The sequence below is a fragment of the Sceloporus occidentalis genome, unplaced genomic scaffold, assembly GCF_023333645.1.
Source record: "Sceloporus occidentalis isolate IW3139 unplaced genomic scaffold, rSceOcc1.0.p SCAF_5, whole genome shotgun sequence".
In the NCBI taxonomy this organism is placed as follows: Eukaryota; Metazoa; Chordata; class Lepidosauria; order Squamata; family Phrynosomatidae; genus Sceloporus; species Sceloporus occidentalis.
Window position 1 is genome coordinate 177,595,467 of NW_028316985.1, and position 139,965 is coordinate 177,735,431.

The window sequence follows — 139,965 nt, forward strand, 5'->3', positions numbered from 1 at the left end:
AGGTCTCACTGGGCCTTACATGGCCTGGTATGGGGTGGAATATGCCAAAATTCCTACATCATGTTTGGGGCAACAACAAACATCCCTAAATGGGCATGTAGCCTGTGGTGTCTCTCCACTCTTTTTACGTGAATGAGGAAATACCAAAGGAAGGCTGGTAACTGATGAATAGATTTTGTCCCGGGGCCACCGGGTGCCAATCTCTCATCTAGTACAGCTGATGTTGGACTGCACCTGCTAGCACCCATTGTACATACCCTCCAAATGGCCCTGATTTGGCAGGGACAATCTCAATTAATCTTAAGAGCCCTGGTGGCACAGTGGTTAAATGCCTGTACTGCAACCTCTCACTCAAAACCTTAAGGTTGCGAATTCAAGACCAGCAAAAGGGCTCAAGCTTGACTCAGGCTTGCATCTTTCCGAGATCGCTAAAATGAGAACCCAGCGTGATGGGGGCAATTAGCTTACAGTTGTAAACTGCTTAGAGACTACTTAGTTCAGTATAAAGTGGTATATAAATGAAGCTGCTATTGCTATTCTGTCATCCTATTTCTTCAGTCACTTTTAAAATATCCCAATTTTATTCTCTTCCTCCATTGTCCCACTTTGTCCTCACCTTACCTCAGTTGCTGCAAACAGACTTGAAAATGCAAACATAGTTTGTACTCTAAGGAGAGAAAAGTGCAGAATCTTCCCGATCCCAGTAGGCTCAGACAAAAGCAAACTGCTGCAGCCTCTCCTAGTTTGTGTATTCTTCCTCATTAATAACATTTCCCATGTTGATCACACTTTGATATTGCTTGGTCATGTGAATCCCACTTTTCATTGGTGATATGTTGGAGGGTGTACTAGGAAGCATTGTGAATAGCAAGTAATGTTGGGACCTGCAATCTAGAAATATCTAGAGGGCCACATAATTCCCACCCGTGCCATAGATGATTTCAGGAGCTTGCAGAAATTACTCTGTGCATGCTCATTGTAGAATCTCAGCCATTATATTGTTGTTATTGTCATCTTTATTTTCCTCCTGCTAGACAGCCATTGATAATTCACTGTGTCAAAAGTCTGCTTCTTGTTTTTCGGTGTTATCCCAGTAACTACATTATTATTATTTGGTTCAGTTTTCAATATCACAATATCTTTCAAAATCAATAAGGCATTTGATTCTTTGGGGTTTTTATGCCTGGTGACATCCATTGCTAGGGCTGCATCTGCGGGAGGAAAAATCAACAAACTGAACTGAACAGGAGGTGGAACAAGATGCAGTCAATGAAGCCATCAACTCCAGCACACTTTCGCTTGGGATTCAAACATGGCTTCTTGGTCGATCATGTATCGAAAGCGATTTCCTAAGAACAAGCCTCAGCATGATCAGATGCAGCAGGTGTGCTGACAATTGATGGATACATGATCTTACTCTGTTTATTTAGGGGGCTGTCTGCCTCTAATCTATTTCCCCTGATGAAAGAAGGCACCTTGCCTTCACAGAAAAGTTCACAAGAATCAGCTGAGAGACTTCATACTGTCTTTTCCTGTGTGACAATTAATTCATCATGGCCGACCACTCAGTTGGTCAGAAGGTGGGTAGCGGTTGGTCTTGTACACAAACACAAAGGATTAATATGGCTGGGTATTATTTGTAGAGATCCAGCCTGGTGTGGAGGTTAGAGTGTTGAACTACAACTCTGGAGACCAGGGTTCAATTTCCAGGTTGGCTATCAAACCCATTGGGTGATCTTGAGCATGTCACACTCTCTCAGCCTCAAGGGATGGAAAGGCAAACCTCCTCTGAACAAATCTTGTCAAGGAAACCCCTTGATAGGGTCACTGTAGGGTTGATGTAAGTCAGAAATTACTTGTACATGCACAACAACAAACAAAATTATTTCTAGTGTAGAAAATCTTAAGATCCCCAGTGAAAAGGATTTTTGTAGATATAAAACAAACTTTCCCTGGTTCTCTTCAGTCACAGATAAATTAAGTCATGAAAACACTAGATCTGGTGTGTATCAGCACTGAAGTTACAGCAGTTTGATGCGACTTTAAGTGTCTCAGCTCCTTCCCCTGGAATCCTAGGTTTGTAGTTTGGTGGGGTATTTAGAATTCTTTGCTAAACAGCTCTGGTCCAGTGCTTCTCAATCTTTGGCCTGCCAGATGTTTTGAACATCAGCTTCCAAAATCCCTGATCGCTGACCAAGCTGGCTGAGGTGAAGCCCAGTGCACTGTTCTTAACAATCGACACAGCTGGCATGCTAGCTAAAACAAATGAACAAGTTAAAAAATGCAAGCAATAGCAGTAACCCATGGCACTGCCAGAAGAAAAAGAGAGGAGTAAGTTTATTAGAGGCTCAAAAGCTTTATCAAAGTCTGGTTTAGGACAAACACATTGGAATGCTTTTGGTGGTGATTGTACCAACCTACAGGCTTCAAGGCTGTTCCAGTATAATTCAAATAAATTCTATTGTTTTTTGTGGAATTGATTTTGGTTGTGAGAAATGTATTGAGAATGCCCCTTTAAGTAGGAATCCTGCCACCAAACCCTAAGTAAAATTTTCTTCAATCTCCAAATTAATAGTACTATAGAGATTAAGACATTGAAAATCATTCACACCTGGAACTCTTTTATTTACTGTGTTCACATTCCCCTTCTAACTTTGCCTGCCCATTTTTGAGAGAGGCCTCATTTATTTCAAAATTCTTAACTGGTTATTTCATTGGCAGAAAAGCGGAGGACTGGTGAAAAAATTAATATGGGGAGATTCTTACTTTTGAGTCAATGCCCTCATTCTGCTCCCCTCCCCTGATAGCTATTCTTCTGTTTAAATCTAAAACAATCTGATTTGGCCCTTGAAAACAAAAGTAAGCCTACAAATATGTTTACCATATTCCGAAAGTGCAGATTTCAGTGAAACAAAAAGCTCATCCAAAATGTGCATGGATACATAAAGGAAGATGCTAGTTTCTGATTCTCACAGCACCATGAAACAGCTGGCTACAATTCCTTCAAAATGATTTATACATTGCACTGCCTGTAAAATCCCATTCGCTAAATCTCCAGCATTTTATCTTTTGCTGAACTCTCTTTTTTAGGACTGATTTGCATGTAGTTTGTTAGAAGTCCAAATCTAGTTAGAAATGCAGCTGGGTAATAAAACTGTGATCAGCGCAGGCAACACTCAAATGCCTCCAACTTGCAAAATTTCAAGAACATTCTCTCTAGTTCTACCTACTATTTCAGAAGGTTGGCAGGGAGACTATATTTTGATTATTCCTTTAAGAAGAAGGAACATGGGTTCAAATCCCCATTCAGTTAGCAGCCAGCAGGCTAATTTAAACCCATGGGCGAAATCTAATGTTAGTGCCAACCACAGCAGACCCACTGAAATCAATGAGACTTGTGCAAGCCTTCCTGTGTTGTCCAATCTTACAGGGCACAAACATATGCAAAATTTTACAGTTGTATTTCCCTTATGGTTGCCCTCCAGATGTTTTGGACATCAGCAGTTTTCAACCCAGAAAACATAGCTGATGGTCAGGAGTTTTGAGAACTGTAGTCCAAAACATCTTAAAGATACCAGATTCCAAAGCAGAGATCCCAAAGCAGAACTGGAAAGTAACATACATTTTGAGTTGCTGGGAATCAATTTCTTTTTTAATAATTAAAGCAACAGTAATTTACATTTTCATTGTAACAAAAAGAAGCTTCACTCTGTCTGCAGTGTACAGCCAGCCCTCCATATCCATGGATTCTTTATGCACGGATTCATGGCTTGAAAATATTCCAAACAAAAATATAAATTCTCAAAAGCAAACCTGGACCTTGCCATTTTATATAAGGGATACCATTTTGCTGCGCCACTGTATATAACGGGACTTGAACATCCACAAATTTTGGTATCTGTGGGGGGCTGGAACCTAACATCAGAGCATACCAAGGGCCCATTGTAACTATAACTAGTTTTCAGCTCCCCATATATTACAGGATATGGAGTGGCCTCTCCAATTTGGGATGTTTAGAAACAAACTAGAAAATGTGACTTCCTGCACCAATAGACTAACTTCATTTTCACTTGTTGGCTTAGTTTGGAAATGTAAGTTCTTTGCAAAAGCCTGATTGGCTAATGCAAAATACACATGTTTTGCTGAAATGTAAGTTCATGAGCCTTTGTTGCCAAAAACTTCTGCAGCATCATTTCCAAGCTCTTGAATGGTTTCAACAGAACATAACCCAAGCAGATCTTGCCATGCCTTTCCACCTTCTCTTTTACCGATGCTTTCATTGCCTTCTCTTCCCCTGCTGGCCCCCAACCTAAAAAGAAAAGCCCCTTTCCAGCTTGTAATTCCTTGCTAATCAGCTGTCAGCCATGTCGCTGGCGCAATGACGAGAGGTGGTTCATCTCTCACGGCAGCAGCTAATGGCCTTAAAAGTCACCGAGTCAATGTCAACGGGAAGTCTCCGATTCAATCAGGGGGCCGGATGAGGGATGGCCCCTGCTGACATTAGCACTCATTTTGAGTTCAAGCATCTGGGGCCTAGTAAATAACCATCAGTGGGTGGGTCCAGGGGACAGGTCATTAGCCCCGCGAAAAATAAATATCGCTTCCCTTGATGGCTGCGAGTAATTTAGCTCAGACGAGGAAATTTCACCCTAGATTAAGTATGATGAGGCAGTATCAGTCAGTGGAGGCCAAACAGTGAGGGCTTGATGAGTTCGGGGGGAAATTTATATGCAGTCGGCTGAATGCAAGATGAGTTTAAAAGAAATGATGGACCTCTTTCTCCCAGTCTTTAGCCATGGAAAGGAGCCAGCCCTCCGATTCTCCTTCCATCTCAAAACTCTTTCCTCCTGTTTCATCACCCTCTCCCTCTACCCGGCTTCCATCCACTGCACACCAGCTTCTTTTTAAATAGCTTATTGGCAAGACAGTCCTATGCCTAAGGAAGTAAAAGACTCAGGGTGATCTGCCAATCTGGTTCTTTTGCAGCTCATCTCATGCATGTGAGGGTTGCTTGTGGTTACTGGTTCTGCAAGGAGGAAGGGTTCCACACATGTTCAGAGGCACCCTTGTCCTCCAGCTACAAAGTTGATAGAGGACAGCTTTCACCAGCTGGAAGAGAATACCTACATGCATTTTTCTTACCTTATAATGAACAAAGATAAAAGTCATCTCCCTAATTCTATCCACTGTTTATCTCTTGTCTTCCACTTTTGATTCTAACCATATCCACTGCTGGAATACAACCCCCATCCTTTCTCAGGGTCCATCTATACAGTAGAGATAATGCAATTTGACATCACTTTAAGTACTCCAGCTCCATCCTATGGAATCCTAGGATTTGTAGTTGTACAAGGTCTTTAGCCTTCTCTGCCAAAGAGTGTAGGTGCCTCACAAAACTACAAATCCCAGGATTCTGTAGGATGGAACAATGGCAGTTAAAATGGTGTCAAACTGTATTATTTCTTCAGTGTAGATGCACCCTCACACAGACACACACACACACACACAGGCTTCAACTGAGATAGCAGTGACCTCAACAGAAAAGATTCCCCTGCCTCTATTTTAGTAAACTACATGAAGATCAGCCATGTGGAAATAAAGAAGTTTTGTTAAGATGTTCATGTTAGCTGTTGAAGACCCCGTTCATTTCATTATTCATTTATTTTTAAAAATCACATTTGTTTGCTTACAGAAATGGAATCATTTTACATCAGTAACCCTTGATTCATATCCAGGTCTGAGTTCCCTGACTAGGAGTTATTGTTTGCTTCTTTCAGATTCTGATTCAAGTCCTTCCAAATTTGGAAGCCAATTTAGAATGCTGAGTAGCAAATGGTATTTATTCAAGTTTACTGCTAACAAAATACAGATACAGATAAGACAAAGAAGATAAAGTGCAAGTGATTATTAGTTTAATGTTTTCCACTCTATTTCTAAATCTATAAGTTTATCCTTTCTCCCAATTAGTCCAAGATTGCATCCAACATGTATGAACCCTGTGTCTGGTCCTGAAAAAAAAGTTTGACAACTTGACAACAGATTGCCATAGCAACTGAGGTTCATTGCAATGAAGATTCCAACCAGCAGATGGCAACAAGAAATTCTAGAATAGTTACAGGATTTCAGAATGCTGCAATATCTTGGGCCAGTAGGTGGCAGCAAATAGGTGCATTGCAATATGGATTACCAACCAGTAGGTGGAGCTTCGGGACTCCTTTCTGCTTTCTTAGCCAATAAGAATGTGCCCTACTAGGGATTTCAGCCCAGGAGGCCAGACTTTCCTACTAGTTTTTCCAACCAGTAGTGACTGAGCATAGCATTACTATAGCCAACAATCCCCAATCAATAATAATAGTGCAACTGTTCCTATATTCCCCCTCCTCGAGGAGAGTAATTCTCAGCCTCTTCCTCTTTTTCTGCCGCATTTACAGGCACAAGATCTACAATATCTTATTATCACCACCAACCTCATCTCCCTCTGAGTCTTTTCCTAGCCAAATCTATGGCTGCTGTTCGTCCAGGTTCACTAGTGGTTATGCTGAATAGACATGAAGCAGCTCGCTAGTTATTATTGTTTGCAAACAGAGCCAGCCCTACCATAAGAGGGAGTGAGGAAAGGCCTATGACTGCAGATATAGAGGGAACAATGCACACAGCCCCATACCATTCCTGTAGCCATTCTTCTGTCTTAAGAACAGAGATGAGTCTCACTCAGCTGTCTGTTTTCTCTAAACTAGTCTGCAGTTGGAGAACACTTTTTCCAAGGGTAGCATCATTCAACCCTCCAGATGGCAACTCCCATCAGCCTTAGCTAATGATGAGAACTGATAAAAGACGCAGCCCAAAAATCTCTGGAGACCCTCATAAGTACCATTCCTACCTTATCACGTTCTCATTGCTGAATAAAGTTTTAACTATGATTCTTTTGTGTTTCTCTATGCACAGTGGAGTTGGAAAACTAACTTATTTGCCTCAGGCAGCAAAATGTCCTGGGTTGGCCTTGTTTAGAAAGTAGCTAATGTTGTGCTAGGTCATTTGCAATACAAGAGTCAGCAAAAAGGCATTCTATACGTGGCTGTAGTATCTAAATATTACAAGACAGCACCGATTCAAGAACTAAACCATAGTGACTTCTGACTCTTTAGTTAGCAATTATACAGAGAGAGAGAGAGAGAGAGATGCAAGAGGTTGGGGTTGTTTGTTTTGTCTTCCTGTGTGTTGGAATTATTTGTTAGATACATAAATTATTTTCTGCAATGAGAAAACTTAGGATTAAAGAGCATTTAGCCTAGATATTATTTATTTATTTTACCTGTTTTCAATATTTATACCACACCTTTTCACTTCAAAACTAAAGTGCTTCAGGCAGCCTCACATCAAAAATTAAACAGAAAAAAAAAAAAACAAATTGGAACAAATCAATTCACCAGCTCAACAGCCTTTTAAAAAAGAACCACACAGCAGTGAGATATTAGTACGCTGTGACAGTACTTAAATATTCAATGGTCTTTAAAAGGCCTTCTCTACATGTTCAGAAACACTCTTTACACTGTTGTAACACACAAAGGTTGAACTGACATGCCCTCTAAAGATGGCCAGAGTTAGGCTTCAATGGGCCCCAATTAAAGTTATGCTGGAATGGGCAGAGAGGGTTCCTTTGGGGGACCAATGGTTCTTACAGTCTTTCTGCCAGTCTGGCCAATGACCGTGTTGGCTGGGGGATTCTGGGACTCATCATTGAAAAAGTAACATTTCTGCAATGGCTCAGCCTGCTTATTTAAAGACTCGAGGACTTTGGCCAACAGGAGAAGCTTTAGACAGAACATTTATCATCTCCCTTGTAGCATCACAGAGCTTCTACAGCAGCCAAATCTATTTATTTATGGAAATAGCTGGACACGTCATTGATCTAGGAAAATTTGCCTCCACCCATCCTTTCTGACATGTATACAATTGGTATAATAAACTGCCTGTTGTACATCATCGGTGCTTTTTATTCACCTCATCCATCTTACCTGGCAGGAACACAGGTGTCAATTAATGTTGCTCGAGAGTCATTGCAGTTCATCTAGTGGGGATATGGTAGAAGTTCATATCCAGTGGGGACTGTGTGATGGAAGAGTCAGCAAAAAGACATTCTCTTGGAAATCCTGCAGCTCTTCGGCCCTGCAAAAAAAATGAGAGCCTCTCCAACATGGCCGGATGAAAAAGATGGCAGGAATGCCCAGATCTTCAATAGATGTCCCTACAAGACTGAGAAAGCCAGCATGGTGTGGTAGTGTGAGTGTTGGACTACAACTCTGGAGATCAGGGTTCAAGTTTGGAGTGTGTGTGGGATTCACTTTGACCCCAAGCTGAACTCCTAGGGGCACCACCATTTCTCCAAAGCAGAGATGTCATGTAGGCAGCTTGCAAAGGAGGGGATAGGAGCCCTAGAGAAAAGGACTGGAAATTACCCACAGGAAGTTTGGGAGTTGCTAGACAAGAAAAACCATCACCTCCAAAACCAACACAATACTTGCTTTTTGTTTTCAGCCCCACACTTGATGGCCCAGTGATTAAGTCAATGGCCACCCATTCATCCGTTTGCCTTCCCCAATTGTGTTCAGATCTGAGTGCATTGGCTAAGACTATTCTTCACCTTGGTTTAACAAAAGCCCAGGCCTTTACACCCTTTGTCTTGGCTGCAGCTAAGGCATTAAATTCATTGGTAGAGGCTAGAATTGGTCTATATAAACCTCAGGCTAGCACACATCAATGTGCTATATTCAGAATACAGCCTGGCATCACGTCAGACCGAACTCTGATTTTAGCTCCCTCGGCCATTTCCCCCCACATTTCAGTGTCTGTGTCCTTTCATCATCTACATCTGGTTCCTGGAGAAGCCTTCGGAAGTAAGTATTTCCCATAGATTTGCCTCTCTCAACTCTGCCGAATTACCCCCTTTTACTTTCATTGAGAATTGCATGTACGCATGTATGTGTGTGTGCGTCTGCCCTTTGCTGTGTGTGTTTGTTCTCTTTGTAATAAACATTTAGACTTAATTGGAGCAGTCTGTCTCAGCGTTGTTTCTCAAGGGATTCTTGTGGACCTCTCGTATACATCATGGGACACGGTCTTGCGAGGGTGTTGTTAGGACCCTCCCCCTCAGCAATTTGAGCTAAATTAAGAAATTCCCCTAATTAGATCCTTCCTAACACAACTGAATATCTTAGATTGTTGATGTTCCTTCTTCCAATTTTCATGCCTCCTTCCTCCAACTCTAATCCTGCTTTACATATGAAATGATCAGCATACAAGTCAAACAGACAGAGTGATAAAATGCAGCCTTGCCTAACCCCCTTGCCAACTGGAAACTTCCATTTCTCTGTACTCTGTCCTAACAGTACCCTCTTGTCCCAAGTACAGGTTACAAGCAAATGTTATAGCACACCCATTTCTTTAAGAGTGATCCATAGTTTTTCATAATCTATGCAATCAAAGTCTTTGCTCTAATCTATAAAGCACAGGCTGATTTTCTTTAGGCATTCTTTGGTGTGCCCCATTATTAAGTATATGTTTGCAATATAGTACCTGGTGTCTCTTTCCTGAACCCAGCTTGGATATCTGGTATTTCTGACTCAGATTTTGCATTACTGTATATCTTTTGACTGTTTTTGCTACATCTCTCCTCACTATAATGCTACCCCATTTCTTCTTAGATTTTCATTTCCTGAGTGAAACAGTGTGTAATGACCTGACTCAAAATGTCCCATTCCTGTCCATTCTAGCTCACTCACCCCAAGTATTGCAATGTTTATATGTCCCATTTCTTTTTTTACTATGTCTAGCTTCCCCTCATTCGTGCTTCTCACATTCCTTGTTCCTATAATATGTGTTGTGCAGCATTGGATTGTGCTTTCACCTCTGAGTGCATCAACAGCTCAATATCCTTTCAAGTTGTGTCCAGTTGTGCCATTAGCCACAGCACTACTCACATTTGTCCTGCTCTTCCCCAGTAGCTCACTGAGTGTCTTCCAAACATTTTCTGGCACAATCTCTTGTTTCCTTTCAGATTGTCTCATGATATGATTTCTGTGGCAAAAGATAATCAAAAGAAGGTTTACCAGTACTGTACCTTCCTCTGTACAGTACTAACAAGCATTAGCTATGATCCCACTACCATTGTCTCCGAGAGATCCTCCACCAGCCTCATCCTCCAATACTGCTGTTGCTCAGTAACTGTTTAGTCAATAGCTGTTAGTCTGGCTCCTCTGCCAAAGCCTACCAACAGCACTACTGCCATCAGCACAGCTTTTATTTTTACCTCATGGGAGAAAGCAATCCCACTACCATGGAAAAGTAGTGCCATCAGCAATCCTACCATCATGGAAAGGCGGGCAATATAATATGTAAGTTTCATGAATTCAGTCGATCTACTCAAGTAGATACCTTTACCTTTTACTCAAGCAGGGAGTGACAATTTAGGCCTTTAAGTCTTGGGGAAAATAAACCAAGGTACTGAAATTTGCTACTAAAATCAATGAGAATATGCAGCTCCTGATAAGAAGTTGCACAACATAGATCACTGATTCAGGTTCTGGCTACACAATCTCTTGTGCAATCCAACATAACTGCATGAGCATATGTTTAAACAATACTCAAGCTGAGTAAAATCTCGGCAAATATCTGCTGTGGTCTCAACTGCTGAAGGGGGCCTCCTTTGGATTTTAATGTAATGGTTTATATATGTTTTCCAAAGTAGTGCTTGCTTGTATAGAGCTAATGGAGTGGTGTGGGTAATAATTTTAAGCACATCAAGAGAGTGACTTTGTATGAATTGTGTGTGTGCGTCACTTCTTTATGAGCCTCCAGGTGCATATAGTGATATGTCTTTTGAGTAGCAAGCCTTCTGTGGAAGCATACTCACTACATTTTTAATATATATATATATAAAACACTACTTCTCCATGACTGAGTTCAGGGCAGACCAGTTGTGAATGTTGACCACACTCTGATGCCACACATGTCCTGGTTTCACCTGTGAAATGTTGGAGGGAATGCTAACCTCTGTTTAGCTCCCTGTACTGCTGTATAAACATGCAACAGCAGTGAACAGTGTGTGCATACACACATCATTCAGGCATGATAAAAATGAAAATGGTCTTGCAAACTTTATTTTCAGTAAGAGGGAATCTGGATGGAAGAAGCAGAGTGAGTTAAATAAAGGGGAAGTGCAGCACATTAAGTGTGCTTTTAAGAAGGGCCTCAAAATCAAGATTTCATTCTTCAAATTAGCCTTCCACTATCTGGCGCCAACCAAACATATTGGCCACATCAAGAACACACAGCATTGACTTCCACATGTAGAGTTTGGCATTGATTGTGCTATGCAGTCCTAGTGCTGAAGGGCAAAGTTGTACAGCTGAATGTATTGCTAAATGTGCAACCCACCCTCAGATACACATGCCCATAGGCGCATGCACAACTTCACTTCTGCAACCTTGAACTAAACATGAATGTTGTGCACATGAACAGGATTCCACCTAATGAATGACACCTCCCATTATCCAGTGGGCATGTGGGGAAAAGATGAATGTTGTAGTTCAACATGGGTAGTGGGTGCAAGGTTGCGAAAGGGTACTTGAGATTGATTCTATAGTGTCATAAATGCAAATACTGTTTCTCAAAAAAATAAATAAATCCTAAGTTGGGAAAATCAGTACTTATTGGTTGGCACACCCATTGGCCTTGTTCTCACTCCCCTTGAAGATCATCAAGTGGAACTGACCACTTTAGACATTAGTTATGACTAGTGGCTTAATCTGAATTTTATTTCTAAAAATATTATTTATTTAAATTTTGAAACTTCAAGCACACAAAGAAAATAAAACATACTCTGAATTTTAAAGGAGCTGTCCAATGTGCTGAACCCTGTCCCTATTATTATTATTATTATCATTATTATTATTAGCCCACTTAAAATTGAAACTCAAAGCAGCTCATAATTTAAAAGAACAATACAATTAAAATCATACAAATAGTGAGCATTAAAATAGAATAAATCTATTACAGTATTAAAATGCATTGCACACTAAAAGAATAAAATGCAGTTAATAAACATGAAAGCACTTAAAAGCAATACACTTTAAACAGAACAGCACCCCCAGCCCAATCTTTAAATACTTTTTGTTTTAAAAACCTCTCTGAATAAATGAGTTTTAGCCTGCTGATGGAAGGACAAGAAGGAGGGGACCATTCTGGCTTCCTCTGGGAAGTGAGCACCAGCATCTAAGGGCAACGACCAAGAAGGCCCTCTCTCTTGTCCTTATCAACCATGCTTGCTAAGATGCTGAAATGAGAGAAAGGCCTCTCCTGGTGTTCTCATAGCCTAAACAGCTTATAAAGGGAGACACCAACTTATGGCGACCCTAAAGTGAATCTATCATGGGGTTTTCTTGTCAAGATTTGTTCAGAAGTTTGTCATTGCTTTCACCTGAAGCTGAGACCATGTGACTTGCCCAAGGTTACCCAGTGGGTTACCCAGTGAGTCTCCAGAGCCATAGTCCAACAATCAAACCACTGTGCCACACTGGCTCACATTACCTTGGATATATCCTTTAAAACCAGAAGTGGATTCACCTCCCCACTGATATGGAAGCCACCAGCCACCGCTGCATAATGCCAAGATATGTCATATTGCCCTTGCCTCATGCCACATGATTGACCATCGTGGTATGAGAAAGTCCTATCAGATGATTTAGAGTACTGGAGAGGAACTAAATACATAGCTAACATTAATGACAACAAAAACATTTTTAAATCACCTCTACTGTATTGCCTACAATGCTACTATGCACCTGAGGGCTCCGAACTTGTAACCCAGTAAAACGAAAGGAAGAATCCTTCCTGTTCCTATTGTAACCTGGCATAATTCAAAAGCATAATGAAATTCCCGGGAACATCAGATGCTGAAGTACATGCAGATAATTTTGTTTTTATAACCAATTTCAGACAGATAAATACTAGCCTCCTTTCCAATTTCCCCCCCATTAAACTGAAGTGTCAGTGAAATTTACAGTCCCCTCAAGTTCTCTTTTCATAGGAACATTCATTTACATAAACAGATAATCCAAGATAAAAATTTCCATTAGACAAAGGTGAAATGGATCAATTTTCTCTGCCAAGGCAAATCTTAAATCTTGAACAGATAGGGTCATTATTACACACCAGCCCCATTTCAGAAATAATGTAGTATGTGTGTGTGTATTTTTTTATGAAAAAAAATCCATCCGATAGCAGCCATTTCCAGCTTTCCAATTATCTTTAAGAAAAGCTTATTCTGTGGACAATAAAGCACATTACGGCACAATATGATACAGTCCATAAAGATCACAACGTTTTATGAAAGGTTAAAAAGAAAGCTCAGCATATCTAGGAGGGAATGTCATCACCCAGAAAGACTTTCAAGACTTCAGCGAAGGAGCGTGTCAACTGTGCAAATATTGCAGTAAGGAAAAGGCGGCATTCTGTTTTGAGTGTCAAGCACACCGTGGCCAAACCCATATGCCCAAGCAACTCTGCCAGAAGAGTGAGTCCTTCATGAGCTTAAGGGAGAAAAAGCAATGAAGACAGCAGTTACTTGAGAAGCTAATTCAGGGTTTCTTTGGTCTTGGCATCAATATGGACAAGCTGGAAGACTAAGCACATTCATTTGTTATCTTGCTTCTCAGTCTACCCAAGGTTTTTGACTGGAGTTTGGGACCATCAGTGAAATGGCTTCTCTCCAAGAATCTAGGAACCAGAAAGATATCACCACATAATGTGGCATGCTCCAATTAGTGTCACTTTTTGCAGCTGTGCTATTCTATATATGGGGAATAATAATAATAATAATAATAATAATAATAATAATAATAATAATAATAATAATAATTTTTATTTCTACCCCACCTGTCCAACAAGATCAAGGGGGCTTACATTAATCAAATCCATATAATACAAGAGAATGAAATCCCACAGTCCCCCCCCACAATCCCCCTCCCTCTGTAACCCCAAATGAACAAGTACAAACATAACAATAACTATAATAAAATATAATTAAGATCATAACAATGATTACAAAGACAAAAATAGGACAGTCAATGGGATAGTTAATAGGATTTAATTTAGAGGTTTGCCCAGTCCATTTGGAATCGCTCCCAGAACACCTATTGCCACTGGAACCACAGCAGAGGAGGAGGACTTCTTCATTTATATCCTGACATTTTCTCAGGACTGGGACTTAAGGCAATTTGCAAGAGTTAAAACACATCCAGTTTAAAAAAAACAACAAACTCATAAATAAAACCACAAATAAAAAATTAAATCATCCATAGAAATTAAAACCAATCAAAATGAGTCCATTCAATCTTTATTTTAGTGTATGTTCCATCGTACCTTGAGGATGGCTTGGACTTTCAAACTGCCTCACACTACAGTGTGAAGCAACCATGATGCAACCGTGATGCAATCCAGGTCGTATTCTCTTGTCTTCTGCTGCTCCAGAGAATAGGAGCTGGAGCAATGAATTCAAATTACAGAAAAAGAGATTCCAGCTAAAGATTAGGAAGAACTTCCTGACAGTAATTGCTATTCAACAGTGGAACACACTCCCTCAGAGAATGGTGGAGTCTCCTTTTTTGGAGGTCTTTAAGCAGAGGCTGGATGGCTGTCTGTTGGGGGTTCCATTGTGTGTTCCTTCCTGGCAGGGGCCTGGATTGGATGACCCTTGTAGTCTCTTGCAACTCTGCAATTCTAAGTTTTTGTGAAATTGTCCCAGTAATTAGAGGAGAGATGGGGTTTTGTCTGATAGCTTACCTCCCCAACTTTGTTTTGCTGGTTTTTCAACATCTTTACAAGCCCCTTAGAGCTCTACAATCATCTGGAGAAGTCATTCTCTCTCTTTCATCACCTTCTCAGACTCAAGGGAGAGGGCCTTCAAGGTGGCAGTTCTCAGGCTCTGGAACTCGCCTTCCCTAGAGAGACCAGGAAGGCCCCGTCCTTGGTCTCCTTCCATCAGCACATCACTTTTATGCCATCAGATTTTTAAACACTGACTTGGGAGGGCTTTTAATGCTGTGCAGGGCTGCTTTTAAGGTTGGTAAGTTGTCTTTTAATGAATTTTAATGTCTAATGTTTTAACTTGATACATTGTCTAACCACTTTTTAAATAACTCTTGTATTTATATTTTTTATTGATGACTGTATAGTTTTAATTTGTATTGTTTTTAAAAATGTTGTTAGCTGCCTTGAGAACCATTATTGGGAGAAAGCCAGGATATAAAGGACTAAAATGAATGAATGAATGAATGAAGGTGTGCATACAAATGTAAACAAATACAATAGAGTTAAAACGTATGAAAATTCATATGAAAATATAAAACTGTGAATATAATTAAAAACAATTTAAAGCATGCAATTCAAAAATCTTTCTCTGCAATGAAGACAGCATGGCTACACAGGGTCCAATATACCACTTATATGGTAACACTGACTAATTTAATTAAACTGTGAAGTGGTAGACAAGAAGATAATCATTTTATAGAAAAACAGTGTTACTTTAGCCATTGTTGGGATGACAAGGTTCAAAATTAAATCAATCCATATATGGTGTTAGTACAATATAACCTATAAGGAAAGATTGGTGAAAGTTTTAATATCTGCACCTGTATCAATATCAATAATATTTTTTTTAAAAAAATCAACATGTAATTAATAATAAGTCTGTATTTAATCATTCACATCCAACTGTTCTGCTTCCTACCTCTGTGAAAATAATTGCCTTGTTGCCCTATTCCTTTTGCTCCATCAGTCCATAGCTGGGCATCTCTGGTATGAGATCGCTGGATTGCTCAAAATTTATTCATTTAAGGCTGCAACCCAGAGCATATTTTCATGGGAGTAAATCCCACTTAGTACTGTGGGACTTGTTTCTGAGTAGGTAACACTACACACAGCAGCAGCCCTAGTTCCCCACCTTGGAAGTCATAACATCATTCAAAATAAGACAGAGATCAAGTTTCCCCAGAGCTGCTAGGAGCAGAGTTTATGAAGGGTGACAGCTACAAGAGAGATGTGCTAGAAATCACTCTCTAATAGACACAGTCATCAAAGCCAAAACAAGCAGCAACAAATGCAGCTCATATTTTCTTCAGGGGGAGAAACATATTTCTTTGCTAGTTAATGAAACTGACTTCCCTTAGGAAACATAGGCTGCCAGTGCAGAGGGAGGGAGTTGGAAGGAGCTAATGGCAAGACATACCGATCAAGTGGAAATGACAGCCCTATTTATTAACAGAACAGCCATCAATATGCTGCTGGAAAGTGCCAACTTTGCAAAGTACATGTGCAGGAAAGCGCAGAATTTTTTCAAGGAGAAATGTTGGAAGACGTTGCCTGCTAACTGCAATGTAAAAACCTGAGGATCAAACTAGACATTAAGAGGGGAATGCATGGTTCTCTAATTAACCCACATTTTCCTCCCATAACAGGATTTTATCACAAGGCTCAACAAATGGACTTCCAAACTAAACTAATGTTTGCCTCACAATGCCCATTGACAAAAGAAAGCAACACAAAATACAGAGGTGAGCACAATCACATGCAGTGCCAAAGAGAGATGTCTTTCACTACTTCAGGGAGCACCTCTTCTAAATATGTGGTAAGGATGGTCTATTTTAACTGAGTGTTTAAAAGCAGGTTTGCAAACCTAGTACCTGTGGGACCTATATAACACTAGTTTCATGTGACCTCCAGAGGTAAGGCATTAGAGTTTAGATAAGGAGAAAGGAAGGGTTGTTGAGAAAGAAATCCTGTCCTACACAATTCTGCACTGTAATATGCTCTGTCCACAGTTAAATAAAGACTGGCCCTGATTGATTTCATGGATCTACAGCCTCCATAGGGAAAGATTCTCCCTCTTGCTATATAAGGATACTTTATAGCCACAATGTTTTGCACTCTTTCTTCCCCGCCCGCTCCTTTTTGGAGATCATAACTAATGTAAGGCTGAAATTCCACATCATCCAACGTTTCACAGATGATAATTGGGACATGTGTGGCTAGGCAACATCAAGATGGCAACTGTTATTAATGAGAGTGAACAAGCAAACTAAGACAGGCTGCAGCATTAGCTTTTGCCTAAGCCTACTGGGAAACACTGGAGTCTGTGCAAGGAGGAAAATGGGATATAAATTAAATAAAGAAACAAATGAGATTCTTCCTCTTCCTCTCCCTCCCACCCCCCATTAATGGAGAACTTTTGCATTTTGAACTTAGCTTACAGCAAATGAACAAGCTGAGAAAAAGGGAGAAAGGGGGATGAGGACAGAGAAACTGGAAAATCAGGGCTTTGACTTGAAACTGAGCAGGTCACATTCTCTCAGCTTCCAAGGAAAACTATAGAGAACCTTCTCTGAATAAATCTTGCCAAGAAAACTCTATGACAGGATCATTGTACATTGGGGTCAACTTGAAGGTACATAATAAGAAGAATATCAATCTATTAAAATATTAAAGCGATAGCATAAAAGCAGGGCAGTACCCCAAAACAGAAAGCCCTTTACATATATAACAGTCAGTTTCCAGACACCTTTGGGAACAGAAATATCTTGGCATCTGCCAGTGAAAGGACAGCAAGGAAGAAGTCAGCCTAGCTTCCCTAGGAAAGGAGTCCCAAAGTCTGGAAGCAGTAACGCTGCACTTAAAAAAAACAGGATCTCTCTACATACTGATTCTGCAAACTGACATGGCTATATCTTTGAATTCTACAATATCTACTGCATTACAGTCTGGAAAACGGGGATTCAGACAAACCCAGTGAATATTGTCCTCGTACGCATGCTTATTTGTTGTTGGTAAATTAAAAGTAGCAGCGGGTGGCTCCCATGTTTCCTCTGGGTTTTAGGCAAAAAAATTTAAAATGTCTAAAGTGCTGAACCTATTTTGGAGATAGGTTTCAGTACCTTGGATAGTTCCTTTGAAAGGAGGACTAAAATCTGTAGATGCATTCCACTATCCTGGAGTTTGCGTATGGGAACTCCTTTACAGGTTTCATTTTTCTTGAGCGGGATTCTCCTTTTGAGTCATGGTTAGTGTCTCAAAATAATTGGTGCTGATGCTCGGATATGAGCATGTGTGCTGTGGCTAGTCTATGGAGCACTTCATATGCTCAGAGAGATGGAGAGGTAGACTACATATTCCCAAGATCAATCCTGACAAACCCTCGCTGAAACAAAGCCACACATCTGTCATGTGAAAAACTTTGCACTTTAAAAAAAAAAAGAAGTCTCGCATTGACAATTCTTTCTATGGCAATTGGAGCAGCAATCATAACCTCTAATGATGTAGAGATGGTTGCATTATAAAATTCACAGCTGGGTAGCTACATGGCTCAAGGCAACCCCCCCTCCCTTCCTTTTTTTAAAGCCAGTGTTTTAGTAACGGGTGGGTAGATGTTTATTAAAACATTCTGTCTATTAAAAATATATGATGCATCATCGGTCATTCCATGTGATGTGATGCCAGGCTGTTTATCAGGCCCTCCACCTGGGATGATGTGTGGAAAAATCTGGCAAACGTGTTTGACAAGACCGCAGCCTCATAATTTAGTAGCCCATCAAACAATAAATACATTTCAACTCCCAGAAATTAAATCACCATACCCTCTCAGCCAATAGGGCTGTCCATAAACTTTGGGGGTCTACAGAGCGACAGCACGGCAGGATTCGTTCGCCATTGTCACTCAAAACTCACAATGAGGTTGACACTCCAAAAGGTAGTAATTGCTTCATCTTCGCCTTGCATCTGAAGTTGTACAGATGAATAATAATGTTGCTGTGCTTTTCAAGAGACAGTGGGAGAGAAGGGGAGAGGGAGGGGAAAGTGATAAATTATTCCACTGTTGCTTCTTCACTCATTGGTATAGGGCTTACAGCTTCAGTGGCATGTGAGGCCAGAGCAGCTGGTAGTTGGGACCTTGCTGTGGGGATCCTGGAGGAAGTTTGGCCATGGAGGAACTGCCAGAAATTTAGAGAGAGGTAAAGAGATAGAGATAGAGATGAAGAGAGAGAAGGAGGAAAGGAGACAGACAGACAGGCATGTATCACCAGCAGTAAGGACAAAAGATGAGACTCGTGTACATTAAAAACTGCTATGCAGAAATGATTATTGTCAGCATGGCATAGTGGCATTTTCATTAATTGCATCCTTTATTAATAGAGAAGTCTATAAGACATTGCAGTTATTGAACTTTGGGGTGCTCCACAAGGTTTATTTGAAGGTTTAGGGGACATGCTAGAAGGTGTACATAGTCCAGGAAATGACAGGATCTTGGTGCCTTCTTCCATACCAACCAAAACATGGACAGATTTGGCATCCCCTCTCACTGATCTACACAGTATTTTGGGGGATGACTGTACCTTTCCGTGTGATTGGGAAACATGTTCAGAACGATCTGCCACCATGTTTCTTCCTCCTTGGTAGAGAAGTCACCACAAATATACTGTTAAAACTTCTTTTCTAATGCCAGTATGGGCCTGTTACAGACTGCCAAAATAAAGCTGCTTCAGGTCTTTTCGGAGGTATGCTGTTTAAATGATGCATGCATCCTAAGAATCCGGAAGCTGCACCAAAGCTGCACTCCAGTGCTTAGGAATGGAGTGTGGCTTTGGCACGACCTCTGGACTCTTAGGACCCATGCATCATTTAAATAGCATACCTCCAAAGAGACCCAAAGCAGGTTTATTTTGGCAGTCTGTAACAGGCCATAGCTAGCATGGTGTAGTGATTTGAGCGTTGTCTCATCCACAGGGTTGCCATGAGTTGAGGTTGACTCAAGCACAGTTACTAACAATAAAGAGGGTATGCAAAGGTGCGGAGCAGGAGACACAATGCATGATATTTTCCCATGTCCAACATGCTCCATTGGCTGGACTTTCTCCTCATATGTATATTCCTTTTATACTTTTCCACTCCCCCACCCACCAAAATTGACCAATACGTTGCTCTTCAGTGTTGGGAGCTCTCTGCCTCCCAGCCTCCTCTATTTCTACTAGTGTTGTTGCAGAACACATGTCTACAATGTTCTGGCTTCTGCTGGCCCACTGTTGCTGCAGTATTTTCCACAATTCCTCTCAGGCTTTAAAAGGTTGAATACAACCCATTTCCCATCCTTAAAATACTGTTAAGTATTTTTGTTTGTTTGTTTGCTTGCTTTGCACTAGATAATACTTGAACATAAGAGGAGGGCTGTCATTACCGCCTAATGGCTAGCAAAATAAATCTGAGCCTACCAATGGACCGTCAGTGTGCAGCATCATTGCTAAATGTGGGTGGCTTTATTTCTATTAATGTAGCACAAACAAATAGCCTCGGCATGCCACTCCTCCACAATAATTCTAAAATGATTTAAGAGGAATGAGTGTTTCTGGGTAGAGAGGGCACCGCTCCATGAATAAGAGTTGATGGCACAGTTTACTGTTGGCTTGCCTCTACCTTCCAAGCGCTATGTATTTACTTAGTCTTTGTGCAAGCCCCTTTTTATATAAAACTACCATCAGCACTGTGGAGTCAATACAATGGCAATCGAGCAAGCTGTTCTGCCTCATGTCCCATAATTGTGCCTCATCCTTGGAGTGTTGAAACACAGAATATTAGCAAATCCAGCTGCCCTTTGATATTTCAGCTCTATTTGAAAGAAAAAAACCCACTCTACCTCCCCCTTGCACTGGCTAGTTCCTTGGGAGATGCATCAAGCTAAGAAGTCGGCCTGATCGAGAGACCCATAATATTGTAAAGTTAAAAGATATTCATGCAGAACTGATAAGACAAGTTGCTGGCAGTGATGCTTTGAATCTTAGTTATACATCCAAGTCACAGCTGTTAACAAGGCTATAAAGGAATGATGCTCCTCTGCTCCCCAAGTGACATGGAGTCCCAGGACTAATCATTTCTACAGGGTCACTTTTGCTAGGATGGGAGAATATGTTAAAAGTTGAAGTGGTTTCTCTTCAGGTATCAGAGAGGAAATCCTACATTTTGCATATTATAAATCTGCACTTATGTAGTTAAATGGTGGTAGTACTACACCACCCTTCCGCTGTGTACCAACATTGTACAACCAGTAATAAGCAACTGCATGTGTAACAGTTAAACTTATGGAACTCCTTTTACACAACTGTAAACTGAATGTGGATGTTATGCCATGGCTGAAAAACTACAACTGTGTGCATAAGAGAACTTACATGTGCATAAATATCAATGGGATGCCAACCCTAAGGTAAATAAGCAAAGTATAGCAGACATCACTCTGTGCTTGACTATAAAGGAATATCAGTGTGCTCAAAGTAAACTCTATACCTTGGAGAATGACCGCCTCATTGTTCTACCCACAGAATGCTGACAAGTATTTTATTGTACAAATTGGGTGGAGATCATGAAGCTTGCAGGCCACATGTGGCCTTATCGTGTTGTGGGTCTGCCCTTGGGCCCTCCTTGACTGACCCCTCCAAAACCCAGCACTCCAAGATATTTTGAGCTAACCAATGTTCTTCAGTCAAAACAAAAAAAGCCACACTCCCAGGACAGACACGACATTACAATGCAATTATCAGCCCATCTAGCAACAGAAACAACCCATCCTGCCCCACACCCCAAAAGTGATCAAGAGTGATGCAGTGTTACTTCCAGATACTGAGGATGGTGGCCACGGTGGTGTGGAGTGTCCCACTAGACTCCCAGAGGGCAAAAAAGATCATGGTATAGACCTTCTAACTCCAGAGTATGCCCGCTTATGTTCTAAACACAGAAATATGTGCAGTGGGCCCTCTATATCAGCAGGGATTCAGTTTTGGGGCTCCTACGGAAAACAAAAAACTAGATGATCATACCTTATATTAGTCAATGGTGGTGATATGAACACTCACGCTTCAGTGTGCGTATTCATGTCACTGCCACTGAATGATATGGGATATGGTGATCCATGGGTAGTCAAAAATCGTGGATCAGAAGCCCACCAATAGGGTGGACCCACTGCAATATCTATGAAGGTAAAGGTTTCTGTCTCTTTGTTACTGCAACATGTGAAAATCACCAGATGTATTTTCACCAGATTTGGAGGGAATACTTAGGATGGCCTAACTTAACCTACAGGTTATCTTGTATACACAAAAGTCACTTGGAAGGCTACTGAGGTACACTGATATTCTGTTTTCATCCATACAGAGTCAAGTGGCACATCATTCAAAAAATTTAAATGAACTGAATTCAAAACCATTTCTTTTAAGTATTACCATAATTACCAAATAGCATTTCTGTCTATTTGCTTCTTTGTTACTGTATTACATGCAAATGGATGAATGGATTCTCATCAGATTTGGAGGATACGTTCATAAAGGTCTGACATAACATAAAGGCTCCATGACAAACATGAAATTCACTTTGGAGGAAGCCAGGAAGCATTCCAGGTTTTTTTTTTCATTCACATAGAGCAATTGATACTGATATGCAACATGAAGTATGTTGGAGTACCCAAACAGATAGGCACTCATTTTCCAAAGCTATTGAAACTGAACAATCATTAATGACGATTAATAATTCTCATGAACAATGTTGGATACCACAGTTAGTAAACAAATAAATAATAGATGCACCAAATAATTGGTACCAATAGCAGCTTTCCTCCTGGAGTGCATAGCAGGCAGTTTTTATCAAAAGTGTGGTGCAATGGAAAACAGGTTTTAAAACACCTCTGCTATCTTCCATGGGCCTAATCCTAAGCTCTTGCCTTTTGCCACTATGAAGAGATGGGGATGGTTCCTATTTTGATAAAAGTTAAGGTACAGTACTTAACACTGACCCATGGATAAGTCAACCCCAGTTTTTAGGTTGATTTTTGACTAAAATGTCTAGACGTATACATGAGTATATACAGTATGTATGTGTGTGAGAGCCAGCATGGTGTAGTGTTTTGAGCACTGGACTATGACTCTGGAGACCAAAGTTCAAATCCTGGCTTGGTCATGTAAACGCCACTTGGGGAAGTCACACTCTTGTAGCTTTAGAGGATGGCAACAGCAACCCCCTTCTGATGAAATTTGCTAAGAAAATCTGTTAAGGTTGCCATAAGTTAAAAATGACTTGAAAGCACACAACAAGGACATGGAACACCCTATACCCATGGTGGCGAACCCATGGTATGCATGCCCTCTCTGGCATTTGAAGCAATTTCTGTGGGCATGCACAGAGATGTGCACCTGGAAGGTGGAAGTCCCGCCGCCAGAGGTCCCACTCCCAGGAATTCCCCCCCACCCCACCCAGCACCAAGTAAAACCGGTGCAGGAACGCCTTTGAGTTTGGGCACTTGGTCTCTAAAAAGTGTGCCTTCATTGACCTACACCAAGGCAGCACATGGATCAGTATCCCACAGTGCTAGTCAACCTGCTTTGATGAGCTCCACAAAAATAGCTGGCAGATCGATAAAGTCAGTGCCAGAGTCCATGCATATAAGCAAATCTAGATAGACCCCCCCCCCCCAATACTTCAGTAAAGTATTTCTTTCTGAACTAAAAGAGTTGTGCTGCAGCAAGGTAGAATAACTGCATTCTGACTGCATTTACAAGAAGTATCACAGAATTATTGAAGGCATACACTCATATGCCATAGGAGGGAGTTCAGTTGTCTTACCTTTCTTGAGTTTTAATTTAAGGGTAGGAATGATAGCACCAGTGTGGTTTTCTAAATAGCCCCCAAATTAAAAGAAACCCATGATCTTCTCCTGAATACAAAGAGTCTTATGGCTCCAGCAAGACTAAAACATTTATTGAAGTATAAAATTTCCTTGGCTATATCTGATAGGGTGAATTCTAGCCCATAAATGCTTCAAGCACAATGAATTTGTTAAGTCTTCTAAGTGCCACACCAAGACCCTTTGTGAGGTTTGTTTCAAAAACAGACCACCACATCAAGCCCTTTATTCTTTTCCTGGTGAAAAATATATATATACAGTACTTCTGTCCATGGTAATCCTGCAATGGCAGAGTGACATCTGCTGGAAGCTGTGAAGAAAATGACCCTCAGGCAACAGAGAAAGGGAAGGTGAGGTAAAGGTATTCATTATTTATTTACTAATGATACTTACATACAGCTTAACATAATCAAATCTCTAAGCAGTTCTCACACAAAGCACCAACAGTGAAATACACAAGACCATACAAAAACAATATAAAAATAAACCAGTAAAAGAAAATTAGCCATACCAATAGTTTTGCAAGCCAGAAAAACCATGGAAGTCAATAAAACTGGGGATTGATAATAAGCTGTTTGAAACTAATTTGGCTGATAATCATGTGTTAGAATTAACACAATAATAGATATTCTTCAAATCCAGTCCTGTACAGTTTGCATAGCACAAATGATTAATACACTTTAGGAGGAAAAAGTCCTAATTCTGTGGCAGAACATCTGCTTTGGATAGGGAATGTCTAAGGCTCAATTTCTGACATATTCAAAACAGTTCAGGTAGCAGGTGAAATATCTCAGCAAAGGCTTGAGAGAACCTCTGTTGACAAAGTAGATAGCCCTGGGCAAGGCAGACAATGATATGATATGTTCCACCATCCAAGAGGGCTAGTTGAAGACGGTTCTTGTTGTTTTGACAGTAGCACCCTGATAGCAGAATTCCCTCCTAAGCAAGGTAAGATGGGTTCTTTTCTTATTTTGCTTTAGATATCTGGTAGAAACTGCTTTGTTTCTCTGAGCTTTTAATGTTGTGCTATTGTTCCTCACCTTTCAGGTTTACTGCTGCTCTTATAATAGGATTTCTTTTACTCCTGTAATTCTGTAATTTTGTCACAGAATCATAGAGTTGGAGAACCTCCAGAGACCATTGAGTTCAACCCACCATTCAAAGCAGAAACTACAACTAGAGGATCTCCAGCAAGTAGCTGTCTGATCTTTTTTGAAGATATCCAGAGAAGGAAACTCTTCCATCTCTCAAGGCAATTGGTTCCATTGCTGAACTGCTCATACTGTCAAGACATTCCTTCTAATGTTCCGTTGAAACCTACCCTCTTTTAACTTAAAACCATTAAACAGGTTCCTACAAACCTGTGACAGTGGCATCACTAGGGAGGTATGGGGACTCCGACCCACATCAGGTGACACCTCAGAAGGGTGACACCAGGGGTTGGTAACATCTGGTCGGGCCTTCCTCCTGCTGTGCCCCTGCTGGCTTCTTCGCTGCAGCAGATGTCTCTTCACAAGGAGACCTCTGCCACTGTGGCAAAGGCGTGGGATGAGCATGCCTCTTCCAGCTTTGCCATGACAATGGCAAAGAAGAGGGCAAAGCACACCCTTTTGGCCACCAGTGACCCCTCCAGCAGCCCCCCCCCCTGCACTGTGTGACACCAGGGGTTGGAACACCACTGTTTTGTGACAGCCCGTTTAAATATTTAAGAATGCAACCATGTCAACCCCTTAGTCTCCTTTACACCAGGCTGAACCTTTTCTCATGTTTTGTTCTCCATCTCCAGGGTGTTCAGATGTTCTTCTTTTCCAGGAGATATCCTACAGTTCAGCCTTCTGTCTAGGAGGAATTGTCCCTCATTTTGAGCATGAATTTATACTTGCCTTTAGGTTTCATTTTGTAGTGTCCTACATTTTTCTTGAATGTCCTATATTTTGCAGTGCCTTGTTCTCAATTGTGGTTATGACATCTGGTCACCCTGTCCATACAGATCACTTACTATCTTTATTGCCCTTCTCTGAACCCACTCCAACCTGCCTATATCCTTCCTAAAATGTAGGGGCCAGAAGTGAACACAGTATTCCAGATGAGGCCTGACTAGTGCAGAACAGAGTAGGACTATTACTTCCCTTGTCTTGGAAACTATCTTTCTATTCATGCAGGCCAAAATATTATTTGCCTTCTCAGCTTCAGCATCACTATAAAATTATAACCTTTTTGCACAATCCTGGGTACCTAGCATGCAGGAGTCATTTCTAAATGTAATACATTAGTCTGACTGCACATGTGACAACTTTCTATATTTCTACCTATGCAATCCAGTCCTATGCCATATTTACACCAAAGTAAGACCCTGCTAGTTGCAACAGCGTTTGCTCAAAGGCATGCATGCAAAGGATGGTTGTCATTCTGTGAATCCGTACTGTACATATTAAACATGCACAGCACAAAAGTGGGAAGAAGCATGTAGTTCCCCACATAGCCTGTGATCCAACACCAGCAGGAAGCTACTGTTGCAAATGGTGATGTGGGTAAGCGGTTAGTCATTCGCAGCAAGGGAAATATAATAGGATCCTTTCATAACATACTCATGGAAAAAAGGGTCTTCAGTGTGTGTGATTAATTGTTGGAAATATCTGGACGCCATCACTATTTGGCTGGAACCAGCAGGACCATGCCATCAAGCGATGTGGTATCGCAGAAGATAAAAATTGGTGGGTTATATAGCACAGCTGGCTGCATAATTTCATTATAATTTATAAGGCCACAACATCTGGCCCTTGGCAGCCCGGTTTCCATCTTTCTGTTTCATCATCCAGATTTCTCTCAGCTGTGGCAGGGGGGATCAGGGGGAGATTTTTGCATTTTGAGTCAAGTCTGATTAAAAATGTGTACATTGGCTCACAAAGATAAAAATAAGAGAAGAGAGGTCATCAGAAAGAAGCTAAGATTGATTACACAGAGGTTACTGTGGAGCAACAGCTATGACAGGGCTGTTGCATTCAATGAAATGTGCTAGATCAAAACATAAGATCCCTGATGGATCTGTTTTGTTGTTCTTTGCCGTCAACTTCTACTTATGGCAACCCTAGGAATGAAAGACATCCAAGAGCACTGCCTTATTCAGGTTTTTCAAGCTCAGGGTTGCGGCTTCCTTGATTGACTTAATCCACTTCTAATGTGGTCTTCCACACTTCCTACTTGCCTTCCACTTTACCAAGCATTATCATATTTTTCAGTGAGTCACCTTGTCTCACGATATGCCCAAAGTACAACAGCCTCAGTTTAGTCATCTCTGGCCTGATACAGACAGGCCAAAATAAAGCTGCTTTGAGTCACTTTGGAGGTATGATGTTTCAATGAAGGACTGGAGTGCAGCTTTGGTGCAGCTTCCAGACTCTTAGGACACATGCATCATTGAAACACCATACCTCCAAAGTGACCTGAAGCAGCTTTATTTTGGCCTGTCTGTATAGGGCCTCTGTTTCCAAAGAGAGATCAGGCTTGATTTGCTCTAAGACCCACTCAAATGTTTTGTTTTAGTCCATGGTATGTGTAGAACTCTTCTCAGAACTACGTTTCAAATGAGTTGATTTCCTTCCTGTCATCTTTCTTCACCATCCAGGTTTCACGCCTATATGACCCATTTAGCTCAGCAGCCTGGTTCCTACATTCAAACTGCAACCGGTGGAAAGTCTATGGGCCAGTCATGATGGAATGGAATAGCCCTTTTTGCAACTTCAGCAACAGCAGAGCTTGGTCCTTTCTGTTTAACTATGAGGCTCAGAATCTCCTAGCCAGCATGGTCAGTGGGAGTTGGAAGTTCAAAAAGGGAACTTTTCCAAATTCTGGATAAGCAGTCAGTATCTGCTTAGTAACCCACCTGTGTGGTATTCCTGCTGGTCCCAGTCCCAAATGCTGCACTACCCAGAAGGAGCTGGTCTCCCCTCAGTCACTCATGTACCTGCCCTTGCTCAGTAACTGCCACTGCCCAGAAGAACAAGATAACCAAACTGGAGAGATGTTAGAGCCATCTTTACCTCCCTAAACACCACTTCACAATTCTAGCAATTTCTGCCATGGCTCCAGTCTTTGGAATTCTGGAGTTTGTAGATTCACGGGTCCGTTAGATATCTCTGCCAGAGAGCTCTAATACTGTAATGCAGAGGAGTGTTCTTGAGATTATTCTAAATGTCTCACTAAACTTCAAATCCAGGATGCCAGAGGATGGAACCATGAGAGCTAAAGTGGTATCACACTGCCAGATTTTTACAGTATGAACACACTCAATCTTGTTGGATTCTGAAAGCCAAGTAGGGTCAGGACTGGTTAGTACTTGGGTGGGAGACCACCAAGGAATACCAGGGATCTCCAGGTAGGGTTCAAAAATAATCCTTCTTGAAACACTGAAGAGCCAGAGTCAGAGCTGGGCTGAGAGAGCCGAATGGTCTGATTCAGTGTAAGGCAACTTCTGATGTCTGGAATGACTGGAGGCTGCCACCAAATCCATCAGATTCCCCATCTGTACTCTTGTTTGAGCAATGCAGCAGTGGGAAAGAGTTGTTTCTGGGTTTCTTACTTTATCCAGAGGAAGTAAGTAAAGAAAGAAAGAGGGCACCTTGCCACTCTTTTTATCTGTGCTCATCTCTCACCTCCTCCCTTGGTAGCTTCTCACAACCTTGTGGCCCTTGGGACCCTGAAGACCAGATCCTCACTGTTTCACCATCCAAAGAGGAAGCAGATAGAAGCAAGAACCTGCTGCTTCTGCTCACCTTTGCTGCCAGCAGCTGCACAGCACAGTAGCTAAGATTGGACCTATAGTGCCACTTAGGGGAAAGACTAGGTGAGTGCATACAGCAACAGCTGGAAGCAGGGATGGCCCATCTGCTTGGACAGGAGCAGGGACGTAGCTAGGATTTTAGGAAAGGGGGGAGGGGGTCCAGACTAAGTGCCACCATTATAATGGGGCTTGAGTGCAGTGGCGCAGCAGCACACACCATTCATTTTTCTAACGGAAGGGGGGGTCCGGACCCCCAGAACCCCCCCCCCCGGCTACGTCCCTGACAGGAGGGACACCTCCTACCCTCCTTCCAGCCTAGCCTCCTCCTAAAGAGTCATCACGTCTTCTTTTTTTTTAGCGGAACAATGCGAATAATCTCACTCATGCATTCCAGGTTTGTTATTCACACTGTGGGGCCACATCTCTCCAAGTTCAATTGGTCACACATGCCAACACTTGAATAAAAATGTTGATGATGCGGATGTATTTGAAGTGTGTTCAAGGAATGCAGAGTTTAATCCCCATTCTATCTGCATTGGGTATTCACACTGCCAACGATTATTATTATTATTATTCTTTTTTAAAAACTCGAGGGGGGGGGATGGTATCGAATATCCCGGGGTAAGTGGGTTATTTGGCAGCACCCCCCCACACAACAAAAAAACTTAATCAGGTGCATTGGAGATGCATATAAACAATGGAGATTCAACCCAGATTCATCCTGGATTGTTTTCAGCATCTGAATTATCCCTTATTGGCCTCTTATTAACCATGAAGAGTAGCCTCTAGACTGGGACTTCAACCAAGACAAAACAATTTTCTTCTTAAATTTGGACTGAATTCACATGTTTTATCACTATGTCACCAAAATGTCCCTGATGCAAAAACATGGAGCCTTCTTTAGGAATCCATTGTTCTCTGCCTACAAAGAGGCCTGTGACCTCACTGGAATGGAGGCATATTAGGCTGCAAAAGAGGGGTCCCTATTGAGATGCAGAGGGACTTTACATTTCCTGGACTCTGAAAATCTCCCTATTGCTGCATGGCCAGAAAGAGGAGGAGCCTCCCTGCACAAAATATATCCTCTAAGGACTGAAACAGTATGCAGGCATCTGACTAACATCTCCAATTGTTTTGCTTTTCTCCTGTTTGGCTTGTAACATCTTGCCTGATGAAGAAGCCCTTGGAGCTTTGAAAGCTTGCAACAAGTACATTGTCCATTTTTGTTGACCAATAAAGGTATCTTTACTTAGATGAGGATTTAGTTTTTGTTATGTATTTATTTATTAAAACCATTATTATTATTATTTTGGAGTAAGCCTTTATTCTTTAGGAAGACAGATTTAAAATAATAATCTGGCCAATGCTTTTGTTGTTCAGCTGATGAAAGCTGGACTATAATTAATCACTTTCAAACTTGTATACTTTTGTTTCCCTTTGAAAGAGTTAACTAAAATTGCAGCTCTGTCCAGAAAGCAAAACAACATTGGAGACTGCTACTTTCTATGGTCACATCTATGAGAATAGTATTAGCAGGGCTGGAGTTGGAGTAAGGACTAGTAAGGGGTTTTTGCAGGGATAGGAGTAGGAATAAGGAGTAATGAAATACATATCTCTTACTCCTTATTCCTATTATTATTTTGTACATGCAAACACCTCTTTTAGTCCTACTCCCCAGCCCTGCTAATACTATGCTCACAGATATGGCCATAGAAAGTAGCAGTCTCCAATGTTGTTTCGCTTTCTGGGGTGTAATAGGAGTAGGAGTAACATTAAGGGAAAAAATCTTACTTAAATTATAATTATATATTTCATATCATATATATAATGTAATATATATATGTGTGTGTGTATATGTTTGAAATATATTACATATATATATTTATATATTATATGTATATTTTACATAACACTTATATGTGTTTGAAAATATTAAATACTAATATACATATGTAAATATATATGTGTGTGTATGTTTAAAATATATTACATATATATATATATATATTATGTAGATTTTACCTTATATATTTATATATAATATATATCTTACTTAAATTATAATTGTATATTTCATATAATATATATATAATGTAATATATATGTGTGTAAGTGTGAAATATATATATATTATATGTATATTTTACATAATATATTTATATATATAGGTGTATACTTGAAAATATTAAATACTAACATATATATGTAAATATATATATATACACACACACGTGTAAATATATATATAAATAGATAGATAAACATTATATAATTATATATATATTATATGAAACATTATATGTAACATCATATAAAATATTATATATATATATTTATATATATATATAAGATTTTTTAGTATTTACTATTTTCAGACCGTGTTTGTTGTGGCACCAGAGCTCTCTGGCAGAGAGAAGGCTACATGTCTCCCAAAACTACCACTCCCAGAATTTCATAGCACGGGGAAAAGGCAGCTAAAGCGGTATCAAAATGGATTGTTTCCGCAGTGCGGACGCAGCTCTTTAGAAATCAATTACAAAGCCGCTCCATCTGCGCATGCGCGACGCCATTCCTAACCACCCGCCGCTTAACATTTCACTCCGGCGCGCGAGAGAGCTAGAGCGACTACGTAAGCACGCACGCACGCACGTTCCCTGCACGTGGACGGCTGGGTGGGCGGAGCGTGAGTTGTGTATCGGGCACCTGATTGGAGCGCCGCCTGGGAGGGGCGGGGGTTTGGTCGGGGGGGGGGACAGGCACGTGACTGTCGCTCGCTGATTGCGCAACTAGAGGGGCGGAGTTTGGCCGGCAAGCAAACAAACAGGAGGAGCGAACGGCGGCGGCTCTTGGTTCATTTCTGAGCGTGATGCGCGGGGAGCACAGGCGGCTTGGGCCGCTGAGAGAGCGAATAAGCCGAGAGGTACGGAAGGCGGGGAGGGTCCTGTGACGCCGCTTCCCCTCAACCTGGGGCCCTCCGGATCCGTTGGACTCCAACTCCCATAATCCCCCGCCGCATTTGCGCTTGCGCTGGGATTGTGGGAGTTGTAGTCTTTCAGCCCTGGAAAGGTATCCCCCTCCACTGTGGGAACAATGCCTATTGACTGCACTTAGGTCCCAAACACGCTGCGGAAAGAATACCAGTTCGGGCTGCTTTAACTGCCCCGGCGCAGTGCTAGGGAACCTTGGGAGCTGTAGTTTCTCGTGGCATCCCTTGCCACTCATTCTCTGATGTGCCTTTGAAGGGGATGGATAAAAGAGAGAGAGAGAGAGAGGCTGGGGCCACAAGCGTTTGGGGCATGAAGCATCCTCAGTGAGAACAACTGCGCATCCAGACATCATTGTCTGGGAGGGATCCCACAAGTCAGTGGGAAGTAATCTAATCTCTTTTGCATTTTGCTTTCAGTGCCATTTCTGGAATAACGATGGACTCCGGAGCAGCCTCTAGAGAGAGAGAGAGAGAGGGAGAGAATTCCTCTGAGGCTCTTCTGGGGCCTGGGCCATCTAGGAATGCCTCGCTTGCAGGTGAGTGCCGCCTCCTCTGAAGTCGCTTTCAATAAATAGTAATGAATAAACTTTATTCTTATGCCCTGCAGCAGTCAAGGCGGCTTACATGACTAGAATATGTTGGAATGATACACACTCTCAGTAAATAAATTGAACCCCCCCCCCTTTAAAAAAGGATCAAATACAATACTGTTTAAAAATTCAACCTGTTAAAATGACAGCAGTTTTCTAGTAGAGGCAGTGCTTACATAAAGTAGGGAGAGTACAGAAATTAGACTGAACTATTCTGGGAAGGCCTGCCGGAAGAGATCCATTTTGACAGCTTGTTTAAAGGTTATTTGAGGGATCTCCTCCGGAAAGGCGTCCCATAGTCTGGGAGCGGCAGCAGAGAGCATCCTCTGGGAGGCTGCCGTTAGTCTGGTTTTTATGGGTTGCAATAAATTCCTCCCAGAGGACCTGAGAGTGCAGGGCAGATTGCACGGAAGTAGGCAATCCCTTATGTAGGTTGGACCCATCACCAACACCTTGTACTGCGCCTGGAAACCAGTAGGCAGCCAGTGAAGAGATTTCAGAATAGGTGTAATACGGTCACTTCTAGTTTTGCCAGTGATCAGCCTGGCTGCCATCTGTTTTTGAATGGTTCCTGGGCATTAAAGAGTTCATAAATTAATAGGTAAACTGTTTCAGTTCTAAAATATCCTCAATTGTGCCCAACAGGCCCCAGTGCTTTTGACATCAGTTTCAAAAATGGCTCATTTCCAATCCACATTTTCTTACCCAGTCCCTTTCTTTAAGGCTATACAGTATATGAATCCATTGCTCTTATTCTCTCCACCCGACTGACACACATACGCATGTTTTATGTGCCATGTGCAACTTGGGGCTCTTTCTTCTGATCTTGCCTTTACAGGTAATGTGACAGATAACCAGCTACACAAATACATTTGGTCAGTTTATTGTAAGGGATGAGCCCCATGAACATAGGCTAGGTCATGGGCAAGGTGTGATTCTCCAGACTTTGAAGATCAATTTCCAGCACTAATCACTATTGTATCTGCTGTAGGGGCTGATGGGAGTTGCAGTCCAATAACATCATGAGGGCTGCACCTTGCCATCCCTTGTCCTGTGTATTTCCCTCCTTATAAATGTAGCTGTAACTTTAACAATCAAAGAAAACATACATACAGCTTTGTCTTGCATTGCCCAGCAGCTCTGTTATGCATACATTTACCTGTGGGATTCAAATGAGATGCAACTTCTTTGTGCTAGTAATCAAGACAGTAATAATTCTTAGCAGTTCTATAGAGATTTATTGTTATAATTATTATTATTAAAAAGTGTTCAGAACAGTTTATGTTGGTGGATACAGGATTGCTGCCTTATGGCCAGTTTATCCAGTCAAGTGCATATGTCAGTAAATTCTTTCTAGGTGTTTTGATAACTGGTTGTTGGAAGAGTTGTGTTAGTTTGAATAACCAAAAATGTTCCTGATACCTAATATGTTGTGTAGCATGATCTTTAGCTTTTTGTTTAAGATACAGTGTACCTTTGCTCTCTCCAAAAAAGGAGCACAAGGAATCTAGTGTTTCAATCTGCAGAGTTAAAAGTTTATTTATTTAATTTTAGTTTGCTTTAAGGGCTGCTAATAATGATCTTTTTTAGGTTTTTTGTCTTGGTAAGAAACACCTCTTTCACTGATTCACTTGCAAGATCTCTGTGTATTGTGAGAGGTGGGTGAAAGGTAGAACTGGATGTCTTGCAGAACAATATTAAGCCATTTGGTGTCTTTTTGTGTTTGTTTGTTTACAGATAAGTGACTTCAGAAGCCAGATGCCTTGAATATTATTCCATATTTTTTTTACTGTTGCCTTGGTTGAAGACTGAAACACTACTGAAATGCATCAGAAACTTCTGAAGAGTGCTCATTACATTGAGCTGGGGAGCTATCAGTACTGGCCTGTTTTGGTGCCTCGAGGAATTCGCCTATACACTTACGAACAGATCCCAGTATTTCTTAAGGACAATCCTTACATCACAGATGGCTACAGAGCCTACTTGCCTTCCAGGCTGTGCATAAAAAGGTTTGGAATTGTTCTAAGTAGTTCGGATATAAATTTGCCAACTAGTCTACAGTGAAGCCATGCTACATTTTAAAGTGCTTTTATCTCTTTACATTTACATTCCATAATTGTATCTATAAAATTTAATATAATTATTTCTCTGTACTACAACTGATATAACTGTCACATTTTTTATAAATTATAGTAATATAGCAGGGTACAGTTAAATTTAATATAATTCTCCATGTGGAATAGTACTTCATTTTTGTCTGTACTGAACATAACTTTCAAAGAGTATGGTCAGAGAAGACTTGTTACTTCAGCTAAAGAGAAAATGGAAGCAATCCATTTCTCATATGCAGCATGTCCATGCTTTCACTGAGGCAAAGTGTGGGCAGGGGTTGTAGTGTGATGTACCTTAATGGGCATTATGTCTGTGATTTTTGAATTGGAATCCCTTTGTATTTATTTATTTTATAAATCTATATCATGCATATGCCACCCTTTAACCAAAAAGAGCATTGTACAAAATAAGTGGTATGACTTGGTATGTGGTTCTTGATGATGGTTGGCTTCCTGCCTGAAGCAACTCAGGTTTATTCTCCAAAAATGCAGGTATTAACAGAAAACAGAAGACTGAGCTGCTGGCCACAGCCCTATAAATCAAAAAGCAAACACCTTCCTTTTCCCCTCTTCTGCCTCTTGTTCCTGGAAGCCTTACAGTAGTACTATTTTTACCAGAAGCACTATCCACAGTTTGTTTACCTGATGGCTAACACTTTGAAACATACATTGAGCTTCTTGAAGATGTGTGAAACATGTAGGACTGACTTTAAAAGAAAAATGGTTTGCCATTTGTCACCACAATGGCTATTTTTATGGCTTAGGGCTGTGTGTGGCCAATATTTTGCACACCATGGCAGAAAAAAAATCACATGAACATGTAGGCTGGAGGGCAGGATACATAAATTTTCTTCAGAGCAAGTATGCAGTCTGGACTATAGAATTGTTTGGAGTATGGAATTGGAAAGCCAATAACAAAGTTTGTTTGACTATGTGCAAGTCAGTCATGGTGCTTTCCTCTTTTATTTTGCAGCCTGTTCATTTTATCCAATGAGACAGTCAACATCTGGAGTCACTTACTTGGCTTCTTCCTTTTCTTCACTTTGGGCATATATGACATGACTTCTGTATTGCCTTTGGCAAGTGCCTCCAGAGAAGATTTTGTGATTTGTTCTGTTTGTCTCTTCTGCTTTCAAGTAAGTTCCTTTCTAAATTCCAGCCTAACCAGGGGAAAATGTGTGTATGTGTGGACAGTGTCTGACATCAATTGTTGGACTCATCTGTACTCCAGCACCAGTGGAGGAATTGCTTTCCAGGCTCCTCAGCTTGTGCTTCTAAATTTTCTGAATCTTTTTTTTTAAAAAAAACACCTTAATGCAGTTTATAAAATACTGTAATACAGTAGAGCAGTAGAGCAATGTTCCACAGCTTATGTTTTGCTGTAGAATCACAGTGACTGATGGAAATCATTACCATGTATTTGGGAGAATGGTTTGTTTGTTTGCCATGTGGAGAAAACATTCTTAACACAAGGAAGGGTGTGGTGTTCCAGACTGTTGACTTTTCTGTAATTAGCCCTCTTTTATATCTTATCTGTGAGCCTCTTTGTTTCCATACTGCTTGCTGTTGCTAGTAACCTGTCTGGAGTGATACAGATACACTGGAATGGTGCAGTACACGTTTTCCAAATTAAAACACTCCTATTAATTTGCAAACCATTGTGCAGTTATTTTGAATAAGGTATGGGGTAAAGATAATAGACAGAGTAAAGCAAGATAATTTTACCCTGTGTTTGTGGTTCAACCGGAGATGTAGACTACCTAAACTGGGCAAACTAGGACTCCATAGTTCTGTGTGCCATTGCCCTTTGGCAAGAGTAAGCCAAACCTTCCTCTCTTCAGAAATCTTGCTGCAACAGTGAAGAAAGTTCATGCTCACTTCCCCTCCCTAAGCTAGAGAGAAAAGTCTTGAGCCACAGACATTCTCTCTTGATCTGCCATGGAAAGATATGGCTGACCATTTCTGTGGGAGAAAGGCAATAGATGTGGAGCATCTAATACATGGGAGTAAAGTCTGTTGAATACAGTGTGCATACATGGGTGTGAGATCTGCTTGATACAGTGTGAATTTCGTCCTTAGTTCTACAAGGGGAGGCCCTAATCACCAAAATCTTTGACTTGCCTATAAAGGCAAGGTTCACTTGCCAGATGAACATTTCATTCAAACAGTGTTTTTGTTCATATTTTCTTTACACTTGCCAGTCAAAAACGTGTGAAGACTCTGAGATTATCTGTTTTTAGATATGCATAAATCAAAGGAACATGAAAAGAAGAAAAGAATGGAGCAGACCTCCATTCTTCCAAGATTTCTTAAAATTAAGGCTGACCTATGACTAATGGATCTTCACTGATTGAGCTTATAAAATGTAACTTATTAACCATTAGCATTTTATTAATTCATACTAAATTTACCCAAATACAAATTTAATTAATTTGCATTTGGTAAAAACATGGTTTTGAGGGGCAAGTATGCTTTCTGTGCTAGTTGACACAAGTGTGAATGCAGCAAATATCAAAGAATAGACATACTGTATCTGCTTGTGTGAGACGAGAGATAACACACTGTAAGGTAGGGCTTACTACCTGCAACTTTTGTAAGTAGAAATACTGTAAGTCCTTGCTGCCTGATTATGCAGGTGTGCCTCTTTAGTCAATGGCTTTGATTAAATGAATTAATTAAATAGTGAAATGGTGCAGTTATTTAAATAATGAAATAGTGCAGTCCTACTCAACATATTCCAGTCAGATGACAGTATCTTACCTTGATTCTAGTATCAAAAAGTGCAAAATGCTTTACTAATATCATATGGCCAATGCACTGCTAGAATTTCCCTAGAATAAGCCAATTTAATACAGTTTGCTAAAGGGTACAATGTTGCTTGACTCCCATGAAAGTAGAGGAAATTAATGTGAATCTGTTTGAATGTTTCTATAGGTCTGTATGCTTTGCTCAGTAGGGTATCACCTCTTCTGTTGTCATCGCTCAGAGAAGACGAGTCGACGATGGATGGCACTGGATTATGCAGGAATTTCTATTGGTATCCTGGGCTGTTATGTGTCTGGAGTCTTTTACGCATTTTATTGCAATAATGTAAGTTGGCATTCATGTTAACTAATGTAGCCTTGCTTTCTCTGTTGTTGCTTTTCATTCATTGTTTTGGCTACTCCACCTTGTATTAGTTACACAACTTGTCTGGCACAAATAATTATTTAAGGTGGTGTGTAGGAACCCTTATAATTTCAGTTGAAAGTGGTTTCTTATGAAGAAAGGGAAAGAAAGGAGGCACAGGAGTTTTGATCCAGGATGAATATACAGTGCGGCTTTCAGCTTATGCTGAAGCTGTGCTGTGTGCGCGCCGACTTAGGCAAGTTACACTCTCTCAGCCTCTGAGGGGGCAAAGGCAACCCCACCCATACAAATCTTGCCAAGAAACCCTATCATAGGATCATGTTAGAATTGCTATAAGCCAGAAGCTACTTGAATGCACACAACAACAAATGCTACAGTGGGTGGACTTTTGGTCCTATGCAGCTGTTCTAATGCTTTTTACCTCAGTTGCCTCAGTGAATAAATCAATAAATTAATTGTTTGAATTGTTTGAATTGTTTATTTGAATGTATCTAATCATTTATGGCAATTGCTAGGAGCAACATAAATAATCTAATCCTCCCTATAGAAATTATCTTACATTCCATTAAATGCTGCTGTGAGGTAGAATGGCATTTTCTTAATGTTAATGCATATGAATACAGTTCAGGGTATCTACAAAATGAAGAATTTATTCCTTATAATAAACTGAAATTTAAGACTAATCTAACATTCCTAACCTGGTTCATAATGAATAATAAAAATAGGTTCATTGGTTGTTGAGGGGGATAATCATATTCAGGGTAAGCTCTCTTAATCAGGGATTTCATATACTGTATGTTAGGGTTATCATAATTCAGAAATGACTTCAAAGCACATAGCACACACACATGTAACATTAAATCAAACAGTATATAACTGAATTGTCAAAAGTAGAATACAGGTTTTTAAACAGGATTCTGATGTTTAGATGTTAAAATGATCTTTATGCCTAGCCATTAAAGCTCCTTGGGCGCACATTAGAATTCATGACAGATTCCCTTCTCCTGTGGTACATATCACATCTTGACCCATTTTTTTAATTCCTTTTGCAGTACTGGCGTCAAGTGTACTTGATCACTGTCCTCGCCATGATATTGGCAGTATTCTTTGCTCAGATCCACCCAAGTTACCTCACTCAGCAGTGGCAAAGGCTACGCTCAGTTATCTTCTGCTCTGTATCAGGCTATGGCATCATTCCTACCATCCATTGGATTTGTCTCAATGGAGGTGTCACTGCATCTATTGTACAGGTAAGCTGAGAGGTACTGGGCTTGCATCCCATGACTGCCTGTATTGGTTTCTGAAGAAGTTCCATTAACTTTTTTTGAGATGTATTTCCAGATAAAGTGGCTTAGGACTCTGTCGTTTACCTTAGTTGGAAAGTTTTTTCTAAATCAACACAGCTTCAAATGTCGGGGGGGGGGGGGGGAATCCATAAATAATGAATTTAATAGCTTTGTCTTTTCTTAGGTTGTGTCAAATAGATTTATTTTTGGAAAATAAAAAGTAACCTTCAGCACTAGCGCTGGAAGTAAGTGCATGAAAGTAACAATGTTATCCAGAATGTCCACATGCCAGATGGATGGACCACGGATATGTGGTTGCAGGAATTAAGCAGAACAGTGAAGGACAGGGGGTCATGGAGAGGTCTCATCTATAGGGTAGCCATGAGTCAAGATCGACTCAAAGGCAGTTAAATGCCACAACTAACTCTGCTTTTTTTCTTTCAGGAATTTGCCCCCCGTGTGATTGTGATGTACTTGATAGCCACAGTAGCATTTCTCTTCTACGTTTCCAAAGTTCCAGAAAGATATTTTCCAGGTAGAGATATTCTTTAGCTAAATTGCTTAAGGCACATGACATAGCAGCTCTTGAACCTTAATAATATTGACAGGAAAATAGGAATCAGCATATTTGTGCTGAAGTTGTGGTGTGTATGTGTAGCCTCTGAAAGTAGATCTACAGGAATCTTGGTATTATTATAACAAAGCCCTGCCTTTGTGTAGGCCAAAGTTAATTCCATGTTGTGTGAACCTGTACATGCTAAAAGACACATGATGTGCATCAAAGTATTTCCCCACAAACTGAATCATATTGAAAGTTTCATGTACTGGTAGTTCATCTTCTTCCTACACTGGACAGCCAGATGCTTTGGGAACTGACAACCAAGACAAGAAGAGGTGGGTGTTGTCCAGGAATAGTTCCCTAGGAAGTCAGTGTTCCCTAGCTTTTCAGAAGTGTATCAGGTACCTTTCACACAGATACTACACTTGATCTTAGCCAAAAGGCTGCACAGAATAGGAATGGGTCTCGGTTTTAAATCATTCAGATAGAAATAAATATGAATGGGTGCTCGGATACAAACAAAGCAGTATCCAACTGAATAAAATGTGTGTAATCTCCCCATTCCTTTTTTTCCACTAACCTCATGTGCCTTCTTTCCCAAAGGGCAGTTAAACTACCTCGGCTCTAGTCATCAAGTCTGGCACATCCTTGCAGTGGTGATGTTATACTGGTGGCATCAATCTACTGTGTACATAATGCAGTATAGACATAGCAAGCCTTGCCCCGACCATACTACGCACTAACACACAAAGGTAGGGCAGTTTTTGTATGGCAGATTTTCCTCTTTTTTTGTTTTCTAATTGCTGGCTGTTCATTATCCATGAGAAGGTGTATTGTTGATGACTTGGAACTTTTATTCTGAGTCATCATTGAAATTCTCAGATCACCAGTTCCCAGTATGCAGCCCCTTTGACTCTTGGATGCTCACTAGTCATGCTAACTTCTCTTTCATCAGTTTAATCTTATACTGTTTAATCTTGTTTTAAGGGGGGGGGGGGGGTACTGTGTATATATAGTTGTAGTTTTAACTTGCTGTACGCCGCTTTGATTGCTTGGCAAAAAGCGGGATAGAAATAAAAAAATTATTATTATTATTATTATTATTATTATTATTATTATTATTTATTCAGATCATCCAGCTCATTATTGTCTTCACTGGCTGGCAGCAAAGTTGTCCTAGTTTCCGTCAAGAATTTTTTTCAAGCCTACCTGGAATTGAATGTGGGACCATGTACAAACCATATTTGCCATACCACTGAACAATGGTGACCCTATCATACAGATTTCTCAGCAAGATTTATTCAGAGGTGGTTTACCACTGAAGCTGAGAGTGTGACTTGCTAAAGGTTTTCATGGTTGAAAGGAAGTTCTTCCTATGAGTTGTAGTCCAACACAGAAACTATTATAGTACGCTGGCTAGTTGTTTTTATCCATCTCTGTTAAGCAAAGTGTTTGAAATACCATCTTCGTGACCCTGACATACAATTCCTAAATGGTGATTGCTTATCTGTACGTTTTGCAATAGGTGACCCTAAAATGATCCTGTTACAGGATTTGCTTGACAAGGTTTGTTAAGAGATTTGTCTTTGCCTTTATCTGAGACTTTGAGAGAGAGGCTTGCCCAAAGTCACCCAGTGAGTTTTCATGACTGAGCTGGGATTTGAGTCCAACACTCAAACCACTATGCAACACTAGCTGATTGACAATAGGCAAATAAAATGTCTTGCACGCTTCCTATCTTGCAGACTTCCTTCTATTTTGGCTTAGCAAAATCTTTTCCTGTGAAGACTACTGCTATCACACAACAGCTGAATTCCTTAATCCTATTCTTTTATTTCTGGCCCCACATTGTGGAATTGTATGTGATGCAGTCTGATTGTCATTATTGAGAAAAGTGTTGTGGGCGTTCCATTGTAAAAGGGGAGAGTAGAATCAATTTAAGGGGTACAGTGCACATATTCAGCCTGTAGTAACAACATTAAAAACAAAACAAAAAAACCCTCACTTTTCCTCCTGGTATCTACTCATGCCTCCTTCACAAGGTATTCATATATTCTTCCCCCGCAAGCAAGAGCCATCACTTCTTTAACCAGCTTCAAAACGGAGTTGAAGACCATCCTGTTCAGGGCAGCGTTCCTAGGCATTGCATAATTGTCACTTGCTATTTGATGTTCTTTTCTTGCCTGTTTTATTGAATCATTTCCTGTATTGCTATGTATTTTATATGTATTATCCTACTAGAGAGGCCCCTTCCCCACCACCACTCCCTTTGTGTCGTGTCTTTTTAGATTGTAAGCCTGAGGGCAGGGAACCGTCCAATTAAAAAGATTATATGTGCAGCGCTGTGTAAATTTACAGCGCTTTATAAATAAAGGTTAATAATAATAATAATGCAGTACCTTCTGGACTATTGTGAAGGATTTAAAGTCTCTTTTTGATTCTTCCCTTCTGCTGGAAAGAAAATGGTGGTCTCCCCATGCTTCAGTGCACACTGATAATGCATTTGAAATTCGCATTTTTGTAGCTATTTCCATCCAGGAATTTTTTTTTTTTTTCATTAAGCATGTTTTTCCATCTGAAATGTATGTGATGTTGGCAACAACATTATTTCCACTGGAGATTTTTCATGCCACAAGATAGATGCCACATTCTCATACAATATATCGTTATGCTACTAGCTGTACTTTGCATCTTCCTAGACGTGACACAAAGTCCACCTTTTCTATCTTTGTCTCTTTGTTACACTCCTCTTGATTTAGATGGCTTCCTTTGCAGAAGTACATCATAAGAGCATGGCTTGTCTTTTGAAATGGATTTTCTTTATTTTTCAGAATTTTGTCCATGCAACGAAGTTGTGACAATGAATGTGTTGATCACACAAAGCGTGCAGCCTAAAGTGGCTGATCCTATGAATCTTCTCTCTATTATGGATGGTATGCTAATAGACATTTCCAAGCCAGTTGAACAGCCAAATAACTTTCTGTTCAAATGCGGGCAGTGAAGTAATTCATGTCACCCTGTATCGGGGTAATAGAGCTGGAACTTATAGATATGTACATGGAGCACTTTTATTCAAGCTACTGATACACTGAGTTTGGCCTGAGCATGGTCATATTCTAATAAGCTGAGGAAATGTTCTCTAAAATGCATGCATATGAAATTCCTCTGATGAATTTTAATTCTGGAACCTCACCTTGGAATGTGAAAAATCCATGTTGTCTGCTGTATCTTTTTAATGTGTTCTGTGTCCATATACTAACGTTTGCTGTTGTAAAACTGAATGGATTTTTAGTTGATGTTCTCTCTACTTCCCTGAGTATCTGCTGTGGTTTTCTTCAGTGGTAACTCAACAAGTTAATCATATCTTGGAAAGAGAAGTTGGACTCCACCAGAAATTTTAGATTGCAAGTTGTTCTAACAAGTCTTTCATCAATAAGCAGAAGTTTGTAGCTGAGGTATACACTCCCAAGTTGTAAATTACCGTAAACTTGCACTGAATCCCACTTTCAAATAGATAATGAACATTTCATCTACTAGTATCCTACACAAGCCACATTCTGTTGTTATTTTTTGCAGGATGGCACTTACCTGCTGCCAAGTGCCTGAGCAGTTATTCCTCGCCTTATTCTTTCTGAAGCTAGGGGGAGACATGGCAGTAGACCACTGCCTATGGGGAGAGGAGTTCATTTATTTTGCAACAGTTTGGGGTTTGGCTAGTGAATTGGCCACCTCCATTTTGAGGTTCCAGCTGCCACTTCTCTGCAAACTGATGGTGAGCGATTTATAGAAGCAGGTAGAGGAAGAGGTATCTAAACTAGCACCCTTCCCTCAGCTTGTTAAACACTAGTATAGAACTGTGGAATGAGGAAGGCAAGTATGGTAAGGGGCGAGCCCTAAATAGCAACTGATAAAATCTATGAAATTAGGGGAGGTCATATTTTTTCATGTTGAGATGCATTTCCTCAGGGATAACCTCAGAGGTCCTGTGCTAGTAGCAAGTAAGGCCAGTGCCAAAAATATGGGACTTCACACCCTTTCCACTCCATCTAGCAGATTGTTAAGGGAAGGACAAATTGCTTGTGCAGAATTTTTGAATCTAGATTGAGGGCTGTATCAGATCAGGTTGCCTCTCACTTTCCCACATGTCTTAAATACTAAGTGTTCCTCTTCCTATTTCAGTTCAGTACTGTTTTGCCGTGGAAAAACAGGGATTCAGGAAGCAAGATGACTAGAAATGTAGTCTTCGGACCTTAATATGACCATAGTTCAGGATGTGGGGTCATGCTTGCCTTTCAACATGTTTTTGATTTATAGAGTATTAGTGGCCTGCTTTTTTCTGTTGAACAGCTATTTGATCTTGCTTTTTTAATATTTCTAAACAGGAAAATAGGTTCTAGGATATTGGAGTGGCAGCTTATCAGCTGGTTGGAAAAACCTCTTTCTAACCACAGGTTAGTATACTACAGCACCAGGACTTGCCTGTAGAACCAACAACCTCCTTGTCATGTAGCAGTTAAGGGTTTTTTTTAACAGCTTCCATTGGCACCAGGTGATTTTTTTGAAAGGCTTAACTGCATCATGGGTGTGATCCAAGTGGCACTGGGCTTTTTTTAAAAAAGCATAACCTCCTGTTCCCCACATGCCACAACCACCACTCCATGCACCAAGGGGAATTTTGACAAAGCCTTATTATTCTGCTAGCGGTGGGAGAATGGCACTTAGGCAAGAACAAGAATTAGAGAATGGTGTTAGAAGAGAGTGCACCCACCCTAACAATTTTCACTAGAGGGAAAAACATCCCCATCTTCAGAAGATGTAGCTACAGGAGCAAGCCTCTATATTGTACCTATAATATAAAACAGTCTTTGGTTTAAGTATTTATGCATTCAAACCTCCATTCACACTGAAACCTCTGCACATGATGTTAAGAAAATCCAGTCTTCAACCCATCTCCCATGCCTTTTGTATTTTAAACAGGAACAGAAAATTATCGATGTCCAAATTTACATGTGCTCTAAAAAATAAGCTGGCTGATTCATTATGAAGAGTGTTGACCTAGAAGCCTATTTGGCTAAAAGTTTGTAAATTACTGTGTGAGAAGATCAGAACCAGAGTTCTCCATGAGCTAGTATAACTGGAAGTACGAAAATCCTCTTAGCACTTGGCTGGCTCCAGGCATGAACTAGGTATTTTCTCTCTCAAGCCCATGAAAGATTTTTCTCTCTCACTGCCTTTTAATAATAATAATAATAATATGATGTTTTATTTTTATACCGCTTTTCCGAGGTGATCAAAGCGGTTCACAGAGTCATTAAAAATTAACACATCATAAAAACAACCTCACAAAAACCAATAAAAATTGAACAACATGAAATAAAGACAAGCAAGATGGTGGTTGGGAGGAGGGCTTGTCTTCTTTGCAGGCAGAGGCCTGTTGTTGCTGGCCTGCTCCTCTCCCCTCAAGATGGTGGTCGGGAGGAGGGCTTGTCTTCTTAGCAGGCAACTTTTAGAACAGTGTTTGCATTGTAACTACTGATCCCTTATTCAGGTGCAGTTAACACTGAGTAGTAGCTGATTTAATAGTTTCCTTTTAAATTGTGGTCACTTCTCTCCTAGTCCCTCTTCCTTAGCATGTTAATGTCAGTATTACAAGCAATGTCCCCCTTTTGTGTACTGTAAATGTGCTTTATTGAGCAAACTAAGTACAGTCACGCATACAACAACAAAATAAGCAAACCTATTTATGTCAGTTCTAAACATAATGGGTTCTTGAACCACTTCAGGAGTTGCAAATATTAGTAAGAATGAAGGACTAGCTGCACTTTTCCCCAGATCACCTTGTATTGGATAAGGGGCCTTGATATAAATGCCTTTTCTATTTAGAAAGGAGTTTCATAGTATTGTTGACTGAACTTAAAATGAAGAATCTCAAATTCGTTTATTGGTGCTAAAAGCAAAATTGATATAGGGGTAGTGAAATTTGTTTACAGCTTTCAGCATTATAGAACAAATTCCTTTTACACAACTCTTCCCATGTCCATTTTTACTTTGAAATTAACGTCAGTGTAAGGATTTATTTGTTTTTTAATGGTAGGTAGTATGTATATAATGTAGAGTTCTTATACGTGTTAAGATAAACTCCAGTGAAGGCTATACATCAAAACTTTTTGCAAATGCCCACTTAAGCATGTAAACCAGCTTATTTCAAATATTTATTTTAAGGTATTTCAAATGATTGGGTAAATTTCTAACACAGGAGTTCTTCAGAGTCCTAAAGAAATTGAATGCAAAAACAAATATATTAGATTTCATGCTTCCTATATCTGTAAGCCTTCCCTGGCAGTGTAAACTTTTATCAGCCATGCAAATGGATGTCCCATTTGATACTTAACTAGAAAAGCCTTGTAATGGGTTTAGAAGAATACTGCTGCTCTTGCTTCCTTTACCCATCTTCAGTTACACGCACAAGGAAAAGTCACTATAAAATCTTTGGTATATACAGTCAAGTGCAATTTAATCAAGTTACACAGTATGTATTATTTAAATATTGCCTCTGTAAATAAAATGTTTACGGCAAATATGAGTTATTGTATTTTTGCAGAAACAAGTTAATTGTTGGACAGCCAAGGGATTAGAAAAAGGGGCTCTTTATCCCTGTAAAGATACTGTATATAGAAGGGAATACTTTCTGTTTACAATAAAACTCACATAGACTCATAGAGTTGGAAGAGACCGCAAGGGCCATCCAGTCCAACCCCCTGCCATGCAGGAACTCTCAATCAAAGCATCATGGTTGGTTCGTGCAAGTTGCACAAGTTGCATCTTAAGCAGCTGACCAGGATAAGATGAACAGAGATGGGCAATTTAGATGACTCAAGGGCTATTTTCTCCTGCTAAATCAGGTGTCCAGTTGTAGGAGGCTAGACGTGCACACACATGCAGGGGTAGATGTTGCCCTCCCTGAGACATTTTAAGCCCCAGAGAGGCCTTTTTCTCAAACAGGAAATGATGAGAGGGCTTTTTAAAAAGGCCTCTCCTCGACCATAAACATGTCAATGCCCCCCACAGCCCCTAAAGGACATTTTGGACAAAAATCAAATTTTGAAAAAATATTACTGCAAATATACACTTTTATAGCCCCAAAGGTGGGGCTCACACAACATCCTTTGCCCACACCTGTTCTAAATTGTATTCCATGGAGACGCTATCTGTACTTCTTTTTTTAATGGCATGGGGAAGGTGCACGACTCAGGCAGTCCACCCTTGGGTTAAAGGAAGCAGTGGAATGAACCAATTTCCTATGTTCATATTTCTGAACATGGTATCAAGGTGGATAGGGACAAATTAATCCTGGTAGGGCTGAGGTTCCTAAGTTTGGGAATTGGACTATTTATCTGTTCTGAATGGGCAAAATTTTGTCTCTCCTTCCCATCCAGTTCCAAGAAAGCTGTCTCTACTACGCTGAGGTCCGCTGATGGTAATGGACCAGATAAGGGCAAATAAACAATCCAGACGTGTTCATGGAATAGGGATTGAGTCTTGTATTGGAAGGGGTTACGCTCCCTGAAATTTCAGGTCTGAGGCTTGGGTGTGCTCCTGGACTCAGATCTAAGCCTGGATACCCACTTTTCAGCAGTACCCAGGAGTGCATTGCACAGCTAAAACTGGTGTGCCAGCTGCATCCACTCCTTGAGACATCAGATCTGACTAGTGACACATGTCTTGATTACATCCCATATGGATTACTGTAATGCATTCTACATGGGAATGCCTTTGGAATCTGTTCATAAACTTCACCTGGTCCAAAATGTTGCAGCCAGGTTGCTGTCTAGAGCAGAATACAAAGGAGCACATAACCCACCTGCTGAAACTGGTCGCCAATCCGTTTCTGGATGGAACTGAGTGCTGGCTTTGATGTTCAAACCCCTTCTTGACATGGGTCCATGCTATTTGAAAAACTATCTCCCTAAGTGCCTATGCTCTAAGATCTTTGAGGAAAGGTTTTCTCTTGATGCCACCACTATCTCAGGCACATCTGCTGTGGATGCAAAAGTGAGCCTTCTCGGAGGCGGTTCTCATGTTGTGGAAGGCCTTTCCCCTGCAGGTCCAAGTTGGTCCCCACCCTGCTGTCATTCTACCAGCAGATAAAGGGGTTTTTTTTTAAATTAAAGGAGCCATTTGGTGGCAACCGATAGATTTTAATTGGGGGGGGGGGGTATTATTATCTTTTAAATGTTACTTTAGTGCTGTTTTGTGTTTTTAAATCAGTTAACATGTATTTTAATGTTGTATTGTGTTTTTAAGGTGTTGTACACCACCTTGGATCTGTACTGGAAGAAAGGCAGGATATAGATTAAATAATAAAAATAACTCCTTCTGAAGGACCAACCACATAGTTTGGGGAGTGCTCTTAGATTCTTTTTTATCATTCAGTACTAGGTCTGACTAGGATGGTAACTACTAATGTTCCAAAGACATAGCTGTGTTAATCCGTAGAATCAGTTAATACCCAATGACAGGTCCATTACTGTTTACAGATGGGGGAAGAATGCAGGGGTGTGATAATCCTTCCCCTGATCACGTGATTAACGTGATTTAAGCACAGGAGAGAGACACTTTCCTCTCCCATGATAATCTTCAATATGTAGAAAGATCTTGTAGCACCTTTGAGACTAACTGAAAGAAAAACATTGGCAGCATGAGCTTTCGTAGGCTTAAGTCTATTTCCTCAGATGCATTTAGCAAATACATCTAAGGAAGTAGACTTAAGTCTACAAAAGCTCATGCTGCCCACTTCTTTCTGCAGTTAGTCTCAAAGGTTCTACAAGATCTCTCTACATACTAATGTTCCTGGACTGGATATCCTTGCCTACAAGATGGGATAGGTGACCTCACAATTAGAAGAATGGCTGCATTTGTGCCTGATTTGGCCCATGTAGAATGCTACAGCTAAGGTGCTGAGCAGAACACCAAGTAATCTACATATTAAACCTATGCTGAAAGAACTGCATTGGCTGTCTAGCAGCTACTTAAGCTACATAACATATCCTCCACAAATTTAACTGGCATCCCACATCTCAAAATGCTGAGCTGTAATTCTGCAAAGGCATTAAACTTGCAACCCTTTAGCTGTGTTTCTATATATACATATTTTGTCTCCCACAGTTCTACAGGCACATGGTGTGACTTAATAGTAACCTAAAACTGACAAGCTGTGGTGTGGATAAGACACAGACCAAGCTCTTGGAAGAAGTGACAGAAAGAACTTGTGCGTTCTAACCATATGTCATACTATTAAAGTATGAATCTAACATGGTAAGGCACATGTTGTCAGTAGTTTTGCTCATGAACTTTTAAAGCATATTGATATAAAAATACAAAGTAATTTCTTACAATTTTTATAAAATGTTCACTTGTTTTTTTAAAAAAAAAACATCTTTGGGATAATTCTTTGGGCAAGTTTCATTGAAGGGGAATTTCATACATAAAACCTTACATCACATGGCTCATCTTTAAAAAGGTGCTACAAGACTTTGTTATTGCTTTATGGAAGGGATTCACAAAACCACTGGCATCAAATGCAAAAACAGACATTTACATTGGCTATAAATAATGCAGTAAAATGTCCTAAGATGCAATATATTGTTTGAATGCTTCTGTTAAAATCACAGTCAGGAGACTGATTTACACAATCATGGTATCCTGTATATTTATTAACAACTGAAAATTGTTTTCTCAGGTACAATTTCACACAAAAAGTTAAAGTTCTGTTTTAGTGGTACACACATACAAGCGCTTTAGAAATTTCAAGTCTAACAAGAAATGGAAGTGTAATTTGAAAAAGTGCACTTAAAGCTGTTTACCAGCAATTAAAATATAGCATTATACAGTTTTATTCTTGAGTGATGTCCTAGTCACAGAAACCAAACTTTGCTATAGATACTATTACTATACTTCTTTCCAGAGCACTACTCCAGAAAAATAACTGGGCTGCCATTGTTTTTGCATTTCCGTGTTACTCTTTTAGCAGCTTTTAGCTATAATTGATTTTTCCCCCAATGCCATGTAGACGATTGTGACTGCAATGTTATGTTTTAAATCACAAACTCCAAGAGATGTGATATGTGCATGTGGATGTTTTATATACGTCTCTTAATATAAAAATACACCCTATCATATAAAAAAAAACTTCCGATAAACTCTAGTTGCTATTCTCACAGTAGTAGCTGTATCCATTTATTCTCACAGTAGGTTCTTCTTTTTCTTGGGAGAACAATAACTGCTGGTCAGGCCTCCCTAACGTAGGCACTAATCATGTCCATTTAAATTATTGGGTGCCTCTCACTGAATCTAAGCTATCTATATGCATATATAGATATATATTATATATAGATAGATAGCTATATGGGAATTAATGTCCCACAAACTGTTATTTGGATTTGTGAGTGGTAAAGATGGGTTCACCAGGCTAAACCACTGTACTTTCAGTGGACTGAAACTCATAAATGTGGCTGACAGTACCATCATCCTGAGGTGATTTTACACACACACACAAAAAGAGACAGCTGGTATTTAACATGTTGAAAGTTTAACCACAGCATGTTATCCACAGCCTCTGAAATTAAGTATCAGGCCTACCTGTTAGTACAGTAAAAAGCATCTTAGGAAGACTATTGTGCCAAAAATAACAAAGGACTCTTATTCCATTGACAGCTGATTTTGGGAAATGTAGGGCTAAATACACGTCCCAACTCAAGCAGACTCAGTTAATGGGAACTTGGTAACTCAATATGTCTGTAATTTCAACTGATCAAATAGTTTTACTGCTGATAGGGCTACAAACTGAATATAGCCCTTACTGAAATATCTATTATGTGCTACTGAAAAAAATTCTAAAGTTTTTTTAAAAAAAACCCTCACTTGGGAAGTCATTGGCACGTATCAGTATCTTTCAATCTTCCTATTATTTTTACAGAAGATCATGATAGATTTGACTTCATATGAATAGATATACACACACAGAATAAGCAACAATATCTCACCCAAAGTTTTATAAAGTTCAAAACTGAAGGGAAATTCAAAATTATTATATTTTTCCGTAGTTCTTGGCAAAAGCAAAGTAGGTAGAAATCAGTTTTGTGGGGTCTACCATTATACTCCAAACAAACTTTTTAAAAAAACACCAACATACCATTATTATTTACAGTAACTTATTAAAATAAAGTCTTATGCAAAAAAAGAGTATGCCTCCAGTCAAAAATATAGCAAGAAAGGTATTAAAACCCTACTGGAAAGCAAAGAACATTGGCAATAACTTGAATGGCCATTTATGTTTACTTTGGCCTTAAGAATATGCTACAAAATATATATCTAGACCCCAAACCTGCAGAGCTCAATACTTCTTTGCCCTCAGATATTCATGCATACCACCTAACTATAAGCAACTGAGCAATGCAGGTATCCTCCATGAGACTTTCCATTGAAAAATGTGGCTCAGCATCAGAGGTGATGACTGAAAAGGCCTTGTTAATCTTTTAGCACAATTAATTTTCAAGAGAAACAGCTGAGAGATCCATAAGCAAGTGTGCTACTGCCCTCCTCACCATTAATTATTGCAGAATAAAATTGCATCCCTTTTGGTCAAATGCTTTTCATGTGTCCATATAAATGTGCAGAGTAAAACTATCCATAACTGGTTATCACACACAAATATAAGAAAGCATCTCCAGGAAGAATACTGAAAATAATTGCACAGAAATTATGCAATGATCTGAACATAATGTATTTTTCATAGAACACTTGAGGATCTTCTGAACTGATTTCTGAAAATAAAAAACCTCTACCCATCTGTCATGTAAGAGAGGGAAAGATTTTCAGATCCTGAAATATAAACCATAGTTCAAGCCAGAAAAATATCGTTAAGAATCAACTTAACAGGCTAAGTGTAAATTAAAGTACCATTAGTTTCCATGGGATTTCGGGACTACTGAAGGTGAGGGGATGAAAGTAGCTATGCCTATTTTTTTGCAGCCTGAAAGCACCAACTTTTTTTTAGAAATAGAGAGGATATTAGTTTGGGATCCAAGAGCTGTGATCACTTCTCCGGTGATGCTGGAATGTCAATTCATTATGGCTACTTCAATCATGACACACTTCCTTCTCAGTCCTTCCCTGTGCAAAACAATCACAAGGGACAAACAAATCCTGTCTTTTCTTTATTGTTCATATCTTGGGAAGATACAGCTCATTACCTTCTGGACAGGAAATCTTGTCATGGTTGAAGCAGTGTCAGGACAGAGAGCTATCTGGTAGCAATTTTAAGATCACCAACACTTTTTAGCAACTTCTGTACTGGGTTCAAAGAGGCTTTGGCATAAGAACAAGGGAACAGGCATTCTGAGGTACATGCAGAGCTAACTGTTTTTGCTGAATGTGCTTTACAGAAATATTTAATATAAAACAGATGTCTTGTTTGCTTGGAAGTTGTGCCTGTCAAGACAGTGACTGTTTCCTTTCAGCTAAAAACACACAACTAGACAAAGTTTATCTCAAAGTTTTAAAAGGCTGACTTTTCAGAAAGATCCCATAAAAGCAACCATTTTCCAAAAATAATTTTAGACATCGTTTAACAGGCCTTGATTCTTCACTGGTTTCAAATGTATCCTGTATTAACATGTTGCAAACTACCAAAAGGTTTCTCTTCTGATATTTTGCTTTCATACAGTGGTGGCCGAGGAAAAGAAACTGCCCTCTGGTTAGTTTTCAAAGGAATTCATTGACTCAGGGCCTGTACAGACAGGCTACAATAAAGCTGCTTCGGGTCACTTTGGAGGTATGTTGTTTAAATGATGCATGCGTCCTAAGAGGCCAGAATCTGTGCCAAAGCTGCGCTCCAGTCCTTAGGACTGGAGCATGGCTTTAGCGTGGCTTCTGGACTCTTAAAACACATGCAGCATTTAAACAGCATACCTCCAAAGTGACCTGAAGCAGCTTTATTTTAGCCTGTCTGTATGGACCCTTAGGTACCTTTCCTCCCATCTCATCATATGTTCATATTCAAGTCATTATCAATACCTAGATACATCCAGAGACCAATCTGTGTACCTTGTATATTAATATATCAAAGTGCTTCTACTCAGGTCCACATGAATAAACAATGGCTGTGCAAGTCCCAGAATCCAGAGATGTCAAGTATCCATGAACGCAGAGAGATGTTTGGAATTTGCAAAGATAACATGGTCTGCTGCCTTATCCAATGCTATCAAATGAACTTTCCCACCTACTGCAACCCTCCATGATACCAAAAACCTGCTCCGGGGGGTTTTCTAGCCCTCTGAAGCAGTTTTTAGGGTTTATGGAGACTAGGGAAAAGGAAGAGTGCTGACTAGCAGAAGGATTCTCTAAAATACACAGCTGGACCCAGGCTGTTACATAAAATTAGTTCACACCTTATCACAACTTACTTGGAGTTTTGTTGCTGCTGCTAAGTTGAACACATATGCACAGACACACTATACTCCCCTCCATGCAGCATTCTCCAGATCCCTAGTCACAGACTACTGTATAATTTGGATACAGTTGATTACCATGCTGATCTTTCATTTGACAAGATCAAGTTGGCCCAGGCTCAAAGAGTATGTGGAAGATATTCTATCAAAGCTCCCCAAAACTCAGCTTTCTATCTGGCATGGCCATAGTTGATCCAGAATGGGCCACAAACAGCCAAGGTCATTAAAAATACCTTCTCCCAAGCTGAAAATTCAGAGATGTTTTATGTATTCACCTAACTTCTGTACTTTTTTAAACAGTGTCTCAAGAGCACCAAATGGCTCAGAGGTAAGTTTATAACAGGACATGGTGATCCTAGTTGTAAGGCATTGGTGATTTCTATGCAGTTTACAGGTAGCACGCTCAACTCAGCATTACTTTTTTTAAAAGCCTCTGGTTTTATACCTCTTTACTGAAACTGCCTGAATTCAAGTTAAAAGTATGTTTTTTAGAGTTCAAGATATTTTACATGAACTCCTAGAAGTATAACATTATGAGAAAATGCTTTCAAAAATATTAAGTGAAAGCAATTTTGGAGGGGGGGGGGTTATAAAACACCTTTAGAGTATACACAGTTTATCTGTAGTACAAAAGCCCAGTTAAATGAACTAGACAGCGGGTAAAAATCACAGATCTTCACAGGTCTGAACTTGCTACAAGTTTTCTGGCTTCTCTTTGCTCCATCTTCTCAGACACAATATGTAAATAAACAAGGCTCTCTTCTGAAATGGACTGTGTAAATCCAGCTGTCTCAGTAATTTCTTCTTAACATTCCCAAGCTGTTCTTATACTGCACTCTACCAAGTTCTTGAAATCTTAAGCGTTACAGCTATCCCTGTTTTAGGTTAATGGCACTTACTGAAAAAAAGCAGAGTTCTAGCATACATACAGTACATATAAACGTCTGGGTTTCTTCATACGTGTTTCAGGATCAATCACAAGCCAGCAAACTCTGATGCTCCAAGATGTTTAAGAGGGAATAAAACTTCAGAACAAGCAAAGTGAAGCAGCTCCAAATTAACCTGGCTTTGTATTTAGGCATTTTTTCAAGTTGTATTGATCGGTCCTGTCCCATCAGACCACATACGATACGCAAGTCAGATCTTTCGATCTATCTGTAAAAGTGTAACTGAACCACAGGAAGGACATAATGGTTGTGGATGAACAGGCAGTAGCCATAATAACTAGCTTCTAATTTCTTTTTTTTAAAATCTGTTCTTACTGAACACTTTCGCGCTTCACCATAGCAATATTGTACACTTAACATGCCATTTTAAAATCTGAGACTGTAGTCACTACTTAAAATGAGTTACACTGTACTTTAAAAAAATAATTTCCTCTCAGTTTGACCAAATGGAAATTGTGGTGGTGTATATAATCCAAATTAAGCAATTCGAGATACCGCTGGAAACAGCTACTGTTTAGAGGGAAATGGAGCAGCTCCAAATGGATCTAATTCTACTACTTGTTGCTGGCTTTGTTGTGATGCCATACTAGGCACAAGTTCTGTAAAAGGAACTGCCCCAAAATCATCTGTTAGTTTTAGCCCATCACTAGACTGAATACTGCCAAGCAGTGAACCCTGTCTAGGTCTGACTGGAAGTACTGTGTTGTGGTCCCCACGGTTATCAACCAATCCTTGATGCTGAGGGTGACGCATCAATTCTGTGGGGTGGAAAGGCTTGGCTCCAAAAGGATCCAGAAGGGCATCTTCTGTTTGCAGAGCACTGACTCTGTCTTTGTTATCTGGCAGGGCAATACTTATGTTTTCCTTGGAATCAGAGATAGTCAAGAACTCATTGCTGCTCTGGGAATCCCGACGACCAGCCCTTTTGTGCCTTCGAACTCTTTCAGGTGTACGATAACTAGGCTTCAAAGTCTTCTTGGTGCTAGTTGGAGTACCATGATGGCGCTTTCCGTTGGTCTTAGATCCTTCCTGTTTCATGCGTCTCTGGCGAGAAGAGAGTTTTTGCAGATTCCGTTGCTGCTGTTTTACTTTTTGCTGCTGCTGACTCCCTGCTATCTCCTCAAATGGGATAAGCCCAAAGAGATCCTCTTTGCTCTCACTATTCTTTGGAACAGAGAGAGGGTGAAACGGAATACATCCAAAAACATCCACAGTTTTGGGTGATATAGGAGAAGGTTGATTTTCTGAACCTGAAATCAAATCATCTTGCTGAGATATTTTTCTGCTGAATGGGGCTTTGGTGAAGACATCAAATTCATCCTGATCTTGCTCTGAGCCTGGAAAAGCAGCCTGGGGAGAGAAATCTTTGCCATCCTTTTGTTTAGGCTCTGGAGTCTGAAGAGGAAAGAATGGAACTGCTCCAAAGACATCAAACTCTTGATTGGGGCTCACCTTGGTCATTGTACCTGGCAACTCAGACAACAAACACTGTAAAACAGGCTCCTTGGTCTCAACACTTCCACCTCCTTCTCTGTATCTACTACTAGGCACTTCCTCTATAGGCCTAACATGCCCAGAATCAGAATCAGAACTTTGCTTATCATCATCTTCTGCATCTTCCTCAGAATCCATGAGAAGAGGGTGCTGGCCAAAGTTTTCCGGTTCAGTGTCATTGTCATCAATGAAATCTCCATGCTCACCTTGCAAAACCTCTTCATCCTCTTGTTCCTCCTCTTCCTCACTACTCTTTGGAGAGGGAGGGTCTGATTCAAAGTCACTTTCAGATTCGTCACTTCCTTTTTTTGTATGCCTTTCTGTCAACTTCTTCCCAGGTTCATGGTGTTCAGCAACCTGGCTTGACCTCTCATTTTTGGTTGGACTCCCTATTTTGTTTTCTAGATTGCTGGCTGCATTATTAATTTCATTTCTTGGAGAACCTACAAGGATAAAGAATATACAATAACTTCAGTTAGATCTTACCATTTCATTAAACAGAGATAAAATTTCTCTTTGTTAAGCAGTGGGGTAGAATGTATCCTCTTGACTGATTATACAGACACTCAACAGTAAATTGAAGACAGATCAGAATCCTCACTGTACAGTGATTTCTGCAACACCTGTACTGTGGGATCTACCTATGAAGAAGCCTACAATTTCAAAAATCCTAGAATATTTGGCTAGTAAAAACCCATTGTGCATAGATTAAATACCTGACCAACTAAATCAGACTAAGAGTAAATTGTCTACAACAACAAGCAGCCAAATGCCTCTAGAAAGGCTGCACATCAGGGCATGGAAACAACCATCCTACATTTTCCCCAAATGTAGGAAAAGTGATGAAGCATGTATGTTCCATTCTTAAATATTCATTCTAAGTATCTTCCTCACAATCCTCTAGAAATTGGTGACTGGGATCTTGTTAATTAGTCCCAACTAATCAAACTCTGACTTGGAAAGTTACTTTTAAAAAGTTGTTTGTTCTGGAATTCTTATAAAGCCCAACTAAGTAATTTGTTGCTGATAATATTACCAAAATACTTCAGTGCTGTGTTATGGTACTTGTCACTTTTTCATTGTTTTAAAGTAATGCATACCTCAAAACATAAGCAAATGACACAAAACTTGAAAAATCCCACCCAAAATGTATTTAGAATGCTCTTAATGTCTACAGGACAACAATCTTCAAATATCTGAAAGGCAGTAATGGAGAAGGTAGAGATGCTTTGTTTTCTGTGGTTCTAGCGAGCAGGACTAGAACAAGATGTCAGGAAAATATTAGGGAAAACATCAGTGATTGTTCTTGGACAGGGCCTTGGGAGATGGTGTTGTCTCCTGTATAGCTGCCTCTCAACCATGCTATTATTGCATCCTGCAATATCTCTCCAAAAACCTTTCCAATTCTGATTTTCTTTGGGGGAAGTATGCACCATATTTAGCTACTATACTTGTATGTGAAAGTATTATTTGTCCCAATGTGCACTTCCACATTACTAAGCTGAACCCCATCTAGGTACAAGTCAACATTCACAAACTTATCTCTCACTTCACCCAAACCTTCATCACAGCAAACAAGGGACACCAATGTTTATATCACTGCCGTTTGTAATACTTGAAGTATGTCACCTGATTTTAACCAGGCAACAATTAATCTGAAAACCTTTTCTATGAGCAACTCTGATTATATCTATGACTATGTCAATGCGTTTGAGAATTTATCAGCATCCTGAACAACTTCAAGTCATTGATTACTCCATCATTTCTGTAACTTTAGTCCTACTCTGAGTTTTTAACCAGTATGGGTACATAAATGGACCTGTCAAAGCCATCTTAAAAGTCCAACTCCACAATCTAGCCCAGGGAAATCATGTTTAACTCCTTGGCTTGTGGTTTTGTGGCAATTATTGGAAAAATCTTGTTTGAAACTGGCTGCTCATTCTACCCCAGTTTCTAGGTTTGTTTGTTTTTTCCTTCAGCCTCCCAGATAGCTTTTTCTTCTCATGGTTTTTATGTTGTATGCCGGAGGGGGGGGGACCGCCTTATTACTGAACTTGTGAACCACTTGTAAAAACACAAAATTATTGATTATTGCTACGTGACACTATTTTGCCCCACAAATACAATCATGCTTCAAAACATCTGTACCCACATTTTAGGATAAACAGCTGGAATAATAAATAGAAGCATGAGGTTTTGCAGTTTCACTCTGCTTTAGGTTTATTTCTGGTGTCAGGTTCTTCTTAGTTTAGTGTATTTGATTTTATAGTCAAATTAAAATGTGGATTTGCTCTCTTGATGTGATGTAGATTTCCCAAAGGAATAACCATAATGCATAACTTAGGAAGCTATGTCGTTTAAATCCTACCATTTCCAACATTTGCTGGGATGCTGTAACTATTTACATGGATGTGATTATTTTGTAAGATTAAAAGCTTAATCTGGCAACATGAGTAACAACATTTTTGTTCAAACACCAATTTTCAAGTCAGTGAGAGTATTCTTTCATCCCCATATGCTGAAATCACAAACATACACTTCTATTTTAATACATTTAAGAGTCTGCTGATGGTATAAGATGAAACAGTTCTTCCTCACTATAGGTAATCTATCTGGTTGTTCTTGGTTAAGATGATTTAGGATGACGGGTCATGTAGCAACCTGCAGGTGTTTCTACCTTCCATACACCTTAAAGTCATTTATTTGCTTTTGAGGTTCTTTATAAAACTACACAAGGACAACAGCTATTTTTAACTTAACTTCATATGAGCATCATATTAACCTTTCCCTAGGTGTAGCAGTTCAGTACTATTCTAATAGAATGCTGTTTTAAAAACGTATTCCTCCACAGAAACCATTAAACCCAACACAGCTTCTCCATCAAATAAATCCATATTTCATTTTAAATGGTTACATTGGACAAATGCCCAAGAGTAAGAAATCTCAAGTTCACTTGTAAATTAATGCCATAATAATGTTGCAAAAAGGCGCTTTAAAATCAACATGCAAAAAAAATTTGATTGAAGTAATTCCTAAACCACTGAACATTTCAAATCTGAATTTATGAAGAGCTGAAGAACTTTGTGGTATAACATCTGCTTGCAATGTACTGTGCAGATTACATGACTTCTAATCATGTTTGCCTCTTGTACAAGGCTATTGTTCTGCCCTGAAATCCAATGCAGGTAGAACATCTTTAATCATAAGATCTCAATCTTCAAGAAAAAATTCTGTTCTGCTGTTCTTTTGTAGACATCCGATTATAAGAGGATGAATGGCTTGCAACAACTGAAGTAATTACATGCCTTCTGCTAGTTCATCATTTCAGGGGCTAGGAGAAAGCAGAAGCATAACCATTTTAAAGCTCCTTCTGAATTGGTAACATACTGGCATCATCATTTCACAGCAATTTACCACATGTCAGCTCCATGGATTGCTGAGACACATCAACTAAATCTGCACTAGTCTTTGGCAACAGGCAGAGTAGCAGATGTCACACTGTGATTGGTTTGAGGGCTGTTTACTGCCCTTATTTTGAGACAGACAAAAACCTGAAAATGCTCTATTTTTTATTATTTCACATACCTTTACCTTAAACTTGTGACATCCATATAATGGCAGTCTCTTGAATTCTGAACTCACAATGATAATGAACACACCCATCATCAAGTAGGAACAGTAAAAGAAAGTCACTTCTCTTTCCAGCAGTAATGGGAAGCAAAATGAAACAGAGATGGCACATACATGAGATGGAAAAACTTTTTCTGTGTAATGTAGTAGCACACCTCATAAGGAATTAAGACATTTAAACTTCCTTTCCATATGATTTATTTATGCAAGATATTCGAATAAAAACCTGTTGACTAACTTAATTAGCATTAAAGGTAAAGGTAGTTCCTTGACATGAATATCTAGTCATAACCGACTGTAGGGGATGGTACTATTTTCCGTTTCTAAGGCAAAGAGCCAGCGTTGTCTGAGGACTGCTCTGGTGGTCATGTGGCCAGCATGACTCCACCAAACGCTGTTACCTTTCCACTGAGAAGTGGTACATATTTATCTTCATGCATTAGCATGCTTTCGAACCACTAGGTTGACAGAAGCTGGGACTAGCGACAGGAGATCACCCCATCATGTAGCATCCAGGCCTCGAACTGCCAACCTGCCAGTCTTGCAATCATCAGGGTCAGCGTCTTAACCACTTTGCTGATATTTCAGGAGAAGTTCCTTAGTTTTAATTTGTAAACTTGTTTTGAGAAATATTAACATCAGTAACAACTAACAAGCCATACATTTTAAATGTAAGTTTACAGAATGACAATTTGTGACATGTAACAAAACTTGGAATAGATGTATTTATAGCATCTTGTACAGTTGGCCCGCCCCTTACGTGGGCTTGCCTTCCATGGGCTTGAGCTTACACAGAAGGCAAGCCCCAGTAGAAACAATGGGGAGCGTGCCCCATTTTCCTTAATGGGATTTGAGCATATACTCAATTCCCCTTATGCAGTGTGTGTGTATGTCCGGAATGGTTCCCCCTCATAAGGGGCAGACTGACTGTAATTTACAGCATAGCTCAGAATTCCATGTGATAAAAAGTAATTCTACCATATTCATAAATGCCTCCTGACATTTGTGAAACTTGTCCCGCTTCTTCTGTTCATCCAGTTAGGATACTTATCCAAACTCATCACTGCACACTTTGTGCTCTCATTTAACCTGACAACATCTTGATCAGTATTTGCAACTCTATATCCCTATTTCACCCCATGTGTATCCATATCAAGTGAAAATAAAACCCTCTACCTATTGTCCTTCTAACTCCATCCTTGCATAAGACAGTACTCCAGATCTACAAACCAGAATCCCAGACCGTACCGAAACATTTGGAAAACCCAGATTCCCATACCAATAGTTCTAATTCTTGAATATCTAGAGCTCCTTCCTCTGAATTCTTGTCAAATTGCAGACTACTCTTCCATAAGCAAGGGACCACTTTACCCATTACTTTTAGCACTGAAGTAAATCCTAGATCAAAAATTATAATCTAAGTGGCTGTACACACTTCCCTGAAAGGACGGTCGGCAGCCACCTGTTTTTGCCCCACACGGAGGCTGCACCAACCAAACAGTGGGTTCTTTCTGGGAGGCGCCCAGTGAGCCACTGGCACCCTGACACGCACCGATAACGTACATGCAGCACAACTCCATTTGGAGGCTGCTCCCCAGGTACATCATGGCAGCCCCTGTGTGGACAGGGGCGAGCCATGACGACACCAGGGGTGCACGGTAGGGCTCAGGAGTGTATTCCCTAGCCCAGGCAGTATAGACATTTATTTGCAAACAAATGTTACTGACATGAATCAAAAAGTGGTCAGGGACTATTAATGCTGTGCTCCATAAGAGCAGCACGTAGACCACTTGGCAGCCTGGTGTGATGAATTTGTACAATACTTTTTTGGGGGGAAATCACTTGGATCCACTGTGACTTGGATGCCACAGCTAATACATGTCCAGTAGATCATAGAATCATAAAGCTGGAAGAGACCACAAGGACCATCCAGTCCAAGCCCCTGCCATGCAGGAACTCCCAATCAAAGCATACCCGACAGATGGCCATCCAGGCTCTGCTTAAGGACCTCTAAGGAAGGAGACCCCACTACTCTCTGAGGGAGTTTGTTCCACTGTCAAACAGCCCTTACTGTCACTTCTGAATTCTTCCAAACCTGCAACTTGTTCTCTTGACCCAATTCCTACTTGTCTTGTAATTTCCATAGCTCCCTCTTTTCTGCCCTCGCTTCTCCATATCTTCAATCTCTCTCTCTCTCCAGGCTCCTTCCCTTCGGACTTTAAACATGCTCTCATTTCCCCAATTCTGAAAAAACCTTCTCTTGACCCCTCCTCTTTGTCTAGCTATCGTCCGATTTCTCTTCTTCCCTTTCTTTCTAAGGTTTTGGAACGGGTTGTTTATTCTCGCTGTCTTGAGTTTCTTGAAGCCAACTCCATTCTCGATCCCTTTCAGTCTGGTTTCTGTCCAAGGCATTCCACAGAGACAGCTCTCACTAAGATCTCAAATGACCTTTTACGGGCCAAGGCTAATAGCCTTTACTCTGTTCTCATCCTTCTTGATTTGTCTGCAGACTTTGACACCGTTGATCACTGCCTTCTAGTTGATATACTTTCTGACCTTGGGTTCTCAGAGTCTGTTCTCGACTGGTTTAGATCTTATTTGTCAGACAGATCTTTTGCAGTGGTCACAGGTGGTCAGGCTTTGTCCTCTGTTCCCTTATCTGTTGGAGTTCCCCAGGGCTCTGTTCTGAGTCCCCTTCTGTTTTCTCTCTACACACTAGATAAACTCATTAGCTCTTTTGGTTTTTCCTACCATGTGTACGCCGATGACACCCAGCTGTATCTTTCCACCCCTGATCTGTCTCCAAGGCTTGAACAGCAAGTTTCACCTTGTCTCACAGCTGTCTCGCAGTGGATGCGCCATCGGCATTTGAAGCTCAACATGTCCAAGACAGAGCTTCTTGTCTTTCTTCCTAAGTCCACCCTTCAACACTCCTTTTCTGTCTCTGTGGACAACATTTCTATTCAACCAGTCCAGCAAGCCCACAGTCTTGGTTTTATCTTTGATTCTTCTCTGTCATGTATCCCTCAGATCCAGACCACAGCCAAGGCTTGTAGATTCTTTTTATACAATACTGCCAAAATCCAACCATATCTCTCTGCCTCTACTGCCAAGATTCTGGTCCATGCCCTAGTGGTATCACAACTTGATTTCTGTAACATCCTCCTGGCTGGGCTTCCTCTTTCCCACCTCCGTCCTTTAATTTCTGTCCAGCACTCAGCTACACGCATTATCACATCCGCCCACCGCTCTGACCATATCTCTCCTTTGTTGGCATCCCTTCACTGGCTCCCCCTCCCTTTCCGCATTCAGTATAAGCTCCTGCTGTCAACATTTAAAGACCTCCATGGGCTGGCCCCTCCTTACTTATCAGACCTTATTTCTCCTCACCTTCCCACTTGGGCCCTCCGTTCTGGTAGTCAAGGTCTGCTGTCCCAGCCCAGGATTTTCTCTGCCCCGTCTCAGATTCGCCCCTTTTAACTCGCTGCCGCTCACTCCTGGAACCTTCTTCCCCCACAAGCAAGGGCCATCACTTCTTTAACCAGCTTCAAAATGGAGTTGAAGACCATCCTGTTCAGAGAAGCGTTCCCAGGCATTGCATGATTGTCACTTGCTATTTGATGTTATTTTTGTTGCCTGTTTTACTGAACTATTTCCTGTATTGCTATGTATATGTGTTATCCTATTATTTCTTAGATTATACGCCATAGGCAGGTTTACTCTTTTATATTTATTGTTTTTATGTACAGCGCTGTGCAAATCTACAGTGCTATATAAATAATAATAATAATAATAATAATAATAATAAATATTCCTTTGTTTGGCAAGATTCTAGAATATGTGGTGGCCTCTCAGTTCCTGGGGTTCCTGGTTCCTAGACCCTTTTCAATCTGGCTTTAGGCCTGGCTCTGAAACGGAGAGATTTGTTACCTTGGTAGATGACCTGTGCTTGGGAACTAGACCAGATGTGTATCCTTGTTAGTTCTGTTGGACTTCTCAGCAGCTTTTGACACCACCAACCATGGCATTCTTCTGGGCCATCTCTCTGACACAGAATTTGAGGGCACTGTTTTACAGATGTTCTGGTCATTCTTAGAGGGATGGAATCAGAAGGAGATGCTGAGAGGTGCTTGTCCAATATACTGGCCATTGGCCTGTGGGGTCTTTCAGGGCTGAGTTCTGTCCCTCGTCTTGTTTAGTATCTACATGAAACCACTGGAAGAGACCATCCAATTCTGGGGTTCAGTTGTCCCCAGTTGATAATACTCAACTCTATCTCTTTTTCCCATCTAACCCCAAGGAAGCTGTTGCAGAACTAAACCAGTGTCAATCAATAATAGATTGGACTAGGGTGAACAAACTGAAACTTAATCCACATAAGACAGAGGAACTCCCAGTCATGGAGCAAATTAGGAAATAAGGATTCAGACTGTGATGATTAAGGTTTAATTCACCATAAAATCACAGGTTTGCAGTTTGGGCACACTCCTGCGACTCTGATGCCCAGATTTCAATGATGGCTAGAAGGATGTTTTTACAATTAAACACTAGTGTACTAGTTGTACCTGCTGTTGGATATGTCAGATTTGGCTATGATACATGCCTTGATTATATTTCATTTTGATTGCTGTAGCGCACTCTACATGGGAATGCTCTTGGAAACTGTTCAAAAACTTCAGCAAGTCCAAAATGCTGTGGCCATGCTGCTCAGTGGGACTGGTTACAGAGAAAATATAACAGCTTCGCAGGCTACTTGTCCATTTCCAATAACAATTCAAAGGCGGGTTACAAACCGCCAAAAAAATACGTATGGAATACATATTAGGGTTAGGAAGGGGTGGTGCTTCCGCACCCCCCTAACCCTAGTACGTATTCCATACGTACAACATGGCGGTGCCCCTTCCACATGGGGGCCGCCATGTTTATGTATCGGACGCTGTGCGTCCGCACGTGTCGCGGCGTCTATGACGTTGCGAGTCCGCCCCTGGCACCTCGCAACGTCATAGAGGCGCCACTTAAAGAAGCTCCATTTTGGAGCTTCTTTTTTTCTCCGCAAGGGAGCCGCGCAGTGTGGCTGCGGCGGCTCCCTTACGGAGCAAGCGGCGGTGGCGGCAGACCGCCTCAAAGCGGCGGTCTATAACCCGCCAAAGAATCAGTTATGAGCTTTAAAGCCTTATATGAGACTGTGGAGCAAAGCAGACCACACAAAAAGGGCAGATTGGGGCCACCCCAGAGCCATGACAAAGAGACATGCACAGTCCAAATCTGCCTTGTCACCACGTTCCCAGACAGCACTCTGAAAAGAAGCAGGTTTTTACTGCGGCTTTTCCAGATTGGGGCAGCTTTCACACAGCTTCAGGGCATGCGTCATGCAACTGCCACAACCCTAAGTCACCCAGAAGCAGGCTTATTATGCCTGCCTGTTTTTCCCCATATCCCTCAGTATAACCCAACCTATATTTTAAAATCTTTGGCAATTTTTTTTTTTTGGGGGGGGGGGGGTCCTGTCACCATCACAGGCATCTTTCATGAAATCAAAACACAAAGCTTTCTCAGTGTCTGCTCCCAGGCTGTGGAACTCTCTTCTACAGGAAATTTGAGTAGTCCCATCTCTGTTCTCTTTTTGCTGGCAGCCCTTTTGTGGTTAAATTATGTGGCTGAAGGTAGTGTGCTGTACTTTTATCTTTTATTCATTTTTAAATGCTTTTGTTTTAACTATGTGCTTTTTAAATAGAATCTTTAAAAAAACTTTCATGAAATAAAGATTTTAGCTGTACTTTGGTTTAAATTTTTGTAAGCTGCTTTTGAGTCCCTTGTCAGAGGAAAGGCAGGGCATAAATTAAATACATAACATATGGCATACCTTTACTGTGTTTTATAAGTTGAACTCAGCATTTCATGTTAACATAATATTTGGGATAGTGTATGAAATTAATGGACCTAGCATTTAATCCAATTCAAATGTTACAGGTAATGGCTAGAATTCTATCAGTTAGTCCCCATTTAAGTAGGCCCACTGAATAAATTGTTGAATGGTGAGTCAACACACAGGTAAATCCAAGAGAGCTAATAGGACTACTCTGATCAGAACAGGATTTAGGCCAATGTTTTAATTTGGGGTGACACCAGAAGATTTTTGTCTTCATTACTCTGTCAGAAAATGAATGGTGCAAAACCAAACAAGAACAGTTTTACTTTTACACCATTCTTTTTTAATCATCCAATATAAATGCTGGGAAGTCACCCATTAAGACAGGGGTAGGCAACCTGTGGCCCACGGGCCGGATGCGGCCCGGCGAGGCCTTGGGACCGGCCCCAGCCCGGTCCTGCCACCGATTGCTGCCGGAGCCTTTGGCCTATCAGGAGGAGGAGGGCAAGGGGGGGCAAGCAGCGGGCAATGGGGGCAAGCGGGGGCAAGGGGGGGCAATTGTTTATAGAAGCCTCAGAAACATGCATTTATATTAACATTTTTTAAAAAATCAGCAATTTTTTTCATGTGTCCTCCCATCCTTTTAAAAAAGTGTCCTCTATTTGAAAATTTTGTCCTACATGTGTCCCGGTTTTTATATATATATGTGTGTGTGTGTGTGTGTGTGTGTGTGTGTGTGTGTATATATATATATTATTTAATTATTTATTTTTTGGCTTCGGCCCCCCCGTTGTCTGAGGGACAGCGACCCGGCCCCCGGCTCAAAAAGGTTGCCTACCCCTGCATTAAGAGGATAAAGAAAGACTGAAGGACAATGTGAAAGTTACTGAAGGATGTCAGCCAGAGTCCCCCTACTCCAAATTAAGTTCTGTCAGGCTTCTTTTCCCATCAGCTTTGCAACAAACTTTGCAACAAACACTCCACAAGACTCCAGCAGCAAAATAAATGGAAAGCAAACCCCCTCTGAAAAAACTTGCCAAGAAAACCCCTTGATAGGTTCACCACCTTAGGGTTGCCAAAAGTCAGAAATGACTTGTAGACACACAACAATAACAACCGACATTCTATCAATTCTGCTGAGATACATGCTCCATTTGGCTCCTCTCCCACACCTTTTCCATTCCAGCTGTTCACTGTAATAGCAATGTAACTCTTTATAACAGGTGCCTGAGTTTGCCTGTTTTTGTTGCCTTTCTCAGTGCCTTTTTCATTTTGTACAATAGGTTGAGCCTCCTTTATCCAGAATTCCAAAATCCGAAATATTCCAAAAAAAACAAATCTTCTTTCATGGGTAGCACCTTTGCTTTTTGATGGTTCAGTGTAAACAAACTTTATTTCATACACATTATTATTAAAATTATTGTATAAAATTACCTTCAGGCTAGTGTATAGAGTGTATATGAAACAAATAAATTTCATATTTAGACTTAGGGTCATATTTCTGAGATATCCAGGAAAATCTTCTCAAAAGTCAGGAGTCGTCTTATACACCGGGTGTCATCTTATAGGGCAGGTGCTGAAACTTCCGAGCCGGACTGGAGAATCTGCAGTCGCCACATATGTAACTGAAGGGTGGAGCAAGCTGCAGGCATCCGGGATGCCTGGGATATGGAAAAAAGAGCTGTGTTTGCAATACCGCTCTGATAGTCTTGGAGAAAGGGAGGGTTGGGCAGGCAGGGAGAGCTGACCAATCCAAGCAGGCTTTGTATACAATACATTTTCCTCCTAAGTATCTGCATGTCATAAGCATTTGAATTAAAATTACCATATTGAAATCAAATATTATGTTTTTTTAAAAAAATTATTTGGTGTGAGTTGGAAGAGAGGTAGTCTTATACAGTGAGTATATCCCAAACTCCATATTTTAACTGGAAAAGTTGGGGGTCGTCTTATACGCCGGAAAATACGGTATGTATGTGCAAATACAGGTATCCTAAACTAAAAAAATTAAAAATCCAAAATACAGAATACTTCTGGTCCAAAGCATTTTGTATAAGAGATACTCAACCTGTATGATTTTTACATTATAAATGTACTGGTGTCTTGCTTTTACTAGTCATATGTAAGGGACATTGGGACCCTTTCCAAGTGAAAAGGGATAAAATGCATTAAATAATGAATCAAATATGTGAAAAAGGTTGCACAGTCTACATCATAGCACTGAAGTTCATTTCCTCAGATGTTCTTGGAGAATTTGAGTTGGAATATGTGTATCACTCAAAAAGCCACAAGCAGATTATGTATGTTTTAAAAAGGAAGTAAAGGTTTCATATATCATGAAAAATGAGAACTCGATCACAAGAGCGATTTTACAAAATGTAAATTTTTGCATTGGGTTAATTCTGCCATGATTATTGTGCTGGGGAACCATGAAATGTATCTTGGGCATGATACATTTGTATTGTATGGTATTATACTATGTATGGTTTCAACTGGAAAGTATATTATGTCATGATGCTTCACTTTGATGTTTTGTTTTATAAGAGCATAAAGAAGGGTTTACATCAGGTGTGCTAACTGATATGTATTTAACTGATAGGTGTGCTAACTGATAAGTGTGCTCACTGATTTGTAATTGGTACAAACCTTGTCATCTGATGCTTTGTGAATAACTGTTGATATGCTTGTTGACATGTATATGCTATATATATATATATAGAGAGAGAGAGAGAGAGAGAGAGAGAGTGAGAGAGAGAGAGAGAGTTGTACTGTACTTAGCTATAAATTCATGATGATATGATGCACTATTCCTATTACCCAGTATGGTGGATAGAAACTGGTTTGTATTGCCTTTGGAGGGGAAATGCAGGTTAGTTATATATGTTAAACAAGCAAATAAGACAGTAGTTGCTGAATAATGGTTATATAGCTGGCTAAACGTATGATGATTTTACATAATTACATTATGTTAATTAGACAGTCTAATGTGGTTTTAGAGAAAGGGCTTGAGAAATAACTGGCCTTTGCTAAACATTTGGTAAACAGATTATGTGGAGTTATTTTTTCCCTTGGCAGTTTGTTAAGATGTTGTTATCAACCTTCTGTGGTGCTTAGAACAACTAAGCAAGCATATCCTGAAAAAAAGGGGGGGGGGGGGAGCAACCGAAGATGAACCAACTGTTTTGACAATGGGAAAATGTTTGAGCCCATCAATTTTGTAAGGTGGAGCTAATGCTTTTGGTATGTTTATGTTTGATGTGCGCTTTGTCCTCAGTTCTGCCAAAGAAACCTTACTAGCTGCATCTGACTCTAGAAATAAAGCTTATCAAACATCCATAAAAGCCTGATTTACTGAGTTGGAGGGAATAGTTCAACTAGTTCTGACAGTAAGCTGCAACTGATGCAACTTGGCCCTTGGAAATGGTCCAAAATATCCCTGGGAAAATGTATGCCCCACCTCCCAAGAGGGAAAATCTCAACAATAAGGAGCATCAGAATGAGCCAGTGTATTGGTCAACAAATGAGCAACTACATGTAACTTGCTTTCAAATGCCAGTTGTCCTTAGACTACAGACATGAGCATACTACTCTATGGAGCCAGGCAGAAGAACTAAGTCTGTTGCAGCACCTCTGTCAATGGAAGTCCACCTGCAGATGACAATCAGCCATGCTCTACATGGATATAAATACCCATTCAAACACCGCCACTTTGTTTTGGCACTGAACTAACAATTTTTCTTCATTCTCATTCCCTTGTGTATCTTCAGGTTAGCCTTTCCTGAAACAGGCTCTGGCGGGATACAGACGGGCAAAAAGGGGTGTGTTCATGACGTCATGAAGGTATAGCCTTCAGACGGCCCTTACCTGAATGCCGCCATGAACACGCCGCCCGCACGCCCCAAGCGGGAAGAAGCGGCATTAAAAAGGTGCTGCTTTTCCCCGCTTCTTTTCTGTATGATGCGCAGCTGCGCAGCTCCGTCTGTAAGCTGCTGCACCGGTACGCCAGAATTGTTACGCTGCTAATTTAAGTTGCCCATTTAAAAGCTCCGTGTCTGCTGCGTCGCATAATGAGTCGGGGTCCTGGAACATGCGCAGTTTGCAGTCAGGCTTTAATTGCAGCGTCAGCTGCCATGCAGGTGTGGAAGCTGCAGCACAGCTGCAGCGCATTTTAAGACTCGTAACCCTAACCCTAACCCTAACCCTAGAGCAACATGTACGCATGCGCTGCTAGAATCGGGGAAAGTTTGGAATTTAAAGTGAACCCCTACACACATTCCTGTGCCATTTTCGCCTAACAATAAAAACCCCTAAAACTTTAAATATTTACATATGTACAAGGGAGGTGATGGGGGACGGCAGGGGGACAGCGGTGGCAGCGGCGACAGCTGTGGCTGTGCATTGCAGATTCAGCAAGAGCGCGGGGACCAAAGGAGAGGAGGCATCCATGATACTGGTGACATTGGCAACGTGCAAGCGGACAAGGATGCCAACACCAGCTGATCACCAGCTGGCAGGAGACCACTATTGTTCTTGGGCAGGGTGAGGGAAAAAGTTTTAAAGGGGCTTGGGAGCTTTAAATGTGCACATAAGCTTTCTGCCGCCGCTGCTGAGCTCCGCAGCTGCGCAGCTGCGCATCCGCCAGCCGGCAAAAGAAAAAAAAAGCCCCGTTTTTGGCTGCCCGTGAGGAAGCTGCCTCTCTCTTTGCAGCGTCCTCCGAGGCGGCGGTTTGGAAACTGCGGGTCAGAAACGGCCCCAGGTGAGGCGTCTTCACTGCCCCCATGTGGAAGCCCCATCACCTGAGCCACGACCCTGGGGCGGGCGGTCTGGAGGCTCCGTATTCAGCAGAATACACCTCCAAGACGTCTTCCCCTGCCCGTCTGTATCCCGCCCATGTCAGTTTTTTTAAAAAGTGTGAGTCATTTTTAAAGCCAGCTTTTTCTCTAAGAAGCAGAATACACACACACACGACACCCTTCCTGCAACACTTACTTGTCCATTCCAATTCTCATAAGATTAAGCTACATCTGAATGTTAGGAGCTCCCAAAACATCTTCAGAACTTAATAGGGGCTTACATAGATTACCAAAGATGTACAAAATATTAGGTAATAAAATCAAAATGATCAAAACTGCCCAAATGGTCAAGCTAATAGCCTGTATTATTAAATGCATGCCACAGACTAGAGATGCACAGGATGATAAGATAAAACCAAATAATAGTGCAACTTAACAGTACAGCAGAGTAAAATCCACTACTGGAAATGAATAGCTCAAAACATGGAGACTTCAGTATGATCAAGACTACATGGTCATGTGAGGCTTTTCAGAGTTTGTAAGAGAAGAAAGAAAGGTGCAAGTAGCAATATAGTAGCCAGCTTAGAAAACCAGTTAAAAAGCTAATGCCAATACAAAAAATGAACAGTCTATGACAGAAATCTAAAGGACAAAATGGCATGGGAAATAATGTTCAGCTAGTTAACTGATAGTACTACCTAATATTACTCATGCAATGTGATCTTAGCAATGCACAGTGAAAAAAGTCATGCTAAGTAGAATAGTTGGTACAGCTAAAGACATTTTTGATAAAAAGTGAACACATTAATAAAAACGTGGTCATATGGATGGTTTCAAATACAATGGGCCACTGGTATCCACTGGGACTTTGTTCAGGACCCCTCATGGATACCAAAATCTGTGGATGTTCAAGTCCCATTAAACACAATGGATAGTAAAATGGTGTCCCTTACATAAAATAACATAATCATGGTTTGCTTTTCAGCATTTGAATATTTTTTATTATTTTCAAGCTGTGGATTCTTGAATCCATGGATCTAATCAAACAAGGAAAGGTAAGATTATAGCAAGTTTCAACCCTCAAAAATATTAACTTATCGGATCCCCTCTAAAATACACAAGGCAAGCAACTAGCACAATTATTCTCAGTTTGTGTAACTAGCACATTTTATTCTCAGTTTGTCCAACTATCACCTGGTCAGTATAGCGACTGTAGCAGAAAGATCAAAATATATACACTATAAATACTAATGCAACAAGATTAACTTTCCATAAGCTTATCAGAGGAGGCAAATTTTTCAACGTCAGTTATCAGACAGTAAATGTTAGTTAGCAGGCATTAAAAAAGATTTTAGGATGGGTTAGGTATGCAGTGGGAATTATCATCATACTGAAGAACTAATATGGTTCTTACAAACATTTCACGTCAGGAAAGAATGTATGCTATTTAACCAGACCCCCTTTTCTATCAAGATAGATTTACATGGAAAGAACTGATGTTACATAATGTAACTTGCCTGAGTGAGAAATGAAAGGTACAGAACCAAAGGGATCTTCTGGAGGATGGTTCTGTGGAGCAGAATGTGTCTCCACATTCTTATCTGAGGATGTTCTCCTCTCCACGAGCCTATCTGCAAAAATAAAAATGAAACAAAACAAAAAAGTAACATAAAAATGGCAGCTTTTCAAGCCAATTAAAATTTTACTCTTCTAATACAGTAGCTGTTCTTTAAAAAGCTGAGTTATCCCAGAACTGTATCTAAAATCCTCAGTAAACTAAATGGAAATTGCAGAAGCATATAAATAAATCCTTTTCAGCATCAGCTTCCCCTGATTTTTATTTAATAAGCCACAGCAATTGAATTAGGCCAGATAGCAAGGTCCCAAACCACTTCTAGAAACTGCTCAGGCTTCAATGAGCCAGGGGGTTGCATACATATGAAGTAGGCACAGAGAACAAGTCTTTATTAAGAGGATGTAAAACTCAAGGATACTCAAATAACCATCTGCCTTTCAAGCTTGTATGATTAGTTCTAACTGAACAAAAGTGATCTGAGTCAGTTAGAACTCCCAATAACTACATAACAACTCTGAGTAAAAGCTTGCAGACATTCAACACATGCTCAGAGTTCTGTGAAATTTTCAGATGAATTAAACAGTTTTTGGTGAACCAACTGGCTTTTCCCACTTGGCTAAAACTCTCCTCTTGATGTAGCATTGCAAGAACCTGCTGTGCAAATTCAAATACAAAGCAAACACAAGAATCTGTGCATGTCAAGGGAAGTGTTACGAATCCAGGACCATTAAAAAAAAAAACCTTTCCTTTCAGGAAACTAAGTTGCTCTTTAGTGTTTTAGCATTCATGCAATTAAGTATTCTTCTGTTCTGATTAAAATTATACCATCTTCCAGCAGCAGACGGGTGTGGCACAATAGCAATTTTCTGCTACCTCCTTCCCGCTACAACTCCCAGCAGCCCCTCCTGGGATTCTTATGTTTCCACCTCCATCTAACTTCTACTACTTCTTCTTGCCAACTACAACCCATAGGAGCAATTCTTTGGATGGGCACTAGATAGGAAATTTCTTCCTGTTGAACATGTCTGGATCAAGCACTGGATGGTAACTGGAGTGTTCTTTATGTCAAAGAGTTCCTTTTGTACATGGAAGAGACTGAAATTCAGCAACAGCTCCTGTCGAGGAGCAGGAAGAACAATTTTCACCAATTCCTCCCTCTCTTCAGTGCACACACAGTTCCCATACTGTTGCAGAGTCGCCTAATCCTCCAGAGTAGCTTTTCGGTGGCAAAGAAAAGAAAAAATCCACAAAATCACTTCCCCTGCCCTTCCTCCACCAGGAGTATCCCATGAGAGGAACATTATTTGAGAGCAACTTCACATCAAGTGTATGTTTTCTTTTTGTAGTTGCCAAAATTGATCAGTGAAAGCTAGTTTGCATAAGAATCTACAGAAAACATTTGGTACTTGAAATACAAATGCTGAATGTTCAGTGGGAATAGCATCTAGCCATACATGAAGACAGCAGAATATAAGTATTTTAATTAGCATATACACTGTAAGGGACATACAATTTAGGTTTTAAGTTCTAACCTTTGTTTAACACAGTGCATGAAAAATGTTCCTTATACATGTTTTTAAATGAGTCAACAGCTCTGCTCTATTTTAGAAAAGCAAAGTTTCCTTAGCTTTATATTTCCTCTTTTAAAAGACAGCAGGAAAAAACTTAACATGCTCAATCAGCTGGTATGCAATACAGTAGATTTGGTTATACATTCAAAGGAAAATGCTTTTGAAAAGTATAATGCCTGTAGCTGTCATTCTAAGAGTAAACAGCACAACTCACAAATATGGTAAATAATCAACATAATTACTATGCTACATTAATTTAATACAGTTAAATAATATAAAAGTAGTTTTGCTTTTGTTTACAACCAAGATTTTTGTAAAGGTTCACATTTTTTACATTCAAATACTACAAAATTCACAGGAGAAAATATTGGTGTTTGATCTTAGTAGGTCTGAGTCAAATATCACTACCAAACAGGATTAAGGAAGACAGACTAAATATTGAAAGTCCTCACAAGGTAGAAATGTTTATGTTGCTAGAATGATGGGTGACTTCTTCAGACCCAAGTTGTCCATAACACAAGGTGAAAGGAAGTGTATTTCTTCTAGTAGTATATCAGTCAACATATCCATCAAACTGCAATAAAGCATGTAGATATTCTTCTTTTTCTCAGATCATTAAACTGGGATTTTCCCAGCTGAGGAACATGGTTCATGACTCTGTTATCTGAACTTGCCCCACTTCAACACATGGTAGTTTGAATGTTCTTCCAGACCCATTTTACATATAGATTTGCAGATTAATTCAACTACTAGCAGCACAGCACAAAAATGTTACACAATGGTTAAATGCATTTTTAGGAACAATTTCATGTCAGCACAAACTGACTCATGATATCAAGCAGTTCTGTAGAAACAAATTTTTGACATCTGTATCTACCAGACATACAGTCCTTTTTCACTTTTGCTCCATATGACTCCCTGACACAATAGGTGTTATATGCATCACAAATGTTGGGATTTTTCAACATACTTTTCATCTGGCAACTCCATGGTACAGAACAAGCAGAGATGCAAGATACAGAAGTTTCTTATTCTCTTTAGAAAAAAAAATTAGCATCAAATTAAAAAACATTTGGGCTTTTACAAAGCATTTTGTGATGGAGCCCTGGTGGCGCAGTGGGTAAATGCCTGTACTGCAGTCATTCACTCAAAACCACAAGGTTGCGAGTTCAAGACCAGCAAAAGGGCCCAAGCTCGACTCAGGCTTGCATCCTTCCGAGGTCGCTAAAATGAGTACCCAGACTGTTGGGAGCAAATTAGCTTACTTGCTAATTAGCTTACTTGCTGTTCACCGCTATGATCTTTGGAATAGCGGTATATAAATAAAAACAAAACAAAACAAAAAAATAAAATGGTGAGTAAACTTAGGGCTGGGAACACTATATCAGAAATTTGCTGGCTAGAAGAACTTCTCAGAAAATACTTTATAATTGCATAGTAAACACATTAAAAAGAAGCTATAAATCAGTACAAAAGTGCTGCAAGTGCAAAGTCTTGCCTTATCATCCCACACTTACACTTTTTAATAAGGGATCAGAAGTTTTGAGTTCTCTCTTCTGTCTCTTTGTTCTTTTGTTGAACTCTAGCTTCCCCTTAAATCAATAAGCATTAACCATATAAAAGCATTTAGATATGAAAGTTTCTGACATGAGCCCTATATGAAATTCCTTATACTACAGTTCCAAAGATATCTTTTGGAATCTTTTATTACTGAAAACAATAGCATAAAAAGCTATTGCATGAATTTCTGATGTATCTTCTCAGAAAGTAAAGGCCATAATTTGTTTATCTAGTTCAGGGGTGGGAACCATGTTGCCCTCCAAATGCTGTTGGGCAGCAACTACGAAGAACCCCAACCAGCACAGCCAGTGGTGAGCACTGTAGAGAGTTCCAAGTTCAACATCATCTGGAAGGCCAAAAGGTTATCTAGCCAGAGCAAGGACAGCTAAGCACTCTTGTAAGATTGAGATCTACCAACCACTCTTCTTTAAGATACTTTAATTTAGTAACATTCAGTAAAGCGTATATAGAATATCATATATGGAACATTATCAGTTGATGACATACAGCATAGTAAAGTTTTTAGCAATAAGGGCACTGTACAGACGGGCCCTATAGGGCACTGTCATTACATGCGAGGGGCGGCGCTTCCAGACGTGGCTCGCCCCTCACACGTGATGAGTGCGTCAAAATGGCTTCCTGGCGTCACTGTGACGCCACTAGTGTGCCATTGGCGCACTGCGGCATCACAACCACGCCGCAGAAAGAACCCGCTTTTTGCGGGTTTTTTGCTGCGCGAGGGAGCCTCACGGTTTGTCCGCTGCAGCTCCCTCACGCAGCAAACCAGGGCGGCAGGAGAGCACCCTTTTTGGGTGGTCTGTATCCCGCCAAGATTACACAATTCTTGAAACTCATGTAACATTTAAAGTATCAGCAACATATTCAGCTCATTTCAATTAAAATCTGAAAGATCCCCAATCACGCCAATAAGATACCTACCACAACTAGTCATTTTATATTCAGAACGGTGACTCACAGAATGTTTAGTCTGAGGAGTACAAGCTTCATTTCCCTAGAAAAATACCTTCCCAAAAATGCTGGTTCCAGTCCTTTATGTGTAAAACATGTAGCAAAACTCCAAGGAGGTGACAATATGAGCAGTTGTTTTTGCCATGTGGTTCACAATAAAGATTTCAGCTCATCATAACTTATGGATTAGTATATCTGAGCTGGCCCACTGAGTCTTCAAAACAGCATTACTTTCAAATTAAGGCACCAGAAATGTATCATGACTTTCTAATTATAAGTGTCCTTTATTAGTGTGAGCTTTGCTTTTTTCCAAGTTGAGCACCTACATCCTGTTCCATATCTAGTCCTTTCATCCAGAATTCTTTTTATGAAAACTATGTATTTAAAAAATGTAAGACAAGCAAGTAATTTGAAGTAAACACACTGGTATTTTGACTTGAAGAGAGTTTATTCAACTATGTTGTGTCAGAACAATAAAGCAGCCTTTAACATTAAGCCACTGAAAGACATTACAGAACATTAACATAATGTACTAGGTTATTCCCCCTCTTTCGGGCATTTTCAAAAGGCATTCCAGACCCACAGACTCTCCTGTTCTGGTGTGCAAGAGAATAAAACTGTGAAGAGAAGCAATGAAAACAGCTGCGTGGTGTTTCCTATTATTAAACATCCTGTTATTTTTCTTCTTTTTGCACTGGATGCTCAGAAAAACTAAGTATTCAAGAGATAACCTTGGTTTTACAAATACTGAACAATTAAGTTTCTATTGCACACATTTCTGTGACAGAAAGGCAAGGTATATAGCTGGCCTATTTCTGCCCTCAAATGCTCAGAAAGAGTTCTTTCTACAACAGATTGTGTGGCCCTTGAACAGAAAAGTCTTTGGCACTGCCGGTTGCACCTAAAGAGCTTTTATTTACTGTGAAGCAAAATAAGCCTTCAAGTGTCCCTTACTTGATCTCAGGAGGTCAAACTCCCTGTCCAACAGCTCCTCCTCTGTTAGCTTGGAGAAATTGTCTTCTCCAAACGGATTCCAGCCAGACATGTCAGGTGGGTTACTCATGTTCTGTTTTGGATAACTGGAAACAGACTCTGCATCAGAGGCCCTGTAAAATTGAGAAACTTAATGTGATATTAATATAATTAAAATACATTAAACAAATAATTGTCCATGACACAGAAAGGTTAATGTAATTATTTGTGGTTATAAGGAAGCATTAAAAATGGACTTTTGTTTAAATGCAGCAAGTACTGACAAAAACTGCAACAATGTTACAGTTACTGTCACTATCAGTATACTACTAAATTTTGCTTCCCCTCTGATCTCACTGTCTGTTATCCCATTCCCAAACCTTTTACTTCATATATGCTGTATACTGTATGTTCATTCTATGTAGAATGCTCATTCTGTGCTAGCCTTTAAAGTATTTCTGGTTTTGCTACAATTATTAACTGGAATTTTTCATAAAAATAAGGGTGTTTTTAAGAATCAAATCAGAGAACCACAATCATAAAACATGTCTTTACATTTGTTACTAACATCAATTGAAGATGCTTGCCTATTTGTAGAATAATGGGTGTCCAGAGCTGCACCAACATGAGCTGGAAAGGACTTAGAATGAGAGATTAAGGCTGGTGGGAACTCCTGTGGAGAGGCAAGAAATTCAGGAGAATGTTTGGGTGGTGGCAACTGCTTTGCAAGGACCTGTTGCTGTAGAAGAGCTTGTTGGTACTGCTGCATCTTGAAGAAGAAAAGTGGGGAAACTGTAAACTTTGCATAATTGTACCTCATATAGCTATTTAACAATTCATTTATTTTTTGAAAACTGATCCTCTTTATTACTACAGCAAAACGGCACCTCATATTGTTCCCTAAGAATAAAATTTCAGAAAATGCACCTCTTAACTAATATAGCATAACTCAGTCAAAGTAGCAACACAGAATCATAGAATCGTAGAGTTGGAAGAGACCACAAGGGCCATCCAGTCCAACCCCCTGCCATGCAGGAAAACTCAGTCAAAGCATACCCAACAGAGGCCATCCAGCCTCTGCTTAAAGACCTCCAAAGAAGGAGACTCCACCACACTCCAATGGAGTGTGTTCCACTGTCGAACAGCCCTTACTAGAATTACAAATCCTTTCTGTGTTTCACTAGACATCATTCCTGGCATCAGGGAATACTTTTCATTTTATAATAATAACTTGTTCTGTTCATCATCATCATCATCATCATCATCATCATCATCATCAAATCTTTATTTCTATACCGCTTTTCCTGGAAGATCAAAGCGGTTTACAAATTCAAGACAGATGTACATTACGGCATATTACAATATAAAATACAATGGCTTTGTGTGCAGGAAGAATATGTTGGGTTTTAACCTTTAATTCCCAACTCATAGAATGATAGAATCATAGAATAATAGAGTTGGAAGAGACCACAAGGGCCATCCAGTCCAACCCCCTGCCATGCAGGAAATCCAAATCAAAGCATCCCTGACATATGGCCATCCAGCCTCTGTTTAAAGACCTCCAAGGAGGGAGATTCCACTACACTCCGAAGGAGTGTGTTCCACTGTCGAACAGCCCTTACTGTCAGGAAGTTCTTCCTAATGTTGAGGTGGAATCTCTTTTGCTGTAGCTTGCATCCTTTGTTCCGGGTCCTAGTCTCTGGAGCAGCAGAAAACAAGCTTGCTCCCTCCTCAATATGACATCCCTTCAAATATTTAAACAGGACTATCATATCACCTCTTAACCTTCTTTTCTCCAGGCTAAACATCCCCAGCTCCCTAAGTCATTCCTCATAGGACATGGTTTCCAGACCCTTCACCATTTTAGTCGCCCTCCTTTTGACACGCTTAGACATGGGTATACCACTACTAAGCAACAAAAGAAATTGTCACTCAGTAATGTAGGCTAACTGGGAGAGTAATATATAATGAAGATGTGTGGCATTTTTAAATAAAGATAGGTTATTCAGCTAGCTACACATTATACTAGACATGAAATTATTTAGAAATTAATTTCAGTAACTATAAAAGTTACACAGTGAAAAATTGTTACACTAATGCAGCATGAATTCCAGGGTAAAATTAAGAGTAGCAGATTCGACAACTTAAGAATGTGGAAAGAACCATGTTAGATCAGATAAAAGGCCCATGTAGTTCAGCATCCAATACTTCGAATTATATTTATCTATAACTAAGAGAGAGTGAACAGGCAGGCCCAGCTCCATCAGGGCTAGCCTGAAGAAAGAGAGCCCTCCCTCCATGACCACTGTCATCCTTTGGCCTGTGAGGGAGTGAACAGGCAGGCCCAGCACCATCAGGGCTAGCCTTAAGAAAGAGAACCCTCCCTATGTGATAACTGTCATCCTTTGGCCTGTGTGGCAATGAACAGGCAGGCCCAGCTTCACCAGGGCTAGCCTGAAGATAGAGGGCCCTCCTTCCATGATAACTGACAACCTTTGGCCTGTGAGGGACTGAACAGGCAGGCCCAGCTCCATCAGGGCTAGCCTGAAGATAGAGAACCCTCCCTCCATGGTAACTGTCATCCTTTGGCCTGTGAGGGAGTGAACAGGCAGGCCCAGCTCCACCAGGACTAACCTGAAGAAGAAGAGCCCTCCCTCCATGATAACTGTCATCATTCAGCCTGCGAGGGAGTAAACAGGCAGGCCCATCAGGGCTAGCCTGAAGAAGAAGAGCCCTCCCTCCCGTCCATCTGCCTTGGTCCAGCCCTCAGAGGGAGAGATCCCACCACCATTCCCTTCTCCTTTTGTGTCGTGTCTTTCAGATTGTAAGCCTGAGGGCAGGGAACTGTCTAATTAAAAAGAATAATTGTAAGCTGCTCTGATAGCCTTTAGGGCTGAAGGGTGGGGTATAAATACCATAATAAATAATAACTAAATAAAATAACAGCTTATCACTGGCAGTCATGTATTGTTTGCTAGATGCTTATTTCATAAGCAAAAACAGAAACCATAAAAATGAGATATTAACACAACAAAGTCTACCATGTCTCATTCCTTCAAGATGAAACTGCAGTAACAGCGAAAATATTTATCCATTCAGATCCACTTTATTTACACATTATTCAGTCTCCTTCCTGCACAATTCTTTGCTGTAGCAAATAGTTCTACAAAAATGCAGTAATTCAAATAAAGCTAGTAAAATTTATCATCAACACAATCAAGCTGATTCACATAGAGGTGAAGAAGAACAGCGACTTGGAGCAGCCTCTGACCACTCCAGTCCCGATCAGCTGGGGGACCACAGCAACTACATGGCCCACTCTGAAAGCAAGCCACCGTCGTGGTCCCAAACAAGCCACTGGCAAGAAACACTTTTTCCATGCTCTTTTTCCCAGTGGCTTCAGGCCACCTTAGGTGGCTCCAGAATGGCTTGCAGCCAATCCAAGGGCATGCGTCGTCTGCATACCCTGCCCCTGAAGTGGCTTGAAGCCACTTTTTTTTGGCTCATGTGTTTTGGGCTATAGTCAATTTTGTAAATGACCAATAATTATCTTTTATCTGTCTAGCCCTATTTATCAGTTAAACACACTTAGGTAAAAAAAAAATGTTATTAAACTTACCATGGCAGGATATGGGTATGAGGAAGGCTGCTGCTGGTACATAGAACGCATCAAAAGCTGCTGTTGAATCATGTGTTGCTGCATTGTTTGTTGATACTGTATTTAAAAAGTGAAAGATTTTCATAAATCATGAGTATCACCTAATTAATTAATTAAGTAAAATTACAACAAAGTGCCCTTCTAATCTCTTTAGACTCAAAATATTTTAAGGTAATTGCTTAATATTATGTAAGTGGAACCTTAAAGAAAGTACATGAAGAAGACATTATAATACTTCAAGCTTTTCCATACTTGGGCTCAATCATCAATCAGAGCAGAGACTTCAGTCAAGAAATCAGAAGACTTGGACTTGGAAGAGCAGCAATGAAGGAACTAGACAAGATCTTGAAGTGTAAAAAATATATCACTGAACACTAATGTTAGAATGGTCCATGCCATTGTATTCTTCATGTCTAGGTATGGTTGTGCAAGCTGGACAATGCAAAAAACTGATAGGAAGAAAATTAACTCATTTGAGACATGGTGCTGGAGAAGACCTCTGAGAATACCATGGACCAGTAAAAGACAAATGGATGGGTCCTAGAGCAAATCAAGCCTGAACCCTCCCTAGAAGCGAATATTACTAAACTGATGTTGTCATAGTTTGGTCATATCATGAGAAGAAAAGACTCACTAAAAAAAATGCTTGCTAAAATGGACCACATACCAGATGGAGAAATTCAATCAGAAAAGCCACAGCCATGAGTCTGCAAGACCTGAGCAGGATAGCTGAGGATAGGGCAACATGGAGGCCTCTCATTCATAGGGGTATCACAGGTCAGATGACTTAAAGGCAGTTACTTACAAAAGTATGTCACATGTAAATATCAAAATAGTTCCACACTGGCAGTTTCCAGCACTATTAAAATGTATTATGTAATTACTGTGACTTTTTCTCTTTAAGAAACCTTTCATAGTGATAAAAAGATGGAAGAAATGGTGGAACATACAAAGGTAATATAGAGGATTATGCCAACTGGACCCCTCATAAAAGTCTTTATCTGAGGGAAGGTAAAAACTTTGTTTGCAAGTACCAAATTATAGTTTTTATATTTAAAAAGTGCCTTTTTGTTAGAATAAGCAAAACCTGACAATTGAATGTTAGGAAAACAAATTTATAGGATTTATAACATGAAACCCATTGGGTGATCTTGGGAAAGTCACATGCTCTCAGCTTTCAAGGAAGGCAATAGTAAACCTCCTCTAAACAATCTTGCCAAGAAAAACCCATTATAGGGTCTCCGTAAGTCAGAAATGACTTGAAGGCATACAACACCAACAAAGTAATAGATTTTCTTTTTTTAAAGAAAAATGCTCACACTATACCGAAAATGCACTGATACCTGCTGCACATATGCATCCTGAGGGAATTGCTGTTGCTGCTGGTGATGTAAATGCAACTGCTGTAATCTCCAGTCTCCTTGCTGTAGTTGTTGTAGTACTCTGTTCTGCTGTGGGTTTGGATTAGTTCCCTGGGACAACATGCTCTCATGACTACTTCCAGGTTTTGAGGCTCCTATGATATTTTCAAAGCATATTTTCTGCTTAATGCATTTCTAGAGCCCAAATATAGAAATGTTTCTGTACATCACACAGCTAACTCAAAAATATAACTATCACATAAATGGTGAACATTTAGTTTCTATCACATTTCTCTACACATTTTGCCAGTTTTGTTGTTGTTGTTGTTAAGCTACGACATACAGCCTAAGCTAAAGAAGAAATCTCGTAAGTCTCAAACAGGCATGTATGTCTCTATATATGCTTGTCCCAAGGACTGAAGTCTGCTACAGGGCGCTCCTTTGTTTCCCACCAGTGACAGCAATACACTGCGGGAGGTCACAGGAAAGGGCATTCTCTCCTGTGGCACTCTGGAGTATCTTCCCCTTTGAGGCTCTGTCTTCAACCCAGCACTAGGTTAAAATATGGCTTTTTATCAAACTGTTTGGTCCTGCTTTCTAAAAAAAAAAGTTCATGTACATGGTTTTAAACTATTTTAACCATTTTCACTTTTTATAACTTCATAAATTATTTAGTACACTTTAAGTGTGTTTAAATTATCTTTTATATAAACAAAGTAAATCAGAACCAGTGTGCTGTAGTGGTTTAAGTGTTGGTCTAGGACTCTGGAAGACCAAGGTTCAAATCCCCATTCAGCCATTAACATTATCTGCAATTTAACACAGTTCCTTAAAATGGTTATCAAGCCACATTTAATTTTTGTGAATGAACAGCTGTATGGAACAGGAAAACCATAAGTAGATGATGTATTACATTTTCCATGGCTCTGTGGGGGAAGCACTCCCGATACTGTGTTGAAACAAGGCAATAGAGTATATGAAGATATTTTTACTTTGAGTCAAATCATCCAAAACCGCCAAATCCTCATTAAAAGATGGCATCTAATTTTTAAAAGCAGCAGAATACTTGCTTTTCATTCAGTACTTGAGAAGAGCAGCTTTTTTCATGCTATTAATATGAGAAGTTACCTTTTTGCCCATTGTTAAGATCACCAGGAACTGGCACTTTGACTGGTGTTGCTGAGCTCTGGATTGCTAACACACTAGAAGTGGCAGCACTTGTATTGGCCTTTGGTCTTTGTCGTGGTGCTATTGAGGTTTCTGTTGGTCCAATGGAATCTGTTATTCTAGAATGACATAAATGGGAGTCACATCTGCATTTCAGAAAGTAGTAGTAAAGAACATCCTTGTTTACCACTTAACTGGCTTCCACACATTCCTAGAATTAATTCATTCAAGAAAGCAGGCTGTCAGAAGACAGATGGAGGGTTCAGTCCCCTTGAGGCAGCCAACTGCATTTTTGTGATTGGAGAAGGCCATGCATTCAGTCCCATCTCAGAAGCCCACTGCATTTTTGTACCAGACATGGAGAGGAATCCTACTCCCCCAGAGTAGAAACCAAGCAGACAACTGATAAATGAGGTACTTCATAGAATACTTCATCCAGCTTTCAGTTTCCCTGCATTTCACACAGCTAAGCTGTATTTTTTTCTTTTTATTTAACATTCTCCCAATTAACAATACAACTTTATGCTTATACCATATATTATCAAATCAGATCATATATAAATAATTTATGTATTTAAGTTTATTCATCTACTTTTTATTGATAAGGCTTTTGGCAAACAAAGAAGAAAGTACTCTATCCTCAATTATTCTCAAGAGTAAAAAGGAGAGCTAGGGTCTTATTACAAGTTACTTTGTGACTCTTTACAAATAATGTAACAGTTGGTAACATCAGTATTTACTTAGTATAAAGAGAAATGTTTACTTGTTACTTCAAACATTTATTGAATGTCACTTTGGAAGACTGGGGTGGGTTGCTTTTTCAAAGTGATCTTTTTTGCATTACCAAAAGCATTAAAATCCTAACATGTTAGTTACACTAGTGACACGTCATTATGAACAAATACCAAGTCATTTTTTGTATAAAACGTTAAACAACACCAATGCATTATTTTCGTTTTAAAAAATAACATTCCAGGCCTGGATAAAAATAAACATTTTTGCAGGTCAATAACTTTGCGTGAACAATTCATATTAAGCAGCACAAGTTTCTCTAAATGACCCCACCTTATAATTCTTGTTTAGAAGTTGTTTGTTCAATTTTACCTCCTAAATTCTCTCATAATGCACAAGAACCACAAGAGGGGGCTTGTGAAACATTCCTTCCAAAACAAATAGAATGATTAAATATTCTTAATGTGCCATTCATAACATATTTATTATAAAAGTTAAATTTATTGAGTACACACTAATGTACACTTATGTTTTCATCGAAGCAAATAAGTGTACATGGAATAAATGAATAGCAGGTTGTTTTAACTGCACATGCTTAATTTTACAAAGCTACTGAGTAACTCTTTAAAGCGTACATCAGTACAAACTTTGACTAACAGTATCTACCAACAACATATGCACCACTCTACAGTTTCTGAGTTTCTGGTCTACTTTCAAAACTGGGAACGATGGGGTGAAACAGACAGGCATGAAGGGGCAGCTTGAAGCCACCCTGCCCAAGGTGCCTTGGGGCCACAGCAAGCACACGCCATGACCCCAATCTACCAAGAATCTGGCCCAAATAGGAGCTGAAAAGATCCACTTCTATTTGGGCTAGGTTTAAGGTGCCCCGCCACAGCCCCAGAGTGGTTTCCAGGTGTGTGGCGTCTAAACGCCATGCCCCCAAGATGTATTAAAGCCACTGCCATCTGATTTACTGGGCGGCTTCAAGACATTGGGGCATGTGATGTCTAAACGCCATGTCCCCAAGCTGCCAAGAAGCCAGCTTTTAGAGCCATCTGTGCCGGCCCTAGGTTTATCTAGCTGTCACTTGGTCCTATCATTCCAAAATGGTGCATTTTGTCTTTATTTTCCCCTAACTGGAAGTTTTGTCCTTCTTATCATAAAGTATGCATAAGAATTCCACAACATGCTATATTCATCTGCCCATTTTTATGTTTAGACTTTTGATTTAAAACTAAGAATTTTGACATTATCACATCTTTAAAGTGAACACAAGACAATTAAAAAGTTGGCATTTTAAGCCAGAAAGTAACGTTCTAATGCTTGGCATTCCAAAGAAACTAAAAGTACACAAAATTTCAGAAAAATTAATTTACTCACCTAGCTTTTATTTGGCTTTTCTTAGCAGCTGCCTCACTAGCAGTCAAGGGCTCAGGAAGTGTTGAAGGAAGAGGAGAGTTCTTGGGAAAACAAGATATTATGTGTTACTAAGTACTGTATGTTTTTGGGAAGTAAAATAAAATACTAATAATAAAGACTAAGTAAACTAATAGCAAACTCAATTCAGTATATCAGTCACAATATGGCCCAAACAACAACATCCATACACAAGAAGGAAGCATCAGCAGTGTGAGAATTTGAAGATCTGTAGAACCACAAACTTTAGGGTTTTTATATAAAAACACCTACTGGGGAAGAGGTGCATAAAATATTTCAAAAAACACTCGCTATGTGGCTATAGAACACTGAGTGACTGCCAAAGAAAACTCACAGAAATCTAGAGAAGATAGAAGACACAACTGAATATCTCAGAAAATGGTATGGCTGGCTGAAACAGGAGCACACCATACTGAAACACTGTTGTAGCTGAATATCACATTAGCTATGCGTTTCCTGCATTGGTAGGGGTTAGATTTGAAAACTCTTGGCATCCCAACTCTACAATGTTATGAAGAGACGTGACACATCTTTGCATAAGGCAGAGTTCCAAAAGTTAGTTGTTGTCGTGTATTTCAAATCTTGTCTGACTTATGGGGATGCTGAGGCAAACCTATCAAAGGGTTTTCTAGGCAAGATTTGTTTGTGGGGATCAGTTGCCATTGCCTTTCTTTGAGGCTGAGAGAATGTGACTTGCCCAAGGTCACCCAGTGGGTTTCTATAACTGAGAGAGATATCCATACCCTGGTCTCCAGAGTTGTAGTACAATACTCAAACCACTACACTACAGTGACTCTTCGCCTAAGGCTAGGCTTATTTTATAGATTATGCAGACTACTGACTCTATTTCAAGGGTGATGGTCTAAGGGCAGAAGCTTTATACCCAGTATGATGGAAACGGCATTTTAATTCTATAACTCAGAACAAAACAATTGAATTGATATGCAAAGGAAGACATAGAGTTGGATCCAAACATAACAGCCAATCCACTAGGACCAAAGTATAACTAATGGTTGGAAAGCTTCCCTTGGTCAAAAGGTGTACATCCTGTCATGTGAGCATCCAGTTTTACAGAAAAATGGGGGTGGGGTTGAAACCTTGCATCAAATACTGCAAGTATGCTGTGCAGCACTAAAGAAACTGTATCTATTTAAAGTCACCTGTGTAAATTCAGAAAGAGTAATTTTTTTAAAGGTCAAACATTAACTGTCATTCCTTGGAATACTCTGAAAAATATTTACTGTAACAATTCAAAAACATTGGGACTTACATTAATGTTTGATAATAGACAGTCCTTTTTGGCAAGTTTAAAGGCAAAATAAGATACTTGAAAGATATCAGGTCTTCGTTCTTGATCTGGTTCAAGCATGTATCCTGTGGATTACAGCAAATTAAGTTTCTAACAAGAAGCAAGAAGTTTAAACTTAGAATAAAAATACCAGTAAAAATAAATTATTCAAAATTTTGCTATGTATGGAATTAGTTGACTCCATGTCTGATTAGAAGTTAAGTGGGGGCTAAAGGTGGTTTCATTAATTTTTCCTAGGTGCTACTACTTAGACTATTTCCAAATAAATCCCTGGGCTGTAGCAGTAGCTGAAAAGTTTTGTATCACTTTCATCTGGCAAGAAAACCACAGCCTGTCGATTGTCATTCATGCCTTTGATCATTTTAAGACTAGATCTTCCCTGTGGTCAGAAACCAACAAAATACAGCTTAAGTTGAATACCTCTGAAAAATGCATAGCGATTCAGCATCTCAACTCAGTTGCTAAACAGCAGGTTCAAAATACCTAGTTCTGTAGCAGACTGAGAGCTCATGCAGATCCTTTAACACAGATATAATAAGCATGCTGGATAGCATTGCTACTCAAAGTGGTGACCCCTGAGCCAGCCATCAGCTGTTAGTATACAGAGAGTTTCCAAGAAAGAAACAGATGTAGCCAATGAGAAGAAATATGGTACTGGTCCTTTACACACTGGGAAAAAATGCCAGTCCCCCATATAGGATAGCCTGAGAAGCACCAAAATTTACTATTTTATTTAAGGGACACCATTTTACTATGCCACCATATTTAATGGGACTTGAACATCCATGGATTTGGTATCCACAAGGTCCTAGAATCAAACCCCAGCAGATACCAAGGGTCCACTATACTCCAAAACACCTGAAGAGACCATGGCCTGTTACAGACTTGCCAAAATAAAGCTGCTTCGGGTCTCTTTGGAGGTATGCTATTTAAATGATGCATGGGTCCTAAGAGTCCGGAGGTCGCACCAAAGCCACACTCCCTTCCTAATCACTGGAGTGCAGCTTTGGTGCAGCTTCCAGATTCTTAGGATGCATGCATCATTTAAATAGCATACCTCCAAAGAGACCCGAAGCAGCTTTATTTGGCAGTCTGTAACAGGCCCAAGATTCCTTGTCACAACCTAACCACTTTACAGGAAGTTTAAGGTCAAAGTTGCTTCAACTACTTACTTATCAAACAATGTATACCATGGGAGTAACGTGAATTGTCTGGGATAGTAAAGCTTCCATCACAAATGGCAACCTGACTCTCACCAAAGGGAAGTGTGAAGAAACAAAGCTTATATAGCAAGCAGCCAAGGGCCTATGGAAATGAAATATATTGTCAACAAGAAAGACACTGACATCAGTATGAAATCAGAAGTATTTGGTTATAAAAATAATTGGTAAATTATTTAGAAATCAAAAACCTGATTTTTAATCATATCACAGATTTCAAGCTAATTAATAAAATGTTTCAAAGCCCACTAAATAAATGTAAGCCATAACCAACTGTTAAAATGTGTTTAAGAATACTTTCTTTGCTAATCTGATAGCTTCATTTAATACTTGTGATGTTGATGAACTTCAACCAATCATGCAATTATATAAGAAAGAATCTCTCATCAACTTTTATATCATTCCTTATTCATGACAACAGAATTTTATAAAACCAATCTTGCAACTTTCTGGTATGTGGAATCTTTGTAAAGATAGTAATTTCCTTACTTTTTTGAACTGCAAATATGCAACTGAATTACTAACAAAGTACTTTCATCTTATCCTTGCTACAAAATATTGGATTGTACCCAAACATGCACTTCTGTGAATTGAGTTATTGGAACAAGGTTAAATAGTAAGTTAGTATTGTTCTTTATTTAACAAAGTAACTTATTTTACACCTTGTCTAGCAAAATGAAGGCATGATCTATGTCATGCATTACATTTTTATACATTTATAGAGCCTTAACTAATAACTTGGCTTGAATCCAGATTGTCATACTTAAGTAAATCTACTGAAGTCAAGTCTAGTCCATTTGTGAGAAAATGTGGATTCAATCACATGTTTAGAATCATAGAGTTGGAAGAGACCACAACGGCTATCCAGTCCAACCCTTCAACATATTTATTTCACTGAATCCTTTTTTACTACTCTCTACAGTAAAGTATTCCATTTTCCTTACCCAGATATCTGCCTTGGTAGTAATTGGTTTTCCTCCATAAAGGTTGATCATTTCAGGAGCTCTGTATGATAATGTAGTATACCTAAGATTAAATAATGGAACACATTAAATTTACTACAACAATAACTAACTCATTTTAAGAAGACAGAATTTACTAAAATAATATTGGTGCAATATGAAAAAAACAATAACGGTAAAAAAATATGCTGTACATTGGGCTACCTCTGTAGCAAGTTCAGAAACTTCAGTTAGTTCAAAACACATTAGCCAGATTGATTACTGGGACATCCTGGAGTGATCCCATTACACCAACATCAAAATCAACATTAAAATCACTCCACTGATTGCCAGTTAGTTTCGGGACAACATAAAAAAGGGTTGATGATTACCTTTAAAGCCCTAAATGGTTTGGGTACAGGTTATCTTCACAATCATGTCCTGCCATATAATTTGGACCATACACTCAGGTCCTCTGGTCCAGTCAGCCAGGACTATGTTGGCAACTGTCAACCAGAGGACTTTTTTCTTCAGCCATCACTTGTGGAATGATCTGCAAGAAGAGACTCAACAGCTGCATACGCTGTCTGAATTTAAAAGAGCATTGAATACTAGTTTCTCCCAGCAGGCTCATCCAGATTATTTTTAAATTGTGAATTTTAAAGGATGAATTTTAGATGTAGATTGTTTTAATATGTGCACAACTTATTTGTCCTTTTAACTTGATGTGTGTTTTAACCAATGTGTTTTAACTGATGTTGTTTGTTTGTTAATTGTTATTGTCCCCTGCCTCAAAATATGGAGAGAGGGCAAGAAATAAATATTAGTATTATTATTATGAAGGAATGGGTAGTTACAGTGGCTAATTGGGCCAAATGTTACGCCTGTAGACCTGCTATGGGCTGTACCACCCCAAAATTTGTTGAAAATCAAAATCATATGTGGCCAGAAGTATAATTCCAGTTGTGATTAGATTGGGAGTGGGTGGGAATATGATGGAGGTATGTCTTGCTGAACTGTCCATTGGTGATTCCCCCAACCCTTTTCACTAAGCAGAATGTGGAAGGGTGTCCAGGATGAACTGGAACTGTGAAAAAGACCTTAGGGTTACATGCAGCCCACAGGTTATACTTTGCCCATTCCTTTGCAGAGATTCCAATACAAATAGCAATAGCAAGTACATTTCTATACCACTTATCAGTGCACTTAAACACTCCCTAAGTGGTTTACAAAGTGTAAGCTAATTTCCCCCAACAAGATGGGAACTCATTTTAGCGACCCTCAGAAGGATGCCAGGCTGATTTGATCCTGAGCCCTGGCTGGTACTGAACTCACAACCTTGTTGTTTATGAGTGAGTGGCTGCAGTACTGGCACTTAACCACTGTGCCACCAGGGCTCTTTAGAATATATATTTAAAATATACTTGTTAGAATATATCTGTTAAACAGCTGCCTTAAGAAACACAACTTACTTTTTAATTTCTTCTTCAACTACACTGACTCCATCTTTCTGAGGATTAAGGAATTTATTAGTGGCACTTCCAAAATCACAAAGAACATAGTTTCCACTATCATTCAACAAAAGATTCTCAACCTAAAAAAGAAAAAAAAAAATGAAACACACACATACACTTTGGCAATACGTATAATTTCCAAGGAAAGTTACCATTCACTGACCTCATTAAACCAATTTGACAAATATGGTATTTCAGGTATTCACTTTCAGTCACACTGAGGCCTAAGCTTAATTATCATTCTCAAAGGACATATATTTTAAAGGAATATGGGCATGGTTGATTAAAAGCTCCATGCTGACAAATAAATAAGATGAAATATAAATGCTATGCTAACATATTGCACATAGTACCCCTATTTTAAATTCGTCTTTCCTATTTAAAATATATGGGTAGTAATGGTGCAACAAGCAATTCAAAACCCTCTGAACCAAAGCTGGGGAAGCAGACTTTACACCAAGGATAAACAAGATTTGAGGATTCAATGAGGCAGACAATTCAGGTTAGGAAAAACAAGCTGACTCAGCTGCAAGTGGAAGAGTAATGAGAGCACTCTCCTGGTTTGAGACATACCCAATTTTCCTTCCCATCACAACTGAGACTGCCATTTCTGAATCACGTCCCTATCCCCACCCCAGGTTGGGCCAGTAAATGGCAGCAACAGGAGTCATCTGGGCTTGAAAGATGTGGAAGAAGGAGATGGATACAGGGCTGTGGGTTCATAGCATTATGTTCTACAAACATGATGTAGAATCTCAACCAATGACATTCATTTAGAGGCAGAACAACATCTACGTAAGATATTCAGAATCCAAGCAGCTAAATTCTGAACTTGCAGAAGGGTCCACACATTCTGTAGGACAACCTCATATATGTTATATTATCAGTCTCTAATCTAGAGGTTTCCAGGGGATGGGATCACTGCAAACAGGTGTCACTGCAAACACACCAAGATTTGCAAGCCAGTGTTATACTCTTAAGCCACTAGTAAAAGCTAAAAAGTGATTTGAGTGACTGGACAATTTGGTCTCTAGTAACAATGGGCCTGAACAGACAGGCCAAAATAAAGCTGCTTCAGGTCACTTTGGAGGTATACTGTTTAAATGACACATACATCTTAAGAGGCCAGAAGCTGCACCAAAGCTGCGCTCTAGTCTTTAGGACTGGAGCATGGCTTTGGCATAGCTTCCGCCCTCTTAGGATGCATGCAGCATTTAAACAGCATACCTTCAAAGTGACCCGAAAAAGCTTTATTTTGGCCTGTCTGTTCGGGCCCAATGTTGGATCAAGAATTCCAAACTTCACTCCTGCTCTTTTATAGAGTGCAAACTTCCCAAAACAAACCAATAAACTTGAATAAACTTGAATATCAGCTACACAGATCAGGGAAGCACACACTCACACTACCTCTATATTAAAACTCAGCTTCATTTTACTGGACCTTACATACATACATACATACACACAGACTTCTAAGTCCAGACAATTCAAGTTCACCATTGTCTTATCTGATTCAGATCAAACTGAAGAAGGCTACTATGTGCCTCACTGCACTTTCATATACAAACGTATCCAGGCATGAGGGACTCTTGAAAGTCTGCTCAAATACCATTGGGTCAACCACAAGCTGCCCAATACTACCTTCTGAAACCTACAGGCAAAAATTGGAGTCATTGTTTAACTGTGGGCCCTCACAGCAGTAGTATCCACTGGTGTTTTGTTCCAGGACCCCTGCCCCTATGGATATCAAAATCCATGGATGCTGATGTCCCATTAAATAGAACAGCATAGTGAAATGGTGACCCTCCTACAAAATGGCAAAAATCAAGGTTTGTTTTTGGTTTGTTTTTTTGAATTTACATTTTTGAGTATTTTTAAGCCATGGACAGTTGAATCGGTGGAAAAGAAACCTGTAGCTACAGAGGGCCATCTGTAATACAGCTTCCTATTATTTGCAGTTTTAAGTACCCATGGGAGCTCTTGGAGCATATCCCCATTGATACAGGGGTCCGACTGTACAATAGCCTCAGTTTAGTAATCTTGGCTTCTGGGACAGTTCAGGCTTGAGTTGTTCTAGGTCCCATTTATATGTCTTGAGTAGTCCATGGAATCCACAGAACTCTTTCTCTAGTATATTTCAAATGTTGATTTTCTCTCTATCAGTTGACTTCTCTGTCTATCTTTCAAAAACATACATAGAAATAGGAAATACAATAGCATGGACAATCCTGACTTTAGTATTAAATTGTACATCATTACACTTCAGAATCTTATGCAATTCCTTCATAGGTGCCCTTCTAAGGTAGAGTCTTCTGATTTCTTAACTGCAGTCTCCATTCTGATTAATGACTAAGTCAAGGTATGCAAAATCTTGAACTATTTCAATGTCTTTGTCATCTGCTTTAAATAATCTGTTGGCATTATTTTTGTTTACTTAATGTTCATCTGTACACCTGGCTTTGCACTTTCATCCTTGACTTTCTTCAGTAATCATCCCAAGTCTGTTGTTTTCTGCTAGTAGAATGGTGTAATCTGCATATATTAAATTGTTAAGGTTTTTTCCTCCACTTTTCTTACCTCCTTCTTCCAAATCTAATCCTGCTCTATGTATATGATCAACATACAGGTTAAACAGATAGAGTGATTAGAAGAAAACAGAAATCAAATAAAATAAATGTTAATTCTTATTTAAAAACAGCAAGGATTCCACTCAAAACATTTTAACTCACCTTCAAATCTCTGTGAACAATAGGAGTTTTGCACTGATGCAGCCTAGCAACAGCTTCACAGGCATCACAAAATATCCTTAACACTTCTGGCTCAGTAAAGCCTGTCTGCAGTCTCTGGTTCATCTGATTCACTACCTGTCCCGCTACAAAAAATATATAGAAAATACAATAATGTTTTAAAGAAGTCTTAACAAGCTGAATCTGATAGAAGTCTGTATGTTCAGAAAATGTCCAATTATTCAAAACTCTTAAAATGCAATCTATGTTCAAGGTACAGGAAGACCACAATATGAAAATAATATGTGAACAAGCAACCATGAGTAGTATGGCTTATGGTGTAACAAGAAAACTGAATCAAAGAATTCTGCAAGATAAAGCTGTCCATTTCCTCTGTGGTCAAATTACAACTATAAAATTAATTTACAAAGGGGTATCCACATCCATCTGCTGAAGTAGACCAGAGATCTAAGGGGCTAAACAAACTGGCTTGAAACATCAGCATGGGGGTGTGGGTTTTTGATGCCACACGCTCTGATGCTGGTGCCACGCCACGTACCCAACTTCATGGCAGGGGGCATTACAGCATTCTCTTGGTGCAGTGTTTAGACACACTGTGCCAAAGGGGTGCCAAAAAGTCACTGCAGCAACGGCACCTTTGGAGTGGCATTTTGCCATTCTTTTTAGTGCTGGCAAAGCACCCAATCAGGGCTGCGGCACGTGGTTGCCTCAGCCCCGATCCGGCAAAGAAAGGGGCGCTGGGACACTGCTCCAAAAGGGATGGTCTATTTTGCCCCTTAGTCAGCTTAAAGATTAGCAAACTCATTATAACATGGGTTTTCATGTATTATAGCCTACTTGATGCATCTAATGAAGTGAAATCCACAAAAACTCATGCTGTAGCCCATAGGACTTTGCTGTTTTTGCTATTAATATTAAGAAACCATTGTCAACAAATGATGTAAAGTCAGCTGGTCAACAACACATTTTGGCAGTTGAATGAAGAAGAAAATCAAGAGACTTCTGGGGAGAAAAAAATCAAGCAAAACTAGCTTACACAGATTTCAATGAAGAAATCTGAGCACATCCTGAATCAGAATGACTGAAGTGAAACAAGACTCATATGGCCAAGACTCATATGGCTTGGCCTATCTCTTTAAAATTGGGCACTTCTTTTTCACAAAATACTTCTGACTGCCAGGCCTCAGCCTGACAAAACTAACAATTATCAACGTAGCTATGAAGATCAATGAACATCATCTCCATTAGTAAGCACTACATAGACAATGTAACAAGTAAGGGAGGCTCTAAGTATATTATTATTCTATCACATTTTTAATAATGCAGAAGGAAAGGTCTCAATCATACTGAGCTGCATGCAATCTCAAATTTAATAAAGGGAAAATAGAGGAGAGGAAGGGAAGTAGAGGAAGCAAATACAGTGAAAACAACATGACTGCTCCAACTATAAAGGCATAGACAGACTCCCTTGTAGCGGAAGATTTGACACATTAAAGTACATGTGAAGTCGAAGGCTTTCATGGATGGCATCCATAGTTTTTTGTGGGTTTTTCGGGCTATGTGGCCATGTTCTAGAAGAGTTAATTCCTGAAGTTTTGACGGTTCCTGATGTTTTTAGGTCTTTAAATAATATGCATTCTCTGATGATGCCAGCCACACAGATGCTGGCAAAACGTCAGAAATAAACTCTTCTAGAACATGACAACATAGTCCAAAAAACCCACAAAAACTATTAAAGTACATACATAAATACTATTCAGGCTTACAAATTCAGATTGAATGTTTCATTTTAAAATAAAGGTATATAAAGATGCACCCCAGATTTAAAGTTATATACCAACTTCCCATCAACTGAAACAATCTCCTAGCATGAACTAAGAAGCAATGAGAGCAACTATGGGTTTCACAGCCATTATCTATTGCCTGTGTTGAATTATTAATCAACAGAATTGTATAATGCTTACTTAGAACATTATGCCAATTTAAAAGATATCATTCTTTATAGCACAATCATGGGTGGCCACCTTTTCAATGTCTTCAGCAATGGCTTCTCCAACTACTTCTATACAACCAGTTAAAGATAAAAGAGCTCTCACCCTGTGAAAGTGATTTATTTCTTTGTTTTAAACAAACCAATTTCCTCACACTGATGGTGTATAGGCTTTTCGATAAGCAAAGGAAACTGGTCAAGGCAGAACAATAGCAAAAGGCACTTCACTAGTTGGTGAGTGGCGGCTCTTTTCTTTTTTCCTTTTTTGGGGTCTTTAAATAATATGCTTTTTAGACAACTATTTGCAATGAAAAAAGGTTTACTTACCACGACAGTATTCCATTAATATGAGCACCTCCCACACATTATCATTAACAGAATTGACAGCACAGTCCAAATACCCTACAATGTTCTTGTGCCCAGACAGTTCTTTCTGAAAAACAAAGAAGACTTGAGTGTAAAGGAATAAAGAAACTTGCAGCTAAAAAAGGTTTGAAAAAACAGGAAAATATAGTCACAAAATGAAATAGAATATACTTAGGTTTACACAGGAAGTCCAAGTACAGGAAATCCTTCAAGACATCATGCAAAATTAATCTTATCCAGCCTGAAAGATGTAGATTTAAAACTTTAAACCTCCTTTTAGTCTCATAGGAATTTTTAAGGAGTTAAAACTATATGCCCAAATTTGTGCGATAACCGAGATGCCATATTGAAAATTGTTCTACAGACAGGTCCAGGATCAGAAGACATTTCAATGAAATTACTATTCAAAGAGATCCGTATGATGTGTTGCCTTTATGGTGTGTTGTCTATTAATGACAACCATTCTAGTTTTAATACTATCATAATTTAGAGATTTTTTAAAACACTTTTAGGTGGCCCTCACAGGTGGCCATCACATTTGAAATGTTTTTAACTAGAGGAGTGAACTACAGAGCAATCCCAGGACAACAGAATCTTCTAATGTACTTGCTACACATTCTAAAACACTGACCCGCCCCCAGACGTCTTTAAACAATTTTAAAATAAAAAGCATATACATTAAATAGAAGTATCATCACAAAAGGAAAACAATTCACTTACCATTATTGTTATTTCTCTTTTGCAGACATTGAGGTCAGGCACATTATTAACATACATTCGTTTCAATGCACACCGGACTCCACCATGTGTACGCACAAGAAGCACTGTGGAAAAGCCACCTGAAATAACCAAATAAATTTTATTCAACAAATAAGACCATCTATTTAAAATTTACTATTTACAAAATTTAATATTTAAAAAGGCTGCATCTTATCACTCTATCTGTTCAACTTATATGCAGACCATAGTGTAAGGAAAGCAGGCTTGGACACAGAAGAAGGAGGAGTGAAAATAGGAGGAAGGAATATCAACCATCTGAGATATGCTGATGATAGCAGAAAACCTCACAGACCTTAAACAGTTACTAAGGAAGATCAAAGCGGAAAGTGCAAAGGCAGACTTACTGTTGAATATAAAGAAAACAAAAATAATGACCACAGAGAACTTACATAAATTCAAACTAGACAATGGGGAAATAGAAATAGTAAAAGAGTTCTCATATCTGGGATCAAATTGATTGGAACTGGGACTGCAGCCACGAAATCAGAAGAAGATTAAGAATGGGGAGGGCAGTTATGAAAGAACTAGAAAAGATCCTAAAATGCAAACTTATACAACTCAACACAAAAGTTAGATTCATACATGCCATTATATTCCCCATTTCAATGTATGGATGTGAGACTAGATAGTTAAAAAAGAAGATAGGAAGAAGATCAATTCATTTGAGATGCGATGCTGAAGAAGAGTGATGAGAATCCCATGGACAGCCAAAAAGACAAACAAATGGGTCCTAGAACAGATCAAGCCAGAAATCTCCCTGGAAGTCAGGATGACAAACTTAGGCTGGCGCATTTTGGACACATCATGAGAAGACATGAATCACTGGGAAAAAAAACAATAATGCTAGGAAAGGTGGAGGGAAGTAGAAAGAGAGGAAGGCCGCACGCTAGATGGTTGGACTCTATTAAAGAGATCATGAGTATGAGTTTATAGGAGTTGGGCAGAGCAGTAGAGGACAGGGGGTCTTGGAGACATCTCATCAGTAGGGTCGCCATGGGACGAGATCGACACAATGGCAGTTAACAACAACAACTAAAATTTCAACCAAGTGTGAATAGCTATCCTGAAGGCCAGTTTTCAACCACAAAGACCTCAGAACCCTAGCAGGCTATATCTTCAAAAAACTGGAACTGACATGGCATTACTTCCAGTTTTGTTTTCAGTTTATTTTCTGCCAACTCCCCCCCCAGGTTTGTATGCTTTGCTGCTTGGGACACAAGGTAAGCATCATCACCATATTTTATTATGGTGAATGCTTTTAGTTCATTTTGGGGAGCTTCAAAAGCCTGTGTGTAATTCACTAGGGAGAACCTTCCCCACCCCTGATTAAAGCAATTCAATATCATTAAAGTCGTCCCTCAATTGGTGTGGACTTCAGATCCACGTCCCGCGCTTACTTGCGAGGGGCAAATGGAGGGACTTAAAATGGGATGCGCACCTGCAGGCACCTGCCGCCATTCAAACCAAGAGGGCTTGAATATCAGCAGATTTTCATTTTTGCGGTGGGGGGTCCGTAATGGATCCCCCGTGAAAGCGGAGGGGTGACTGTATTTTAAAAATTATTACTTTACTAATATTCTGGCTGTACAGACCGGCAAAAAGCCCCGGCGTAGGGGTGGAATGGGGGCATGATGACCACCCACTGGCTGCCCCAATTCCACCCCCAAAGTGGCATCACGCCCCCCACCCACCCACCCACACAGCAAGCAACATCACAACGTATAGAAGCTGTGCCTAAGAAACACAGAAGAGCAGCAAGGGACAGCTTTTTTCGCCCCAAAAAGTAGCGGCTTCTCTTGGGGCTGGAAAAATGTTGGACGGGACCACAGCATGCAGTTACCACAGCCCTGATCCGGCAAGTAAAGAGGCGGCGCAGAACTGCTCCTTTAGGTCCGTCTGTTTTCAGCCATTGTTTCAATTATCCTTAATATTCCTGATGAATAATATAAATCACAAGTGAGAACACACAAGGAATTATGGGACAACAGGCCAAGGATTATTATTTGCCTTCCTCTGTCCAGGTAGGATTCAATCTCTGAATTGGGAAAAACCTCTAAAAAGCCCAAATCCAGCCTCTTCCCATGTAGATTGATTACTTACATGATTAGTAAAAAGGGAAATTTAGTTCATAACAAACACTGCTTGATAATGAACTTCTATAAAAGCTCAAAAAAATGGTCACAGTCCTTCCCCATACAATATTCTAGACAATTTAAGGGCAAGAGAGACAGTGGTTAGATAGTAAACCAAACTAATCCTCATGCACCTTGATAAGTATCAAAGCCTGAAAGAAGTATGGACCCAAACTTTTGAAATATCAAACCTGTGTGATAGTGCCAAGCAAACTGCATAAGAATTTGCAGAATGGCTGTAGAATTATTTAGAAACAATAATATCAACAGTTAGCACAACCTAGGAAAAGCAAATGCAAATCCAACCTGAAAATCCTGTTTCTCACTCTTAAACATTGCAAGTTTCAAATTCCCAATCCAACATGTAAATCTGAACATAGACTACTGATGTGAACTATCTGCATCATCCATTTCAGCACTGTTTTGTACCTATTTGGATTGTAGTCAATCACTAAATCCTTTCAATGAACCACTATTAATATGAAATCATTAATAGTGCCATTGATGTACCGTATCAGCTATGAAAATAATTTGAAATTCAAAAAGTAAAGTAATGCATGCACTCTAACAAAGCTTAGTGCATATCAACATCTGCATTATTATCTTGGCAAAAACAGCAGAATTCTAAGGAATGCTAAGGATCATGTAGTCTAGCTTCCCGCCCATACAAAACTTCCAGAGCTAAAGCATCGCTCAGATAAACAGACACTTAGCATCTTTTGAAAAACCTCCAATGAAGGTAAGAGCCTCTGGCTCTCAACTTGATATAGTAGATGTTTTTAAGAGGGTATGCTGTGTGTTTTTAACTTTGTAGGTTTAATAGAATTGTTGGTTTGTTTGTTTTTTACTTTTGTACTAATTGTATTTTAGCTGTACTTTGTTTTGATTAGTTGTAAACTTCTTGAGGCTTCTATTGAGAAACATGTGGAATATATATTAAATACATAATAAAATAAAATAAACAACAAACAACTCCACAACTTCCAAAGGTCATCCATTCTAGTGCTGAAAAGATCTTACCATCAAGACATTCTTACTAATGTTTAGTCATGCTCTCCTTTCTTGTAACCTGAATCCTATTAATTTAAGAGCTATCCTCTGGAAAAGCAAAACACAGATTTGTTTCATCTTCTCCATTACAGCCTTTCAAATACTTGAAGACAGCTATTATATGACCTCTGAATCATCTCTTTACCAGATCAAATATACTCAATTCAACAGGTATTCTTCATAGGGGTTGGTTTCCTGACCTATACCATCTTTTCTGCATTCTGCTGACCATGGCGGGTTACACACCGCCATATAGTACGTATTGTATACGTACTAGGGTTAGGAAGGGGCGGTGCTTCCGCACCCCCCTAACCCTAGTACGTATACAATACGTACAAGATGGCGGCGCCCCTTCCACATGGGCGCCGCCATCTTTACGTACTGGACGCATAGCGTCCAGACGTGTCGTGGCGCCTATGACGTCGCGAATGCACCAGCGGCGCCTTGCGACGTCATAGAGGCGCCGCAAAAAGAAGCTCCGAAATGGAGCTTCTTTTTTGCTCCGCGCGGGAGGCGCGCGGTTTAGCTGCTACAGCTCCCTCGCGGAGCAAATGGCGCCGGCGGGGGAACGCCGCAAAGCGGCGGTTTGTATCCCGCCCATATTGCAGTTTACTGATACCCTTCTTAAACTGTGATGCCCAGAACTGGACACAATACTCCAGGTGAGGCCTGACCAAAACAAAACAGAGTTGTACAATTACTTTCCTTCACCTGTGTATGGATATTTTAAGCAAGGTTCTATACATTTCTAGCATAGTGTAAATCCACGTGGACACAGCTTTTAGCACACCTTAAATCAAGGGTGGGTTATGGGCTGTACTATGCCCCCAGAGCCCAAGGTAGAGGACGGGGGGGGGGCATAGGTCCCCCCCCCCCCCACTACTACTTACTTGTTTTTCAAATACGTTTTTTGCATTTAAAAAAGCCTGAAACACTCCTGGGGGATGGGGCAATTTTGCTGCATTCTGCCACCTGGGCTGTTTTAGGCCCAGAAGTAGCCCTTCTATTCCCTCACAGAAGTGATCAGGTTCATTTTCAAATCATTTCCAGTTGAAAAAAAATCCTCTCATGTGCCTAGGTGGATTAAAGCAAGCCCAAAACATGGGCTTAACATCCTCACTCCCCAGGTGGGCTGGAAAGTGTTTTCTGACAAAAAAGGATGGGGATGCATGGGTGTCACAAAACTACTAAACCAGCTGTTCTTTCCCCAGTCACTAATATAAATAAATGGCAGCATGGTTACACTGGATCCCACAGCTACACTGTGCAATATGTTCTCTCATAAGACTTGGAACAGAATGATACATTAGCTCCCCAGCCATGAACTCTAAAGTGAATGAGAGGATTGTCTGTGTGACTAGCATCACTAGGGTCCACAACTGTGCAGCCTGTGCAACTGCTTGAAGAACTCTGTTTTATTTGCATAACACCACAACAAAAACATACTGCTGTTTTCTTCTAAGACCCTTAGATTCATTTCACACATGCTGCTGCCAAACCAGTTGCCACTTATCCAATATTTGTACATCATTTCTTTTGTTCCTCAATGCAGAACTTCATATTTATCCTTACTGATACTCAGTGTGCTCATTTGGCCCAATTCTACAAGGTTATCTTGAATTCAAAGATGTTAGTCTGGTAAATCCTCTCCATGACAAGAAACCATGGATGAACACTTATCTCTCATTTGTAACTATAGTATGGACAATCATAATTAGCTACTCTGCTTTCCTTCCTTGCTATCACTGCGCTCCCACATCATACACAGGTGTGCCATATGTGACTTTCTGTTTATGTTGAAAGCCACACACTGGTAGTGATAGTGGCATGCACCCCACCCCACACCGCATGCACATGCCCCACTGTTTTCAAAGGGATTCGAGCATTCGTAGTATTTCCCTTACATGGGGGGGGAGGTCCAGAACACATCCCCGTGTAAGGGAAGAGGCCACTGTACACATATTAAAAGAGCAGTAAGCCCTACCATGCAAAGAAGCCATTTATACTTAAGCAACAGTAACAAATGGGCTTTTCTCCATGGTTTCCATACCAGAAAAGCCACTGATGTAGAGCTCCAATTAATTTCTCTTTCTGCCATTAGATGGCAGCATTCTCCAATTTTAAATAAATTATAATCTCATATATTAACTCAAATACAACAACTTGGAAAATTAGTATTTTACTTTGGTAAACAAGAAACCTTGCACAATACTGCTCAAATGCTGTTAATAAAACCAGTAAACACTTTATGTAAAAGAAACAATGTTAACCAGCTTAGCAGATCAACAATTAACAGGTACAGAGGATCTATTAATAAAGCTTCTTCATCAGAGAACTTTTGGCTTTTTAATATTCTTATTTCCTTCCTTTCTCACCAAAAAGCACGGACAAAATATTTCACAATTATTCCAAACCCCAATAAAGTATTTATCAATTTGAATCTTGTTTCTTAAAAAAGAATGTAGCCATTTTGTACACTGAATTCTACTCACAGCAACACATTCTCCATAAATGTTGAGATCACAGTCACATTCACTGGATATGCCATTCACCGGCATGCTAAATTCCTTAAAATTTAAGAATACTGTCTTTCTTAAAACAGTAATGCACAAAGGAACTTCTTGATGTGGCTGTGTGCTTTCTAGTCATTCTTGACTTATGGCAATCCTAAGGCAAACCTATTGCAGGGGGTTTCTTGGCAGAATTCGTTCAGAGGTGGTTTGGCCTTGCCATCCTATAAGGGTAAAAGAGTGTGGCTTGCCCAAAGTCACCCAGTGGGTTTGCATGGACGAGTGAGGATTCGAACCCTGGTCTCCAGAATTATAGTCCAACACACAAACCACTTCACCATGCTGGCTCAACAAAGCATTTCATTTGTTCTTGGAATTTAAAATAAGCATTGTACAAAGCATCTTACATAATGCTAATTTTAATTCTAAAAACCAATGAAACTGCTGCTCTACATTTACAAGTTGAATATTAGAAGTCAGTCTAAATACCCCAAAAGATATCAGATCCCATCTGATCTTGGAAGTTAAGCATGGTCAGCCTTGGTTAGCACTTGGATGGGAGACTAGCAATGAATATCAGGTGCTCTAGGCTATATATTTCAGAGGAAGGAACTGGCAAAACCACCTGTGAAAATGCCTTGACTAAGAAAACCCTATGAAATTCATGGGGCAACCAAAAGGCACAGATACACACACCTTAAGAATACCAAAAACAGTACCAAGTATTTGGTACTCTCTTGATGTATGAATACAAAGCTATACACACCTCTGATCACAAACTCCACTAAACAGAATTGTATTTATATCTGAATAAAAATGGCTACCAGCCCTGATGATTATACACTACCTCTAGTATCACAGAGAGTTAACAACAATCAAGGAGGGAAACAGTTTTGGGGTTATGTATCTGCTTGATTGTTGCAGGAAACAGGAGACAGGTTAGATAAGGTGTTTGGTCTGATGCAGCATGGACTCTTCTGTTTTTATGCTCAGAATTGTACTGCATGTCATATAGCACTGATAACAGAATACAGTATATCTCAAGAACTAATCTGCATTTGGAAAAATAGATTTTGGATGAAATTTAGATTTATTGAAGAGACAATATGCTTATGCCTGTATTTTAGTATAATTTCAAAAAGTCCCTTTATTTTAAAGGTGCTCCTTAGTTTTAAGAGGATGTTACGTGATATCAGACCAAAGCTTAGCGCTAGAAAGCTAATTGTTCTACCACCATTCTATCCTGATGCCTCACAGCTATACACTCGTCCCTCCACATTTGCAGCTTTGATTTTTGGAAATTTGATTATACATGTATTTTATTAATATGTTATCTCTAAGAATATCTAGGTCCTCCAGAGCAACTCTATCATCAACTTTAACCAAAAGTCACACTGAAGGATCTAGAGATTCCTGGAGAGAACACTCCTCTAGGCATTTGTAGCTCCTCAATGTCTGGCAGATGTTGGCCAAAGAGTTGCACTAGAGGACCTAGAGATTCCTAGAGAGGTATTCTCTCAGGTAAAAACAGTGTTTTTGTTATTTGCCATTTTCCCACATCCATGGTGATCCTGTGCCCCTAACCCCAGTGAATGTGGAGGGAAGAGTGTTGTTAGAATGTATCTTCCCACAGTTATTTCATAAAATCAGAGTTGTAAAGGGCTCCATAGGCCACCAAGTCCACACACCCCTTGACACAGAAAATCCAACTAGAAGTAGCTGTCTAGCCTCTTTTTGAAGATGTAAAGAGAAAAAGCCCACCTTTCTCTAGGTAACTGGCTCCACTGTCAAACCATCATGAAGTTCCTTCTGCTGTTAAATCAAAATCTAATTTCACATAATAGTATAGAAAAAAACGGTTCCTTCTCTCTGTAAAAGGCTCTTTAGATATTTAAAGAGTGCAAACCATGAGACTCTTCAGTCTTTTCTTCACCAAGCTGAACATGCCCAATACTCTCAACCTTTCTTCATATTGTTTTTTTCTCCATACCTCCGATCATCTTTGTTGCTTTTCTTTGAACCAACTTCAACCTGTCTATATTCTTCTTACAATTAAGTGCCCAGATGTGAATGCAATAGTCCAAATGCGACCTGACTAGTGCACAATACAATGGGACTATTACTTTCCTTGTTCTAGAAATTATGGTTCTATTAATTGTGTCCAATTTATGTTCAACAGTAATCCCAAAATCCTTTTCACATGTACTTAGTATCCTCATTCTATAGATGTGCATTTGATTTGTGTAGCCTAAATGTTCACATTTTCTGGCAATATTTAAAACACGAAAAATATTGGTTTATAAAATATATAAATGTACTTACTATATTTGAGAACCATTCCCATTCATCAGAACAAGATGGTAAAATGACTAGAAACCAAGCCTTATGAGGAACATCTTAGGGAGCTGTCTAAATTAAGCTTGGAGAAGAGAAGATTGAGTTGTGACCTGATAACTATCTTTGAACATATAAAGCAGTGGTTCCCAAACTTTGGTCCTCCAAGTATTTTAGACTTCAGCTTACAGAAGCCTCAAACAATGTGGCCAGTAGTCAGGAATTCTGGGAGCTAAAGTCCAAAACATCTGGAGGAGCAAAGGTTGGGAATCACTGATCTAAAATGGATGTCATATAAAAGAGGGAGAAAGCTTGTTTTCAGCTTCTCCAGTTATTAGGACACAAACCAATTCCATTCAAACATTAGTAAGAACATCCTGATGGTAATGTCTGTTCAACAGTGTAATGGGGGGTGGGAGGGATGTGCCTCCAAGCTGCCTGTCAAGGTATGGCAACCTCATACATTCATAGGGTTTTCTTAGGCAAGAATCCTCAGAGGTAGCTGTGCCAGGTCCTTCCACTAATATATATCCTACAACACCTGGTTTTCATTGACAATCTCACATCCAAGTACTAACCAGGACTGACCCTGCTTAGCTTCCACAAGAAGACAGGCTTTGGTGCCTTTGGGGTATTTAAGTCCCTGTATCACTCAAATACTGGCTCTGGAGTATTCTGTACCCCTTTTAGGCTGTGTACAGTGCACAGGACTAGGGGAGGATGAAGGGATTGCTCATTGCCAGTTCTGCTCCATGGCAAGGGGGTACACATTAAAGGACCTTTGTAGTTCCTTCCCACCTCTGATGCTATGATTCATCAGCTTATTCACATCAGGATGCTCCTCAACAATATAACAACAGCATTTACTTAATACCACAGGCAAAATGAGAAGCAGTAGAAGAACTATCTCCTCAAAAGCACTTCACCCTACAGGGCACAATTGTACTTAAGACAGTTCTACTGAGGTCAAAGCTCATGTGGCTTTTTAAAATACTCAAGTGCAGGGATGGAAATCATGCAATCTTTCAGATGCTGTTGGACTACAATTCCCAGTAGCACTAGCCACCACAGCCAATTAGAAAGAATGCTGGAAGTTGCAGTTAAACATCTAGATAGCTACACAATTCCCACTCCAGTTCAAATGCTTCATAAATGTGCTTTCAGAAGTTTCAATGACCTGATATGCAAGATAAACTTATCATTCCCATATAGCTAAGGCTAGATAATAAACTCCTGATAAGAGAGCTCTGAATCAAGTGTCCCTCGGCTCACACCTCATCTTTTTAGTTGCCACGTATCAGCTTTCAGTGAAGTTGTATATCTCTACAATCAATTTACATATAGCTTCTGCATATAGTTGCTGATTTACCACTGAATAATCATATCATCTCCCTTACAGCAACTCCAGTCTCCCTGAACAAGTACTATATACTCTCTGCTTCCTAAAGCAGATTTCATTTTCCCTTTAGATTTGACTTCTAGCAATGAAAAAAATGCTGCCATGTGCTTTCAATTTTGATTTATGGAGTCCCTATCATAGGGCTATCTTAGAAAAAAATATTCAGAGTTGGCTTGCCACTGCCTTATTTTCAGTTTGAGTGTCACCCAGAGGGCTTCCAAGGTTGAGAGGAGACTCAAACCCTGTTATTTCACAATCCTAGTCCAACACTCAAATCTCTATACCACACTGGCTCTTTAAAAACAGCAGTCACAGTTAAATCCAAGAACCTAACTTCTTCCTTATTTTTTTTCTGTCGGGCATCATACAGTGATAGAAACAGGGCACATCACTTCACTGCTGGCAGGAATGAACTCTGATTAGAGATGAGTCACCTAGCTTCTGCTCTGTTAGGCGTGATAAATAACAGCCACTATTCTACCTTCATTCTGAAATCTTCAGTTAGCATAGAGGCCAAGTAATCATGTTCCATGTTTTTACCACCCATGTGGTATATATGGTGGTTCTTACCAATGTATGTGCAAGAAAACAAATGGATTGCTTTGTCTCCTCTTATTATGCATAGTGCCACAGTACCTCAGCTGGCTTCATCATGTCACCCACTGATTGCATACCTCAACTATGAATTTCAGGAAAAGACATATGCTGCAGCTGATAAAAAGAGTGTGGTCCAGGTAGGTTCAGGCAAGATGGTGACCTGGCTAGTGTTCCAAACTTCCAAAACCATCAGCATGAGTCCACTCCAGAACAGTAATTAAAAGGACTTGAGTAAGTGACAAGCATCACACTACCCAACTCATCTTGAAATGTTATCTTCTTACCAAGGAATATACCTCCTTCACTACTATTGAAGAAACACGTCCCTCTCCTGTTTTCATTACATCATCCTTAGCTCAGCTTCAATTACATACAGAGAATTTAGTGGAAGAAAGTACTTCCTCTATGACTCACAGAATAACCTTCTATGGGGAGGGGGGGGCAGTATAACTCTATGGCTTTCAGGACAGCTTTTCAGGAACTTTGTTGTTGTTTTTGTGTGCCTTCCAAGTGGAACTTACCCAAGGTCACCAGTGAACAATCAATCTGTTTTAAAAAAATTACTGCTCAAAACTTCCCAAATAATGTTGCTGAAAATTCTGATGAATACATCAAATAGCCTGAACTTAAGCACACTTTGGGTGAAATCATGTTGTTAACATATGCTAGCATAACCTTCCTTTACATCCACATATGTTATTTTGTGGTTACTCCAGGAGGTCTCCACTGATCCCCAGCGCACTGCATGTACCAGCAAAATCAGTGCCTAGTGAGGGTAGAAGACCTCACCCCAAACATGTGCAGTATTGCACTTGAAAAACAGAAAGTATCATCCTAGTCTGGGACAGTGATTGTTCCTCCTTCTTGGTTGCAAAAGTGCATCCATACAGTGCATGGAAGCCTTTCAACTCCATGGCTCACTGAGTGATTTGTCATATAGTATTGTGATTTGTAAGACCAAGAAACATTAGCATGAAAGTATCTGACATCAGTGGCAAAAATAAATAAATCACACAACTGCAAGCCTCTAAAGCCACACATTAAAACCCACTCCTTTCCTCTCCTGTTCTTCTCTCTCTTGCAGTAGGAGTAGCTAAACAAGCTACTTTACTTCTCACAACATGTGATCACAAAAGCAGTTGTAGTGCTTGGCTTGTCCCCCCCTCCCCCCCAAATAAGCTAAAAACGAATCCAGAATTTGTTTTAAGATTGCATTCTCCAGCTTTTGGGGGTGGGGGGGACGAATAAGGCAGAATGCAAACTACTGCTCTGTTCAGTTATCATGTGAAATAAACCAGGGACCAAAGTCCATGGTTTATTTAGCCACTGCAAGCAGGAGTGCTTAAGCAGCCTGAGCCAATACACTGGCTCATCCATTGGCTTGTCCTGAAGAACACTCCTGAATTTGACCTGTAAGCATGAAGCTCTAACTTAGCAACAGATATATAAGTAAGACTGAAGTAAATAGCTTCAAAGAGGATAGGCAGGCTCAAGATCTGCTGGAAAGACTTTTCTCAATGTCTTTATTACGCAGGCTCAACTGATAAGTATAAAAAGAAGTGCTTTTTCACAATTCAAACCCAAATCTTGGAATTCTTTGCCCTGTGATGCTTGGGTAGCTCCGTCTCTTGATGTGTTCTACCAGCTAGATGATAAACACTTTAAACATTTAAATTTAGAACAATTTCTTGGTGTGTACCTACCTTCCGATGAAACCTACATCTTTAACTACTATAATGGATATATTAGATACTATTATTGTACTAAAATGTATTAAAGAAAACTTTCCTCACTAGCAATTTACACAGGGATTTAGAACAAGTCAACCTTGTCAACAAATACTAACATGTCTTTCACACAAGAGAGGCTGCATCTGCACTGCAGAAATAATCCAGACTGATACCACTTTAACTGCCATGGCTCAATGCTATGGAATCCTGGGATTTGTAACTTGTGTCACTATAGCTCTCTGACAGAGCAAGCTAAATGTCTCACAAAACTATCATTCCCGGAATTCCGTAGCACTGAGCCATGGTTGTTAAAGTGGTGTCAACCTGAATTGTTTCTTCAGTGCAGATGCAATGAGATACCTTGTAGATTCACAAAAATCAGTAATTTTATTTCTTCATGTAGTTTCAGTTTTGTAATGATGATTCAAATATTGCCAGCCATGCAAGACAGAAAATTGCCCAGAAGTGCTTTGGATCTTATTCAATCCTGAAACAGTACTGAAAGTGAATATGTATATTATTTCCAAGTTCTACCAAAGTTCTGTGTGTTTCCAATGTACTTTTGAAATGTGAGCTCAATTTATCTTACTTTTATTAATGATCCAGTCAATACTAAGGACCTCTATGTCCTAGTGATTTTAATGTGGCATGCTTAAGTATGTTTGCTTTCAAAATTACTAATGTAGTACTTTTGGCTGACTCATAACCACAAGTAAACTTGCTAAGGTTAAAATACAAATCAGCTACATTCACTTCCAGTTAACTATTTACAATGTATCTGGAAGGCACTGACACAATCAACACTGCTAATATTTACTCCACATTGAGAGCAATACAGAAAAAGTTTTAACAGGTTTTAGTACCTGCACGTGATAAATTATTACCCTGAATGTGCCCTCACTTCCCCCATATTTCAAATGGGTGACCACTTGACCATAATTTAATTCACCTATTTGCCTGTTATCAGCGTTTCTCTATTATCACATATTTATGAACACAAATCCCCAAAAATGCAAAATATATTAGAAGCTACCAACAAAATTAAACTGTGTATGTAAGGAGTACCACAAGACGTCACACCCACCAACAAAGAGAAAGGGCTGGAAAATATATGGGTGCCAAAGAAAGGCTCTCGATTCTCCTAATCTAATAATAATAATAATAATAATAATCTGTTAAATACATCTGGATCCTACATTCGTGGTTGCTACATACATACAAGTGGATCATGTTCCAAATATTTTTGCAGTGAAGACTGCTCATCTGTTTAAAAGTAGATCAAAATATTATTTCTTTATTTTCTTCCCTACTTTAAATGAGACAAATACTTCAATATTTACTAGATGTGACATTTAACACTGTAACATATTGTAGTATTTGCATGAACAGAGGAACATACATCTAGGAAAAGACACCTAAGCATCTACAGAATCTAAAACATCAAAAAATAACATAAACTGTGATTAATCTGTGCTAATAAGCTTGGTCCACTAAGTGTACCTACATGAGAATTAAAATGACATTTTTCTACAACAGTTTAAAACCACAAATGTTCTAACAAATGTTAAAGCTTCTCCAACTTTGTACAAGGCCCTGAAGAGGCTAATCACTTTTTATAAAAGACCCTAAACATGGAAGAAGAAAGAACATTGGAAAGAACTCTGTAGGATATAGTTCTTAGGATTACACTTACTCCCTTCTAAAAGAATTTCGCAGATGATTTTGAAAATTTAACTTCCAGCACTGTGACTGATCATATATCCCTCCCCTGTAGAGAAGATTACATGTTCTGCTAAAAGAACATTATAAAACTAGTGCACGTAACTGAGTCCCATTTTGGGAGAAAGATGGGATATAAACCAAATAAATAAAGGTATATGGTGTATAGACCATGCCCTCTAACAGATGCCAAGTATGGATCCTGGAGCCCAAAAGTGGGACACAGCATCCTTGCCACCATCTGTACATCCAAGTCAAAACCTTTCACTAAGATCTCTTTCACAAGTTCTCCTCAAATAAAAGTTAATTATGATGGCAAATACAAAGAACAAAGCCTACGTTCTCAATTATGGAACTCCTTTCCAGCTCAGTTACATTATGAGCCTTTAGGAAGGCCATGAAAACTTATTTCATCACTGCAGCATTTCCTTATGAATGCAGGCCATTTACATGATTCACAACTATTTTTGTTGCCTTTAATTTGTTATCTTACATGCACCCTTCTTCTGCATGCCACTTTGTGAAGGCCCAGTTGTAAAAAGCAGCTTATACAACCCAAGGATAATAAACGTGTTTTTAGCATGTGCTTGAACCTATCAACTGACTTAAAATACAGCTAACATCATCACAAAAGCCCTGAGAGGAAACATTTTAAATGCCCTTTACCAGAGGGCCAAATAAAGTGGGTTGGCCTAATTTAACTTGTGGCCCTGCAATTTTCCACCAGCACCCAGAAGGAAAGATTGCCTTTATTTAACACAGCCCTACCCAATCTGGTGCCCTATGCAGGTTTTGGATTACAATTCACAATTCTCCTAAGGCCCCCTTAGGAGTATGGCACTGTGGGAAAACGCATTTAGAAGAAGAAGCTGGCTGAAGAAGACTGTTCCAAGACCTGCAATGCATACTGACTGGATTTATACTCCATATTTTACAACAGCAATGAACTCACTGAGTGATCCTGTTCTTACATCAAGAGACTTATACTGACACCTCAGTTTGCCTTTTGGAGATGAACAAAACTAGGCAGTTATGGCCAACCCTATCAAGGTGACTTAAAGCTTGTTCTTAACTGCCCTTGAGTTCACTTCAATGCATAGCGACCCTGTGGATGAGACCTCTGCAAAACCCGCTGTCCTCAGCCTTTCTGCTCAGTTCCTGCAGGCTTAGGCCCTCTCTCTCATTGAGTTTATCGATTTGGCGTGTGGTCTTCTTCTCTTTCTATTGCCCTCCACCTTTTCCAGTATCATGACCTTTTATAATGATTCATGTCTTATCATGACATGGCCAAAATATGACACCCTCAAATTTAGTCTTCTTGACATCCTTGGCAAGTTTGGACTTAAAGCTGCTTAAGCCAAATTCTGATAACATCAATGTCTAGTACAGTCAGCCTGCCCCTTATGCGGGGGAATATGTTCCAGACAAACACACCCCACATAAGGGGAATTGAGCATATACTCAAATCCCATTAAGGACAATGGGGTATGTGTCCCATTGTTTCTATCAGGGCGTGCCTTCAGCGTGAGCTCAAGAAGGCAACCCCACATAAAGGGCGGGCCAACTGTAATTCTTACACCAAAAAAAGCAGAAATTGGGAATGGGGCTGAGGAAGAGTGAGATCAGGCTGCCAATGCCTAGTGCGTTTCTTCCACATATATTACACATGGCTGCTGCTGGAAGCCTTCACCAATTGTACAGATTGTTGTCTCAAAGGCATTCAGATGCACACAAGCACACAACCCTTCTGTCAACAGCTTGCATTAATTGGGAGGGAGGGTCTTGTGAGCCACAGAAACCAAAACAAAACATGTTCACAAGACCCCAAGTCATCATAGCCAGGGAGGAGGACAAAACAGGCAGTGTCAGTCAGGCCTCTTGAGGGATGTGCTTGTATTAAGAAATGGTGCCATACCTGATTAAAACAGAGACTGCAGTCAAGAAATCAAGAGGAAAACTGGGACTGAGAAGGGCAGCTATAAAGGAAGTGAACAAGATCATAAAATGTGAAGACATAACTCTGAACACTAAAGTGAGGAGAGTCAAGCCATGGTATTCCCCATCACCATGTACGGATGTGAAAGCTGGACAGTGAAGGAAGCATACAGAAAGAAAATCAACTCATCCAAAATGTGGTGCTGGAGAACAGTGCTGAGGATACTGCAGACAGCCAAAAAGATAAACAAACAAATGGGTGCTAGAAAAAAGCAAGCTAAAATCTCCCCCCGAAAGCCAGGATGCCTTAAGCTACAACTGCACTGCTGAGTTAATGATGTTTGAAACTGCTTTAAGTGCCATGGCTCCATGCTATGGAATTCTGGGAATTGTAGTTTGTTGTGGCACTAGAGCTCTTTGAAAGATAAGGCGGAATGTCTCACAAAACTACTTCTAACGATCCATGTCTTCTCATGACGTGCCCAAAATACCCCAAAATACAACAGTCTCAATAGCATGGAGCCCTGGCAGTTAAAGCCGTGTCAAACTGGATTATTTCTGCAGTGCGGATGCAGCCTAAATTGAGGCTGTTGATCTTTGGCTACATCGTGAGGAAAAATGAATCAGTGGAAAAGGCAATGGTTCTAGGAAAGGTGGAGGGCAGCATAAAGAGAGGAAGACCACATGTCAGATGGTTAAGACTTGATTAGGAGGACACCAGGCTGGGCCTGCAAGTCCTGAGTTGAGAGGTTAAGAGGTGATATGATAGGCCTGTTTAAATATTTGAAGGGATGTCATATTGAGAAGGGTGCAAGCTTGTTTTCTGCTGCTCCAGAAAATAAGACACAGAGCAATGGATGTAAGCTACAGGAAAGGAGATTCCACCTCAACATTAGGAAGAACCTCCTGACAGTAAGGGCTGTTTGACAGTGGAACATGCTCATAGACTCATAAAGTTGGAAGAGACCACAAGGGCCACCCAGTCCAACCACATTCTGCCATGCAGGAACTCCCAGTCAGAGCGCTCCTGACAGATGGCCATCCAGCCTCTGTTTAAAAGCCTCCTAAGGAGGAGACTCCACTAGACTCCGAGGAAGGAGTGTGTTCCACTGTCAAACAGCACTCACTGTCAGGAAGTTCCTCCTGATGTTGAGGTGGAATCTTTTTTCCTGTAGCTTTCATCCATTGTTCCAGGTCCTATTCTCTGGAGCAGCAGAAAACAAGCTTGCTCCATCCACAATATGACACCCCTTCAAATATTACTTTCCACTCCCGTGGAAAGTAATGGTGTCTCCTTCTTTGGAGGTCTTTAAACAGAGGCTGGATGGCCATCTGTCGGGGCTGCTTTGAGAGTTTCTGCACAGCAAGGGACACCTAGGGTTGCCGTGTTGGTCGTACAGCATATCCAATAACAATGCCTTTATCAGGCCAGCCAAAATGCCCAATTACGTGCTGCAAGCTTTCTAAGTGGCGCTGGCTTATCTCTGAGGCAAGCAGGGCCTATGACAAACATCTTCAATGTCTTGATCCCGTCTGTCTGACGAAGGAGCCGGCGTGACTTCGCAAGCTTGCAACATGTAATTGTGCATTTTGGGTATGGATCTGCATGACAAGGGGTTGGACTCGATGGCCCTTGGGGTCTCTTCCAATTCGGTCATCCTAGAGAAGTGTCTACTCCAGAGGGTCCCCATGAGTTGAGGTCCTCCTGAGGATGGCTAATATATGCCTTGAAGGGCCCTATTGAGGAGGGAGCTAGCTTGTTTTCTGCTGCTCCAGAGAACAGAACCTGGAGCAATGGATGCAAGCTGCAGGAAAAGAGATTCCACCTCAACCTTGGGAGGAACCTCCTGACCGAAAGGGCCTGCTGCCTGAGAGTGCGATGAGTCTCCTTCCCTGGAGGCCTTGAAGCAGAGGCTGGGCGGCCATCCGTCAACGGGTACGATTTGACGGAGAGTTCCTGCATGGAGAATGGGGCTGGGCTGGATGGCCCCTGGGTCTCTCTCTGCTCACCTTCCGCCAGCAGTTCCTCCACAGTGACCTGGAAACGTCCGACGGCGAAGAACCTGCTGCTGCCCACGGCCGGCCCTGCTCCCACCACGGTCCCCACCCCCGCCGCCAACGTCCCTCCGCCGCTGCCTCCTCCGCCTCCTCCGCTGCTGTTGCTCCCTCCGGTGCCGTCGGACTTGGGCATGCGGGAGAACTTCTTCATGGCGGGCGAGAAGGAGCGTGTCTCGAGGTCCGGAGGGAGAAAGTCGATTCAGCCTCGCCGTCGCCGCCCAAGGAGCCGCCCCGCCTTCGGCTTCGGCTTCGCCTTCGGGAGCGTGGAGCCGCCTCACGCGCAGCCAGTCGAGTCAGTCAGCGCCCGGCCCCGCACTGGGAAGCCCGAGGCCGCCACTGCGTTGGAGACGGGGGTTTACTTCAGAGCCTCACATTCCGCGTGAAGGGAGCCGCCGCCCCCGAACGAACGACCGACCGCCTCCTCCCTCTCTCTGCTTCTCCTTTCCCTCACGTCGCCTACCGACGTCGCAAGGGGAGGGAACAAAAGCAAGCCACGCCCCCTACCCCTCCGCTCTTCCAATAGGAAGCCAGCGCAAGAGTGTGCGTGCGCGCGCCGCCCTCCTAACGTCCCCCAGCGCGAGAGTGCGCCCTTTTATAACGTCCCTCCCACCTACGCCCAAGCTCCACCTTCTTTCTCTAGCGCCGTCCAATCAGGGGGCGAGAGGGGGCGTGGCTGAGCTACAAGGGACAATCGAGGAGCGCATGCGTAATGTGTTTCTATTATTATTATTATTATTATTATTATTATTATTATTATTATTATTATTATTATTATTATTATTATTATTATGGTGATGTCTTGTTCATGCTCGCTCTCCTTGAACTCCGCCCCTTCCTTCCCTCTTCGCTCCCGCGACTCTCTCTTTCACAATACGACGACATGGTCAACGCTGCTGTTGCCGGAAGTGACGCTTACCACGCACGTGCCTGAAGGGAAAAGGGGAGGGGTTAGGGAATGTGAGGCAGAGGAGAACGTCGTCGTCGTCGTTCTCTTGCATCACTCGCTGGCTCCTCCTACTTTTTCGCTTCAAAGTGGTGGGCGGGGCGAGCGGGGGCGCTGGCTCCTCCTCCTCTGCGCGAGGCTGCCGAACCGTTGAGCGGGGAAATGGCCGTTAGTGACAGTTGGGGCAAAGGGGGCGTGGCTTCGGGCGCCTGACAGCCGCTCCTTCCTCGCCGTGAACACGTGTCCGCGCATTCACACATACATTCACTGTTTTTGGACATTCCCGTGTAAATCTCATCGCCAGCCTCCATACGCGGATCTCGACCTACAGCCCAGACCAAGCAAAGCTATTTAAGGTCCAAAACGCACTGCAGAAATAAACAGGTTTGGCACCGCTTTAACTCTTCTCTGGCTCAAGGCTATGGAATTCTGGGCGCCCCACAACAAACTGCAACTCCCAGAATTCCATAGCCTTGAGCCAGGAAAGAGTTAAAGCGGTGTCCAGTGTGGATGCAGCCAAAGAAAAACTGACACTGCTCCCAAATACACTGGAGGAATAATCCAGTTTGAGACCGCTTTAACTGCCCTGGCTCAATGCTAGGGAATCCTGGGAACTGTGGTTTTTTGTGAGACATTGAACCTTCTCTGTCAGAGAGCTCTGGTGCCACAACAAAACTACAATTCCCAGGATTCCCCAGCACTGAGCCAGGGCAGTTAAAGCGGTCTCAAACTGGGTTATTTCAGCAGTGTGTTTTGGACCTAAAGTGCCTGATGGATCTTCTGGAAATCATCAAAACGGATAAATTGACACAACTAAGGAACAAACATCCTCAGGAAAAGTAGGAAAAGAACGGAAGCGCTAATAAATGATTGTGAGAACAGATTCTGGAGAAACATCGGTTTAACCGTCAAATACATCAGTGAGACAACTGGAAATCTCAACTAGATTTAAGAAAGCCGGAAAGACTGGAGAAACAGAAACTATATCATATAAAAGAAGTATAAAGCATTAAAAGGAACAATGGCCTGTTACAGACAGCCAAAATAAAGCTGCTTCGAGTCACAGTGGAGGTATGGTGTTTCAATGATGCATGCGTCCTAAGAGTCCAGAAATCGCACCAAAGCCACGCTCCAGCCCTAAGGACTGGAGCATGGCTTTGGTGTGGCTTCTGGACTCTTGCATCATTGAAACACCATACCTCCACTGTGACTCGAAGCAGCTTTATTTTGGCTGTCTGTAACAGGCCAATGTCTCTCTTAACAGAGAAACGTAAGAAAGTCACAAAAGTAGAAGAAAGGAAAAGGAAAAAATCTTTCATTCAACAACTTCGGTATTTACTGAGTTTAATTTTGTGGGAAGCCGACAGGAACAAAAACTCAATCACTTTTGCTTCTTATGAAAACATTTTTTTAAAATGTCTCCAAATCTTTTGGCCGTTTCATTGCAGGACTTTGCAATCAGGATCCTTTCTAAGGAGCGATTAATCGGCATTGTCAGATATACACAGGAAGTGCTATTTCCAAGCTAACTGCGAAACGCTGGCCATTCACATATTTTTGCAATAATGAAAAAATATATATACTTAACAGTTTCTCAGATGTTTCCTCCCTTCGGCATCAGGGAAAACCCAAAGATGCTTCAGTGATCAAGCTTCCTTTTTCACTTGAAGTTTACATTCCCTTTTCTGCTTTCATGGGCAGTCATGCAACGGAAGAAGAGCTGCGTTGCTTAATTTCCTACCCATTTTCTTAGCCCTTTCGTACCCATTGCCATTGGTTTCTAGCTTAACCACATCCAACATTTGCTGGAGATGTACCCATGAGATAGACCCATAAGAAAAACCATCAGTTTAAAATCCGATATTTAAGGCAAGGAAAGAATCTGATGTCAAGAGATTACCAATGACGTATGTCGCAGATCTCTCACAATCCAGATATTTAGACCCTGATGCCGTGTGGTCATGAAGCAACACCATAGAAGCACAACAAAGCCTTTTTATTCAGGGTGGGCATAAGTCAGAAATGACTTGAAGTCATGGAGCATCAGCAAACACCAAATATTTGAATAAATTTACAATGTAAGCTCTTTAGGGCTGAGCAGTTGCCATGTTGTTATACGGAAACATGGGGTTACACCAATAATAAGAAACATAATAAGCCTAAAATGGGCAAACATGCAGAGGAAGGAGATTCTGTGATTGCAGGGCAGAAAGCCTATCTGTGCTGTGGACCTGGTAGTTAAGCCTGGTGAATGGATTCACTGAATGGGGATTTTCTGTCCATTCAAGGCTGTTGTCAGCAGGAGTGTTGCCATTGTTGACATATTTATGACAAAAGCTTGGATGAGGGATTATCATCAGTGTGTAGCCCAATTGAAAAAGGACAAAAATCAGCAGAATATTCTGGATACAGCTGGATATTCAACATAATATCACAATGCAGAGTACTCCAGGATTCCCACCAGCCAAAAATCAATGCTGCATTCCCTCCCATTCCATGTTTGCCATCTCTTTCTCTCTATTGCTCTTTCTCTGCCTCTCATCCCTTGGTGAATTCCTTCCTCTTCATTCAGGGTCCCCCCAAAAAACACGTTGCAAACTTTGTGGAGGTCGGGTCTCTGAACCCGATGATACCTTTCTCTTGTGCATTTTTTTCTTGTTGTTTCAGGGGTTATTCAGACGGTGAAAATGATCCAAGTAGAATCTGGGTTGAATTTTTATTCTTCATATGTATTTCAAATGTGTCTGATTAAGTTTGGAGCTGCCAAAAAACCCCACTTAACCCAGATTAATTGAGGTTGGATTTTTTTTCCCCCAAGGCCCCATTCCCACTTATAACATGCATCAAGAATCGAATTATGGGTGCGTCGTTGACATTTGAGTGCGCATTTGATCCTCATTGTGCCAATTTCGTTCCCATTGGAATTCGGATCTGATCCCCATGTATTTGATTTTTCCTTGGAAAACCCAAATCAGTGGTGGATAAACCGGTTTAAAAAGGGTGCACATTTTTAGAGATTTTTCTTGCGCTTCCTGAGTCCAATTTGGGGCAAATGAATGGGAACGAAAGGGTGTCTGATTTGGGAACTTGGGTATGGGAAGAGCAGTGCTCAAGGGGCTGGCCTGGGGGTGCCACCCTCTTGTTCTTTCCTGCATTACCGGCGCCATTTTTCCCATTCACATAGCCTTTTCACCAGTGGATTGGGAAGCAGGGTAAGGCGATTGCACAACATTGAGCTCCAGATGGAGTAAACATATTACGCCCCCTGCAACCTCCCCCTGCTCCACATTCATAGACCAATGTGTGAGGAGACGCATTGAACACCATTTTAACTATTGTTATTATTTTTTTATTTATTTTTTGCCTCTGCCTGAGCGCCTGAGCAGCAGATGGGCTTTGCAGTACATGCCTGCTTGATCGCCCCCCAGACAGCCCAGGGAGCAATGGGGGAGGCAAAGGGATTTGGGGGGAATAGAGGCTCCTTCTCTCTTTCCCAAAGGGACTATGGGAAGACACAGAAGAGCCTGGGATGCAAAAGGATTTGAGGGGAATAGAGGCTCCCTTTTCCCTTTCCCGGAGGGGAAAAGCACCTAAGCGACTGATTGGCTGTGACATCAAGCACGTAGGCGCTTGATTGACCGCTGCTTTAAAAACAAAGAGGTCCCAGAAGGACAGTGGGAACGGGGAGCAAAATAACCCACTTCAAATTACCACGGGGAAAATACCAATGGGAACGAAAACAGGGGTAAAAAAAACGGGTCTGTTTGCACCCGTTTTTAATGGGAATTACGACTCGAAAAAAAATCCGAGTCAGAATCGCAGCAATATACATCGCAGTATATGCCCAGTGGGAATGGCCCCCAGGTTTTTCTAACAATTCAGGTCCTGGGATGTGTGAATAACCTATGCAGACAGATCCAGAATAAACTGGGATGAAATTCTGCATGCCTTGAATAAGCTTTGAATACATTAGCATCATCTACTCCATCTTTATTTGAGACATGTGAGCAACGAAACCTATAGGGATGCGTATAGATGCAGTTCCATAGTGTGAGCAACAAACACAGAAAATGTGAGTTAAATTGTTTATATAGTCGCTGCGCACTAAAAACATGTGAATGACCCCTCAAAGAATCATTTCTACAGCAACAAAAACTTGTATGTCTCCAAAAACAAAACCTTCACTAATGCTGAAATCCATTTTCCACGTCTCTTTAACAAATGTCCTTTCTGTAGTTCCTCTGTAGATCACCCTGGCTTATGGATTGTTTTAGATACAGTTACCAACATCAAGATCCAATGTTTACTTATCTTGCAGTAAGTAGCAAAACACACAGGCACAGGACTTATACGGGTTTTGCTGTCATCTGGAGCATAACCCTTTACAACCAGTGCAATCTAAGAGATAAGGCACACCAGACGTAGTTCAAGTCATAATATAGCTGTGGGCATATTAGCTAGTCTTTGGTGACTTGTTATTTGCCAACTTCTGTTTCCCTCTTTAAAAAAACAACACATCCCATGTTTAACAAAAGTGATTACGGAGCTGTTGTGAAAGTCCTCTCAAGGATCACTGGGCTAAAGAGACAGACAGCCTGACTCACCTGATTGGAGGTAGAGTCCTATCGGTATTTCCAGATGGAGGACTCCTCATGCTAGCAGTTAGAAAACTCTGTGCAACCATTATTTCTTCTTAACACAGTGAGAAAAGTGGGAAGAAAGGAGAAACAAGGGAGGGTTAGTAGTTAGGGATGCCAATGGTGTCACTAAGGTAGCTATCATCTGGTGCAGTAACTCATGATGTCACACACACACATGATGTCAATCCCCCGTTGATCTCCTCCCATATCACACCTGTATATCACTGAATGTAATGGCAAGAGTTGAGGCAGAAACGACTAGCAAAATTAAAATTATACATTAAAAAAATTACAGTATCATATGCACAGCCTAAATGAATTGTCATATGCATACTTTGATGTGGTTATAGTGACAATTTGAAAAGATTGGATGTTTTTAAATAAAAATTTAAAATAATTTTAAAATGTAAAATTTACATTACCTTGCCCGACCCACACCATCTCTTCAGGATTTTAAAGGGATGCAAGTGAACACCACAGCCCGTTTGAACCCTAAGTAATCTGTAACCCCCGCGCCCCCCTAATGATGGCCCTCAGTGCCCTATAAAATTCCATCCTTTTAGATAAGGGGTTCCCAACCTGGGGGTCACCAGGTTGGGAATCCCCCTGCCTCCCCCTCCTCCCCTTCTCCCCGCGAGTGCTGGCGCTGGCACAGGTACCGCATGGGGAAAAGGGGACGGGGCGTGTCTGCCTCCTCCTTCCCTTCTCCCTGTGGGTGCCGGTGCTGGCACATGGTCCTGCCCCATCTCCCCCGGTGGCCTCCCTAATTGGCTAGGAGGCCGGGAAGGCACGGGACTTCCAGCCACAAAGCCCACTGGGGCTTGTAGGCAGCCGAAAGTCCTACCCCTTCCTGGCCTCCCAACCAATCAGGGAGGCCGTGGGCGGGACTTTCGTCCCCAATAATGGTCGCGGCACAGCAAAGGTTGGGAACCGCTGTTTTAGATTTAGAAATTAAGTGAATTAGGTTTCTCTAATTTGGACATTTGGCAATTGCATGATAAAGGGGCAGGGGTTGCCCTCTCAGGGCTGGTTTTGCACATGCGTGGACCACGATTTAAGGCCTAGTCAGTGTCCCGGAGCCTTGGTGTTTCCTGAGTGACTTCACCGGTCAAGTCATGAGCGGGGTGGCATTGGTGGGATACAGCAGCTCGGGGTCAGAAGACAAGGGCGGCTCCTGTTCCTTGGGTGGCGGTGGTGCTGGGACGACTTCTTCCCCTTCGAGTGTATCTGCCCCCCGACTCCATGTTCCAGAGAGTGTGCTCAAGATGTTCAGAGACCAGGAGGAGAAGGAAGCAGTGGAGGACAACAGCAGCAAACACAAAGAACACCTCAGGACTTTCCCCCATGAGCCAGGCAACTGGGCGACATATGTTTACGTCCCTTATGAGGCAGATGACCACTCGAAGAAATACTGTTACAGGTAAGCAACCTGTCCTTACATCCCTTATGGGGCTGAGAAGGACTTCCTAGATCTGCGGCAGCTCATCCTCTCGCATGTGCACACATGCATGGCTTCGCTGACCACCGTGACCGAATTCCACACCAGCCTCTCTCAAGTTGTGGTCCTGCGCTATCACTGGATAAACCCTTTTGTCCAGTCTCTCAAGGAGCACCTGGTCTCCATCCCCAAGTTCATCTGCAGAGCAGACCAAGTGAAAGTTTACACTAACTAGACCAAAACCAGGACCTTCGTTGGCTTGGAGATCTCTTCAGGGCATTCAGAGGTTTTGGAGTTGGTGTCTGAAGTGGACAGAGTTATGGAAGAGTTTAGCCTGACCACTTTTTACAAGAACCCTTCCTTCCACCTCTGCCTGGCCTGGTGCATTGGAAACCACTCTGAAGCCCTCAAAGGCTGGTGTCTTCATGAGCTTCAGGAGATAGCGGATGGCTTTGAGGACTCTTCGTCCATCCTGTGAATTCCCGGGACAGAAGTCCACTGTAAGTCGGGCAAGAAGTTTTTCTCCTTCCCTTTGTGGTAGCGGCACTGCAAGCACCAGATGCTCACCAAAAACGGGTGCCCTCAGTTCTCCTCCATGATGGATGCAATGGATGGAAGCCATTCCTGGGTTTGCAGGAGAACCCAGATGATGTTCTCGGCTCCACAGTTGGATGGCATCAGCCTCTTCCCTCCCGCAGTGTTGGTTTTATCTTTGATTCTTCTCTGTCGTGTATCCCTCAGATCCAGACCACAGCCAAGACTTGTATATTCTTTTTGTACAATATTGCCAAAATCTGACCATATCTCTCCGCCTCTACTGCCAAGATCCTGGTCCATGCCCTAGTGATCTCACGACTTAATTACTGTAACGTCCTCCTGGCTGGGCTTCCTCTTTCTCACCTCCGTCCTTTAATCTCTGTCCAGCATTCAGCTGCATGCATTATCACTTCCACCCACCGCTCTGACCACATCTCTCCTGTGTTGGCATCCCTTCACTGGCTCCCTCTCCCTTTCCGCATTCAGTATAAGCCCCTGCTGTCGACATTCAAAGCCCTCCATGGACTGGCCCCTCCTTACTTATCAGACCTTCTTTCTCCTCACCTTCCCACTCGGGCCCTCCGTTCTGGTAGTCAAGGGTTCCTGTCTCAGCCCAGGATTTCCTCTGCCCCATCCCGGATTTGCCCCTTTTCACTCGCTGCCCCTCACTCCTGGAACCTTCTTCCCCCACAAGCAAGAGCCATCACTTCTTTAACTAGCTTCAAAACAGAGTTGAAAGCCATCCTGTTCAGAGAAGCCTTCCCAGGCATTGCATAATTGTCGCTTACTATCTGATGTTCTTTTGTTGCCTGTTTATCAAACCATTTCCTGTATTGCTATGTATTGTATATGTATTATCCTACTTGAGAGTATGTATTTTCCCTGGATGAAGATTAACCTTCCATTTTGAAGCCAAGCCCTCCCTCCAGTCCATCTGCCTTGGTCCAGGCCTCGGAGGTAGAGAGGAACTGCTGGACCTCTTACCCTTTCCCACCACCACTCCCTTCTCCTTCTGTGTCATGTCTTTTTAGATTGTAAGCCCGAGGGCAGGGAACCGTCTAACTAAAAAGATTGCATGTACAGCGCTGTGTAAATTTACAGCGCTTCATAAATAAAGGTTAATAATAATAATAATAAATACGTCACTGTGGCTTGGTTTGCAAGTATTGCAAGGAGCCCTGGTGGCTCAGTGGTTAAATGCCTGTACTGCAGCCATTCACTCAAAACCACAAGGTTGTGAGTTCAAGACCAGCAAAAGGGCCCAAGCTCGACTCAGGCTTGCATCTTTCCGAGGTCGCTAAAATGAGTACCCAGACTGTTGGGGGCAAATTAGCTTACTTGCTAATTAGCTTACTTGCTGTTCACCGCTATGATCTTTGGAATAGCGGTATATAAATAAAACAAATTATTATTATTATTATTATTATTATTATTATTGGCAAGTTTGCAAATAACTCAGGGATGCATCCCTGGTGGGTGCTATGTTAGCAGCTCTTGTTTCACGCCAGTGTGGTTATTTGGATAAGTGGCAGCTTGTGGGAAACATGGGGTGAAGATTAAGTGGGAGACAGCCAAGGGGACTCTTTGGACGGTCTCCAGGGCTTTGCTTCATATTAGCTTCAAGACAGTCCTTCTGAGAGAAGCTTTGGACTTCCCACTAAAACTTGCATTGGCCTTGGAATCACTCTTTGCTTTTGTTTTTTTAAGAAATGGTAAAATGTACAATAAAGATTTATATTGTTGTCTTTCAAAAAAAATTGCATGATAAAAGTCTAGTATTGCTAAAGGTAAAACTGGAAAGCCATCTTGCATACCCTGAAATTCCCCCAATTTGGCAGGAACAGTCCCAATTAAGCCTCTGTCATCCCACTTTTTCAGCTGCTTTTAAAATGCTTGTTTCTATCTTGTCTTCCTGCTTTGTTCTCAGCTTACGTCCGTTGCTGCAAACTGAGTTCAAAGTACAAAAGTAGTTTCCACTTAACTCAGAAGCAGGAAGAGAGGAGTGGCAAATCTTGCCCTCCCCAGTAGGCAAAGGCAAAACCAAACTGCTACTCATTTATGTATTCTTCCTCCTTAATAACTCCTTCCACCTTACCCACACTCTCTACATGTGTCCCATTTTTCATCAGATATCTGGGATGATATGTTCCTGCATCCTTTATGGTTGCATAGAAGCAGAGATTTTATCAGGTGTTGCATTTTATCTGGTTCTATGAAGAGCAACACTTGTTGAAACCCGTTCTTCTACACAGTCATTCAAGGCACAGGAGCTCACACCAGTTTTCATTCTGGCAACCCTACCTGGTACTGTTGTGTGTTTTTGTGGTATACCACAAGAAACACACCAAATTGTTTCATTTTAAAACAACTTCTCTTTCACATGCATGAGCAGCTAAAGCCTTTAGAAGCCTCAATATTATGTTCTCATGGGTTTTTTAGATTATGAACAAAATCATTGGGGAGCAGCTGTCAGCACAAGCAGCCCTGGCCCCATGGACGAATCACACTGGATTGTCCACAGTAGAAACAAAAACAAAACAATCCCAGCAGAATTGCTGTTGCCACGCTCTTGCATGCCATGCAAGCTTGTAGTTCCCCCCAGGCTTCAGTCTGCATCTGCCCTCCTTGTGATTAATAACTGTAAAACCCTATGACTCCCTCGTAGCCAACAGGTTTGGAAGATCTCTTCTCTAAACAAAAGGCTTTTGTGAATCAATGGATACCTCTCAGAGGAATCTCCAAAGACAGCAGAAGTAGAAGGATCCCAAATCTCATTATTTTCCTGTACACTTATGATAAACACAGGAAGGAAAATGTTGCTTTAAACAGCCATTGGGGGTTATAAAAGCTCAGCTAGTCCTGCCACAGAACCAGTTTGAATTTTAGCACTGGAAATCCATCGAACCCATCCACTTCTGTAGTTCGGGTCTCAGTCCTCCTTTAATAATAATAATAATAATTATTATTATTATTATTATTATTATTTCTATACCGCTTTTCCACAGTGATCAAAGCGGTGTACATAGTAAAATTATTAAAACAACATAAAATTAAAACCATATTACATTAATTACAATATACAATTAAAATCCAATTCATAGGTGTATGTAAGTGAGAGGGGGAAAAGGGGAGCGAACATAACTTCAGTGTACATGGGGGAATGCTTGGTCAAACCTGGAACGACCGGTGACCAATCTGGCGGCCATGTTTTGTACTAATTGAAGCTTCCGAGTTTGGTACAAAGGTTGCCCCATGTAGAGCACATTACAGAAATCTAAACGAGAGGTTACCAGAGCATGTACCACCGTTTCAAGGTCCCTTTGGCCCAGGTAGGGTCGCAGTTGGCGTATCAACCGAAGTTGATAACAAGTGCTTCTGACCGTCGCATCAACTTGGGATGACAATTGCAGGGACGAGTCCAGAAGCACTCCCAAACTGCGAATTGAGTCCTTCGGGGGAAGTGTGACCCCCTTCAGGACGGGTGGACAAATTTCCTTCCCCGGGCCTATACATCATCCTTGATCCTTTAAAATGAGGGTGGTTGAGCGCAGGGTGACCAGAGGTCCTCCTCTTCCAGGACATGCCCTACTTGTCAACTTTCTGTCCAGGAGGGATTCCAAAATGTCCTCTATTCTGGGCCTGACTAAGTTGCATGAATGTATATTTATTTGAGTGTTTTTAGCTTTAATTTTGGAAAGTCCTACACTTTTCGACAGTGCCTTGACCTCCTTTATGATTCTGACATCTGGTCACCCTGGTTGTGTGCCCCATGGACCACATATGGCCTTCTAGGGTTCCCTGAGCATCCCCCGAGAACCATCAAATCTACAGTTGCAATGGCCAGAGCATCTCTGAACATCCCCAAGATCACACATGCATATAGCCATCCTATCAGCCCTTCTAGAATAGAGAGGTACAGGACACCCCAAAAATATGAGGGTTGGCATCAGAGACTGACATGACTGGGTAAATGCTATAAGGCCATATGTTCCAAAGGGGCATTACTGATGTGCCAACTCTGTTATTTTCTGTATCACCATGGACCCAGTGCCTCTGCTGTCCCAGCACCAATAGAGACACCATTTTCATTGGCTTCTCTTTCCTCTTCCTTGTTTTTAAGCCAACAACAATGTCTTTTACAAGTACACAGTCTCTGGTGTTTATCACACTGAGGTTTTTGCAGCTCAGATCCGACGTGACTGCGGGTCCAACAATGCAAATTCATGCGATAATGTGATGTGTTATCACACACGATTCCTTTCTATGGGGGCTCCTTCCATGACCCTTCCAGAGTGATTCCAAAGTGACCCCTCATTTTGGTGAAACTGGTAACAAGCGAATTCACAGAAATCGCTTCCAAGTTCACTTTGATTTCCCTCCAAATTGGTCTGGTGTGGAATGTAACTTTGCTTCTGCACTGGTACACCACCGCAAACCCCCTGGGTTGCAAATTTCCCATGATGAAGCGCTGCAGTTTCCCCCCATTTCCTTTCAGTTGTCCTTTCACTTTCAGGGCAACTCATTTTTTTGGAATAGAAGAACTCAAATTCAGTAGAATTCAAAAGCAGAAGATTTGCCTGTATTTCGTGAGCGCCAGTGCATTTGTGCTGAGTTTTACCAATGCATTATTTAATGGAACTAGATTAGGGAAACCTGACAATTATTAAACTTTTACAAGAAGAATACTCTGGACTGTCTGCTCCCGAAAAACATTGTCAAGGTGGTAAAACACATGGATTGCACATGTCTGAAAATATTTTCACATCACAGCCCTAAAGGTCTAGACTGCATTATACTGTATCCATAGTATAGTTATAGCCATGGTACTTTTTTTAAAAACTCAACTAGAAAACTAGTTGCAACATTAAGAGCTTGAAAATAATTACCATGCACATTTTCACATGGGAAATAACAACCATGGAGGCTCAATTAGAGAGGGAAGCTATTTTATAACATTCCCTGTTCCTTAATGATTGCTCCTGATCTAGCCTTACAGGAACTCATTTGAGGGTGACCTCTGAAACACATCTACTAGGAAGTAAATCTCATCCAACAACAGGAAACTTATTTCTGATAATCAATATGGATATGATTCCGCTGTAAGGTGACCCACCAGCTGTTCTCAAAGCTACATTCTTGTTCCATTTGCAAAGCATTTTTCAAAATACCTGTATAGTGTTCAGATAAGTAGCTTCCTAATTTGACCAAAGGTCTTGCCTTTTTGAAAGGGCAAGTTTCACTGTGAAGATTAAAGCTCACAACAGTCGGCTCTTGTCTAATTATAGCAGAGTAGAGAAACTGGAATATGTAGTAAAAAGTATGAGATACCAGCAATTACTAGTAAATAGGCACATATCACTCTCTCACCTTTAAAAAAAATATCCCAAAGCGGTTGCTTTGTCTCACCAAATGAGAAAAAAACAAATTATGTAGGTATAGTTTTAAACATCATGCCAAGCAATTTCTCTAGGAAAAAAAATGCTGCTTGAACTCTTGATACACCTCTTCAGAGATTATAAGTCATAGAAAGGTATCAAGATCTTTGAAACCATGTCCTATGAGGAACGACTTAGGGGGCTGAGAATGTTTAGCCTGGAAAAGAGAAGGTTAAGAGGTGATATGATAGCCCTGTTTAAATATTTGAAGGGATGTCACGTTGAGGAGGGAGCAAGCTTGTTTTCTGCTGCTCCAGAGAACAGAACCCAGAACAATGGATGCAAGCTACAGGAAAAGAGATTCCACCTCAACATTAGGAGGAACTTCCTGACAGTAAGGGTTATTCGACAGTGGAACAAACTCCCTCGGAGTGTAGTGGAGTCTCCTTCCTTGGAGGTCTTTAAACAGAGGCTAGATGGCCATCTGTCGGGAATGCTTTGATTTAGATTTCCTGCATGGCAAGGGGTTGGACTGGATGGCCCTTGTAGTCTCTTCCAACTCTATGATTCTATGAAGGTTATTTTTGCCTTTTTAAGAACATGCTCTGACTTATCTTAAGGAGGCTATTTTATTCTTTATTTATTGATAGCTTTTTCCTCCTTGACATTCTGAGATTTAAAAAAAACCCAATAGAACAGCAACAGAAGGAACAGGATTTTATTTAAAGTATTTACACCCTACTCTTAGCCAGCATGGCATTGTAGTTTGAGTGTTGGACTATGATGCTAGAGATCAAGATTTGATTCCCGCCTCGGTCATGAAGCCAGTGGGTGACCTTGGGCAAGTCACATGCTCTCAGCCTCAGGGGAAGGCAATGGAAAACCTCTAAACAAATCTTGCCAAGAAAATGCCATGATTGGTTGCCATAAGTCAAGAACGGCTTGAAGGCATGCAACAACAACAACTTGGCCAAAATGTCTCCTAGACCGGCTTATGAAATAAGTAGTGTGTTAGTTTCTGTCCTGAGGATGATCATCTACATTTAAAACATAGCACACAAGACATGTGGGATGGAAAGGGAGAATGACTAGTTGACTGGAAACTTCGGGCTCTTTCCCACTACACAGTTGATAGCACCATGATTCCACTTTAACTTCCATGACAACATCCTATGAAATCCTGGGATTTGTAGTTTGGTGATGCATTATGCTTTTCCAGCAGAGAATTCTAAATGCCCCTCCTTAGACTACAAATCCAAAACTCAGAACCGAACCATGGCAGTTAGTGGAATCACAGTAGTATAATTCTGTCATGACTATAAACTTTAATGCAGTGCCATCTGCTAAGAAATTTGTCCTTCCTCTCCTCTCCTCTCCTCTCCTCTTTTGAGGAGGAGACAGAGGCATCAGGGTGACCAGAGGTCTTCCTTTTCCAGGACATGTCCTACATTTCAAGGTTATATCCAGGGGTTCTAGAAGGAATTCCAAAATGTCCTCTGTTTTGAGCCATAAAACCTGTCCTTGTGTCATCCAGTGCCTCAGCAGGCAAAGCAAGCTGTAACTCACCAGATTTATTATTGCCACATCTCCTGCCAAGGGCTTGTTAATTTTCACCAAACAATAAACATGACCAAAGTGTTTAGCCTGCAACAATACATCCTAATCATGACTACAGAAAAACTGTTGAGCAGCATATAGGGAGAGGGGAAGTGTGGAGAAGACTGCTGCTGACCATGTATGTGGTGGTTTTGTTTATCTGTTTGTGTATTTTCTGATGGAGGTGTGGAACAAAAGAAGGATCTGGGTTGTAGAAGCAGATTAGTGGCACCAAGGGAAGGTGGGGGCAGAAGTGTGCAGTTCGGCTTGGAGAAGAAGCAGGAGAGATGAGAGAGAAAATGGGAAAACTAAATGAAAGTAATAATTTAAATGTAGATTCAGTCAAGGGTAGTAGTACTTTAGTAGTAAAGTACAATTTTAAGCATTTGTTTTGCTCAGAGTTCTGCAAGTATATTGTAATCCAACAAGCCATTTTAACTAAGATAAGTTCATCTGACCAATATGGTTGAGTGCATAATAACACACAGCATATGTAATACAGCTGTAAAAAAACCATATGAAATGAATTTATATTATACTAGTGTTTTTAGCTTTTACTTTTTAATGTCATTTTTCTTGAATGCCTTACATTGTGTGGTGCCTTATCCTCCTTTGTGGTTATGACATCTGTTCACCTTGGAAAGAAGAGGAGGAAGAACACTGAGGAATTTGTTAGATAGCAATAGCAATCATTGGTGACTGACACAAAATTAGTTTGTGGCCAACGCAATACTGGGGGAGTTTATGGTTTGCTGATCTCATGTCTATAAAGTAGGTTACACAAAGGAAGCAGATTCTACAGATTCCACAGAAAATATTACTGTATCTAACCCATTTAAAGTGCTGTAGGTTCAAACTAGGACACTGATTTATTCCTGAGAGATCTGCGGAAACCAGTGGAAATGAGCACTGGAGTTAATGTACCTTCAGTGACTTACTCCCATAAAGACCCAGGCTGCCGCATTCTGGCCCAGACAGCAAGGCATACAAATATAAACCTAGTTGGTTTTAACTATTAGTTTAAAAAACAAACCATGCCTTTGAAAGTATAATTCTAGACTTAAATGTTAAAGATGTCCAGGAAAGCCAGAAAAAGCCAGTAAAAAGGATTGTATCATCAATTGTCAAAGGTTTGCCTACTTAATTTTTTCCCCTTTACTTTATAATGGCAAAATCTTCGACACAATCTGCTGAAGCCATTCCCTCTCCTTTATTCTCAGGTGGTTCAGCCCATTAATGGTTAATACAGGGTGTCAGCTGTATAATGATACCAAACACATATACAGCTGCTTTCAAAACACATATATAGCTGCTTTCATCTTCAAAGCCATCTACAGACATTAAGCCTATTAATTTTGTCCATGTCCTTGGGAAATGGGTGAATAAAAAGGTAGTGGTACGTCAGTAGTCCTGAGTGCTCAAGAGGTGAAACATGAAACATACTCTTCTGCAAAAACCTTCAGCTTTTTACATATTCCAGTATACTGCTAAAAGTGCAGAAGCCAGGGTGGCTTATGTATTTCTGCCCACTTGGCAGCCTGTTGGTGTGCTTTCAAGTTGTTTCTATCTTACAACACCCCTAAACTGAAACTATCACAGACTTTTTTGGCAGGATTTATTCAAGGTGTGTGTGAGCCCTTCCACTGAAGACCAGAGAATGTATCTTGCCTAGTGGATTTCCATGATAGAGTGTGAATTCAAATCTGGCCTCCAGAGTCATTATCACATGAGTCCCTTTCTTGCCACAATTGTACTAGTTAAAGAAAATGGAAATATACTGGTTTGTGAACAGTCATTATCACACATCTCTGCAATAGTGCAACTGGGGCTGTTTCTGCAATTGCGCTCTCTTCCACACCCACCCTAAACCCTGCCTCCCAGCTCAATGTCCTACCCAGCGTACCTTTCAGTTAGATTTATTTATGTGAAGTCAAAGGCTTTCATGGCTGGCATCCATAGTTTTTTGTGGGTTTTTTGGGCTATGTGGCCATGTTCTAGAAGACTTTATTCCTGATGTTTTGCCAGCATCTGTGGCTGGCATCTTCAGAGAATGCTGGCATGGAAGATAGTAGGGTGTGTGTGTGTGTGTGTGTGTGTGTGTGTGTGTGTGTGTGTGTACTGTGTGACCCTGGGTAGGGACGAGTGATTTCCATGTTAATCTGAGTATTATTCTGTTGTTGAAAGGTAAAACCTAAGGGTGGGAGGATATGCAAAAAGGATTAGTGTCTGTTTAATTAGCGATCGTTGTCTGCTGGGAAAACCCCTGATCCTGGGTGGTTTTTAATTTGCATTTGCTGAGTCTTGATTTTGCTGTTTTTCAGGACTGGTAGCCAAACTTTGTTCACTTTAAGTGGTTCTTCTTTCCTGTTGAAGTTGATCAGGTGTTTGTGGATTTCAGTGGCTTGACATCAAGCATCCATGTTCTAAGCTCCAGATGCTGGTGAAACATCAGGAATAAGCTCTTCTAGAACATGGCCACATACCTCAAAAAAAAAAAAAACCACAACCAAAAACCTATGTTTTATTTATGTTTTGTTTTATTTTTAACACAGTTCTGGAGTTATGCTAATGCAAGTTTTTAAAAAAGAAATAGACAACAGATAAAGGAAATCAGCCCGCTTGGGAATAATGAGGAAGAAGGGAAACAAGGGGAAAGGAGAAGACTGTGACACCCCCATGACTGCTAATATTGCAACTGCCACAGCAGCGATATTTTGCACATGAGGACTAATGGGACTGCTTGTGTGATTGGGAAATTATTGATGGGTTTCCTGTCAATGAAAAGGGATGTCCTAATCATGCTTTGGAGATACAGCAGCTACAGATCAGAGGCAAGGAGGTTGTGTGATAAGTATCAGCAAAGGTGCTATTTTATTATTATAATTGCAGTTTAAAGGTCCTGTTTTTAGTCCAATACCTAGACCACTATCTACCCACTGCTGCAGTGGTTTTACTGGGAGGTGCGGGGAGTGCGGACTAAACTGGGTAACATCTCAGAGGAGGGGGTGACACTCAGTCTCTCCTCCTATTGTGGGAGGGATGAATGGAGCAGCTGTCCAAGGAAGCCAAGGTGGTAAAAATGGACGAGTATACACCCCTCCTTCCTGCCCCACTACCCTGGCACTGTAGACCAAGCAAGTCAAGGCAACAGGGAAGAAGGGACAAATGTATGCATACTCTCCCCTACTTCTCAGTTGGCTTGGCTCACTTGCCTGAGCGATCATGCACCCCTCCCACTTTCCCCATGCCTTACTTGCCTGGCAGCCCTGGGTGGCATTTGGACAGCTGCTGGCTCCCTCAGGAGTGCCAGGCACCCACACAGGTGACACCAACACTAGGGATACCACTGACTGGCTACTGAGTTACTTTTTGCTTGAAGAGTCTTCAGGAACATGGATGCTTGATGAGAAGTCAAAGTGCGTAATTCCAGAAAAAGTCATAAAAAGAAGAAGAAGCTGAATTGCATTCATAAAACTAGCTATTATGCATTGCATGCCATTATATTCCTGTGCTCCAGTAGCTCAATTCCTACCTCTCAGGCAGATTCTAGATGAGTGGTTCCCAACCTGTGGGTTGGAACCCCTTTGGGGATCGAATGACCCTTTCATGGGGGTCGCCTAAGACCATTGGAAAACATCTATTTAATTACAGTTACGAAATAGCAATGAAAATAATTTCATGGTTGGGGTCACCACAACATAAGGAACTGTATTAAAGGGTCGCGGCATTAGAAAGGTTGGGAACCACTGTTCTAGATGGTGAGGCTGGGGGATAGCTGCTCCTCTAAGAGAGAGCTGACATCTGACGTCCCCCAGAGCGCCATTCTACCCCCATGCTGTTTAACATTTACATGAAACCACTGGGAAAGATCACCCGGAAACATGGGGTGTGGTGTTATCACTATGCTGATGACACCCAAATCTATCTATGTCTCTGACTGTTACAGTGACTAAGGATGGCATCTGTCCTCTGGATGCCTGCCTAAGCTCAGAAATGGGCTGGATGAGGGAAAACAGGCTCAAGCTGAATCCAGAGAAAACGGAGGTACTTGTGATAGGTACCCCAAGTCCGGGGATGGAGATTTGTCAACCAGTCCTGGACAGGGTCACACTTCCCCTAAAGGACAAAGTTCACAGTTTGGGAGTACTCCTGGACTCATCTCTACAGCTATCATCTCAAGTGGATGCGATGGCCAGTAGTGCTTGGTACCAACTTCGGCTGATAGGCCAACTGTGTCCCTACCTGGACCAAAAGGACCTTGAAGCAGTGGTACATGCACTGGTAATCTCTCGTTTAGATTTCTGCAATGCGCTCTACATGGGGCTACCTTTCTATCAAGTTCGGAAGCTTCAGTTGGTTCAAAATGCAGCAGCCAGACTGGTCACTGGAACATCCAGATCAGACCATATAACACCAGTGCTAAAATCTCTTCATTGTGTGCCAATTACTTTCCGGGCACAATACATAGTGTTGGTTATTATCTTTAAAGCCCTACATGGCTTGGGCCCGAGGGACTTGAGGGAACGCCTCTCCCTACATAATCCACCCCGCGCTCTCAGAACATCTGGGAAGAATCTATTGCAGTGATGGTGAACTTTTTACAGACTGAGTGCCCAAACTGCAACCCAGACCCCACTTATTTATTGCAAAGTGCCATGTCCCTCTGGCTTTCTAGTAAGAAACTCTGGCAAACTCTGTGCTCGGGCGACAGCATGTGTGCCCACAGAGAGGGCTCTGAGTGCCACCTCTGGCACGCATGCCATAGGTTCGCCATCACTGATCTATTGGAATATTCAAAGACCAGGCTAACATCAACTTCCCATAGAGCATATACAGCTGTAGCCCCAAGTTATGGAACAACTTGCCAGAAGAGATCCATCTTATTACTACCTTAGATGCCTTCAAGAAGACACTTAATATGGATCTCTTCTGGCAGGCCTACCCACCCAATCTTTTATAAAGAACCTAAGAAGAATCCCACTCTGGCTGTAATTGTGCATTTTAGATGATGTTTTTATTGTTTTAAATTGCATTTTTGAGTGATGTATTGTTTTATTGTATGTAATCTAGATATAACTGCTGTTTTATGGTTGTAATCCCACCTCGATCCATCGGGAGAGGCAGGAAATATAAATAAATTTTATTATTATTATTATTATTATTATTATTATTATTATTATATTCCAAACTTGTTCAAAGGCCACCTGAAATTCCCTCCTGACCTAGCCTATCAAAGGGAACAAGTGTTGACATAAATAGTGGGCATTCCAGTCCTCACTACCTGTTCCCAAAACAAGTCCCACTGAATGGAGGATGTGAATCAAGGGTTTTGTGGATTTTGATGTTTATTTTCTTCTCAGATCAGAATCTAAACTGGAAGAGCTGCTTCAGTAGCTGCTGAAAGATGTTGCACAAATTATGCCTGCTATTTAATATGTAAATTGAACCTGAAGGTATTGTTCCTTCTTTTTCATTTTGCTTCAATAACACCCATTACAGAGGAGTCATTAAAACAGAAAGAAAGCAAATTTTCCTTTTGTAAAGGACTGTTCTTTTCTGAAAACACTGCAGATAAAGTTTGCAAACCAAAACTATTATCAGTGCAAGCAAAATAATCACTAAGAGTAAGCTTTTGAGGCAACAAGGACAGAATAAATCATGTCTTACCGTAAACAAAGGACCCAGGATGTAGTAAAACTCTGCAGCAATTTATTATGAGTTATGCTGAACTGAGGTCTTCACTGTGAGGCAGTCTGTAATTAATTAGGGCATTATTATTATTACATTTGAAATAACCTCAGATGTAAAACTAATAATAAAATCTGTCCAAAAGCGTAACTTTTTTGAGCTCCTCTACCTACCCTAGTGAATGCAAGTTGAAATATAATTGTGATCTAATCAAATTTTACATTTTACATTAAAGCTACCTCTTGATTTGTATTCTAGTCTACATACTTTGGTCTTAACATTTTTTAAATTGAAGTCATGGCCTGTAGTTGTGGAACTACAACTCCCATCAACCCAAGCCAGCATAGCCAATAGTAGAGGATGTTAGGAGCTGCAATACAACAACATCTGGAGGGCTGTGTGATCCTCACGGCAATCTAGACCCAAGATTTGTATTTAGATTTATTCTTCAGTTACACATACACAGTTTATTATGGCATAAACGCTTCATGAAGTGCCTGAAATACTTATCTCGGATGGCAGATATAAATGCATATATTGCAAGGAGGAGTATGAGTTGTTTCTGCTTCTTGAACTTCACTTCACTTCCCTTTGACCTCAATGTTTACAGTCCCTCACCCAGCCAAGTATCTGTCTACTGAAATAACACGTGCATCTGATAAAGTGAACAGTGACCATGCAAGCAAATATAATCATATTTGCTAGTTTTTATGGTACCACAAGACTTGTTTGGTTTTGCAACAGCTAAACTCACTTCCTGTGTGGAACTTGTACTCTTCCATTTGAGGAGCACATGTGATCAAGGGCATGAGTAACATACATATATTCCACTGAATTTCTGAGAAGTAATCAGATTCCCTTCCCTGCTACATATCACAGCAGTATTTTCATACCATTTGATAATATACAATGTGTATCAGTTACACATTTCCAATTTATGGCAACCCTAAGGCAATCCTATCATGGGGTTTCCTTAGTAAGATTTGTTCCGAGGGAGTTTGCCCAGAGGGAGTGACTTAGCTAAGGTCACTTAGTGGTTTTCCATACTCAAGTGGGGATCTGTTCCCCAGAACCATAGTCGAACACTCAAATCAAAACAACACATTGGCTCTTTAGTTTTGGATACTTGAGTATACTTTTTGAGTTACCAGAATATAAAGAGCAGGTGTGTTGTTTTGATTTGAGTGTTCAACTACGGTTCTGGGGAACAGAGTTCAAATCCCCACATAAGCATGGAAAACCACTAAGTGACCTTAGCTAAATCACTCCCTCTGGGCAAACTCCCTTGGAACAAATCTTACCAAGGAAACCCCATGAAAGAGTTGCCTTAGGGTTGCCATAAATTGGAAATAACTTGAAAACAGACAACCTTGACAGAGTGCTGAATGCAAACAGGCTAGACTTCAGATTTTTTATTATTAAAACAAGATTCATGGCTTACAGGAAAAATAAATAACCTTTGCTGCTTCTGTTCAATGCAAAAAGAAGAAGGGAAGGGAAGCAAGTGACAAACACTAGCTATTAACTGGTGAAATGTGTTTCATAAGTCACTAATGAATTTTTTAATGATATAATATTGCCTGTTATGTAAACAAGTTATATTTATTGTAGTGCCAGGTAATTAAGTCCTTGTTAAATGCTGTCCAAATAAACTACCCTTCCAGCATTTCCAAGTGGGGCAGTAGGACAAGAATAGTCAGTGGTATGTGTGTTTGTTTATTTCGATTCTTGAGAAAACAGAATGGAAATTGTAAGTATATTTGGATTATATTAGGTTCCATTACATAAACTATCATTATTTCTTATAATATTTAAACCTCTTTCGAAGTCATGACAAGACAAGGCAGCTAACCTTTATGCCCATTAAAGCAACTGCAACATATTCAAAACAATGGCAGAGACATGTAAGATGACAAGTAATCAGAGACATCAGAAAAGGGAACATTTAAAAACTAGCCTTAACCATTCTGCCTAAAATGATGGCACAGTCACAGCTTTTTTCATCTACTATGAAAAACCCCAGCCACAAACTTTTAGAGTTCTGCCCCAGAATTTCGAATAAACCAAGATCTTGTTCTGTTAGCGTGTGAGGTGTTAGGAACTGCAGAGCTGCTGTAGCTGCATATCTCCATTGCTGGTCGGCTGTCGTGAGTCATAAAGGAGCCTCCTGGGATGTAGGCTTTTCATCAGTTGCGTATGTAGTTTCACTGGTATTGGTTTCTGCCTCCTTCCTGTTTTTTTCCCCTGCAGTACTTGCAGCTGTTTTGTTCTATCTTACTTACTTTGCAGCTGAACCATTCCCTGAGATGGTTTCTTTCATTTCTATCTGCCTTGTGCATTTTTGTTCTGAGTCCTCTTGGTGTAGTAACTTTTAGCGAATTGCCAAAGGAGCTAACATTTGGAGAACACCAACACTCTCCCAGAGTCCTTCTGTCAGGACATTCATACTGACCATCCCCAGATCCAAAATATGAATCTGAATCCTGATTTGCACTCCAGCTCTAACTTTGAGGAGACACACTTATCCTATCCCTTGAAGCTGACATTTGGTTAGCCAGAACCTAGCACAGTTGTTAAGTCTATACCAGATTCCTTTTCAGACCTTAAAAACTGGATAATCAAAAGTCTGAGTCCTAATGTCCACATAGCACTCTGAAAGACAGAACATTTATTCATTTTACCCCAATTTTCAGTCAAAAAAGGCTCCTAGATTGGGTTGCAAAAACCAAGACAGGTCCCTGCATTCTCCAGATCTGGACCTACCATCAAGCAAAGAAACATGATAACCTCAGCTGTCAGATGCTGGAAAAGTGGCAGCAAAGTGTTGGAGGAGAAAGCTGTGTTCACATGGCATGTCCAGTGCCAAACAAACTTGCAGCCTTCAGGTATGGTGGAAATTATTGTCCAACCGCCAGTGTTGTAAAATGTTTCCACTGCCAGACCTAGGGTAGTCAGGCTAGGATTGCCCCTGGGCCTGAGATTTCAGGGCCAGAACGTAAGAATTAGATACAGACCCATGTGAAGTCACAAAGGATGAATCCTGGTGATGTGATTTGCAAGAGACAGCCCTGGTGATGCCACGAAGTATGATACATGAAGCATCAAACACCTTTGCATAGAGTATGCCATTTCAATCAAAAACACCAAGCATTAAACACACACCTTTCAAGACAGTTCTCTTGCCCAGAGATTTTTCTTTTTTGCCCACAATACTAGAAACTCAGGGCCAGTCCTGAGCCAGACAGTAAGCCTTTGTAAATGGAATGGGAGGGGATCCCATCATGTTCTCTCTCTCAGGTATAAACTGTCTTGTTGGACATGGCCTTGCAGCCCTCAGGATTACAATCTAAAATATACAAGAAAAGGGATCTGGAGGTAAGAGGAAAATTTGTACCTTACAGTTGTTTCAGTTGCTGTTCTGAATAGCACTGTGCACAGATTTTCAGAACGTCTATTCTCCTTCAGGGCTGGCATGTTCCTTGGCCTCTTTTCCTTCTGCTTTTTCTTCAGCCATTTTATTTTTTGTTCAGGAGTTCAAGCTTAACCTGCTCCTTCTCAGATCCCCTAAGGGCAAAATGGAACCTCAGAAGCCCATTTGAAAGAATGAATAGCACCTACATACTTCATACATGCTCAGTTCATGTGTAGCAACTGCAAGCACCTTTTTGTGTTGGTGTTCTCACATCTGAAAGGCTCTTTAAGAGCCCTGAGGCAGTGATAAAGACATCAGCTCAACTCCCTTCCCTTTCATTTCTCTTTTTCTCTAACACTTGCTGAAGTCAGCAGGGTTTCTTTGCACTCACAGAATGTGGTCCTTCCACTGTCTTTGGATGCTAGATATTAAACTGGAAGCACACTATTCTATAAATCTTGTTCATTCCTAAACTACAATATTGAATCCCAGGGGCATCATACAGATAAACTTGTTCTCTATATATTTATTTGACTATTCCGTATTTCCTATACTGTGGACACATATTTGACCATGAGCTATATTTGCACAAAGTTTTACAATGCAAAGTTATGAAAGTTTATTTAGGATTAAATTCACATGTATTTAATTTAGGTTTACTACCTGGTTAGTATACACAGATGATTGAAAACAAAGAGAATAATCCTATGCATGCTTGTTTAATTTATACTCCCCTTTCCCTGGTATGGAATCCAAGGCATCTTATATGTTTATTCAACATAGAATCTCACTGTGTTGAATGAGATTTAGTCCGAGGAAACAGTGTGCACAAATGCATCCAGCCATGTTCTTTAAAATTTGAACACAAATGTACACACTTCTTTTCAAAAAGAAAGTATACTTTTGTATATGATTAGAAGGCAAAACAAATGGCACTCTGCAAACAGAAGGAGAAGACCCTTGTTGCCCATAAATCCTGAAAGCTGAACTGTAATACCATGTCATAATCTTACAGTTTGATGCAAACCAAGATAAAGTAGAAAATACTGGCAGGACCTGGAGAAATGCAACAGAATTGAGAGGGGGAGTTTCACATCACTACCCATGACACATCAGGCCAAGTGGCAGCATAAGTGGTGATGAAATGGAAAAAAACAGTCTAACTAATCTACTTACAGACTTCCTTTCTCACATCTCCTAGGGGCTTATCACACAGCTAAATAAAGTGCCTTACTGCTGCTATATTCAATTCGAATTTGGGATACATCTGGATTTTATCACACGCATTTTTGCCACCGATGCCACCAGGCTGGAGCATCCCGGATAACATGTGGCTAGAATTCGAATTCAGGGAATGGGTAGTGTGTATTTGACAGCAGATTGGTTAAGGCACTGTTTTTCCACCCAATTGTCCAATGTGGATGGCACACTTAGGCTTTGTCTGCACTTGCGAGGATACTCTAGGGGCAGCCCAAAGTAACCTGGTTCTACAGCTGCTCTGATCTCTCCCATTACCAGTGGCATCACTAAGGAGTGCAGAGAACGCAGAACGCATCAGGTGACACCTTAAGGGTGTGTGTGATACCACTGCACCTTAAATGTCTGTATTTGGGCAGAAATGAGCTGTGGCATTCACCTGTATCTCTGTAAAATGCTGAAGAGATGGTGTGAATGGGGTGAGGCTCAGTGGGATAAGAAAGAAGAGTCTTCAGGTTTTTGTTTTTTTTAAAATATTTTTTAATTTTAATTTTTTTAATTTTTAAGGAACTTTAAACTTTTTTTTAAAAAAAAAAAATTAAAACATCACCTTTTACCAAATTTTCACCTTAACCACATGAAACTCTGTACATGTAAACACATTTATTCTGTCCATATGATATTATAATTTAAAGATTTTATTTCAACTTTGCTAATTGTTTAATATCACAACTATTACCATTACATTCAGTAATATATAGGAATTATGATTTCTGAGTAAATTAGTACAAAAAACCTGACTAAGGATTCTGTATGGGTGTGGTATGAGAGGAGGTCAATGGGGAAGTGGTACTATGAGATACCACACTGGGTGACACCAACCCAAGGGACACCATTGCCCATTACCAGGGTCTCCATTTACATGTTGAATATCTGGATCAGAGTTATTCATTTTCCATATTTACTGAATGGTGAACAGGTGGCCACCCTAAACCTTCCTTTCACTTAGATATTTCTGACTGCAGAAGCAGCTTGCCAGAACACTAGGGTGCTGGATAGATAACTGTTTTGAGACTGATACCACAGCTGTCTTCATGCTTGCTTCCCATCTGCTCAACTTCTACCTTTGTGAATCGTCAGCGTAGCACTAAAAGTATCATAAACCTCTAGCACTTTCTATTCACAAGGATAGTGACATTCTAAAAAAGCTGCCTAAGAGCCTCCTGCCATTCAAGGATGTGAAGTTTTAAGCGTACATAATGATTTAGAAGATCTGCATGTCTAAAATAGAGCCTGCTGTCAGATCTACCTAAAAATCAGTGATGTTATAGTGGTTTCCAGCTGGGCTTCATCTATTTACTTGTCAATCTGACATGAACACAGACCTGCAAGTTCTTGTCTCTGTTCAACTTGGTTGGGTGAAACACCTGGCTTTGCTCCTCTAATGAGGTTCTTAGTTCTGCGCCGCAGCATGCCCTGACCTGACACACCAATTCCCAAATGTGCATGATCAGCTATCCTATGGAAACAAAAATCTGTCAGAGATTCTTCTAAGGATCCATAAAATATAGGTCCTATTTTATTTTTAAATGAGGTAGTCAAATACACTTTAATAAGCAAAATTACAGCTTGCATGTAGGCACACCATGATAAAGAAATCTGTGGTCCTGCTGCAGTAAAATATCAGTAACACAGTGTTGGGCTATTCACAGTTCACAGTGACTGCACCATAAGGGTGAGGAACTTCTATCAGCCCACGGTTGAATTCAGTCTGGGCCAAAGGCCAAAAATTGAACACAAAATAAAAGTATCGTTTAGCTTAAAGCTTTTGCTGCCAGCACCTAAACCTGGGCAAAGGCATTTCAACTTTTCAGAATGGAAGGGAAATATGTATAAAAGCTGGTTAACCACCAAATGATGAGGAAGGGTGTATGACCATACTGACATCCCAAGCCAGAATCATCAGGTTTACAGAATGAGGTGGAATTGGATTTGCCCCTTTCATCCCTTGACTCTCACTGAGCAGGGGTCTATTCATATCACACAATTATACTGCGACTATTCTACTTCAGTTGTCATGATTCAGTCCTATGGAATCCTGGGGTTTGCAGTGCAGTGCAGTGCAGCACTAGAGCTCTCTGATGGAGAAGTCAAAATTCCCCTTCCCAAACTGCAAATCCCAGGATTCCTGGGATGTTGCCAAGGCAGTTAAAGTCGAATGTAGCACCATAATTGTGTAGTGCTTTTATTGTGCTTTTAAAATGTTGTACACTGCCTTGAATGTCATTTTGGGCAAAAGGTAAAATATACATTAAGCAATTAATTAAATATAATAATAGTGTGAATTGCCTCCAGG

The 139,965-nt window shown here is 40.6% G+C and overlaps 2 protein-coding genes and 1 pseudogene across 5 annotated transcripts; 2 read left to right on the forward strand and 1 right to left on the reverse strand.

Annotated features, from left to right (window-relative positions):
* The first annotated feature begins 31,349 nt into the window (after positions 1-31,349).
* LOC149313204 (progestin and adipoQ receptor family member 3) lies at positions 31,350-48,456 on the forward strand. Of its 4 annotated transcripts, none has more exons than XR_016281360.1 (10): positions 31,350-31,464; positions 31,948-32,066; positions 33,858-34,129; positions 35,205-35,367; positions 37,166-37,321; positions 38,413-38,610; positions 39,091-39,181; positions 39,809-39,957; positions 42,037-43,656; positions 48,371-48,456. XR_016281360.1 is itself a non-coding variant. In XM_089526266.1 (9 exons), exons 3-8 carry the CDS (start codon positions 33,945-33,947, stop codon positions 39,946-39,948), a joined length of 933 nt encoding a protein of 310 aa, XP_089382392.1. In that variant the 5' UTR covers positions 31,350-31,464; positions 31,948-32,066; positions 33,858-33,944; the 3' UTR covers positions 39,949-39,957; positions 40,336-45,774. The 4 variants fall into 4 exon arrangements, 2 of the variants coding, with proteins under 2 accessions (XP_089382392.1, XP_089382391.1); XR_016281361.1 differs by lacking the exon at positions 48,371-48,456 and having other exon boundaries at positions 42,037-42,138; positions 43,588-45,774; XM_089526266.1 differs by lacking the exon at positions 48,371-48,456 and having other exon boundaries at positions 40,336-45,774.
* A 462-nt stretch (positions 48,457-48,918) lies between these two features.
* BMP2K (BMP2 inducible kinase) lies at positions 48,919-113,270 on the reverse strand. Its single transcript, XM_089526267.1, has 16 exons — positions 112,736-113,270; positions 95,260-95,378; positions 94,501-94,606; positions 92,166-92,308; positions 89,395-89,516; positions 87,926-88,007; positions 86,934-87,066; positions 85,723-85,826; positions 84,396-84,475; positions 82,242-82,399; positions 81,096-81,268; positions 79,714-79,809; positions 76,682-76,863; positions 76,077-76,228; positions 70,964-71,077; positions 48,919-55,597 (listed from the first exon to the last, which is right to left on the reverse strand). Exons 1-16 carry the CDS (start codon positions 112,932-112,934, stop codon positions 54,168-54,170), a joined length of 3,393 nt encoding a protein of 1,130 aa, XP_089382393.1. The 5' UTR covers positions 112,935-113,270; the 3' UTR covers positions 48,919-54,167.
* A 6,211-nt stretch (positions 113,271-119,481) lies between these two features.
* On the forward strand, positions 119,482-120,345 carry LOC149313206 (U6 snRNA phosphodiesterase 1-like; annotated as a pseudogene).
* Positions 120,346-139,965: the final 19,620 nt, after the last annotated feature.

Bases quoted from the DNA above. Each gene is read 5' to 3' on its own strand.
- LOC149313204 (XM_089526266.1), top strand. From the start codon at position 33,945: ATGCATCAGAAACTTCTGAAGAGTGCTCATTACATTGAGCTGGGGAGC. The intron at 34,130-35,204 runs GTTTGGAATTGT...TTTATTTTGCAG, and splicing joins TCCAGGCTGTGCATAAAAAG to CCTGTTCATTTTATCCAATG. The intron at 38,611-39,090 runs GTAAGCTGAGAG...TTTTTCTTTCAG, and splicing joins TCACTGCATCTATTGTACAG to GAATTTGCCCCCCGTGTGAT.
- BMP2K (XM_089526267.1), bottom strand. From the start codon at position 112,934: ATGAAGAAGTTCTCCCGCATGCCCAAGTCCGACGGCACCGGAGGGAGC. The intron at 95,379-112,735 runs GTGAGCAGAGAG...TGGTTATTTCAG, and splicing joins GGAGGAACTGCTGGCGGAAG to GTGGCTTTTCCACAGTGCTT. The intron at 88,008-89,394 runs GTAAGTTGTGTT...ATTTAATCTTAG, and splicing joins GTTGAAGAAGAAATTAAAAA to GTATACTACATTATCATACA.